Below are 126490 nucleotides of genomic sequence, written 5' to 3'. Positions count from 1 at the left end.
CTTTGGCAATGAGCCTCCTCTTAATATTTTAGCTAAATAAATTTGCTACTTTAGCATCATTTCTGGTTTACCTGTTTCTCCATTGTGTCTTATACAACAGACCAAGGTTGTGTGCGCAAAATAAACGCTGACATAGTCGATACTTGCCATTTTTTTATCTGCCATCTCTGGCTATCTATAGTCGATCTGCTAATATCCGTCCTGTGCACTCACTGAGCGCTCTCTTCTCTTTATCATTACTAGACACGCCCCTTACTGCTTATTGGCTTCAAGTTTGTTTTGGGACTCGCTCCGACGCTGTGGTCAAAAGTGTTTTTTCAGAAATCACTTAGTACACCTTTAATGCCATTAAATTGGATGTTGTATTAGGGGCCATTCACACAGAATCTATGTTTGCATTCCAAAGCTTTGCTTTTTCATTGTTTTTCTATGTTAACGTGCTAGACGGTTACGTTTGACGTTTGCATCTATTGCAGCATCTCGCGCATGACATGGCATTATAAAAACATGGAGCTCAAGTTAAACAAGTTCTAACAGTTTTTAAAACTTAAAAAAATAAATGTTTTTAGACCTTCTAGAGCTTTTTTGTTTTGTTTTTTTGCTCATTTTTGCGCATCATTATGAACTGCTGACAAATTTACAATGCAGCAACATTTGAAAATAGCTAAAAGCATTTGTGTTCATGTACTTGTGTAGAGTAACTCTTGCTGCAGACCGGTCTCAAATCGATCCAGTTCAGAGGTGTTGAAAGAATGTATTCTAGGGTGAAATTATGACTTCATTACAGACTTTTGTAAATTGGCTCTTCATTGAAGGAAGACATGAGATTTGTGTGTTGTGAATTAGTGTATTATTTATTATTTCAACTAAATTATTAATTTGTGTATTATAATTCTATTTATTGAAATAACTGTCTAACTGTTGTGCTGAAGTATTTGGTTATCTTTCTTAGATAACAGTCGATCATCACAGATGATTGCTCAGCTGGCATATTCTGATGAAGCATGTGATAATATGCACTTTTATGCTCAGTAAGCAAGTAGCTAGTTTGTCTCACTTCTTAGATGAGAGTGTAACTTGCTTCAAGTTCTGACCTCATTGAAACTCCTCACATGCTGCTGTAGTTTGTTAGGTAAACACATTTAGCACAATAGTTTGGGTGAACAAAAAGAATCGAACAATCCTAGAGTGTTCTTATATTATATTAAAACATGGATGCAGTGTTTTAGATTTTTTATTTTAGGTCTCCAGTATGTGAATTAATCTCTTACTGCTTTAAAAAAATGCATCCATTTGTGCCATCCACTGACTGTATAATTTGTCAAACTCTTTTTTTTTTAAGCAAGAGTTCACCCAAAAATGAGAGGTCTGTTATTTCTTCACCCTCATGTTAATCCAAAAACCCTTTCATTCTTTATGGAGCATAAAAGGAGAAATCTATCAAAATGTTGATTCTGTAATTTCTATAATGAAAGTGAAAAGTGAATGAACTAATATATATATATAATAGAATATATAATATATATATATATATATATATATATATATAGCCCCAGTCCCCATTTGCTTTCATTGTATAGAAGAGAGCAACCTGGGTTTGCTCAATTTCTTCCATTGTGTTCAATGGAAGAAATAGTCTTAAAGATTTTGAAAAACATGAACCTAAAAATAATGCCAGAATTTTCATTTTTGGATTGATTCAGTGGATGATCTTTTCATTCATGTATAAAGCTTTAGGATTTCTACATTTCAGGCTTGACAGTCGTGCTGAGAATAAAATGTGCTTCATTGTTTCAGTGAAATACAAGAAAGAGAACAGTAGATTTTGATAAACAAGTGTCCAAATGTGAAAGACGGGAGAAAATCATCTTTTGCTTCTGTTTTGAGCACTTACTTTCTGTCCTCTTCTGCCATGTCACTCAATTTTAAGTATTTATTTTGCCTGTGAAATTTGAACTGTCATATCGGTCTTTTCCTGCTCTCTTTAATCGATTTCTAATATCTTTCTGATCTATTTTTGAACAAATGGCTTGCAGCATATTGCAAGTGTTACACTGAACTGTTTGTTGAATGACTTCTGATGTATTGTTTATACCTGTTAGAGGTGTGAGTGCACATGGTCATGTTTATATGGGCTACGTCTAAAAATATGACCCTCGTTTTCTAACTAAGAGAGCATAGTTTCAACAGAAATCCTGTCTGTTTATAAGACAAGCTCATCTGATACATTTTGTTTTGGTGTTTTAAAGTTGTGCAAACACTGTACAGTTGATGTGAACCTTGCTCCTGTTTATAATTTGCCCAGCAATATGCTTTTTCACTCAGTTATGATATAAAGCAAATGCTTTATTGTTATAAACATGGCCAATGAGATCTGATTGCCTTTAGTTACTGCACACGGTTTCTCTAAGCTTGTAAATGCGGTAGGCTTATTAAAAAAGCCACAAGCTCGCTTATGTTTGTGTGCTTTTATAGTTTTACTCCGTGGTGAATCTCACAAAAACCTGTCAAGAACATATTTCACCTCAAGTCAGCAGAAATAAATGTGTTTTTCAGAAATAAAATGAAGCTTATTTAAGGACTATTATTATTTTTTTCATAGACTTTAATTGCAATTATTACGAAATCCGTAAATAATCATTACCATTATCACAAAAGTACAATATTTGTATCGTAATGCAAATCTAATAAGATTTTTTTGGAAGAGTAAAACATCCAGATGCTTTTCATACATGAGTTTTTGTCAAAAATCGCTCTTTAAAATAATGTCAAAAAGACTTCATTTTCTTTATTTAAAAACAAATACATTTTTCTTTCCTTTGGTTTTGGATGGGAATTGTGACTCAAACATGTTTTCGTGAGATTTGCCCTCTTAATGAGACCAAGCATTGATTTGCTGTGTATGAATCCAGTGCTTTGAATTAAAGAGGAATACCTGGTTGTGCAAGAATCGATTGTGTTGTGTTTTCTCTGCCTCTCGCTCATGTTTGGCCTTTCTCTTTATCTCAGAGGTGCTATTTATAGTTGCCCTGTTTTTTCCTCTCTATCTCTGAATCTTTTTTCCTTGTGTCACTGGAGCTAAAGTGTATCTCCACATCACATAACTGATCATCTGATGGGGGGCGCCAGTGCCTCTCATTTACATTTTGTATCTATTACATGGGGTACAGTAATGGCCAAGGGGCTACAGCTCTTCTCAGTCTGAGAGGGCATTAAAATAGAATAGGAAATATAAAATATAAGAAGAGAAGACTGAGAGCTAAATGAAAATATACTCTTATTTCACCTTATTTAAGCAGTATTTTAATTCCGACATGCCAGTTGTCCTAAATCAATACTCTCACCTAGTGTTGTGGATGTATCATGTAAAAACAAAATGTTTTCAGTTACCGATGCCAAATGTACTTTTTGCAATAAGCCATGATTAATTTATTCAGGATTCATTTAAAACAGTATTTATTAGGCTATACTAGTAGGAATTTAGTCTTAATCTCATGTTACTTTATATGTTTTTTTTTTTACATTTTATTTGTATTTTTATTATTATTATTAAAAATAACGTCATTTATTTAGGAGTAAAAAAAAATTTGAGAAAATAATTACTAAGGCTTTTTCTGTCATTTTTATCTTGAGTTAAAATAACACTCCCTAAAACAGTCTTCTTCATTTTTACAATGCTATCTTTTGATTTTGGGGTGAAGTATGACCTGGACATGTTCTTGACAGATTTTGTGAGTTTCATCTGGAATGTAAAGAGGTGAGAGAGAAGAGATGAATGGAGTTAGAAGGAAGCAGTCCAGACTGTGTCAGTAGGATCACAGATGGTCGTTTAGCCTCCCAAAGAGACCCATCGTTCAGTAATCATTTAACACCGCAGGCCTGCTGTCCCCTTCCACACAGTTTTGCCTCTTCTGCTCTGACCCTCATGCCATGTGTTTGTGTCGCCCATACTGCGTCCATGTACTCACCCACCAATCACCTCCACAGCTCCATCAAGGCTGATTAACAGCCTGAGTTGTTCAGCTACATCTGGTGTACACGTCCCTCACGGCGCAGTGCTGTTTCGAGCTGCTTTGCACTCTGTTGGTTAGGATTGCATACCCGTGTGCTGTTTGTGCCAAGCTTGGAGCAGTGCAGTGTAGATTCACTGACTCGCAGCTTGATTCATGTTGACACCCTTACTGTCATTTCCTATCTCTCTCCGCTCTCCCTGCACTGTCCTCCCCTCACCAGGCTTACGTAAGACCCGCGCTTTACACAGTGTCCTAACTAGACATGACGAGTTTCCAGTGACAAGTCATTTCTCTGTTCACACTTAAAGCGAAAATGCAGCAAAATCACATATTTCATGTTTAACAGCTGCTTGTGCTCACCACAGATGAAGATCAATCAAAACTGACCTTACTTTAAATCATGCTCTTGGTCATTTTGTGAATGACTCATCAGTGCACATTATTAACTTTCTCCGCCTCTTAAACAACTTTCCCATTTGACTGACATCATCAGTCCCTTTTGTTTTTAGCCCCGCCCCTCCAACTACTTCTTATATATACACACTCAAAACAACACAAACAATAAACTAACTGTAAAATGGTAACACTTTACAATAAGTTCCTATAAGTTAACATTAGCTTATGCATTAAGGGATAATGTGCATCCAGCCGGTTGTTATAGCAGAATAAGCCCTGATAGGGTGATCGGGACCCCGACGCGAAGCGGTTGGAGCATTTTTTTAAGGGATTAGTTATCTTATAATCCATTACAGCATACAAAACAATGGTAACAAAATGGCAGCATCTGCGTTTGTATAAAACGAGAGAGTGAGTCCGCGATACAAGGATGACACATCAAATAATTGTACATAATTTTGAATTGAGTTTTAATATTTTATTAGCTAAACAAATGCAAAGGTTCCACCAAGAAAAAACTGTTCCTGGCAAGAATATAGTGCCGCCTTCAGTTACCTGGATGAGCCTGTGTTATCAGCTTTTACCAGTGGTTATCGAGGGATAACATACCTCAAACATACCGTGACTGACCAATCAGAATCAAGTTTTCCATAGAGCCGTGTAATAACTAACATTAAAGAGCAGGTCAGATGGTATTTTAAAGTGTCCTAATATTGTGTTGGAGTGCCCTACAACAGGTTTAAATGCATCTAAGGTCAGAAAACATAGTCATTTTCTCAGAATATATATTTAATATTAGAGTCATTTGCCAATGATTTGCCAAACCCCTCCCTTCCTCAAGCCTACTCTGCTCTGATTGGTCAGCTGGCCAAACCTGTTGTGATTGGCACAGAGAGGAGTCTTTGAGCCAGTTAGCCAGCGCTACCATTGACAAAGCACCTTTACATAAAACAATATAGCGCTCCAATCCGTTCTTATAATAATTACATAAAATACAAAAACACTTATGCAAGTGAATCGTGCCCACAGCTGAAGTTTAGCTGCTAAACTGTGAACACTTGGTGGATACGTAAGCCGAGTGCTAAACCAAAATATGTCTACTGTAATGTTTGAAGAACGACAGACAAAAGATGCTGTCTTAACTTTTAATCAGAAGGCAGAACAGCTGTATCACAGGCGCAGCAGCCTAACATTCGCTCATCTCTCCCGCATTAACCCTGTAACTGCTGGTGCAGCACAATAAACAGCAATTTCACAATGATTATAAAGTCTGTGTGCTACACTACATTCTTTATTATTAAACAAAGCAATTAGAACAATGTCAGTCTACAATAATCGACATATTCTTAGGAAATAGTAGGTTCACAGCGAACTACTTCAGTAAGACAATAATATTGTGCTTCACCTGGAAACCTAATGCTGCACTAGGTATACATCACATATTAACATAAAAACTTTTTTTTGAGCACTCAGTTGAAAACGTACACATAGTGTATCAATCGTACTTACAGGTTGTGGTTTGGAGATCTTGTTAGTCCAAATTACGAAGGAAGATTAGAAGCCAACGAAGATAAAAGCCAAGATTAGAGAATCAGTCATTGATAAAATGACATGCACACAACAAAAGGTCTGAATTGTATTTCTGTGTTATCCTTGTTTGTGGGCAGGTCAGACTCTGTTCGTATTTTGCGGGCAGGCGGGGATTATGCAGATGTGTTACCCAGTGACACAGTATACCCGTAACAGGCAAAAGATTAGAAAATATAATGACTTGTTAAGGCGATTCAGAACCGACTCTCTCTTTTGAGAGACAATATCTTTATTTATCATGCACTTTTTTGATTAACAACTTTGCAGATTGTTTTCATTTAAGGATAGCTACATTATAAACTGCAAAAGAGATATTTTTCAAAAACCCATATAACCTGCTCTTTAAGAGAATAATTCACTCACTTTCAGGAAAATGTACTCGATTTGGAGAAATTTAGCATTACATCACTTGCGTGTCAATAAATAAGTCCAAACAGCTGATAAAAGCATCACAATTATCCACAAGTAATCCACTCAAGTCCAGTCCATTTTCTAAGAAACAAATCCATCAAGATGTTTTTAAGTCCTCTATCCATAAAATTATTTTCTCCAGTAAAAAAATCTGAATCAGGTGAGAAATCTGCACAGATCAAGCACCGTTTGCAAGCCAAAACAGACCACAACAGGTGGTGAACTAGAAGAAGTGTTCTAATAGATTATGTACTTGTATTTTGGCCAGAAGTGATGGTTTAAAATTAATGATGGAATGATGGATGTATTTCTTAAAAATGAGAAACTTTTCACTTCACAATACATTAACTGATGGACTGGAGTGGTGTGGATTACTTGTGGATTATTGTGATGTTTTTATCAGCTGTTTGGACTCTCATTCTGACGGCACCCATTCACTGCAGAGCATCCACTGGTGAGCAAGTAATGTAATGCTACATTTCCCCAAATCTGTTCTGATGAAGAAACAAACTCATCCACATGCTAGATGAACATTTTCAACACTTTCATTTTTGGGTGATCTTTTGCTTTAAGTAATAATAACAGACAGTTTTGATTGGCAGATTGATATCTTGTCAGTTTGTCTGGTTAATACAAGAACTTAACATGGAAGAGGAAAGAATCAGCTGTCACTTGATTCTTTCACACATTGTAAGCATATAGTGCAAATAGAAAACCACAATAAGTCAACTATACATATATATATATTTCAGTATACAGACAAAATCATAACAGTTTCAAGAGCAGCAAGAACAGTCTGTGACTATATCATAATGGACAGCAAAACAATCATCCCGAAGAAATGGATGACTAATACCTTTGAATGTGAGATTTGATAGTCATGTTCTGTCTACTGCAGAACCTTCAGCTCCACATACTCACACAGACACAGAGAGGAAGTGGAATGATTTTTCTCTGCACCTGAAGGCCTCTGGGGAGGAGCAGGAAGCTTGTTTGATACCAGCAGTCTGACATAAAGTGCACTGTAGGTCATCAGGAGCTGCTGAGCAATCGCCTGAAGAAAACAAGTCACACATTTTTCACTTGAACTGTTACAAGATTCAACCTAAGAGGCAAGGGAAGCTTATAACAAATACACTACTATTCTAAATATAACCAAAAATTTACATGGAACATCATTTACATATAAATAAACAAATACATTATAGGAGGAGGTCTCCCAAACCTGTCCCATTCATTTCCTTATGATGACAATAGCTGGCTTGGTGATGGACAATAATATCATGCATCCTTAATTATCAAGGATTTTTTCATATATTAGAAAATAATATGGTAAACTATTATAATCTCCTATTGATACAATGTGTTGTATTTGATACATTTTAATTTTCTGCCTAAATTTAATCAGCTTTCATGTAAAATTATCATTCAAACCACCAGTGTTTAGAATATAGGGACACTGACTGATTTGTGTATTATTTATATTAATATTTCTTTTTTCACCTGATTTGAGAGAGTGGTGTCAGGCATCAAGCTGAAGTTTTTGGTGAGTTTAGAGTCTTCTCGTTGACTAGTTGATGCGCTTCGCTCTCGTCCCTCCAGCAGCGGCTGCTCTTCATCTGGGAGCTCCTCGTCCTGTACTCCAGCCTCGGGATCCAGGGTCGTGACCTCGGTCACTAGAACTAGGTGGGACATTCTTTTCTTGAGTTTTTTCTGCAGAGTAAAACGGGAACTTTGTGACAGTATTTCGTTCTCACGCATGCAGTGTTATTTTAGTATCACTGAGATACTATTATAGTTTTATTCATATTTTTAATTAATTTTAGTTACAGTTTTGTAGTACATTTTGATGTCTGTTGTGCATCTTTTTATTAGTTTTTGCTTTTTTAATTTTTTTTATTCATTTTATTTCTGTATTAGTTATTTTAGTACATCAAGTAAAAGTAAGAAATAATGCAAGGCAACTAGCTGAAATAAAATAAGTTTACTTTTTATATCATTTTACTTTATTTCAGTTAACAAAAAGTTTTTTTTCTTTTAATTTTAGTTTAATGTGCGCACTACAGTTGTTTGGTGTACCACTATTTTTGTAGTCCAAAACATCTCTGTATTGATTATTTTCTGTGGAGCCCTGAAGCATCAACATAAGAACAAATCAGTGTACAAAAGCAAGCCAACCTGTACTTGATCCCTGACAAAACTCATGTCGTCCAGCGCTTCAGTCAGAGATGTCAGACATGGGGACAAGTCCCAGTACACACAGAAGAGCTGCAGACAGAAAGAACGATCAAGAAGAAGAGCAGTTAAACAGTCTGTTCATGGCTCTAAACATTATAACTTCCATCTGATTACAGAAGAAAAACATCAAGATAAGAGTGCGACTCAGGAAGGCATTCAGTTATCTGATTATACAGTACAGTTCACAATCTCTTTTATTCTCATGCCACTAAACCAGTAACCGTTTCTCTCAACTCTCTGGCAAATAAATTCTTGCTTGCAAATTCAGAAATCTTATTTACGATGTGATATGCATGCAAATAATTTTGGTCAAAAAAGACAATTTCATTTTAAGAAGATTTTTAGCAATAATGCAAGAAAAATAAGAGCAAAGGATGCTGGAAGGTATATAGCTGATGCTTCACGTGTGTATTTTAAAGGGATCGTTCACACAGAAATGACAGTTCTGTCTTCATTTACACACCTTAATGTTGTTCCAAACCTGTTTGACTTTATGTATTCCCTAGAACAAAAAAGCTGATATTTTGAAGAATGTTGTTAACCAACATGAACAATTTTGGTGAACAATGACTTTGTATGGACAAAAATAACACAGAGACATGCAAAATAAAGAGCGTCAAACAGGTTTGGAACAGCGGGGGGGGGGGGGGCGGCTGAGGTGTAAAGAGAACCTGAAAACTGTACTTGAGTAAAAGTACAGGTGCCTTACAGTGAAAATTACTCCACTACAAGTTACAAGTCACCAATTTCAAAAACTTGAGTATCTGATTTTAACAGTACTTAAGTGTTTCACTTATACTAAATACAGACTCAAATATGCACATGTCAAGAGTGAAGAACAAGAGAGGGTTGATTTGTGAGAAGTGCAATCACGTTTATTTTATAAAACCAAAATAAAACTGAACACCTAAAAAAAACAACTACAACAGTATCCTTCAAAAAGGTCTCTTCAGTATAACAGATGAATAAAATAAAGTTGTTGGGTTTTTTTGGCTTAATTTGTTTATTGATTTAAATACAGGAGAATAGTGAAGAATACACTGAATGAGCTGGTTTCAGCCTCATTGCTGTTGCTAAGGAACTGGCATTCACATAAAGTAGCCTTGTTGACAAGTTTGGGTGAGTACGGACAAAACGCACAAGAAATAGTACTTCCAGTGCCCTGTAGTTGGTGATATCACTTCTTTTCAAAATGTGCAATTGCAACACTCATTACAAATATAGTGGAGTGAAGAGTACAAATGCTTATTCAAAAATGTAGTGAAATAGAGAGTAAAAGTTGCAAATATCTTTAAAACTCAGTAAAACTACAGAGTATCCAAAAAAATACTCAAGCACAGTAATTAATTACATCTACTCAAATACTTTACACCTCTGCATGAGGGTGAATAAGAAATGACGACAGTGTTCAAATATGGGTGAAATATCCCTTTAAATTTCTCATGCAGCCACAGAGGATGATGGGAAATGTTGTTTTTCGAGTAAGGTACCACATAAACTGGTTAATCAGTAATAAAATTGTGTACAAAGTACATCATACAATCAAAGCTGATGATCAATACCTGTTACCTACTTCCACAAAACTTTAATTGACTCCTTACCCAATTCAAAAAGGCCTAAAGTATGATGATCGTGCTGACAACACTTGCAGGCAGAATGATTCGAGATACGGTATACAGTAAACACGCATTATAGTGCAGAAGTAATTACCTGCAGATTTCCTCTGCATTTCTGGACCCAGTCAGCCACTCCCAACAGCAGCTTGTGCCTGGCCATGTGCTCATTAACCCCCACCAACCGCACGTCTGTGTTCATGTTGATCTGAAACAGATACACCTGTTAATGTTAGCTACAAGGGGATACGGGTTCATCTTTTCAATGACGTCATCAGAGGTGATATGTCATGTGACAGCCCACCTCTTTGTTGCTGTAGTGGAAGATGAGGTTGATGGCGGCGGTGAGGATCACGGACACCAGACTGACACACAGGCAGAGCGCCCAGAACTCCGCTGTGCTGCCATCGAGGTACAGGTGAATGGTCGAGTACACAGCGCACCACAGCACCAGATACAAGAGCTGCAACAGATGTGGAACACGCAAAACAGTCCTGATCCTCCAAATTCCTGCCTGCTTATTTCTGCATTCTACTGATTGGAAGTGTTTCGTGCAAAATAGTGAAAGGTGGTCATATGGTAAATGTCAAGCCTGTGAAGAACTTGATTTCTGAATCCAATTGCACTATTGTTTTGTTTTCTTGTACTGTTGAATAGTTAACAATGGTACTATATGTCACTATATTTGCTTTAAAAAATAAATAAATAAATAAATAAATAAATAAAGCTTCTGAACATTTTACATTTTTAGTAATTACCATTATATTTATTGGTCATTCTCATAAGTTTCTTATATCAATGCAGTATTTTTTTACTGTATTACAGTAAAGATATTATTATAAAGGCCTGTTTACACCAAGGACAATAGCTAAAAACAGTAAGGATAAATATAAGGTTTTAATAATCAAGAATATGGAAATTCATACCACAACTATAATGATAACAACACAGTCGCCTTATCTTTTTAGTTATCGTTCTTGGTATGAACGGCCATGAATTATTATTTTTTTTAAATCAGCCTAAATGAAAGGCACAACAGCAATACTACAGTGATTTAAATAAGTACAACTTAATAAACATTTAAATAATTTACTTTTTTAATTTACCATTTATTATATGTTTGGTTTAATTAGTGAAAGTGAAAATATTTTTATTTATTTTTTTTGCAATACAGTAATAAAGAAAAATGTAAGTCTTAACACTTGTCTTACTTTTGATTTTGGATTGAAATAGGACCTGGGCATATAAATAACAGGTTCTATGAGTTTTGCTTAGTGCTGGAATGTGTGTGTGAACAGTTTTTCGTACTGGTGACATGATGACATTGAAAATGTTTGAGTTGAAAAGCAGGTATCTTCTGATGGATGGGTGGTCCAGTGCTAGATGAAGTGGACCCTCAAAGTCTTCTGTTGGAATCTGAAATAGATTTAACATCAAAATACAACATGGAAGTAAGACGTTGATTAATTTAGAAATGAGTAGAAATGATTGCATGCTGGAAATTTACTAGCCTGGAAGCCTTTGGTTTCCAGAAGAGTCCTGCAGTGTGAGAAGTCAAAGGTGGGAGTGAACCAAGTGGATGTGGACACACAAGCCACACACTGACCTGACAGAAAGACACTTTAAATTTAAAACTGAAATCTCATCTTTAATAGGCTGGTGTCTCTTAGCCTATTAAGAATTAAAAATGAAAGTAATGCATTTGAAAGAAGGAAAGTGGATTAACTGGATCACATATTTTCCATTCCTGTGGCCTTAAAGAAGATCTACAGTATGACATAGTATGAAAAACTCATCAGAGCATTACAGACATTTAATTCAGGACACGTTCACACTCAGTTTTTGATGATTTTGGTTAGCTGGTTTGATATTAATACTGAAAGAGGACAGGCATAGAGAGAAACGGGGTTAACGCGTACCATTCCTCCATGTGGACGCTGTGCCTGGTTCTCCTGCCGTGACGGACTGTCCTGTGGGGGATTCAACATCACCTCTTTCCTCTCCGTTACACTGCCGCTCCCTCTCCTCCATGGTAACGGCCACTGTCAGAACCTGCTGGAAAACACACGCACCCAAATATTACCAAACACTGTCACTGCAATTTAAGTTGCCTATTAAAGAAAATTATGATCAAACTGTACAAAATGAGTGCTCAAGGCAAAACACCAAATGTGTATAGGGTGAATATTTCATCAAATATACTTCACCCATTGATTAAGACAACTGTTTTTGTATTTATATAACAGAAATGTTATGTTTAAATATGCAAATGAGGCAGTATCTATTTGATAGTGCACTCATTTGAATACTTTTCAAGGACATAAATCTCAAGCCAGGTTTAAAATGACTGTTTCTTTCTTTTTTTTCTTCTTTTTTTTTTTTGCAGAGGGGATGGTGGATTTATATTTTTATCCACCCATAAATAAAAAATACAGTCGTCAACAACACACACGCAACACACACACACACACACACACACACACATATATATATATATATAATAAAACGTTTACTTTGTTTAAGGTACATGATGGCCACATTGGTTTCTCATTTTAGTTTACTTTATTATTTAGTTTATTTTAGTTTAGTTAACTGTGACTACAGTTTCCCTAAAACATGTAAACCAATGAATAAGTCATTGGAGCAAATTCTTAAAGTCACATTGACAACAGATCATTTCTTCCATACTGTGACGTACATCCCGAGTATAACAGAAAAAGTAAAAAATGAAGGCGGGGCGAGACTTATTCTGTGCATTAGTTGTTTATTGAATGTTGAGATGTGGGCATGTCACTCAAGTGTAGGCAGATGAACGTGAGGCGGGTTTAAATGAACTAAATGATTGGAGAAATCCTGCATACGTCTGTTATTTCACTAGAAGATCCAGCTCATGACATTTTGATTAAAAATGACGAGGTAATGAATCACAATAACATGGATTTTAGTAAAAAAAGATTTTAATTTCATGCCGACTTTAATTTATGGCAACAAGCACAACAAACTAATGATGTCTAGAAAGGTCAAGACATATTGTAACGTAAGAAAAGCTAAAATCATAATATAATTTCATAATTCTAAACAGCATTCAAATGAGATCTCGCACTCAGAAAGGAAACAGCCAAAAAAATATCAATGACGAAGGCAAACCTTTGGTCAGGGCCCAGTTTGTCTCAGTCGATGTTTTTGGCACGTTGCACTGCCTGTTTAAGGACAGGAAACACCAATCTTGCAGTCAACTTCTCCTTTTAGAGTTTCGTGTACAAGAAAGTGAGGAAGATGTTAGATGTCTCAACAATAAAGAAACTGACAGCATTTCTTAACCTTTTTTTTTTAACATTCTGTATGCTTTTTTGAGTTATTGTAAGTGGCTGCAAGCAGTGTTTTTACATAATATGCATCATTATAGAGAAACTGCTTCAGAGAGCTGTGAATGTTTTACCGCTATGACCCACGGAACTGAAATCATGATGCTTTTACAGCAAGTTCAACAAACCTGTAAGACACGAAAGCATTCACAGCTGACTCCACTGCAGCCTGCAAGCTGAAGAAAATGATAGACACATAGATATTATACAGCATGTGTGGTGTATATACACAGCTTACCCTGAAAATGATCCCTCCATCTCATTCTCACTCACCTTTGCTAGTTGTTGAATACAGCAAACATGTTTAACTGCTGAAGAACAGAGTGAGAATGTAACAGCAAATCCATTTCTTCATTTCTCTCAGTGTGTCTGCCTCAGTTTCTTTTAGTCATGTCTGCTGTTGCCACAACCTTCCCTCTTTTTTCCTTGTTAGGCTCCTCCCAGTTTTAACTCTCATTGATTTATCTCTTCATACTTGTTTTGTCTTTCTCTCATTTTTCCCCCCATCAGGCTCCTCTCATGGTCACGTAGGATCTTTCTTTCTCTTTCACTCTCTGTGAGTGTGTCTTCCTCCTTTACGCAACCTGATTTTAAACCCTCCCCCTCGTGCTATTCCTCTATCTCTTTATTTTGTGTCGTTTCTTTTCCTCTCAGCTTGTGACTCAGCTCAGTGTGAACACATGACTGCAGGAATGTACACAATTTCACAGAGCCATGGCGAAAAGTGTGTGTCTGTGCTTGAATGTGTGTGAGCCCAGCAATAAGAAAGAGAAAGGAGATACAGTAATAATGCTGTGGTTTTTCTACGTGTATTTGCTGTTGCCAAAACTGGTGCTGGTCATTGAGTTTGTAGAAAATAAACAAAACAGGTTTTGAGTTAAAAGTCCAATTGCACTGTTCTCTAACAGTGGCTTAGTATGTTGGTTTTGTACACCTGCCAATTGTGTTAAATTAGTATGTATATATATATATATATATATATATATATATATATATATATATAGATATATATATATATATATATATTTATTTTGATTGAACTATGTCCTCCTTATCAATGTCATGTCAATGTAAATATCATTATGTTTTTATCATGTCTGTTGGAAGCTATGGCTTTAAGGCCAGGGGGGAAAATAATGTAAAAATAAAAAGCACAAAATAACATTGCCAGTACACTAATGCCATCAACAGGCTAAGTAATCATTTCTAGTTACATCAAAATGTTATATAATAATATGCAGAGGTAACATTTAGGAAAATAAACTATTTGTTGTTGCTGTATTTATTTATTTATTTAAAAATATAAAATTGATATACGTTTATTACAATGTTCAATAAGGTTTTTTTTTTTTGTAATGTACTGTTCTATGATGATGATGATGATGATGATGATTAATATAATGATTTGTAGTATAGAGGGATAATATGCAGCACAGTGGAGACAAATCTGAATTAAATTAGCACATTTCGGTTCAACAACATGTCTTCTTCTGCATTAATATAGAAAGTAAGTGATCAAAATGTAAGATATCTTGCATGTAGTGCAGCACTCAATGCAACACAGGACTGCCTCAGGGTCCTCTGATATCTCTTACACATTTATTACTAAAGCAGCCTCTGTTTTTGTCATGCTGTTTGTTATAACAGAGCTCAGGATGTACTTTTCAACAAACATCTTGTTACCATTTATTCAATAACAAAAATCCAAATCATATAGTCTTCTGAAGGTTAAAGATTCAGGGTCAGATTCAAATTATTAAAGATATTTATGTGTGTATAAAGTGCACCTTTTGTGATGTGGACATAGTCATCTTCCCTCAAGATTCATCTAATGGTGTATAGAATTGGACTCTTCTTCTTTGATCCAGTTCACTTAGAGTAGCCTATACTACATATAAATCACAGGTTTACAGCTCCATATGAACCAAACACATAAAGGCCTACAGCACTGATTGATCAACTTTAATCAAATAAAAAATGATTGTGGACCTGGCAAATGAGGCAAATAAAAGTGCTGGGAAATAAAAGTGACTCTACACAAGAACACTTGGCCCATTGCATGCAATTAACAAACTGAATCTGTCTTGCAGGTAAGAAATGATGATGATGTAGAAATGATTTGGTTGAGATGTGTCTGATAGCACTGGACTTAGTTTACACTCCGTAATGCCTTAGAAACAATTTTCCCCGTTTTAACAGCTTTTCTATTAGGATAAATCAAATGTATGTAAACATTGTTACGTAAAAAATATCATTACATATTATCTTGTATAATGCCTATACAAAAATGAAAATATTTTTATAGTTTATAGTTCATAAAATGTAACCAAAAATAATAATTAATCGAGTCTACAAAGATCATACCCTCACATTTAAAAAAAAAAAAAAATCGTTTTAAAATAATATATCTTCCGGTTTGGCATGTGACTCTGACGTCACGCGGCGGTCATGTGACTCTCTGGTTAAAGATGTGAGTCGTGTGTTGTTGCCATGTAGATACTTCAGGATTCAAGAGTCTTATTAAAGGAAATACCTTAATCAAGCAGTTCTTCTTATCTGCGTATCGCAGTCATATCTGCACTGTTGTCGCTGTCTTTATTGTTTCGATGGATTTGGTTCGTCACTTCGGAATTGTGCTTTTAATCGCGGTGTTTTCCGGCACTCGTGCAAACGAGCTTCAGGTAAACACAGGACTTCTGTCACATGATCCTGTCCTCTTCTGTTCTCAAACTGTCATGTTTAGTGCTATTAAATATATTCTGGTGATTTGTTTGACTGTAGCATGTTAATGCAGAAGGAAGTGTGTAACTGAACTAACTGATGCAGTGATGCATGACTTTAAGCAATATGTGGTTTTGTTTATATATATAAAACATATCTAGATTATATACGAATATATATATGTGTGTGTGTGTGTGTTTAAATAATATATATATACAAAAACATTTATTTTGGAATATACATAATAAATATACACACAGTACACAAACATATTGTAAACAAAAACATTTATTTTGGATGTGATGAATCGCGAATAATCGTTTGACATCACTAGTTTATATATTATTTTTATTTGTATTTTATTATAAAAATGTTAGTTCCTGAAAAAGGCTTTTGTTTATAGAATAATTAGCGACGATAAATAACTTGACAGCAAGCAAATAACCAATCCAAAAGACCCACAGATCGACCCGCTTAAAGAACCAATCCTAAATAATTTCTTTATGCCTTGTTTTATTGTTGTGTTTCTCCACGCGTCCCGCAGATCGACCCGCTGATATACGAGGAGCAGCTGCTCTGGGTCGGCGGTGGAGCCGGTCAGGTCAACACTTACAGGATCCCTCTGCTGACCTTCACGACGCGTGGAAGTCTGCTGGCCTTCTCTGAGGCCAGGAAATTTTCCTACAATGACATTGGTGCCAAGTTCATCGCGCTGAGACGCTCCACAGACAAAGGTGGACCAGCCACTTTCACTACAGTCATAAATAGCTGTTTTAGGTGAAACTGCATTGTAATCTCTTTCGTGGATCTCTCAGGAGTCACCTGGTCTCCCACCTCCTTCATAGTGGACGATGGTTCTCTAGCAGATGGGTTGACTCTAGGTTCGGTTGTTGTGGATGAAGAGACTGGTGCTGTGATACTCATCTACTCATTGTGTTTCCACCGTTACCACTGCGACCCCTCCAGCACCATGATGGTGCAGAGCTTGGATGACGGGTTCACCTGGAGCGCCCCACGAAACCTCTCCGTTGAGCTGGGGGTGAAGAGCTTTGCTCCAGGGCCTGGCTTCGGTATACAGGTGCGGTTAGAGCAGTTTACTTTCTGTTCCTCCTTCAGGGGAAAACTAAAGCATGCTTTTATGACTTCCTGTCGTTTATGATATTGTTATGACTTCTCGGGTTAAATAAAACTGCATTTTATTGTCTGTGCGGTTAAGCGTTGGCTTATAAATAAGAACAAAAAAGCTGACATGGTCTTTTTTGAGCAGTTTATATGCTTTTCGTCCATCATATGCCCGTGTTCACAGAAACGGTATGCTCCCAATGTGGGCCGTCTGGTGGTGTGTGGCCACGGAACCATTGCTGGTGATGGGGTCTTCTGCATCCTGAGTGATGATCATGGTACATCCTGGAGATATGGAGCTGCCCTGAAGAGCATCCCTTACAACCAGCCTAAACAAGACCTGGACTTCAACCCAGATGAGTGTCAGGTAAAAGTAAACAACTCAATACACAGAATGTATTTATGCTCAAGTGTTACTATATAGTAATTAGTGGGATTTAAATCATTTTACTGTAGTACTTTAGTGTAGGCTTGATATTTAATAACTTGCGTACTGTCTCACATGCTTTAACAGCCAGTGGAACTCGAGGACGGAAGTATTGTCATCAATGTGCGCAACCAGAACAAGTACCACTGCCGCTGTCGAATAATAGTGCGGAGTCTGGACGGAGGCGAGACTCTTCCTGTGGAGGAGCTGGTGTTTGACAAAACACTGATTGACCCCGCCGTCGCAGCCGGAGCCCTGCAGAAACAAGGAGTGATGTACTTCACCAACCCCTCCAGCACTCAGCACAGTGAGGAAGAGCACGACACTAAGCATTACTCAGAAATATCACAGTTAATGCTCCATCGAAGCTAATTAATTGTTATTTGCTTGCACAGGGGTCAATCTAACTCTTCGCTGGTCCTTCTCTGATGGGAAGTCATGGGAAAAGGAGGCGGTCCAGATCTGGGCGGGGCCAAGCGGTTATTCATGTATAACATCACTCAAGGGAGATTCTCCTGAGGACAGCAAATTCATCTTCGTCATTTATGAAAAGGGCCATAAAGATTACTGTGAGACCATCTCTTTTGCCAAAATCCATCTATATGGAGGGAAATAACCTACAGGTGGAGGAGCCAAGAAAAGGGATATTTAGGACTTTTAAAATGAACTTTTTTTGTTGTTGAGAAAACCAAGGTATCAGCCTGATGCAAAATCATTTTAATGTTTCTTTACATTAAATCTGGTCTATACTATGAACTGCTTTTATATGAATTTCACTCCGGAGAAATATTGAGGCATCCTGCTTCAGTGTGAGATTAATTTATACAGCAATATAATATAAAACAGCTATGATTGTACCCACAGTGTTTACCTGTCAGTGCACAAAACTTTCTATAATATGTGTCTTGAAGTTCTCATAATTTCTTTGTGCAGATGGTGAGCTGCACGTGCGTCGCACATGTGCTTATTGAGACTATTTGATGGTTTTTAAACCGCTCACGCGCTGTTTGTCTTGCTGATGCTTTAATTTCTTCTTTTAAATATTTTTTGTAACTGAGGTGAATCTTTATGAAGCTACAACATTCTTAAAATGGTTGTTTTCTACTGTATAACAGTTGATTGAATTAAGTCTTGAATTAATGTTTTGAATACAGAAATGTGATTTCATTGTAATTCCCTTGAGGTGTTTCTCCAATCCCTGGTGTTGCTTAAATTAATGAAGGGCTTTTAAATGACTCGCATAAACTGGAAGACACAAGGGTTTGAGACACACAGACAGTTTAAGCAAGCAGTGTTCATGTACTCCACATTATACTATCAGAAAACCACATTTTATATTCTAAACGAGTGTCATGTGCTTCAGGTTATATGGTTTTGTTTACCCAGTCTGGCCTTTTTGTGGCCATAGATGTTATACATTTAGCTTCCAGATAAATTATTTTGGTAACATCTCACTGTAAGTGACTTTTAAATAGTACATGAAAGTTTGTTGAGAGTTAATCGAAAGGCAATCACTGTATTAAATTTCATATCAACATTTGACTTTTCACTTGATTTGCTGGATTACACAGGGACACATTTTATTTTTCAATAAATGTTTCTATTTTGATACAGCAGCTTCTTGTTTCTTTTAGTTCCAATCATATCCAAGACGAATAAGAATACTTTACCTGACATTATATTTTAGTAGGGCAACATTTGCACTTTTAAATTAGTCAGAGATCATCACTAGATGTACCATATTTAATTAGATGGTACATCACTTCTTCCATCTGTCCTCACACCATAATGCAATAACTCATAGACACTTAAGCATATCACACTTAAAAACAGAAAAATACACAGGTGCAGTAGTTCAAAAGTTAAGATTTTTTGTTTTTGAAAGCATTTATTTGATCAAACATGCAGTAGAACAGAAATATTGTGAAATAATATTGCAATTTAAAATACCTTTCTTTTTAATTTATGATGCAAAGCTGAATTTTCAGCATCATAACTTTAGTCTTCAGTGTCACGTGATTCCTCCAGAAATCATTGTAATATGCTGATGCTGAAGTGAATGCTAGATTGTCAATAATTACCATATTTGACTTATATATTTTGATTTATCTGATGGTGTCCAAGTGAGTCAGTCAAGACAGAGAAGTCTAAAGGTGATTGATTTGCATGTCATCTCAATACTAGACCGGCCTGTTAAACCAGTTCTTTAGACATTCCTCGGCTGACTCTGTTGAGCGCTTTGTGGGCTTAAATAGCCTTCAGGAAAAATCACAGTAGTTTGCATATGAATTGACAAAACTTGCCGTCATGAATCGGAACACTTTGCGGATTTTGCTTCTTACAGTGCTGTGTTTGTTTGTGCAAAATGAAACGGTAGGCTAGGTGGTGTATTGTTTTGTGTATAGCACTTTTAAAAACTGACTTAAATGAGGATAGTGTATGTGAATTCTGATGTTCATTGATTTAATATTCTCCTGAGCAAAAATTGAGATTTGGTTCAGTTTATCTGTAGTCAAAACTCATTGCTATGTGCCTACACAGAACTTAAGAGTAAACACAACTAGCCTCATCTCAGCTTGTTTATTTCTTTATTGCATAGTTTTGACCTGTATCATTTTATCCCTTTACTTTTTTACATGTACAGCTCAATCCAGCTATCGCTGATGAGCAGCTGCTCTGGGTCGGAGGTCAAACTGGAGAAGTTCACACCTACAGAATTCCCCTGCTGACCTTCACTACTCAGGGAAGTCTTCTGGCTTTTGCAGAGGCCCGGAAACTGTCCTTCAAAGACAAGGGTGCCAAGTTCATAGCTTTGAGACGCTCCACAGACAGAGGTGTGTCAGACTGAGTCGTCCTGTTTCATAGCTCACCTGCTGAAAAAGCAAGTATTCTGTTTTCATTCCTGTTTCCTTCTCCACCAATCTCTTTCTTCTGACACGTCCACAGGAGTCACCTGGTCTCCCACCTCCTTCATAGTGGACGATGGTTCTCTAGCAGATGGGTTGAATCTAGGTTCGGTTGTTGTGGATGAAGAGACTGGTGCTGTGATACTCATCTACGCTCTGTGTTTCCACCGTTATCACTGCAAGCCCTCCAGCACCATGATGGTGCAGAGTCTAGATGACGGGTTCACCTGGAGCGCTCCACGAAACCTTAACCCTCAACTGGGGCTCATGAGTTTTGCTCCTGGACCTGGCTTCGGTATACAGGTATTTCACTTCCATTCCTAATTTCACGTCTGACTGTTTCACTTACACCTCACTTACAACTCCCATAGACTTACACATTAAAAAACACACAATAAGTGGCCAGTTGTCAGGCAAAATATGATTATGAATTAATTGATCATTGAACATGAAATTTCATGGATGAAATCCATTCATTTTAAAAGCAATTTGCACAGAATTTAATGTGAGTGCAAAACATGTATCTATGCAGATTTTGCATCAGGTTCAAGATGGTAATTCACCAAAAGAAAGCTATTTGGTTTGAAGTGTGAGCTGTCTTTTGTGCACCAATGAGTAACCTAGACCAACTAGAAACGGGAACGAAGGAAACAGGAACAGAAAACACAAACATAACATGAGACATAACCCTGATACAGTAAATGTAGCTGCTTTGCCATTTTTATCAAGGTGTATGGTTTAAATTGTTTTATATGTTTTTGGATTTGAGAACTGAATTTAATGCATTGATCAAAGAATTTAATAGTTGTGTCAGGGAGAGAGTTGATGCGAGGATCTATTAGCACAGTGTATTTATTAACAAACAAAACACTTGTGAGCACAAGGGAACTGAGAATAGCAAACCAGCATTTAATCCTGACAAACCAAATACTGAACTGAAACACAGGGATACATATATACACAAGAACTACAATAGAAATAAAATGATTAACTATATAAAAGAATTTAGCACATACTTTGAAAACAAGGGAACAAAGCGAACAGGAAAAGAACACAATCAAGTTAATATCAAAATAAAAGTCCTGCAGAAACCTAGACAAAACATAAATTGATTATCATTAAGGGAGGCGGTCTCAGATTATATATGAATTCTTCCAACAGTTGCTCAGCTGAAATATGTTTATGTTCTGGAATATTCATATGGAAACAGTTTGTGATGATCATTTGTTTATCAATACATGATTATTAGTTTTATATGCTATGAGTAAATTGTAGTCATTACCTACCAAACCTAGTCTGAGTGACATAAAAAGCATCCTATTTTAGTTTTTTTTCTTGCCACTTAGCATTGGGTTGGTCTAAAATAACTAATACCACAGACTGTGCAAAACACTCATTTCATTAAATGATTCTTTATGATCTCAGACCATGTGTTCATCTAATGGTGCTTACAGAAACGTCATCCGCCAGCTGTTGGGCGTCTGGTGGTGTGTGGCCACGGTAGCATCACTGGAGACGGAGTGTTTTGCATCCTGAGTGATGATCATGGAAACACATGGAGATATGGAGCTGAACTGAAGAGCATTCCCTACAATCAGCGCAAAAACAACCTTGACTTTGACCCAGATGAGTGTCAGGTATGAAGATGATTAGCTTTCACTATATATAGATTCTATTAGAGAAGTAATTGTATTGGTGGTTGTGTGACAGAAATATGGATCAGAAGAGTTTGTAAAATCTTCTGTCTTGTTTCCTCAAAGCCAGTGGAGCTGGATGACGGCAGCATCGTGATTAATGTGCGCAATGATAAACACTACCACTGCCGCTGTCGCATGGTTGCACGCAGTCTGGATGGAGGAGAGTCTCTGCCGGTGGAGGAGCTGGTGTTTGATCACACACTGGAGGATTCTGCGGTCGCAGCTGGAGCTTTAGAGAAGGAAGGAGTGCTTTACTTCACCAACCCAGCCAGCGCTAATAGCAGTGAGAAATTAATTTAGTGTTTCTCAGTCCTGGTCTTGGAATACCACAGATCTTTTTTTTAACATACCTTGTTAATATCGTGTGTTAACTCTAGAACCTGATCTAGGTGTGTCAGATAAGGGAGACCTCAAAATGTGCAGTGCTGCAGTTTTGCAATGGAAGGATTAAGAAAAAACTAAATAAAATAAAATAAAAAAAAAACAATAAAAAAAAAAATGTACAGTTTTTCAGTAAACTATACATGAGAAGTACCTATTCTGATATTTTTATATACTGTAAGACTGTTAAATCAGTGCTAGGTTTCCTGGTTTTCAAAGAACTCAAAAATAATCCTACATACAGTACTACTACTTTCATACAATGATATTGCATTCCAGTTTGCATACTGTATGTGTCTAAATATTACTCAAGAAACATTCCCAGATTTTTCACTTTTTTCTAATGGATTTTTGCATCTTGTGCATGATTTTTTTCTTTTGTCTCATGTTGCCTACAAGACTTTACACCATGAAAGAAGAGGAGTTTAATGGCCAAATATCTGCCTAGCCAGTCACTACTTTTTATTGTTATTATTTTATTTTTACAGTCTCTTTAATACATTTTTGCACATATCTTGATTCTATATTATGCTTTTGTTGTACACTGTGTCTCTTGTACCGTTGTGTTTTGAGACAGCATCATGAACAATAGTTAATTCATGCTTATACCTATGATTATACATAATGAGTTACTTTTCTATTGTTGTTTTCCTCAGGAGTGAACCTCACCCTTCGCTGGTCTCTGAATCATGGTAAATCATGGGTGAAAGATACTCTAAAGATCTGGGCCGGGCCAAGTGGATACTCTTGTATGACGTCACTTAAAGGCAATGAAACTGAGGATCATAAATACATCTATGTCATCTTTGAGAAAGGCCAAAAATACTATTTTGAGTCCATCTCCTTAGTGAAAGTTGACTTGTACAGCGACCAGTGAATAAAGTCACTGATGGGCTGATTCAATTTAGGAAAAAAAGAAGCTTGATCAAGTTGCTCAATTTTGAAAATCAATATTTAAGTGAAAATGTCTTTCATTAATTGGTTAAATGAATTGTCTTATCTCCATATTTTTTAAGAATAATTTTGAAATTAGTCTTACCACACCTGTCTACTATCTAAGTATTAACTTTAGAGAAATATAGAAATACAGCAGCATGCAAGCTTGTCTGAGATTGTAGAACCAGATTTTTTTATATTGTTTGGTCATCCCTTTTATAGTTTTGCTTAGCAGTTAAGCAAAAATAATTTAAATTGTAAAAATTATATAAAAATCCTCTGTTCAGTGGAGAATTAAAAATGTGTATGTTGGAGGGCCCTTCCTCACCACCCCCAAAAAATTAAATATCACTTTCTTCAATAATAAAAAATAAATCCAAAATAAATTAAAATAATAAAATAAAATAAAAACATGATATGTATTTCGTTTACGTGTTTTTATTTTGTAACCTCAAAATGACTAATTACATTTTTGTATAAAATAAGTGTTATTATTTTTTTATGTAAACTTATATAAAAAATAAAAAGATTTGTCCAAACATTAGCGGGGAAAATTAAATGGTGACTTCAGCAAGGAAAAAAAAGACATGAAAATGGCATTTTCTGACTATAGCCAGCAGATGGTAGCAGGATTCCATGGACTGACAGATCTCCAATGTTAAAACAAATTCCTGCAAATTATTATAAATTATACATTCAGAGTGTATAAAGAAATTGTTAAAATTATTTATAAAATATATTAGTATTTTTGATGTTAGTATTTATGTTGAGTTGAGATTTTGAAATAATTAGTAAGGTAGAATTTCTCGCAGGCTTCCGGCTTTAGGTCATGCTTGCAGATGTCTTTGTACCGGAGCACTGGTCTGCCTGTTGGTCTGGTGCCAGAGGTAAGCTCACCATACATGATGTCCTTAGGAATCCGGTCATCCTGCATTCTGCAGACATGGCCGAGCCAGCGTACTACCTACGGGCATCTTTGTGAAAGGAGTGCGTGCATGCTGAATGTTTTTGCATGGGCCCTGAGCACTTCAGTTTTTGGGACATGTCCTGCCACACATTGGCCTGGTGCACTTTCATCTTGGTGTTGGTGGTGAGCATGCTATTTGCCAGGTGTACATAGTCCACGTCTTACTGCCGTAGAGAAGAGTGCTGAGGACATTGGCCTGGTGCACTTTCATCTTGGTGTTGGTGGTGAGCATGCTATTGTTCCACACTCTCTTTGTCTGGCGGGCCATATTGATGCCTTGCCGATTCTGGTGTTCAGCTCGTTGTTCAAAGAGAGGTTGCTGGAGATGGTGTAGCCAAGATATGTAAATTCCTCCACTACCCTGAGGGTGTGATCTTTGATGGAGATGCAGGCAGTGCTACTGACATCCTGGCCCATGAAGTTGGTTTTCTTTAGGCTGATGGTAAACCAAACACATCAGAAGTGCGAGCGAAGCTGCTGATGAGACGCTGTATTGTAGAGACCTGCATTCCCGCAGTACCCAATGCGACAGGGTGTAGCACGGGACAACTCTAGATGGGCGAGTGTGGGTGCGGGCAGCAAAAGACTTGTGTGTGTGCGGGATGCAGGAGAATAAAATGATTTGGGGGACTCCCGCAAAATAGAAATTATCTAAACATAAAGTGTCTAAAAACATATTGTTATTCATCTGTTGCACAAAAGCAAAATGAACAACTAATTTTAACATTAAAATGATTGACATGCATTTATAACACGTTTAAAGGGTTGCACAGTGTATATAATCACAGTCTCAGCTGTTGATTTCTGGAACGCATAACCAATCAGGCATGATTAAGTTAGAATCTATTCACCACAGTGCTGAAATTGTGTGCTCACGAATCCTCTCATTTTAACACACTAAGTGTAGACACTGTGAAAGATTCATTGTGCAGATATTTATTGTGTTATAACACAGCTTTATGAGATCGTAATTAACTGAGATGTCAGCTTTTAGTGATAATAAAGAAAGCGAGCTGCTCGCATTCTGCCATGCCAAACCATGCACGCAGAAGCCCATGCTTGCTTTTCTGTTAAAAATAACAGTGGTTTGTGAATGTTGATGCTTAGCCTAAATAACAAATATTTTATCGGGAGTGTTTATGCTGGGATGTTGTGGGGCTTAGGAGATGTTACAGAACCATTTCATGTAAATTTCTTTGATGTACTGTAAAAAATCTATATAGATTACTTTTATGCAGGACTTTTGCAGGTGGGAGTGGGACAAAACATGAATGTCGTGGGCGGGAGTGGGACCAAATAAGATATATTTCTGCGGGAGCTGGCGGGTGCGGGACAGAAGCTTGTGGGAGCGGGTGGGAGCGTGACTGATATATCCATCCCACGCAGGTGTCTAACTGTAGTGCTTCCTCGGTATGGGAAGTCAGGGCAGCGTCATCAGCAAACAGCATCTCCCTAATCAGGACCCTGCGCACCTTGATCTTTGCACGCAGACATGCAAGGTTGAAAAGGTTGCCATCGCTCCTAGTGCAAATGAAGACACCATCTTCTGACTGACTGAAGGTGTGGCACAGCAGCAGGGAGAAGAAGATGCTGAAGAGTGTCGGGGCAAGGACACAGCCTTGCTTCATGCCTCTTCAGATCGGGAAAGATTCTGAAGGTAAGCCATTGTACTGGACGGTACCTTTCATTTCATCGTGAAAGGACGTGACCATCTTCAGAAGCTTGGGAGGACATCTGATCCTATGCAAGTAGGGTGAAGAGGCCTTTCCTGCTGACCAAGTCGAAGGCCTTGATCAGGTCGATAAAGGTGATGTAGAGTGGCTGTCTCTGCTTCCGGCAATTCTCCTGTAGCTGTTTCAGTAAGAAGATCATATCGATCGTTGATCTCTGTGATCTGAAGTTGCACTGCGCCTCTGGGTAAACGCGTTCAGCCAACACTTGGAGTCTGTTCAGCACCATGCAAGTGAAGACCTTCCCCACCATGCTCAGCAAGGAGATGCCACGGTAGTTGTTACAGTCACTGTGGTCTCCTTTGTTCTTGTAGAGGGTGGTGATGTTGGCGTCTCACATGTCCTGAGGAGCTGTTCCCTCTTCGTAACACTGAAGTAAGTGTTCATGAAGGTGGTCAAGAAGGACACTCTTCTTGCCAGCCTTGATGACTTCCGGGGGAATGTCGTCACTGCCTGGAGCTTTGCAACATGCTAAAAAGTCAATGGCCTTGCTGAGCTCATGTTCAGTGGGCAGAGCATCAAGTTCCTCCATCTTGGGCAAGGGGGTAGTGCTCTCCATTGCAGTGTCAGTAACAACGTTCTCCCTCAAGTATAGCAGCTGGTAGTGCACCCGCCATCTCTCCATCTGCTTACCATCATCTGTGATGATGTCGCCTGTAGCCGACTTCAGGGGAGCGATCATGATAGTGCTTGGCCAAATGGTTTTTTTTCATGCCCTCATACATGGCGCGAATGTTCCCACAGTCTGCGTAAAGCTGAATGCGCTGACAGAGGTTCAGCCAATAGTCGCATTGATCGCATTGATTGACGCATTTCCTGGCAATCTGCTGGGCATCGTTTCTGGCCTTCCGGAGTGCAGCTAATGCCTTCTCTGAAGGCTTGTGCTTGTAGTCTAGCAGAGCTGTACATTTGGCTGTGACGGCTAGCTCAAGTTTGGTTATTCCTGCTTCAAACCAGTCTGGGTTTTTCTTCTCCCGCTTGCCGAAGGTTGCCATGGCCGAGTTGGAGACTCTGCTTGAAGTTGTGGATCTGCTCGGGGTGAAGGCGTACCTTGCTCCCAACCAGTGAGTGGTCAGTGTCACAGTCAGTGCTGTGGTAGCTGCGGATAGTAAGAATGCAGTTCAGCAGGGGTCTTCTGGTAATGACAAGTTCCAGCTGGTGCCAGTGATAGGATCTGGGGTGTTGCCAGGACACTCGATGGCAGGGTTTGGTTGAGAAGAACGTGTTTGAGATGCACAGGTCATGGTACGAACCAAGTTCTAACAGTCTCTGTCCATTTTCGTTAAGCTTGCCAATGCCAAAATGGCCAATACAACGGGGCCAGGAGTTGTGGTCGGCTCCAATCCCGGCATTGAAGTCCCCAAGTAGGAACAGGTGTTCTCTGGTAGGGATCTCTTTGATGGTGGTCTCAAGCTCTTCATAAAATTCGTCCTTTGACTCAGCTGAGGAGCAGAGTGTAGGAGCATAGATGCTCAGGATGTTGACTGGCCCTGAAGATGTAGAGAGGCGGAGAGAGAGGATTCTGGACATACCTGGAGTGCCTCACTGCAAATCCAACTCTGTGTATTCAAGGCTCCTCAGGCTCCTTTTCCTACAAGAAGAACGTGTAGTCCTGTTCTCTGAGGCTGCCGTTGGAAGGGAGTCTGGTCTCCTGTAGAGCAGCAATGTCGATGTCCAGTCATTTCAGCTCACGGTTGATGATGGCTGTCTTCGTGGCGTCGTCAACTTGTTGTAGTTCGTCATAGTGGCCAGGGCACATGGTACTGACATTCCAGTTTGCCAGCCGCAAGGCTGTCTGTTTTTTTTTTTTTTTTTTGCCAGGTGCAGGTTTTGCAGTCTGCTTTTCGGTTGTTTCCCTAAGCTCCAAGCACCCGTTGAAGCAGACAGACTGTGGCGGGTCAGCACCTTACTGACTGAGGGCTGCCCAGCTTAAGGCGGGCGTTAGCTGACCAGTGGGACACGATAATCCCTCTCACCATCGGAGACAACCCGTAGTGCCCGAGCTTACGCCAATCCACTCTGGGCATATAACTCGTAATTGCCATCTCCTGTGTTGTGTTGTCGCTGAAACAGCGATACTGGAGTGACTGCTTCAGGGCACAAGCCTGCGAAGCCCAGTCATCGAGATCCCCCTCTCGGCCTCACCAATGTAGTCCAAAGGAATGCAGAGCAGTACATTTGGCACCAGCATGGCTGCAGAAGCTGCCGGAACAGTGCGTGAATACAGGATGGACAGTGCAGGATCTATACAGGAATATATGGCTAGTGGTGCAGTGTGAACATGTCACACTATTTCCATTTTTTTAAACTCTTTAACCAAAACACACTTTTAATTCAAAACAAATTTCCACAAAATCTCCATTTACAAAACATTTTTCCACACAATTCAAATTCTTGAAATATATATAAACTCTTAGTTCTTTTTTCAAATGAGCATAATTTTTTTTTACTACTTTTAAAAAAACAACAAAAATTACAGCTAAAACAATGCCCCCCCAAAAATATTTGGACACGTAAGACTCAACCGAAATGGCAAGTTTTTGGAATGGTTTTGTCAGTCCTTTTCTTCAGGTCTAAAAAAAAAATAACATCCTACCCTAAATCTCACTGTTTAAGAATTGCCTATTTGTTTCTGTCTTAATGGTTTGTTCATGTTCAAGCTTGTGAACAGTACTTTAATCTTCAAAGACATCTATAAAAAAAATACCATCCTGCCCTAAAAGGTTAATTCCACCCACACAACCAAATTTGTTTAAAATGACTGCATTACAAACAATTTTTTTGGGGGGGGGGGGGGGGGTTGTGAAGTTTTGTGAAGTCAAGATCATCACACTGAAGACTTGCCTTAATGGTTTCAATCTCCAGTACTTCAAAGACATTGACATTGACTGGGTTGAACAGTAGACCTTTAGAGTGAGATTTTTTTTCTCCTTTTTTATTTTCCTTTATTTTCTTTGTAAGTAAGATAAATAATATTACTAATTTTCTTTTTTTTTGTATATTATATTTATTGTGGTATTTTTGAATTTACAGACACATAAACAGTACAACCACAAGACAGGACAAAACACAACTACACAAACAAGAAGGGGGGAAGAAACTCATTCAATTAGGTTCAATTTAGCAGATAACCACATCATCACCAAGTAAAGGCAAAGGGGTTCAAAGCAACTTTTTGCACAATATGACATCATAGACAACGTGAAATAATATTGTAATAATAACAATTATTAAATAATAATAATAATAGGTGATAACCTAGGCCTTTTTACATCACAAGGGCATTACTTAAGGAGAATGACCATAGTAACAGAGAGCGAATAGATTTGCAACAGTGTCAACGTTGTCGCTAGTTTTGACAAATTATTGAGGAAAAGAAAATGTCAAATATTGAAATGAAATTTAGAGAGAGAAAAACCTGAGAATATTAAGATTGACATGGAAGTTAAAGAAGATAGCAAGAAATTACAAGAAAAGAAAATTAAATTTCAAATAGTATCGCCGTTATTAGAAGTTTTTAACAGGTGACTGAAAAGAGGCCTCCAAGAAGCATCAAACTGATCTATATTTCCAGACATATTATATCTTAGTCTTTCCACATGCAGGGAGGAGGAGAGTTCTGACAACCAAGTTTTGAATAGTGGCTTCGACTTTTTCTTCCACGTGCAAAGAATAGATTTTTTTTGCAATCGTCATACCATACTGTATAGACAGTCAAAAAGCATGCAAGGAAGACATTGCAAGGAAGCTGACCAGCCAAGAACAGCAGTTGCGAGATCTAAAGGAAATTCACATGCATAAGCATCAGAGAGAAATTGAAAAACCTCTGACCAAAATTAAGAGAGTTTTGGGCATGCCCAGAAAAGATGACAAAGAGAGCCCTCCGCAGATTCGCACTTATTGCAGAGAGGGGAAATATTAGGAAAAAAAGTGTTCAGTTTGACCCTTGAATAATGTAATCTATGCAGCACCTTGTACTGAATAAGCTGGTGTCTGGCATTAATAGAGCAGATGTATATATTTTTAAGACATTTTGCCCTGTCATCCTCAGAAATCTGAATATCCAATTAATTTTCCCAGTCGTTTTTCAGATGATTAGTAGAGATATCTTACTGAATTGTAAAGAAATCTTCTATTTTTGTGATTAACTTTTGTGTATTGGGGGTGCAAGTAAGCAATTTGTGTAATTCATAATTAGCTGATAATGTTTTAAGCCTTCTGTATCGGTTATTATCTTATTAGTGACAACTGATATATTTTTTCTTATAAGAATGGCTACTTCTCTTTTCTTTGAATTGTGAGATGAAAAAAAAAAAAATCTGTGTAAGTTGTGTTTCTTATGTTCTGATTCTAATAGGTGAGTTTTGTGTAACAGACAAATGTCAGCATTTAATTTTTTCCGGTAGTTTAATATTTTGGTTCTTTTAACCGGTGAATTTATGCCCCATACATTCCAACTAACTTCATATGTGTGTTGTTTTCTAGTTCTAACTGCATTGCATATTATTTTATTGTTCTTCAGATATTTAGGCTGAAATATTTTAATTAAGTTACAGGATGTGGTATATGAACTAGACAAGCAGATGGAACATTTAACACATAACAGCCAAATTTTAGAAAGTTGAAAAGATGAAGTTAGTAGAGTATACAAGAATCATTTATTTATAGAGAGTTACGTGCTGACTTTTATTTTTGTTTATTTTATTTTTCCTTTTTCCCACCCTTCCTTCATGCACCTTTCATTGTTGGCAAGTCGGTCTTAAATTGTCAGATTTTAAATCCAAGTAATGTCAGGGCTCCTGTAAAGTTGCCCATTAACATACAATTTGTCTATGTTGAGACTCGCTCGTTTTCCTTTGTTCCGCTGTTGCTTCATTATTGGGATTAGTCTTTTTCATCGTTTATGTATTTCTCGAGGAAACTGGTCATTCATCCCAAATTGGATACCTCGTAGTTCTCTTCTTTGGCTTTTCACTAGTTCTTTATCTTTGTAATGTTCAAATTTTGGTACTATTGGGCAGGGTCGTTTGAATTCTGTTTTTTTTTTTTTGGCCGATCTGGTGTACGCAGTGGAAAGTAATTGTGTTGATGGTTGTCATGGGTAGTTTCAGAGAGGAGTGCAAAAATTCTGGGTTTTCTTGTGTTGTTTCAGGTACCCCTGAGAGAATTAAGTTGTCTCGCATACTTTGGCATTGGAGGTCTAGGATGGTTACTTTCATTTGGATATTCTCAGAGGTGAGATTATTGATTTGTGTTGTTAGAGCCGATATCTTTGTTTGTAGATCATTGTTTTGGGTTTGAAACGTTTCTGTTTAAGACTGGCTAAATTCGAGACTTGACTTCGAATTCCTTAAAGTCTTGATGTAACAGTTCGAGATTAGCCAGTTTATTGTTGATAGATTCCGGTAAGCTAACATCTACTGTTGTGGTGCTTTCTTCTGTTTCTGCAGAATCCTTCCGACGCTGGTGTTTTTTCTGTGGCTGGGACATGATGTTGTGTCCATAAAAGTCTAAGAATCATGGAGAGAATCCGTCTTCGATGCTCTCCACAGTTGCTGTGAGTCCATTGTGTTTTGTTTAATAATAAAAGAGATGAGGAGGTGAAGAAAAGTTTGTCTTGTATGTAATTATGTATTTATGTTTGATTGTTCAGATGTTTACAGCAGTGATGCCACCATCTTGGATCACGTCCACGATCACAGCGTCATTCCCTCATCTCAAAACTATCTTTATAACCACACCATTTGGATGAGCAACATTAATCAACAGTGTGAGAAGAAAACATAAAAGAAAAGTGGTATAAGCAATACTATTCTATACCCTGTTGTTTCTAGGATGTTTTGAAAAAATAAAGCAGGGTGTTTCTAATAAATAAATATATCCAAAAGGTCAATGTAAGCGTAAACTATAAATTGCCTGATTTTTTGAGGGGAATTTCAGAATTACTGGGAACCAATCCCACTCCACAAAGGATTTCTCGTAGTAATTTTCCAGATCTTTTTGGAATCTGCGGACAAACCACCTCCAGTACACCCAAATAGGACAAGGACTTAATAATACCTGCCTCCAAAGCCGTTCATCATGAACTTCTCTGGCTATTCTGAATTCTTTATATGGTATCCACTTACCTGATGATTTAAAACTTTTATTACTTGCCACTGCTTCAAAGCAAAAATCTTTACACAGATTATTAGTTTCATCGTAATAGTGCCCATTGATTCCAGTTATTCTGTGTGAAAGAACCCTGTGATCTCCATCATGGTTTTCAGTTTGGGTGCAGGTGGCTTTACAGAACGGACACTGATCCCAACAGCACTGACAGAACTGGTCAATCAGAATCTCATCTGGTCTGTCCTTGAGGTCCAGTTTTTCATAAAATGTATCTGTGTTGAACTCTTTGCTCGTGTCAGGCATTAGAGCAGGAAGTTTTGTTGTTAACACTTCTTTGAGAAGGTTGAAATCATCAACATCATCATGTTTGACTCCAATGAGGTCTTTTTTAGAGAATATCAGCACATCTGAGAGCTGCTGCGTGAAAGTCTTCAACCACAAATCAACATTTCCACTGTTTGTTTGAACATGTTCAGTAGATTCACGTACTGCTTCCATGATCTTCTTCTGGAGGAGTTCACTGTTGTTCTGCATCTTGGGCAAAACACTGTGACTGAAATGATCAGTCATGTACTGACTTACTTCATCTCTGATGAAATTCTCAAAGTGCTCTCTGGGATAATTAATGTAGTCCATGTATGCAGAAAAATTCTCCTTTTCTGCCAGAAACTTCAGGAGGTGTTTCTCCAGATTTATTCTGCTTCCATTCAATGATATACGGTTTAGTCTAATATCATCTATCAAATCTCTTGCAGACTTTGTGTAGACACTCTGCTCAATACGCTCTTTAAGTTTCTGACACAAGATCTCACCAAAAATGACAGATGATGCAGCTCCTTGAAGGTGTTTCTGGAAAATACTGTAATACTCTTCTTTCTTCTTCTCCAAAAAGAGGACAGGGTCATTGGCTTCTCTAAACAGTCTGTGTTGCTGAGTGAATGTTTTGTTTGCTCTCTTAAAGATGGAGCAAATCAAGTCGATGGAGAATTCATTCTTGAACACATAGTTCACTGACCCTTCCTCATGTTGTCTTACTCTTGCCTTGATATAATCTATTAGTTGTTGAATGCAGCTGACATTGAAGCCCATTTTTGCAATGTTAAATGACATGATCCTTTTGTCTATTTGCTGGTCAACATCTGTGACAAAGATTGTTATTTGAATTTCGTCCTCTTTAGAAAGAGTCTTACCAAACTTCTCTTTAGCTGCATTGATGGCTGTTTTTAAAATTCCACTGGATTTCTTTAATTGTACATAATCTGAATAACTTGTTACAGAAAAAACATCCCTGCACTCACTCCTCTCCCTCCAGGGGTCTACAGGAGCACTTTTATAGATGTCACTGAGGAGTAGTTTCACTTCTCTCAGTATGTCAATTTCTTTGATTGGAGTGTCTGTGATGATCTTCTTCACACACTCTTTCCAAAACAAATCAAACTCGTTCTTCAGTGTTTCTTCATCTTTTGCTTGGTCTTTGAGTTTTAAGGCAAGTTCTTTGCTCTTTTCAAAGAGAGTGTTTTCATGATGTGTCCTCTGAGAATCAATCTTCTTCTTCAAGTCTCGCTGCTGAAGCATCCCATTTAATTTCCTATTTGTTTCTCTTATGATGGATTCTTGAAGCTCTTGGATCTTTATCTCAAAATTATTTTTCCATTGAATCAGTATTCCAGCATCTCTGTCTTTCTCAAAGAATTCTGACATTGAGCTTTTTACTCCTTCACTTTTCTCTTTTAGTTCTACTTTAAGATCACTTTCCTTGACCTCATCAACTTCTTCATTTTCTATTTTGTTGTGTAGTTTGTACTCAATTTCCAGCATGGCACTCCGAAGCGTCCAGGACCACTGGTTGTATTCTGTCTCCAGTTTCCTGTATGCTGCAATCTCCAGAGAATTCTGAAAGCTGAACACAAATCGTTCATCCAGCAATGCCTCCCAAAGCTCTTGAATGCGATCTTGTAAGTCTATCAGCTTCATTCTGTCTGATTTAGATGCATGAGACATAATAGTTTCCTTCAGCTCTTGAATATTCTCACAGTAGTTTGGGTTTGTTGGTGCCATGGGTGGGTTGCCCTCCCAGAGCTGAGCAAAATACTTCACATCCTTTTGTATATCAAATGCAATGACATCACTGAAACATTCAACATCACAGACTTCCTCTTTAGCAGCAAGTTTTGTCATCTCATCCAGTGTCTCCTGCAGTCGTCTCCTTCCCTCCATGTTTTTCTCTCCAGCTGTGATGTCTGAAACATTCTGATGCACAAACACACATCTGGGATTCAGTCTGACCTTCTTCATCCTCAGGAAGGCCTGAACAACAATCTGAAGAATGTCCTGCATCTCAGCTGGGTTTTCACCAAAGATGTTGATCAGTGTCATATTTGCAAGACCAACAACAAATGTGGCCATTTCATTGTCATGATGTCTTGTTAATCTTACAGCCATCTCAGAACTACGAAGACCCTCAGTATCTACAACCAGAATATAGTCCAAGTTCAGCTGTGGTTTCATCTCGTCTGACACTCTGACCAGCTGCATGAAAGCTCCTCTGGTGGTTCTGCCAGCGCTGACCGCAAACTGCAGTCCAAACATGGCGTTCAGCATAGTGGATTTACCAGAGCTCTGAACCCCTAAAACTGACAGCACAAATACTCTCATGTTTCCAAGTTTCTTGATAACTTCATCTAGAACAGCAGTAATCCAGATCACAGGAACATGACCAGCATCTCCATCCATCAGCTCCAATGGAAATCCAGAGATCATCATCTCTGCTGCAATACTCGGCAGAGAAGAGATCTCAAACTCCAGGCCTACCTTGCTCTTCTGCACAGATGTACATGATTCATAGATCTGACCAATCTCCCTCATGATGTGTTCCAAGCCAAAGGCTGCAGCTTGAAGTTTCTCAGATATTCCCTCAAGTTTTGTTTGTTCAGTCTTAAGCTGTTCAGATTTATCATTGTTCTCTTTCAGTTTTAAGACTGCTGACCACTGTTCAGTATACTTGTGATAAAGAGCAGAGAGGTCAGCTGAGGTATTTTCATCCAGGAGGATTCCAAGCCATTTAAGGAAAAACATCTTTTTCGCAGAACCTGAGTTTGTTTCTTTAATGAAGATCTTTATAAACTCACTGACATCATACTCATACTGTTCTTCACGGATTTTTGTCATGTCTCTTTTTTTACTCTGCTCTGTGTCTAATTCATTAGCTTGAGGTCGATGTAGCTCTTTGTTTTTCTGACACCACTGATGCCACAGTTTCCCCTGATGGGGCAGAACTGATTCTTTGATTTCAGCCAGGTTTTTATTCTCCAGCAAACTCATCATCTGCTGCGCTGCTTCTTTTCCATTCCTGCAGTCGTCATCATTTTTCTCATCTACTATGATGTCTGAGTGTTTGGACACATCTTCAAGAATGAAAGTGGAAGATGACAATGAGAAACATTCATTTATAGCTCTTCTGAGTTCTTCAGATATATCTGACTGGCTTCTGTTTTTCAAACCAATTTTGTATTTTCCTTTCCGTGTCTCCGTGAGAACTGAATCCCTCTCAGCAAAAAGACAAATGAGTGGTTTTGAGTCTTTATAGAGTTTTTCAACATGTATCATTCTTTTGTCATTCCTCTGAAGTTGTGGTAGAAGAACAACATTGACTGAGGCCATTTCAGTGAGAATCTGTAGCTGTTTCTCATTGTCTCCTGCATCACCATGGAGATTACAGAATGCAACACAGTCATTGAATTTATCAGTGTTTTTCCCAGAGGGACAGAACCAGGTGATCTCCACCACTCCATCCATCAGGACTCTGGTTCTGCTGCTGCCTGGACAATTCCTGTGGAAGAACGTGTTGTGTTTCTCATTGATCAGACTGTTCATCAGCTGAGACTTGGATGAGGATACAGAGCCAAACCTGAAGAAAGACACCATTGGAGTTTGTGCTTTGAAGACCGGCTGGATTTGACTGATGATCTCATTGTCAGCATCCTTCATTTTCCAGCTCTTGTTGATTTGTCTGAATGTCCAGAGAGGAACTTCAATCTCTTGTGTAAATGGATCAGGAACAAGGAGAGGAAGAGCGTACTGACACTGAGACAGTTTAGTCACCATCAGCTGCTTCAGGAAACCATCAGCACAATGAAACGCAGCCATCTGAACATCCATTGGATGAACAGGGTCAGTTTTACTTGTTTTGTGGTCTGAAATTGTTTCGGAAAAAAAATCATCAAAATCGGCTTCTTGTTTAAATGAATCATTGTGACCTTCCTCATCAGTCTTAACATTAATACATCTTGCTTTATAGTCCATCATCAGCAGTTTGTGTATGAAAGTATGAATCAGCTCCTCTTCAGCACAAGACTCATTGGACTGTAACGAATGTGCAGTTAACTGAAGAACATCTGCGGCTGTCAGTTTATAGTCATGCTTGTCAAGGTGAAGTCTGTGAAAGAGTGCTTTTAACCTTGTAAGCTTTTCTTTTTCTACATGCTCATATGGTCCCTCACTTTCAGTTGTCTGCTCTTCAGCAGTTCGCTGTGAAATAAAAGACACAAAGTGGTTTTACATCATTTATATGCAAGATCTTTTGCAGTGTTTGCTTTAAAATACTCTGCTATGTTACAAGCGGTATGTCATCTGTATCTACTCTATAGAAAATATTTTAAAAAGTAGAATTCACAGCTTTTTTATGTTTAATTTCTCATTATCCCTTCTAAAAACTAACCTGAAAAAAAAGTCAATATATATGTCATTATCTCAAGCAAGACCAGGAAAAATAAATTAATGCTACATAAAAGGCACAAAATAAAAAAAAAAAAACACAGTTTGAGCACAGTTTTGTGGCTGCAGTGTCAGGCGAGTGTCACTGTTGGGCAGTGTTATTCCTGCTTCCTGCTTGCTCTGCTGCTGCTGGTTTGTGATCGTAGCTCCGTGTAGCTTTGTTTTTCTGTAGAATCTCTATCTTACTATTACTCTCTGATGTTTAAAGTGATAAAATATAACTTAATTCCCACCATATTTCTGACATAATCTATCAATCTAATCTGATTAATTTTATTGTTTGCTTTTTTTTCTAAATCCGCGAGTGCAGCGCACCTGCAGCATCTTAGCATTCGTTAGGTTGTCATTAGTGTTTCCATTCATTCCTATCGCTGTTTTCTTTTCTCCTCTCCTCTCTCTCGCTACGTTTCTTTTTTTTCTCTCACTCCGTTTTTTTTTTCCACAAGTTCATCAAACAACTGTGGTAAGAATCTTTCATCAATCACAGTGAGTAATGGCTTCTATTGTTATTGTAATTGAGGACAGTAAGAATGTGAGGGCTCTAGATACAGCTTTGGATGCATCTAGCTCAGGGAGTTCTGTACATTGTTTGGTTCCAGTAACAGCGCCTCTGCAGCAGGGCAACTGGGTGATTGTGAGGCGGCATAGTCGGGAGTCAAAACACCGCTCTTCCGTTCTGATCAAAACATTAAACAGGTTCTCCCCACTCTGAGAAACCTGATGAAAGTGCTCTGATATTGGCGATTCTATTGTACAGAACGTGAAAATAGAGACACCAGCCACTATAGTCCAATGTTTACCGGGAGTCAGAGCACCTGGCATCTTGGCAAGTGCTGGCTAATGCTAAACATACATACAGTAAGATTGTTATTCACGCTGGCGCTAATGATGTTCGACTTCGCCAGTTGGAGATCACTAAAAATAACATTAAAGAGGTGTGTGAACTTGCAAGCACGATGTCAGACACTGTAATATGCTCTGGTCCCCTCCCTGCTTACCGTGGTGATGAGATACATAGCAGATTGTCATCACTCAATGGTTGGATGTCTAAGTAGTGTCCGCAGAATAACATAGGTTTCATAGACAATTGGACAAGCTTTTGTGGCAGACCTGACCTGTTGAAAAGAGATGTTCTTCATCCCTCCTGGGGTGGTGCTGCTCTTCTCACTAGAAATATGGCACATAGTCTTAGAGTTTGTACTTGAGTAACTGGGGCCCAGGTCAGGAAGCAGACAGACTGGCTAAACCGACAGTCTGCTAGCCGCCTCACGTCACAGAAGTCAGTTAATTCTCAGCACATGGAGACTCTTTCACCTAGATATCACACTATAGAGACTGTGTCTGTTCCCCGAAATAGAAAATACAAAAAACGTCCAAACCAATTTAAGAGTAACAATTTAATTGAGGTTCAACAAATAAAAAACAGATGCAATACGGATAAACAAATGATAAAGCTTGGCTTATTGAATGTCAGGTCCCTTTCTACAAATGCACTTTTTGTAAATGATATGATCGCTGATCATAACCTAGATGTGCTCTGTTTGTTTCAAATGAGTGTACCCCCCAAGATTACGGTTATAAACATAAGCCGTGTCCAAAAGGTAAAGGCGGAGGTGTTGCTTCAATTTATAACAAAGTTTTCAGTATTTCTCAGAGGGCGGGCTTCAAGTATAACTCGTTTGAAGTAATAGTGCTTCATATAACATTATCCAGAGAAACAAGCGTTAATGATAAATCCCCTGTGATGTTTGTACTGGCTACTGTATACAGGCCACCAGGGCACCATATAGACTTTATTAAAGAGTTTGCTTTATATCCGAGTTAGTGCTGGCTGCAGATAAAGTTTTAATTGTTGGTGATTTTAATATCCATGTTGATCATGAAAAAGATGCATTGGGATCAGCATTTATAGACATTCTGAACTCTATTGGGGTTAGACAACACATCTCAGGACCTACTCATTGTCGAAATCATACTCTAGATTTAATACTGTCACATGGAATTGATGTTGATGGTGTTGAAAATATGCAGCCAAGTGATGATATCTCAGATCATTATTTAGTTTTGTGCAAACTTCATATAGCTAAAACTGTAAATTCTACTTCTTGTTACAAGTATGGTAAAACCATCACTTCTACCACAAAAGACTGCTTTGTAAGTTATCTTCCTGATGTACCCCAATTCCTTAGCATATCCAAAACCTCAGAACAACTTGATGATGTAACAAAAACTATGGACTCTCTCTTTTCTAGCATTTTAAATACAGTTGCTCCTTTACGCTTAAGGAAGGTTAAGGAAAACAGTCTGACACTGTGGTATAATGAGCACACTTGCACCCTAAAGAGAGCAGTCCGGAAAATGGAGCACAGCTGGAGGAAAAGAAAAAATAGAGGTTTTTCGAATTGCTTGGCGGGAAAGTAACCTATCCTACACAAAAGCATTAAAAACTGCTAGATCTGATTACTTTTCGTCTCTTTTAGAAGAAAACAAACATAACCCCAGGTATTTATTCAATACAGTGGCTAAATTAACGAAAAATAAAGCATCAAGTGTTGACATTTCCCAACAGCACAGCAGTAATGACTTTATGAACTACTTTACTTCTAAGATTGATACTATTAGAGATAAAATTGTAACCATGCAGCCGTCAGCTACAGTATCGCATCAGACAGTGTACTATAGATCCCCTGAGGAACAGTTCCACTCATTCCCTACTATAGAAGAGGAAGAATTGTATAAACTTGTTAAATCATCTAAAACAACAACATGTATGTTAAACACTATTCCATCTAAGCTCCTAAAAGACGTGCTTCCAGAAGTCATAGATCCTCTTCTGACTATTATTAATTCCTCATTGTCGTTAGGATATGTCCCCAAAACCTTCAAACTGGCTCTCATCAAAAAACCACAACTTGACCCCAAAGAACTAGTTAATTACAGACCGATCTCGAATCTCCCTTTTCTGTCCAAGATACTAGAAAAGGTAGTATCCTTACAATTATATTCCTTCTTAGAAAAAAAATGGTATCTGTGAGGATTTCCAGTCAGGATTTAGACCGTGTCATAGTACTGAGACTGCTCTCCTTAGAGTTACAAATGACCTGCTCTTATCATCTGATCGTTGTTGTATCTCTCTATTAGTGCTACTGGATCTTAGCGCTGCGTTCGACACTATTGACCCCAACATTCTTTTGCATAGACTAGAAAACTTTGTTCATATTAATGGAAGTGCCTTAGCATGGTTTAACTTTTTGAGCAGTACGGTCCCACATATGGGATTCTTATTTCCGTGCCCCTGGGCGTATGGTCCCACATATGGGATTTAGAACGTTCAGTGACGTCGCATAACTGCCAAATTCAAACTGCGCTTTCGCGCGTTGGCTGGCGCTGAGCCAGAGACAGACGTGCACTGCTCTTGTCATATTATCACAACTATGCAGTATTATTAACCACATAATGCATATTTTAGGTTTCAGACATTTAAATACACATAAATACTAGTAAAACAATACATTTAGAGTTTGAAAAAAACACGCATATGTCTATGGAAGCAACAATGATAATCCATTCAAATTTAATTTGCAGATGTTTTTTATGCATATCAGATACACATAGTGTAAGTATCTATAAAGTTCACTCTATTCTTCACCCAGTTCACTGGCCACTTATTACCTGTATTTCGGGAGAAATTGATGAATTCACGTGCTGTAAATCTGACTGACAGGACTCACAGAACAAACATGGCGGCACCCGTCTCACATTACAGATCACGATCAAGATAATTTAGAAAGGTTTTTAAACGACCAAACACACTCATTTACACATATTTATGAATCGGAATATCAGATTGTTCATGACATGGTATGCAAGTTTGTGAATATTTGAAATTAAAAAAGGAAAAACTAAATAAAAGCGATCCATCTGTCATACAGTGTTATTGTAGACGCGGTGTGTCACGTGACAAGCCTGACGTGTCGTCATGGAAACAGTAAGGGGAACGTTCTAAAATAACAGTCGTCTTAAAAAAACTCACTCTGGGGGGACCGCTAGAATATTTTAAACTCACCACTGAAAAGGTTAAATCGTACCTATATGACCACCATCAATTTGTAGCAGTGAATAAAGAGGTAACATATCGATCACAAGTGCAGTATGGAGTACCTCAAGGCTCAGTACTAGGGTCGTTACTCTTAACGCTTTACATGTTACCATTGGGAGATATCATCAGGAAACATGGTGTTAGCTTTCACTGTTATGCTGATGATACTCAGCTCTATATTTCTTTGCGGCCCGGTGAAACATACCAGTTTTAAAAACTAACGGAATGCATAGTAGATATAAAAAACTGGATGACGAGTAATTTCTTACTACTAAATTCTGAAAAAAAACAGAGGTGTTAATTATAGGACCTAAAAACTCTGCATGTAATAACCTAGAACGCTGTCTAAGACTTGATGGCTGCTCTGTCAATTCCTCGTCATCAGTTAGTAACCTAGGTGTGCTATTTGATAGCAATCTTTCCTTAGAAAGCCACGTTTCTAGCATTTGTAAAACTGCATTTTTCCATCTCAAAAATATATCTAATTTACGACCTATGCTCTCAATGTCAAATGCAGAAATGTTAATCCATGCGTTTATGACCTCAAGGTTAGATTATTGTAATGCTTTATTGGGTGGTTGTTCTGCAGGCTTAATGAAAAAAACTCCAGCTAGTCCAAAATGCAGCAGCTAGAGTTCTTACAAGAACCAGGAAGTATGACCATATTAGCCCGGTTCTGTCAACACTGCACTGGCTACCTATTAAACATTGTATAGATTTTGCTTATTACTTATAAAGCCCTGAATGGTTTAGCGCCTCAGTATTTGAATGAGCTCTTGTTACATTATAGTCCTCCACGTCCACTGCGTTCTCAAAACTCTGGCAATTTGATAACAGCTAGAATATCAAAGTCATCTGCGGGTGGCAGATTCTTTTCCTATTTAGCGCCTAAACTCTGGAATAACCTACCAAACATTGTTAGGGAGGCAGACACACTCTTGCAGTTTAAATCTAGATTAAAGACCTATCTTTTTAACCTGGCTTACACATAACACACGAATACGCTTCTAATATCCAAATCTGTTAAAGGATTTTAGGCTGCATGAATTAGGTAAACCGGAATCGGGAACACTTCCTGTAACACCCGATGTACTTGCTACATCGTTAGAAGAATGGCATCTACACTAATATTAGTCTATTTCTCTCTTATTCCGAGGTCACCGTAGCCACCAGATCCAGTCTGTATCCAGATTAGATGGTCACTACAGGCCCCACGGATCCAGTACATATCCAGCCCAGATGGTGGATCAGCACCTAGAAGGGACCTCTACAGCCCTGAAAAACAGCGGAGACCAGGACAACTAGATGAGCCCCAGATACCCTGTAAAGACCTTGTCTCAGACGACCACCGGGACAAGACCACAGGAAACAGACGATTCTTCTGCACAATCTGACTTTGCTGTAGCCTGGAATTGAACTGTTGGTTTCATCTAGCCAGAGGAGAACTGGCCCCCCGACTGGGCCTGGTTTCTCCCAAGATTTTTTCTCCATTCTGTCACCGATGGAGTTTTGGTTCCTTGCCGCTGTCATCCCTGGCGTGCAGATACTATTTAAACTGAACTGAGCTGAATGATGACATCACTGAATTCAATGATGAACTGCCTTTAACTGTCATTTTGAATTAATGACACACTGTTTTCCTAATTAATGTTGTTCAGTTGCTTTGACACAATCTGTTTTGTATGAAGTGCTATATAAGTAAAGGTGACTTGACTTGACTTGCAGTGTGTGAAAACAACCAGTCTATAATGGTAAAATTCCACTCACTCATTGTTTTATAATCCCAAAAAATCATAAACAGTCTCTCTACACGAGCAGTTCCAGACTATGACGTCATACTCTTGTGACTCTCTCTGCCCAATTAGTATATACACAGCCCTGAGTGAGAAGCAACAGTCCACCATTACTGTTTTCTTGCTGTAGCTGCTGGAGACACAATATCAGCGCCAAAGAGCCATTAAAAGTGTTGTGTGTTGGGAAACACCAGCGAACATAGGAGTCTCCAAAGACCGCTGAGGACACAGTGGTTAAATTTCATTTTCAAAGGAAATGTCCCGGAAAAAAACAACAGAAAATTCCTATATGTTTCTGCTAACATTTTACGCCAGACTACCTAACAAACGAGGGTCAGTTCAGTGCTGGAGTTGTGACAGTGATGTGACATACTGCTAATTATGGTGACCCATACTCAGAATTTGTGCTCTGCATTTAACCCATCCAAAGTGCACACACACAGCAGTGAACACACACACACCGTGCACACACACCCGGAGCAGTGGGCAGCGATTTATGCTGCGGCGCCCGAGGAGCAGTTGGGGGTTCGGTGCCTTGCTCAAGGGCACCTCAGTCCTCCTCAGTGGTATTGCCAGCCCGAGACTCGAACCCACAACCTTAGGGCTAGGAGTTAAACACTCTAACCATTAGGCCACGACTTCCCCTTAGAACAGCGGAGTCGGCAGGATTGTGCAAAGATTGCTTCTGAAAGAGGGATCGATACCAATGCTTTGTGCGCAAACGTCCAGACTCCAGACAAAGTAAGCATCACGCATCATATTCTGTATTCCAAAAGATTTTCGTGGCTCTCTGTAAGGCTAATGTTGCTAAAGCTACAGTTGTCTCTGCCTGTTTTCACTAATGCTGCCTTCATGTGCTACCAGAATGATCGTGAATAGGATAGTGGGAGTTAAAAATTGCGTTTGGAACCAATGTGAGGATCAGTACCACAGTCACCACCAGTTAAACCGTAACACCGGTGGTCTGCCCATGAGCATGAGCTCTTGAAGCTCCGCACTCTTCTGAAAAGGGGGGCGGGAGCCCCAGCTCATTTTCATTTAAAGGGGACAAACACAAAAGCAGCGCGTTTTGGCTCATAGCCTAAAAGTGGCAATTTCAATAAGCTATAAAAATTATCTGTGGGGTATTTTGAGATAAAACTTAATATACACACTCTGGGGACATAAGAGAACAATTTAAAATATTGTATCAATGCATTCTATGGCACCTTTAAAATCTTTTGCTTTGAGTCTGCCATTTTGGGCATTTCATTTTGTTCTTGTTAAAAATGTTATTCATTTAACTCTAATTTCTTTCTAAAACTTTAAATTATATGTGAACATGACATACAATGACAGTGTTCTCTGACAGTGTGTAATCAGTACAGAATGTAATCATATTACAGAACTCAAGTCTTTCTTTAATCATGTTACAGAATACAAGTCTTAAAGGGTTAGTTCACTCAAAAATTTAAATTAGGCTGTGTTTTACTCTAGCTTGTGCCAATAGTTGTACAGTGAATCAGTTCTGGGAGCATGACATATGAGGTCAGCGTTGTGCATGCGCCGGCGAGTCTCGTGAAAACCAATGTTTGTTACAGGATCAGAGGAAGCAAAGTTTCCTTTCTTTAGCAAAGGAAAACCAGTCTCCTCTTGGCTTATATCGAAATCCTCTGACATTCTTCTTTACAAATCCTCGTTTTGTACTTCTAATTCTTGACCGTTGTTTTGTTTTGATCTCTCCGCTGCGTTTCCGCGTGTGTCACTTCTGAGCAGCACATGCGCAAAGCTGACCTCATACGTCATGCTCCTGGAACTGCTTCCATTTACAACAGTGAGCACAAGCTAGATTAAAGTGATTATTACGTTTTGAATATGGACATTTTTCTTACAAAAACGCATCGGTTGCTACAGGAGGCCTTTGTTCACCCCAGTGTGAGACACTTTTTTTATGGAAGGGCGCTTTTTATTTCACTTCTTTTGGACTGAAGCAATGCAACACCCGATGACTGCAACGATAGAACTTGAAAGATCAAAGACAATTTTTTATATAACTCCAACTGGATTCATCTGAAAGATGAAAGTCATATACACCTAGGATGCCTCGGGGGTAAGTAAAACGCAGCATAATTTTCATTTTTGGGTGAACTAACCCTTTAATTACACTAAAAACATAAAAGCAGCTTTTTAAATGAACTCTGTTGTCAAATGCTTTTGTAGTCATTGTCTACAAGGTCATATACCACTTCCATGTCTAACCACAAGGGTTGAAAGTCCAATAACTAACGAACCAGTTAAGATTCCCCCAGAGTACATTGAATTCCAGGAAGTCTTCAGCAAAGCCAAAGCTGCTACGTTACCTCCACACCGCCAGTGGGACTGTGCCATAGACCTATTACCTAACACAGCACCCTCCTAAAAGTAAGGTATATCCATTAACTATACCAGAAACGCAGGCCATGGAACAATACATTGAAGAAGCTCTGGAGTCAGGCTTTATCCGCCCATCCACATCACCCGCAGCATCTGGATTTTTTTTTGTGGAAAAAAAGGATGGTGGCCTACGCCCCTGTATCGATTATCGTGGTCTAAACTCCATCACTATCAAGAACAGGTACCCACTCCCATTAGTTCCCCTCAGCCTTAGAACAATTACGGGAAGCCAAGATTTTTACCTAAGCTTGATCTACGAAGTGCCTATAATTTAATCAGGATCAGAGAAGGTGATGAATGGAAGACAGCATTTATCACCACCAGGGGCACTATGAATACTTGGTAATGCCGTACGGCCTATCCAATTCACCATCTGTGTTTCAATCATTTATCAATGAGATCTTTCGGGACATTCTAAATGACCACATTATCGCCTACATTGATGACATTCTAATATATTCGAAGACACGTGAGCAACATATCCAACATGTGAAAGATGTTCTGTCTCGATTACTGGCAAACCACTTATATGTTAAGACTGAGAGTGGAGATGGACGCAAGGAAGGTTGAGGCAGTTACAGAGTGGCCACGTCCCACTACGGTAAAGGAAATACAGAGATTCTTAGGATTTGCTAACTTTTACAGGAGATTCATCAGAGACTACAGTACCATTGCAGCACCACTCACTGCTTTGCTTAAGGGGAAACCAAGGAAACTATCATGGACAAAGCTTGCCCAGACCGCATTTGATACCCTGAAGACAAGCTTTACCACTGCTCCAATTCTGAAACACCCAAACCCTGACCTACCATTCATAGTGGAAGTAGATGCTTCTGACGTCGGCATCGGCAGCAGTTCTATCCCAGAGACAAGGAAACCCTGGTAAAGTTTTTCCATGTGCTTTCTTTTTCCAGAAAACTAACCACAGCAGAGAAAAAACTATGATGTAGGAAACAAGGAACTACTTTCCATCAAGGAAGCACTGTCTGAGTGGAGACACTGGTTGGAGGGAGCACGTCATCCATTTCAGGTGATTACAGATCACAAAAAAATTTGGAGTATATCAAGAGTGCTAAACGTCTGAACCCGAGGCAGGCTCGGTGGTCATTATTCTTCACAAGATTTCATTTCACAGTAACATATCGCCCAGGAAGCAAGAATGGTAAAGCCGACGCGTTGTCACGAATATATGAGTCAGAGGAAACTTCTTGCTGCCAAGGACCAATTCTACCCCCATCAGTCATTTTGGCACCTATTCGTTGGGATATAATGGAGGAAATTCAAAGAAAACAACAACTAACAGAACCCACACCATCAGGTTGCCCCCCTAACCGCCAATACGTTCCCAGGATCTCTTCGGCAGCGCGCATCATGCAATGGGTTCATTACATCTCTGAGCTCCGGACATCCTGGCATTCAGCGGACAGAGGAACTGGTACGCAATTCATTTTGGTGGCCTAATTTAACAAAGGATGTCTCTTTGTATGTCAAATCTTGCAGCATGTGTGCACAGTCAAAAACACCACGAAAACTTCCAGCTGGTCTCTTGGAACCCTGCCTATCCCTCGGCGGCCCTGGTCTCATCTGGCAGTGGATTTCATCACAGATCTACCCAGCTCTAACGGCTGCACCACCATACTGGTAATTGTTGATAGATTTTCTAAGTCCTGTCGTCTGGTTCCACTAAAAAGCATTCCCCACAGCTATGGAGACAGCACAAGCTTTATTTCAACATGTTTTCGAATTTATGGCATACCAGAGGATATTGTTTCTGACAGAGGCCCACATTCACGTCCCGAGTATGGCAAGCCTTCTGCAAACAATTAGGCATAAATGTCAGTTTAACATCAGGTTATCACCCTCAAAGCAAATGGACAGGTGGAAAGAGTAAACCAAGAAATTGGGCGATATCTTAGATCCTACTGTAGTCAAGAACAGGAACGTTGGAATGAATTCCTACCCTGCGCAGAATATGCAAGAAACTCCCTTACTCACTCATCTACAGGACTCACCCCCTTCAAGTGTGTTTTAGGATATCAAACCCCCCATGTTCCCTTGGTCGGGTGAACCTTCAGAAGTTCCGGCAGTGGATGACTGGGTCAGAAGAAGCGAAAGAGTCTGGGACAGCGCTCATGTGAGGCTACAGAGGGCAATCAGAGCCCAGAAAACCCAAGCAGATCGTAGGAGAAGTCCCCACCCAAACTATCAGCCGGGTCAGAGGGTATGGTTATCGACTCGAGATCTACGGTTACGGCTACCCTGCAAGAAGCTCAGTCCACGGTATGTAGGCCCATTTCGGATAATAAAGCAAATTAATCCAGTAACATACAGGTTAGAGCTCCCAGCTCATTATCGCATTTCTCCTTCATTTCATGTATCTCTGTTAAAACCTGCTCATCCTGCTTCCGGTCCTGCCTCCGAGGAGAGGGAGCCCCCCCACCACTGGATGTTGATGGAGCTCCGGCTTACCTGGTCAAGGATATCATAGATTCCAGACGTCGGGGGGCAGGCTACAATACCTAGTGGACTGGGAGGGCTACGGCCCAGAAGAAAGATCTTGGGTGGCCCGCCAAGGACATATTAGACCCATCATTGACCCGGGATTTCCATCATGCACATCCGGATCGTCCAGCACCTCGACCAAGGGGACGTCCACGAAGAACACCTGGAGGTGTTCCTAGGGGGCAGGAATCTGTAACATCAACCATCCATTCATCCAGCCGCCAGAGGGCGCCATCTCCTCATTACTGACTGTGCTCTTCTTCTTCCTCCACTTACTGTAGCTTCCTGTTTAAATCCAGCTCAGTTGTACAACAGATTGCGAAGTATTGCCAGCTAACCCCTGTCTCTACCAAGCGTTTTCTCATTGCCACATTGATTGCCTCGTGTAGTTCTTTGCCTGTTCTTGACCTTGTTTGTTGGATTACGATTTGGATTTGTTTGCTGTACGGACTGCTTGCTGTGATATTGACCTTGCTTGTTATTTGACCACGATTATCTGCCTTATCCTTGTGTGTGGTTTTCTCCACAATAAACATCTCCGCAAATGGATTCAAATACTCAACCGAGTCAGTCATCCTTACAAGATCCCTACAATAGGAAGTGAGAGCTGTTTAGCTTGATTTAATTTTTGCCCACTTCAGGTACTGAGGTTGTATTGTATCATTCAATATAACAATGTTTAGCAGCAGACTGACCTACTCATGACCGAATTTGCTCAGAAGCTAGTTTAAAGCTTTTGATGCACGATCTGAGACTGAAATTAGGCTTGTGGTTCCCTGTATTTAGCAAAAATTTTTCCAAATTGCTTCTTAACTTTCCTTGTCATCAGGATAATGTAATGTTCATATAATCCCAATAAAACCACTGAGTAATTTGAGGATGTAACTGTCAAGCAGATAATAATAATCAGCTAATATATGTACACGCAAAACTCAGCTCTTACTCTGTGTTTTTCTTCTATTTCTGTTGTTGTGGTGGGATCCATTATGTCCTTATTGATTGTAGGTTCATCTTGAAACAAACAAACAAAAACCCAGATAATTAACTTTCAAGAATTCTACAGTTTCTACAGTTATTAGAACATTTTTTTCCCTATATAATAGCAATATTTACATTTCATCAAGAAGCTTTGAGTTTTTCATTCTAATTGGAGAATATTTAACCAGTTAACATTTCTTGAACTGATATCCCTTACCAAAAAGTAGTATACTTCAAGTTTATTTTATTAAGTATACTTAAGTAAAGTTCAAGTATATTTAGACTTTTTGTAAGTATAAGTCAAGTATACTTAAATGTCATTTTAAGTATATTTCTGAGAAGTACATAAAGCCCATTTCTGAGAAGTACATAAAAAGTAAACTAAAAGCATACTTTCCTATTTTTTGTTTAAAAGAAGTATACTAATAGCACACTTGAATAAACTTATTTTTCGTAAGGGATATCATTAAGGCTAATCTCTTTAAACAAATATATCTATAACATCATACCGGGTGAATTCTAAATCAGAATGTAAGATTATAGTCCACAAATCTACTAACTCACCACTTTCACATTCATTATTTTGCAGGCCTTCTCTCTCTCTTGCTGTGTTGTACATCTCTCCAGTGTAATGCTGCTGTTTATTCTCAATAAACAGACGGTCAATCTTCTTCATCAGTTCTCTCATCTCATATTGGTTGTTCATGATCTTGGTACAGGTGTGATATCTTCCTCCACATTTCTCCAGCAGTTGCTCTAGTACAAGGTTTTTCTTCAGATCATCTGTTATGGTGTCACACTCTTCTTCTGCTTCATAGGTGAAGAGAATCATCACAAACTGAAGAACGTCTTCACCAAATACTCTCTGAAGCCATTCAAGACCCATCTTATCAGCATCTGTTAATTGACCCAGTCGCACTACAAAGATGAAAGTGTTGATTTCGCTCTCATGCACAAGTTGACCAATGACATCGTTAGCAGGGTCCAGGTGAAGTTCAGTCTCATGTAAGCCAGTCAAGTTGATCACCGTGACGTGGTGTTCTGATATTTTCCTCCGTAAAGGAACGATCCTGGATGTTTCTACATTTTCAATATTTGGTTGTTCTTCTCCAAGGAGAATGTTGTCCTGTCCAAACTGGACAGCTGCTAAGTTTCCAGCTGTCACAATGGTTAGATTGGGAAATGTGCAATCTAAAATGAACAAAATAATTGTTCTTGAAAACACATCAATACACTGAAATATAAGAACAAGTCTTACGAGTCAGTAACATAAAAAATTAGATTTGTTTTTTACCCATACTGCTGAGAGACAGAGCAACAGTCAGCAACGAATCAGGTGCTCCACTCAGTCTGCAGGCTCATCAGCTTTGGAATTGGTCCCAGACTGTTCCTTATCATGAAATAATCAGAAGCACAGGGGGAAATGACTGGCTGATGACACAGCTTACGCTCATTGGTTCACACAACCATACTGTACAGTAGTCTTATAAAATGTTTGATTTTGCACCTCTGATATCATGTTTCTTATGTAGAAATTATGTGAATTTTCTCAAATACCCCGACAGTGCAGTGTATGGGATGTTATTGTTGTCATATTTCTAAAAAAAAAAAACTTAAATACTGAACTCTTTATGCAAATAAAAAGTTGATATATAAATCTTTTTTTTTTCTAGGCACATCTGAAGGAATTTTGAGGCAATACTGACTATTATTTTGATTGTTTTGCAGGTTGCAGTTGTAAGTAACAATCTACAACATGTAAGTTACAGAATTTATATTGTACATCAATATAAATGGCATATGTACATCACATATATGTACAATATACATAAGAATATTTATTCACCAAGTTTTTATTTAATTTATAATTTCTCTCCTACATCAATATGGATCAACAGCTTTGATTACAGAATTCTGCACTTCAGAAGGGAGAAGAAGGGCAAGAAGGGAGTCTTTATACAGAACAAATCAGGCATTTCTCAATCAGTAACCACTTTTACCAGACAGCATAAAATCAACCCTTAACCTAGAACCCAGTGGGTTTCAACAAATCGTAAAGCAGTTGAAAAACGCCCACAGATTGGGAATCGCCCTTAATTTTTGGCCAATGCCCCCTAGCGTATTAAGAGACCTATTGACTGCAGCGCCTCTGCAGAATAAGACCGTTTTCCAATCTGTGAAATCATGCACCACAACGCGTATCCGACTCGTTTGAAATCTACACAGAATGCTGTATTTTAACGCACGGTTGATGAGACCAAACATCGCATAAGGTTAGATAGACAGCCTTTATCAGTCGCCATTATAAACATCACTGACAAGTAGAAGAGATACAACAGTGGCATCTATCGACATAAATAACACATGAGTGTGCAGGACTCAGACCTGGTTAGTTTATTTTTAATCATCTGATTTTGGAAATGTTTCTGCAAACGCCTCTCAATAAAATGTTTCTGTGTTCTATTATCATTATCTATAATCCATCGGACAACCGTGTACAGTAAGTTATTTAAAAAAAAAATTCAACTAATTCTGGTCTGTCCATATAGCATGTCAAATAAAGTAATTCTTATCCATGTTTTGTTCCTTATAATAGCCTACATTAAGACGCTAAATAAATAAAACAATCAAAAATGATCTTATTAAGCATAAAGTCAAACCTGTTGTGTGTGTTGTTGTCTCTCTGTGTGTCATCGGTCCAGTGATCCGAAAAGCGGTCTCTGCAGGCTTTTATATAGACACAGTCCCTGTGTTATTAGAAATCACATGACCTCTGAGAAAGTGGGTGCGTTTGATTCGTTGGTATGTTTGTGTAACTGCATACAATTACAAATATTTTTGTGTAGGCCTACAACAAGTGTTAGCATTATTTTTATCCTCATTCTAATGAATGCTGATGCACCTAGACTATTGACATAGTTAATAATTTGCATAATAGACACAAATCACCTGCTTTCCACATGTGCTCAGTCATTTATTCTCTGCAAAACATCTCTGAGATAAGCACTCAAGTGTTATTTTATGATGAGGGCAATTTGTGTTTATTTTGTGATAAATTTAAATTTTTTTATGATCGCTATGACATTTTTTTTTAATACTTCCAACAATTTTTCTAAACTCTTAACGCACCAAAACACTAACACGTTCTCTTCCAACAGGAACATTTAGTCGATCATAACACAATGTCATAATTGTGGGGGGGGGCAGAGACAGAATTGCTGCAGTAAAGGCTTTATTTGCAACAGGACATTAGGAAAAAAGAAAGAAAACAAGAATGCAAGAAAAAAAATACAATATAGCAGTCATTTATTATGTGAAAATACAAAATATACAAACAGAAAAAGCCACAGAAGAATAAAAAATATATAAATAAATGTAATCTAATCTGCCTGGTCTTCTGCGTTTGGTTATTACGGTAGTCAGGGACCGGAGACTGAGAATGACAGGGAATGATGTTTTATTTGACACAAGCAGAGGTGAAGGTGAGCAATGGTGAAGCAATGGGTGAGGATACGGTGCTGTAGTCTAGGAAGGTGAGATGATCCGAGAGGTGGTGGCTTGAGACGATGGAGGATGATGACACACACAATGGGAACAGGAGGACACTGGAGATCGCTGGAGAGAGGTAAATCAGGTATATGGTTAGTCCTTAGAGTTAGCAGGTAGGTATTGACCAAGTTGCGAACGAGACCGGACAGTGACTCCGTGTGTGTGACTTTTGAGTGCTGGGGAAATTGCAGGTAGATGAGGAGCAGGTGAGTGTGATTAGTACTCAGGTGATGGCGTGCGCTGTGATTGGGTGGTGTTGGAGCCTGGCGTGTCTGTGACAGTACCCCCCTCCCCACGGCCCGCTCCTGAGGGCAGATGACCCCGACGTCGTGGTGGTCTTCCTCTTCCCCGTGGAGCAGGTCTGTCATGGTGATTGGTGTGGAAGGTGTCCAGCAGGTTCGGGTCCAGGATGTCATTGCGTGGGACCCATGAGCGTTCCTCTGGACCGTAACCTCCCCAGTCCACTAGATACTCGAGTTGTCCACCACGGCATCGGGAATCCAAGATCTCACGAACCTCGTAGGCAGTACCATCGTACAGGATGAGTGGAAGGGGGGCTTCGGCTGCAGCTACGCCAGGCTCTGTGGAGAGGGAGACAGAAGGATGGTGAGGTTTGAGGAGTGATACATGAAACGTGGGGTGGATATGATACTCAGGAGGGAGGTGTAGCTTGTATGTGACTGGGTTGATCTGCTCTGCGATGGTGAATGGGCCAATAAATCTGGGACTCAATTTGCGGCATGGTAGACGCAGGCGGATGTCTCGGGTTGACAGCCAGACCTTCTGTCCTGGTTGGTAGGCTGAAGCTTTGGAGCGGTGAAGGTCGGCTGTCATCCTGCGTCTACGTAGGGCCCGTTTTAGCTGATGGTGGGCCGAGTCCCAGACCCTCTCGCTCTCTCGGAACCAGTAGTCGACGGATGGTACGTCTGAGGGTTCACCTGACCAGGGAAGGAGCAGGGACTGGTAGCCGAGCATGCACTGGAATGGAGTGAGTCCGGTGGAAGGTTGGCGCAGGGAGTTCTGTGCGTACTCAGCCCACCCCAGAGTCCATCCAAGAGTCCTGGTGGCCATGACAGAAGTTACAGAGGAAGCAACCAATCTCTTGGATTTTCCTCTCCATCTGCCCATTCGACTGAGGGTGGAATCCAGATGACCGGCTGATGGTCACACCAAGGTTGCCGATGTCGTAATTAGCCTCCGCCGGGTTGAGCTTGTGGGAAAAGAAGGCACATGGATGAGTCGGCTGGGATTCCCCTGCTGCTGGGAGAACAACACCCACACCCCTTTGTTGAAGGCCTACACCTACAATAAAAATCCCATATCGATATCGGTGGACCAGGAGAGGAGCAGTGTTGAAGGCCTCCTTCAGGGAATTGAACGCCTCAGTGGCGGCTGGGGTCCAGGACAGAGACTTGGGCTTATTTTGGAGAAGGCTGGTGAGAGGAGTGGTGATGGAGCTGTAGTCTTGGATGAAGCGGCGGTAGAAGTTAGCAAAACGAGGAGGTTGGAGTTCTTTTAGGGTAGTGGGTGTTGGCCAGTTCCGGATGGCATCCACCTTCCCCTCGTCCATCCGGAATCCTGAATACGGAGGGGGCGTTGACTAGACCATACGGCATAACAAGATATTCGTAGTGACCAGTAGGGGTGATAAAGGCTGTCTTCCACTCGTCCCCCTCACGTATTCGGATGAGGTTATACGCGCTGCGGAGGTCCAACTTGGTGAAGACAGTGGCACCACGGAGATGTTCCAGGGCTGCTGGGACGAGAGGAAGAGGGTTAGCGGAATTTTACGGTGATATTGTTGAGGGAGCGATAATACTCAATACATGGTCGAAGCCCCGTCCTTTTTCCTCCACAACTATGGTTCAGTCCCAGATGGACGGATGTAGCCTTGCGCCAGTGCCTCCTTGATGTAATCCTCTAAGGCCTTTTCTTCCGGGATGGAGAGGGGGTAGATCCTTCCCGTTGGCACTGGCTTACCCGGAAGCAGATCTATGGTTCAGTCCCATGGCCGGTGTGGAGGCAGATTGGAGGCCCGTTTGCGGCAGAAGACGTCACTGAAGGGGGCGTAACATGATGGGATATTCACAGATTGTCTTTCAACTGGGCTCTCAATGGAGGTGGTATAGACAGGCAGTGGTTCTGGGAGAGGAGTGGATGGAACTGGAAATCCAGACAGACAGCCTTGGAAACAGGAATCTCCCCACTGCAGGTCTTCGCCGGTCTTCCACGAGACTACAGGATTATGCTGCTCTAACCAGGGGCGCCCTAATATATCCCGTCAGCCGGCTCAGAACCAGCAGATGGATCTTCTCCATGAAGTAGCCCCGATCTGGAGGGTCAGAGGGCCGACACCGCGGCGAACTTGTCTCCTACTTAGCGGTTTTCCAGTTATTGAATGGATCTGGTAAGCTGACGGCATTGCCGTGGTAGTGAGGTTGAGCTGAAGGCAGAGGGTGCCGGAGATGAAGTTGCCGGCTGACCCAGAATCAAGGAGTGCATGAACTGGAAGGGAAACATCAGCGGCAGTAAGTGTCACAACAATGGTGAGTGGCTTCATCTGATACTTGGAAGGGAAAATGGCACTCACCATGGGACGAGGAGGGCGGACGGGGCATAGGGAGATGATATGCCCCGGAGATCCACAGTATAAACAGAGATTCTGGGCCAGCTGCTTTGCCGTTCAGTCGTCGAGAGTCGAGTGGAATCTACTTGAATGGGTTCATGGGCTGGTTCTGGGGAGCTGACGGTCTCTGGATGGCAGAGGGGTGAGTTGGCATGTGACTGGCCCTGGTGCTCTTCGAGGCACGACTGCATACGAGTGGCGAAGCGGATGGATAGTTGAATGAAGCGTTCGAGCCTGATGGTGTCCTCGTATGCAGCAAGATGCAACCGCACTCGAGGATCCAATCCTTGACAGTAGGTAGTTAGCAAGGCTTGCTTATTCCATCCACTTGTGGCCGCGAGAGTCCTGAACTTAAGAGCATTATATTCATACTATAAATTAGTTTTAGAAAATTATGTTATCTGTTCTGACATACTGTATGAAAGCATTTGAAAATTTTACAGTAAAATAACATTGTTTTGGTCTTGGTTGAGCTTGTGTGTAAACGAAGTTCAAGCATTTTATATTTGTGTTAACTTCATACATTTTGTGTCAAAGCAACAAGAAATGTGTTAATTGTATAACCTATACAGACGGATGTTGTGCTAAATGTGTTAAGAGTTTAGGAAAATTGTTAAAAGTATTGAAAAAATTGTCATAGCAATTGTAAAAAACTGTACATAAATTCAGTTATAATTAAAATTTTCTTAGGGATAAAAATCTACCTCGGCTTATGCTCTAAACTACAGTGAGCCCTTTAACATTAGGCTTACTATAAGGTTAGTGTTACAGTTGATCTTTTACCTTTGTTGAAATGTGATGAAAGGTGTTAGTAAGCACCCACCTAAATCAGTCCCCTGTGATGGGACACGTGCTGAAGCATGAGCTCCACAAGCTGAGTAAATAATGACAAGCATGGTGTTAGTGTTACGGTGGGCAAGATAAAAAACAAGTAAGCTCAATGTGTTTTGTGTTTCTTGTTTGGAGTGGAACTGAGAGGAACCTTTAGATCCAAAACCGGGGAAACTTTTAGGGAATGTGTGTCCACATGTGGTTTGCATGAGCACAAGTTCAGATGTGAGCATGCAAGAGATTTAAACACTTCAGAGAGACACTGCTCACTTTGCAATTACTAGTTTCCTGCTCTAATGAACATAAATGATCAATGATGTTCAGAGCAGACAGCAGACAAGAGCTCTTCATCCAGTACAGTCACATCCTACACGGTTCAGTAAGAAATGAATGCTTTACATTTATTTATTTAATTATTTTTCCAAATTTAAACTGTTATCAGAACCAGGTTATCAAAATCAAACTTATCCTTTATAAAACATAATTCAGAATGTACTTTTGTTTTGTTGCTCTGATATGTTGTGGATCAATAAACCCTTTTAATTTTACATTAGAAAACTTTGTCTGAATTTCTTTTGTCAAATTTTAATTTGTAGCTTTTAAAGTCCGCATGAGCCATAAGTTGCTGCTGATTTTATTTCAGTGTAGTGACGTATTTCCATCTGAAACAGCATGGTTTTATTTTTGCGCTCCTTCTCTATGTCTCTCACTCATAGCAACCTAACGGTTGGAGGGGTGTGTTTGAGTGGTACCGGTAGGTTTTCAACAAATAAGAATACTTCATAAGACCAATAAAAAACAAACATTTTTAGTAAATTGTTGGCCTTCTGTAAAGTATGTTCATTTACTGTACATGTACTCAATACTTGGTAGGGGCTCCTTTTGCTTTAATTACTGCCTCAATTCGGCATGGCATGGAGGTGATCAGTTTGTGGCACTGCTAAGGTGGTATGGAAGCCCAGGTTTCTTTGACAGTGGCCTTCAGCTCATCTGCATTTTTTGGTCTCTTGTTTCTCATTTTCCTCTTGACAATACTCCATAGATTCTCTTTGGGCTTCAGGTCTGGTGAGTTTGCTGGCCAGTCAAGCACACCAACAGGACTTTGGACCACTGGGCAACAGTCCAGTTCTTCTTCTCCTTAGCCCAGGTAAGACGCCTCTGACATTGTCTGTGGTTCATGAGTGGCTTAACAAGAGGAATACGACAACTGTAGCCAAATTCCTTGACACGTCTGTGTGTGGTGGCTCTTGATCCCTTGACCCCAGTCTCAGTCCATTCCTTGTGAAGTTGACTCAAATTCTTGAATCGATTTAGCTTGACAATCCTCATAAGGCTGCGGTTCTCTCGGTTGGTTGTGCAGTTTTTTCTTCCGCACTTTTCTCTTCCACTCAACTTTCTTTCAACTTTTTTTTTTAAATGAACTTTTCCACGACATTCTAATTTATTGAGATGCACTATAGCTTTATTTCTCATTCAGCTTCTTAAAACTCCTCATACAGGTGCATCTCAATAAATTAGAATGTGGTGGAAAAGTTCATTCATTTCAGTAATTCAACTCAAATTGTGAAACTTGTGTACTGAAAAAATTAAATGCACACAGACTGAAGTAGATTAAGTGTTTGGTCTTTTTAATTATGATGATTTTGGTTCACATTTAACAAAAACCCACCAATTCTCAACAAATTAGAATATGGTGACATGCCAATCAGCTAATCAACTCAAAACTGAGCCTTCAAAATGGTCTCTCAGTTTGGTTCACTAGGATACACAATCATGGGGAAGACTGCTGATCTGACAGTTGTCCACAAGACAATCATTGACACCCTTCAAAAGGAGGGTAAGCCACAAACATTCATTGCCAAAGAAGCTGGCTTTTCACAGAGTGCTGTATCCAAGCATGTTAACAGAAAGTTGAGTGGAAGGAAAAAAGGTTGCACAACCAACCGAGAGAACCGCAGCCTTATGAGGATTGTCAAGCAAAATCGATTCAAGAATTTGAGTCAACTTCACAAGGAATGGACTGAGACTGGGGTCAAGGCATCAAGAGCCACCACACACAGACGTGTCAAGGAATTTGGCTACAGTTGTCGTATTCCTCTTGTTAAGACACTCCTGAACCACAGACAACGTCAGAGGCGTCTTACCTGGGCTAAGAAGAAGAACTGGACTGTTGCCCAGTGGTTCAAAGTCCTCTTTTCAGATGAGAGCAAGTTTTGTTTTTCATTTGGAAACCAAGGTCCTAGAGTCTGGAGGAAGGGTGGAGAAGCTCACAGTTGCTTGAAGTCCAGTGTTAAGTTTCCACAGTCTGTGATGTTTGGGGGGCAATGTCATCTGCTGGTGGTTGGTCCATTGTGTTTTTTGAAAACCAAAGTCACTGCACCTGTTTACCAAGAAATTTTGGAGCACTTCATGCTTCCTTCTGCTGACCAGCTTTTTAAAGATGCTGATTTCATTTTCCAGCAGGATTTGGCACCTGCCCACACTGCCAAATGCACCAAAAGTTGGTTAAATGACCATGGTGTTGGTGTGCTTGACTGGCCAGCAAACACACCAGACCTGAACCCCAGAGAGAATCTATGGGGTATTGTCAAGAGGAAAATGAGAAACGAGACCAAAAAATGCAGATGAGCTGAAGTCCACTGTCAAAGAAACCTGGGCTTCCATATCACCTCAGCAGTGCCACAAACTGATCACCTCCATGCCACGTCAAATTGAGGCAGTAATTAAAGCAAAAAGAGCCCCTACCAAGTATTGAGTACATGTACAGTAAATGAACATACTTTCCAGAAGGCCAACAATTCACTAAAAATTTTTTATTATTGGTCTTATGAAGTATTCTAATTTGTTGAGATAGTGAATTGGTGGGTTTTTGTTAAATGTGAGCCAAAATTATCACAATTAAAAGAACCAAAGTTCAGTCTGTGTGCACTGAATTTATTTAATACACAAGTTTCACAATTTGAGTTGAATTACTGTAATAAATGAACTTTTCCATGACATTCTAATTCATTGAGATGCAGCTGTATATTGTGATCTCGAAATGCAGAATATATTTTAGTGCATTTGAGAGGCATTTACATGCACAGTTTACAGCTTTAATCGCCTTTTTGGTAATTTCATGATTTAGCTGACGACAGAACTAGGTGCTCATATTTCTTGTGTGGGTTATTTATGATGAAGTGATACAGAGTGTGCACCACATATTTGCGTACCGTTGAAGAGTGTGCATCATAAACACAGTAAAATGGCTGATGGGACAGGAAAGTGTGTTTTATTGACATATAGTCTAACAACATCTCATCAGACCACAGTTCACAGTTGTTCTACTGAAGCTCATTTTGCAGCAGTAGCTTTTCCGCACTTGAGCTTTTGCAAAACTTGCAGTCTGCTTTTTCCCCGCACTTGAAAAAAAAAAAAAAAAGGCATGGACAAAAAAAAAATGCAGTTTTGAGTGGCGACCGTGCATGCGTGTTGTGAGTGTGAATGGCACGTCACACTGCGCAGCCGCAGACCGATGTAGCTTTTGAGTATCGATATATCGATACTGCAGCATCGATGTGCTCATCCCTAGCAGGCTATCGCATGTGAGGATCCTGCAGGAGGCGGATCGATTATAGCCTTTATTCACAGCAGCCAGAATAATTAAATATAACAATCATAAAGTGAATATTAAAAAATAAAGGATTATGTGTTTATGAAACACTTGTGAATTAAATTCAATTATATTCCAGTTATAAATGTGCTTATGATAGCCTGGAATTACAAAGATTAGTGTTTTAAAGAAAACCAGTTCGAATGAAGTAGGGCTGCACAATTAATCTAATTTCTAATCGCGATTACAATTATGGATGCCGCAATTTCATAATAGTCCACTTCTGTTATTCTGCGTGCTTAAGATGCATTTTTTTTCTTTCTACATGTTATCTTAAGGGTGTTTCCCACCAATGCTGATGTTTTTAACATTAATCATTTGAAAATAAAGTATAACAATAATAATAATTTGAACGGTTTGATGTGGTATGAGCTAACCGATCTTTAGATTTAATCACCATTGGTAGCATCGAGATTTATGGTAATGCTTTTTTCCTTAGTAGGTCAGATTGAACATGGCAGACTTGTTACTTACTTGTTCAGATGGCAATACACGGTGAAAATTCTTATTTGGGTCATATTCCAAGATGTAGGCTAGAATCTGTGATTGCGAAGTACAGTAAATATCCACACCAGTGCGGTGACTGACTCCCACATATTTAGATTGACCGTCTCACAACCCACGCAAGATAGATAATTCCGCACATAGCTGCAATTCCAGGTTTTCAAACAGAGATGTCGACAAAGAGGCAAAACTTACGGACTGCAGCTTTAATGATTTTAAGTGGTCTAGACTCAGTTAGCACATTTGTTGGTGTTGGCATGCATATTCCAAAAGCATTGAAAAATTACACTTAAAATTATTTCTTTTTTAGTGCTTAGCAATGGAATTCAGAAGGCTTCATTATTTTAGCACTTTTATTGCTTTTATGTTGTTTCTGTGTTGGATTCTGTAATTTCAGCTTCACAGATATTAATGGTGAGCAGGGATATATTACATTTTTAATGATTTCTTTCTTAGTGCTTAGCAATGGAATGGAATGTGTCTTAATGATAATCACAGCAGGGATATATTACATTTTTAATGATTTCTTTCTTAGTGCTTAGCAATGGAATGGAATGTGTCTTAAGCACTTAATTACTGTCATTTAACATTTTACGTGCATGCAATAAATATTTTGACTCGTCAAACATTGCATTCAACTCACTCTGATTACTCTGCTGACATCTTGTGACATGAGTAACACACGACACATGCATACTTTCAGAGCTGGTTCTTAGAATTATTAAGGAGTGTTTTCATAGCTTTGTCTGATTTATTTATCATTCATTCACTTATTTACTCATATGGCTATTAAATATTTAGCCAATAAATTATGAGGACATCTCTCTCTCTATCCATCTCCATCTCAAACCACCACCATTCACAATCACACTACCACTCAAAATATCTATAACTACACTACCAGTTAAAAGATTTTGTGTGTGTGTGTGTGTGTGTGAGAGAGAGAGAGAGAGAGAGAGAGAGAGAGACTCACTTGGCATGTTTCATGTCTATGTTTGGTGGATTAGTGAGGGTTAGTCTGAGATCAATGAAGCATGCACTGGATTTCAATGTCAAATCAAAAAAGGTGTGTTTTGTTGTGACTAAGACAAAAGCACTGGTTTAAATGGCTTTTTGTGCAAATATTTTAAAAGAATTACCAAACCTCATAGCAATGTTGATTTGTTTTACCAAATTATTTGAGTCACACAAACTTTTATTAGTGTGTTTTGTAGTGCTTTGCATTATATGCATCATCACCTGTATCCATTTATTGCACGCACACACACACACACACACACACACATAACAACACACACCACACACACACACACACACACACACACACACACATATATATATATATATATATAGTATGTATATATATATATATATATATATATATATATATATATATATATATAGTATGCAAGGAAACTACCATTCAAAAATAAATAAATAATACTTTTATTCAGCATAAACACATTAAACTGGTTAATATTTTTATTTTAAAATGTTTGCCTTTCTTAGTCAGGACAGTGCAGATGAGACACAAAACAACAGGAAGTAGAGAGAAGGAAGCAGGGCAGGCAAAGGCTTTACTCTGACATAAATGCTGTTGTTTTGACATTTTTATTCATCACATAATTGTGAAAAAATATCACATATCGTATAATTTATCTGAAACTCGGACCCAAAATGACTTAAACAATTAGGAATATAACATGAATTAATTCATGTTGAGGAGGCAATAAACATGAGAAGTGCTAGCAGTACACAGTTTCAGAAATAGTTCAGTTCAGAACAGTACAAGCTAGAACAGAGTTGGATAAAGGAATAGTGAAATTAAAAAAGATTTTCCCCCAGCAGGATATAGTTAATTGCTTATGAAGAGATGAGTTTTCAGCTGTTTCTTGAAGCTTATTATTTAAAATTGAGCAAAAGAGACTTTTAATTAGAAACATTTAAAAACCTTATTTACTCAAATTTTATGTAGTGTACATTTTAATTCCAAATAAACCTGTGTAATTGCTCAGATGACAAATGAAAATGACTTATCTTTTTCACTTTGTATTATATTCCATGGACGTATTACTTGTTAACATAAACAACTGGATTAAAAGTAATGTGGTATTTTAATATATATACCACGGTAGATCTTCTTTTACGGTTACCATAGTATAAACGTCTCAATAATACTCCCCATTACTTGAAAGAATACCGTGGTAATACAGTTGTACACGTTCAAAAACATGATAATATTTTTATATAACCGCTGACGCCAGTAGGAACAGCCAGGTTTTGTTTTCAGTGTAAAACAAATTAATTATTATTTATTATGTTTAATAAAAATAATTATGCTGACTGAGAAGATGTCATCAAGTTACACCCGTTCGTGCGAGGGTTGTCCTGTCGGGTCATTCACAGTGGACTTCTATCACCGAGCCAGAGGCGTTCATCACATAAATGTAAATTGTATTTTGACATATGTGCTCTGATTGGCCCGTTCGGAACTCATTATGTTAATGAGCACCGCCCCCCGCTCGCGCATCCGCCCCTCTCTGCGCTGCCATCCTCAGAAGCCGTTGACGGCTCTAACAGTGACGGATCGAGCCCCGGCAATATTATTTTATTTTCCCTTTTTCATTTGTTTTGTGGAAAAAAGAAAGGGGAGTACAAGCAAGCCTCACTGCACACATCCGTCCTCAGCAACCCTCATCAGATCTCTTCAACACATAATCCCGTTTTGAGCTTTTGTGAGAGCTTGTGCTAACGGTAGCTAGCGCACGATTATTGCTAATAACTCAACGATACAACCTCGAGACAAGTCGGAACAAGACCAGGTTAGTAGCTGTGTTTAATGACCATTCGAGTGCACTGAAGAGGTTTTATTACAAAGGTGTTTGTGATCGCAGTGTTGGGGTGCAGCTGTCCTGCTTTTCGTCGGTGTCGGCTAACGTTAGCATGCTATCGGCTTGTGTGTGTGTGTGTGTGTGTGTGTGTGTCACACACATCCTGATAAAGATATACCGTATTGTTATTAAATAAGAGCCTGTGAGGTTTTCATTTCGACCTTATGCTCACGTTGAGTTGAAGTAGTACGCCTAGATTGAAGAAATATATAAGACGTGCTTTGACTGAGACTGCGTGTCAGACAAGTGCGTTGTTTTGGTTCAAATCAAGTTTCCGGTTTACTTGTTCGCTTAAACATAATATCAAATCGCACTTGAGCTCGGATTCCAGATGAAGTCAGTGTAGTTAAATCGACACAAATCCCGATGCTAATGTGCTTGTAACTCTGGCCTCACTTCACCGTCGCCATTTTGTTTTGTTCTCGCCATCAAATCCTTTAGTCAACCCCGCAGCATCAGTTACACGAACCAGCCCTTTCCCCGTGTTACATTTGTCGCATTCTTCGGTTTATCTATTCTATGGCTAGATTAATGCACCTGTTCAAAGATGTATGTTATGTTGAGGTTATGCATGTTATGAAACGTTAGGTCTGCCCCCTCCTCCCAGCACGAAACATGGAGGCCGCGGCTACAAGAAGCGAGTGAGCCAGTCAAAACAGACGATTCACCGGGGTTTATTATATCAGCCACCCGGTTTTCATATCAGATACCGGGCTTTTCGGACGCTTAGATTTGTTATCTAAGCATGTTCGTGTAAAGCTGCTCCGTGGCAAACCATGAGAAATAATCTCTGCGCAGCTCCTGCTGCTTCATGTTGCGCGGAGATTATTTCACAGCTTTATCCGTCGTTGCTGTTCCTAATCTGCACCTGACGACTCGATTCCCTCAAGATTTTCCTCTTTTTATTGTAAGGTTTTTCAGTTCATAGGTAAAATAAGGGCTGTGGTAAACATGTCTTGATGAGACCAGGACTTTTTCTTGTATACTGTAAACTGCACACTGCTCACACCCCAAATGCACTTATGTAGTTACTTATTACAAACATACATTTTAAAAATAAACATAACTGTAATTTTTTGATGTCAGTATGGATGTGTGTAATTAATGTTATACAACAAAACATCCAAGTATTGTCAATTTATATTTACTACAGGCCTTAAATATAGACTTTTTACTCATAAATTGAAAAACCTATGCATATGTGTTCAACTGTACGCACACATTGCATAAACATAAAAAATGAAGTATACTTTGGTGTTATCATAAAAAATGTACAGTAGCAACATTTTAGATTTTTATGGACTGAATATAAATTTACTGTAAAACTGTATTTCAGTAACTGATATAATTGGTAACACTTTTTGTGGATTTCTAGGAATGCCAGGTCATGATTTTTCTTTTTTTTTTTTTTTTTTTAATAGGCCCATGTTTCTTTGCATTCAGAGTAAACGACTGTGTACCTTTCTGATAATTAATCTACAGATGGCAAGATTTAGTCAATTTCAGTTCATGCCATACTTGAGGATACATATGTGATTTTGCAAATGCTGTTCGGTGTTTGACACAAGACTATTCTTATGAATATCATATCATGGTGAAGAAATGCAGCCTTTTCGATTTATCTGTGTTAGCTGGAGTTCATGGCTTCTGTTTATTTTAAATTCAGTTTGAGATTTTATGAATGTATTTGTGTTGAGTGGCCGTTACAGGCTAGCACTAGAGCGGCCCTGGTGTTGCTATAAATGCAACCCCTTGCAAGGCAGAAACAGAGGAACAGCATTTATAATGCACCACCATGGTAACACCAGTCGCCACTGCCCTTTTTCTGCCTTTAAAAAATATGTGCTGAATTCATTAATGGTTTTCATTGATTACTCTGACTTTATGAATCAGTGAGCAGTTGTCTGATGGCTTACTGTACAGAAAGAAACACAATTTAGAGGAGAAAATTGGTTTTGGGTACTGTTTGGTTGTAACTTGCTGCTTGTTTGATGGGATTTTATGCAGTTTTCTGTCTGGTCTGGCGTAAACATGGGTCGTAGCTTGATGTTTGAGCTTGGGGGGCCAAACCAAGTCGTCGATTTGGTCAGTCGCACTTTTAAAACCATTTTAGTTTTGCTATAGTAAATCTACAAATTCACACTCTGATTACATAGAGCAGCAGCAAACACGCAAGGTTGTCATGGCGACCAGGTACATTGCACGTGAATTATGGCTTCGCTTCTATTTTGCCACACTAAACTTGGTAATAAATACTTTGAAAATAATGCACAATAAACATGTATGTCAAAACGATCTCAAAGGAGGCTTTTATTAAGAAAATCGAGGAGTGAATTACTCATCCACTCGTTGTAAAACACATTTGTTGGTGATTCAAGTTAACGCACAATGGCAAGAGCATTTTTTCTATTTTCCGAATTGCCTGATCATTGCTTCACGCTCTTTAACGAGCAATTACACCGATAAACACGGAAGCGTTTTAAAGCCGCATCTATCAGTGGATCTGTCTATGAGCAGTGTGGATCTGTGTAAGCCTTTGGTGAAGAGCGTGAAGCAATGATTATTGTAGCCAATCACAGACATATCTGTTGAGCACGAGAACACAATGGCCAATCAGAGGCGTTTGAGAATCCACACAACAGCGCTAGCGGGAAATGCTAGCGGGAAATGCTGGCAGTGTTCCCAATATATTGATTTATACAATAAAAAAAATAATAGAAAAAAAAATATAATAGAAAATAAAAAATCAAAAAGGTTTTGACTTCGTTGAATAAACATGAGCTCTGCACATTTCAAAATCAAAACACGGTGCGGGTGTTTTTATATGAATGTATCTTTGAAAGGAACTGTCTTCAGAAAAGTTTCGACGTCATTTTCATTTACAGAGGAAACCGCTATTTCTGCTGCTCCTAAAGCGCCTCTGGCTGGCAGATAATTTATTTGCATTTTCAACCAATCAGCCCGTCTGCTGTTTATATATAGCCTATATTTCCCCCAGTGCCGCCACACATAGAGTGTAAGTCTGTGGGAAACACTGGCTGGTATCGTTAAAATTTCAGAACCGACATCAGTACTTTTGACAACACTATAGAAATGACATTAGAGTTTGGAGTCTTGTGAATGGTATTTTCCAATATGGCCTGTTGCAGTAAAACTTAAATGACACAAACACCCTCCCTTCATGCCTGCAATTGGCTGTTCAGTTCAACATTCATTCTGATCCTGAAAACATTGGAACACTTGAAAGGGAACACCCTTCAACTCAGCATCACATTCTCCCTTTTCACTCTCTCTTTCAGTCTCAGGACTCACCATACTCAATGAGCGTACAGCGCAATGTCAGAGCGCTCTGGGCAAACGGCAAAGGGGAAGGATGGCAAAACCAAGTATGCATCTCTCAACCTGTTTGATACCTACAAAGGAAAGAGCATTGAAGCACAGAAGCCTGTTGGTGAGTTTGCATTGACTAGAAGCTTGTGTTTAAAGTAATGTCTGTAATCTGTTTGTATTTGGAGGATTTGGGGTTAAATTGAGGTCAACACAAAAGCAAAATGAACCCTGTTTATTTTTCTAATGCACATTTCTTAATGTTCACAATTCTGAACAGTTTTGAACAGTTGTTTAATATCTTGTTGCAATCACAAATATGTCACATGAAAAGGGTTGCAAATTCTTTTTCATGTTGATTGTATCTAAATATTGTCATTGGTTTCTAGGGCCCTATGAAATCAGGTCTTTTTTTTCAGTTTTCTGTTTGTTTGTGTTTTTTTGTTTTTGTTTTTTTGCTGCTTTAATTGTCATAGTAACTTTTAGTCATCAAAAAGCATGTCTAATTGAAATCATGAAACCTATACAGTGTAGCAGCAATTTTTTTAGGGCCCTATGAAATTTTGTTTTATTTTTCCCAAATTCTCTTTTATGTTTTTTTTTTTCTGGATTCAGTTTGAAATGGTTTCATTAAATTTTAAGAATTAAAAAGCTTGTCTAAACAAATGAATTGATAAACAATTAACAATTTAATAATTTATTTAAATGTTTACAATAATAGTACCCTATAAAATGTTTTATGGATTCATGATTTAATATAAATGTATTATCAAAAATGGTGGTAATCAAATAAAATATTTCTTTTAGAATGTAACTAAATAAAAATGTATAGTAATTTTAACAAGTTTTTTTTGGCAACAAATCCTGCACAACAGAGGTTTGTTAGTGAAATAAAAAGATGGAATGAAAATTGAGACATTTCTTAAAAGTTTTCTTAGTTTTATTTTTATTGTAATTCACGAAGTACATTCTACTGTAAAATAGTAATGTAGTTCTGTCACAATTTCTTCAAGTTAAACAGAACTTCTATTTTGATTGGTTGTTGTGCAGGCCTTTGATTTTCTGTGTGTGTCTATATATATATAGTTTTATCAGATAAAACAGTTTTATCAGACTACAGTTTTATTAGATGAAATGGTGAAATGCTTAAGTGAACTCTCAAAGCAGCTCTGGAGATGAAGTTCATGTCCTCATACGGTGAGACGGCAGACGCTGAAAGCACCATGAGCATTATGCATGCTTGAGTGTGTGTAGAAGATGAAACTGCACCAATAATTCATATAGAAACATGCAATTCATATAGTCTTTTTGCACTTTGTTTATGGACAATAGTCCATATCGCAATTTAATTAAGTGTACAGCCCTACTTTCGATTTACTCAACCAAAATGTGTGAAATTCAGTCAAATTCTGTGTTCTACTTTAAATTCCATTTTTATGACTGGATTCTGTGATTCCATCCATGTTTTCTGCATCTTGGGAATCATATGGCCTTGGGTTTCCACTGCAAGACACTTCATGTATTAGGAGGTGGTGATGGCTGCTGTGCTGATAGGACTGATGGAGTTCATCTGTCTTTGCCACAACTGTGTGATATAGCTGTTGCATATTGAGACAGTGCAGTCCTTTTACAGTGTGCAATCTAAGAACATTATCTGTCTGGCCTTTCTGAAACAAAGCGGCTTCATGTTCATTGAATTCTAAATTTCTTAAATCCCACACGGGATCCACCCTAGTTTTATTTAAACCAATTCGAGTTTTGTCAGCATTGGCCAGGGCAGCTTGCTGAACTTTTGAGGTTTGGCCTAAGACAGAGTTCTTCTTGTGATCATCGTTTTCCCTGCTTATTTTTCATTCTGTATCTGAACTACCAACTCTAAGCAGCTGTCGCTGTTTTCCAAAATACAATTCTCCCAGAACTCCAGGCTGCTTGGCTCCAGGAAACAAATAGGGGATTGAAAGTGTGTTTTACAGCTTCTGAAACCGCCAACAACTGCTCTGTGCAATGCTCAACCTATTTTGCATGGGCCTGTCATGAGAGTGTTAAAGTGGGATTTTTGACCAAGTCTATTTCGAGTCAACTACTTGAAATAAATCCGCATAAGATTGTTTTGTTTCTTTCACTGTCCAGCCAAGCATTCCTAAGCCATAATGGATGAAGGAGTTTGATGGTCTTGCACATGCTGCAGTCTCTCCTGCTTAGTCTCAGGCTGCGTTCTTCAAGATGGTATTGGGTTTATTTACTCCTCTTGTCACTCTTCTACTTTCAGTTGCCCCTCGTCATGGCTTACAGTCTCTTGGTAAAGTTGCCTCTGCACGTCGCATGCCCCCCCCTGCCAACTTGCCTAGTTTGAAGGCAGAGAACAAAGGCAACGACCCCAACGTCTCGCTCGTTCCCAAAGACGGCACAGGATGGGCAAGCAAGCAGGAACAAGCAGACCCAAAGAGGTGAGGCATGTTCTCCATTCTGAAGTAGTTACAATGTATGATAATATTCTTTGTGTAATTCAATACACAATAAATATAAAACCCCTATCTGCTTCATCACCATCAATATAACAGTCTACAGTGTGAAAAAGTGCTCAACAATGCCATGATTAACTGACAATGTGCTCTAATGGTGCATCGTTTTCATTATGGACCACCCAGATCCTTAAATCAGTTTGTTTGTAGAGAAAAATCACATCAAGTCTGGTTTTGATTGGACTGTTGAAAACTCAGGCAAAGGCATAATTATCTTTGGGGACCTTCCACCCTCTGCTGTCTGTAAATACAGTCTGATTGGATACATGTCCATGCCTGCCATGTAATGTCTGTTGTTTTTGTTTTGATTTTTCCCTGTAGTACCGATGTATTGTCAGCAGCGCAGCCGGAGTCGCAGCAGCCTGTGGTCTCACAGACGTCTGCGCCGAGCATGCCGAGAACACCCCCAGCTCAAGAGGTGCCATCACACAAACATGAATATTCTCCAGTGTTATGCATGTTTTTCAACAAGTCTGAACTAATGAAGCCCACATCGTACAGCTGTAGTTGTTGAATGACAGGACACATTCCAGTGAACATGTTTGAAGTCAATGATCTTGGGATTTTCAGTTTAAATTTACATTTAATTAATTAATTAAATTATTTATTTATTCATTTTTGTTACTCTGGCATGTCATTTGGTTCTTGACAAATTTGTATGTCTCTTAGGCCCCAACTCAAGCTCCAGCCGCAGGGCCAAGGTCCTGGGCTCCGGCCAGTGTTACACTTGGAGTACAAGGAGATGGTAAGATACAGTACCAAGAACATGCATGCAGATGACAACTCACTGTGTGTACAGTATTTGAAACAAAAAAGTTGTGAGCTTGGCAGGCGTTTCAAAGTAGTAAAAAAAAAGTTTCATATATAAAGTATTGGTTTAATTATCTTAACTTTTTTTTTTTTATAAATCTTAATAAGGAACATTAAGAAATGTAAACTTATCGGTCTTTAAGTCCAAGATGTCAGTGGACACTTACTGTTAAACTATTGTTGTTTATCTTTGTTTCATCGTGTTATGCTTGGACATGAGAAGTGACGTTTGTAGTGAAGGATCTTCTTCATACATTTAGGAGATTCAATTCCCTTTGCTTTCTTCACAGGTGGAAAGGGATCAAACCAACGGTCGCCATTCTCTCGCGAGGAATTTCCCACCCTGCAGGCGGCTGGAGACCAGGACAAAGTTGGCAAAGAACAGGCCACTGCAGATCAGTGGTATGGGCCAGGACCAAGCCTCCGCCCCCAAAGTAAGCATGATAGCCCTTCTCTTCTTTCGATAACCGATGTGGTGATTTGTGTCTTGGTGCATGTGGTACTCATATTTGTTATCTTCTAGTGTTTCTGATCTCTGTCTCTCTATAAATATTTGTTGCTGTCTGTTCCAGACGTAACAAGTTGGCGGGATGGTGGGGGCCGGGCATTGGCACCCACCATGGCTGGGGAGGCTGTTGCGGAGGGCGGTGCTGGGGGAGCCATGGTGATGGAGGGTGCTGCTGGGGCCCCTCCCATCCCACAGCAGAATGCATCTTCTCATGGGCCGCCTAGAACTTCCCCATCCAGCAACCCCGCACTTCCCCTCCCCCAGCCACCTATTGGCCCACAGTTCCAGGCTTACAGAGGCATCATGCCTCCATTCGTAAGTTTTGTAACTTTTTCATTTTGGCCCATCTGTAGAGGATGTCTAAAACTGTGATTGACTTGTTCAATGCATTCATAGCCTTTCTGTTCTTTCTGGATGGTTTTTCTCTAGATGTATCCACCATACCTGCCCTTCCCAACCCCTTATGGTCCACAGGGACCTTACCGGTACCCACTCCCAAATGAGGCCCCTAGGTAAGAATATTTATATGTGTTCAATTGAGTAGAAATTCACCTACTAATATTTATTTCCACAGTCATCTAGTTGGCTTTCCTAACCTCCTTCTGACTACTTCTTGCCAGGTTTTCTCGTTCCCAGGGTGGAGTAGGGCCAGATGGGCGGCCCCCTGGAGGCCCTCGTGGTGAAGTGGTAAAACGCCCATCCATCCTCAAACAGGATGACCTGAAGGAGCTGGATGAGCTGGACCATGATGGAGATGAGGGCTGGGCTGGTAAGAAGAAAGCTTTCAGTTACTCTGGCGCATTAGAAAAGAATAATTGGGTAACTCGCCAATCAGGAGATTGTGTTTTTTGTGGTTGTTTACCAAATGACAGTGGCCAAATGTTTATGAGCAAAAAAATTTAACCCAGCATTTTTATTGTTCTTTCAATATTGGTATAGCGGTGCAACATATAACTACAGTATAATAACCTTTTCTTGGTGATTTGCTTTGTTTCTAGGAGCACAGGAGGAAATTGACTACTCCGCAAAATTGAAGTTCAGTGATGATGAAGGAGAGGATGATGGGGAAGAGGAACGGACTGAAAACAAAAATGGAACCCGGTAAGCATTTCTGAAATGCTTTCCCATTGGTTGATTAATTTGCACACAGAAGTTCTTTTTGCATACTTTGTGTTTATATTCTGTTGTAACAGGGAGTTAAGGGAGCAGCAGAGATTCCAAGATGGACCTGCACCTGTTTCACGTTCCCGGGCATCCGACAGTGGAGGGGATTCGCGCCGGACCCCTCCTTCCTCTTGTGAAGATGGCTCCATGTCCCCCTCCAGCAAGCCAGGCTGGGCCGAGGAGGGTGGAAGCAACTGGGGCAGTCAAGCAAACGCAGGATCTTATCAGGTATGCATCTCATCTCCCCATCCAGGTGCAAGCCCTTGGTACCACTGGCCATTGCCAAATAATGTACAGTCACTGTGAGGACAGGAACATGCTTGTGGTGTTTCCTGGATGACTCGCTGATTGATACATGTACCCCTATGCAGGGGCGTAGGCCTGGACTAAGTGGACCAAGGGAGCAGCCCTCCCCCCCACCAGGTCCGCTTCTTGGACAAGGGCCCTACTCCTACTACCACCAGGTACATGGGGAAAGGGTCCAAGAAATAGGACGGATACAACATGAAGCACTAGCAAAAGCGTGTTAGTGCAAATGAAGATGGTGGTTGTATAGGTGAACTTTAGTTAATAAACTGCCTTCTGTCAGCAGGACCGGCCTTCGAACCAGTCGCCAGTCTCAGGCCCCATCCTAGCCCCCCAGAAACCCAGTGGTGCCCAGGCACAGCAGCAGGCGGGGGCAATACCTGGTGGGCAGACCCCTCCTCCCTCCAACACCCTGCATCCCCAGCAACAGGGTGAGGATGAGGATGAGACATGGCGGCAACGGAGGAAACAGTCATCAACTGAGATCTCTGCTGCAGTAGAGCGTGCCCGTCGCCGGCGTGAAGAGGAGGAGCGGAGGATGCAGGAGGAGCGCCGTGCTGCCTGCGCAGAGAAACTGAAAAGACTTGATGAAAAACAGCAGCAGGAACAGACTATTAAGCCCAGCACCCCCAGTGATGCTCCAACCAACAGCCCTAGTCCTTCCTTGTCTGCACCTGCTTCATCTCCTAATGTCAGTCAGCCACCATCACCCTCTGTGGACATTGAAGACCCTCTTCTATCATCCACTCAGGGAAGCGGAACAACACTAGTGTTGAATATTAATAACAGACAGCGGGCTGGCAGCAACAGCAGCCATGACTCCAGCACTGGTTAGTTTTCCATAAATAGTTACAAAAAATTTCTAGTGTTCTTGGTGGACTTCTCTTGGTCACTTTCTGGTAGACGTTGATGAACGGATTACAATATTTGTTTTAAATAAATTTAAATGTAATGTGTAAGACTTTATGATTTCCTCTTCATTCAGAGTCTCAGCAGGCTTTGCAGCCTCAACCCACCCAGCATTCACAAATCCTGGATGTCCCAGTGCCTGGAGATGCCAAGGAGGAACCTATGGTGCATATCCGCACTAGAGGTGGAGATGACACAGTGAAGGTGGTTGAAAATGTTGGTGGAACAGGACGGCAGGGAAGTGGTCCATCTGGGCAGGGCTTTTCCAAATATCAAAAATCACTTCCTCCTCGTTTTCAGAGGCAACAACAGGTTTGTTTTGTGTTGGATGTTTTGTCTTAAATATGGAAAAAGTCATATCCATTAAAGGGGTCATCGGATACTTTAGGGTCTTAATGAAAAGTCTGTAACATAGTTTGGTTAAAATTTCTCAATGGTTGTGTAAAAAAAAATTTTTTTTTTACCCTGTCAAAAACAGCTCTATTTTCAGAGTAAGCTGTTTTGTAGCATTTTCACATTTACTTTAGCCGCATTCATCATGAAACTTGCTAATTAGCACATTATTAGGAAAGGCGATTTGCAAAGATTCATTAAAAAAAGCGCCGTACTCACGTTTTCGGTTGGTGAAGCTGGACCACGAATGATTCGCGCGAAGATCATTTAGCATTTAGGTAGATCGGGAGTCAAGAAATTCTTGAAATTCTTTGAAATTCTCTTCAAAAACAAACGTAATCCACCGTCTTCAGCGTCTCAGATTATTACATCCAACAACAAAACACCTCAATCGTTTAGGAGTCATTCATCTGCTCCGGCGGTGAAACAATGGTGGACCGATGACCACTCACTCAGGGCGGGTCTAAGGTAAGACGCCAGTCCAGTCTGTGCTGAAACGCTACTGTCAATCAAACTGTTGTGGGAGGGGCCTTTCTGTGTGACATCACAAAGTAAGGCATCTGAGATCGGCTCGATTTAAGAAAGGGGTAAAGATTTTAGTAGATTAAAAAAAATCCACTGGGTGAATTTTTATCATTATAGGGTGGCACTTGTAAAAGTGTATGTAGCATCCGACGACCCCTTTAATCAATGTATATTAGGAACATGACTCTCACAATTAGTGCTACAGTTGTATTAAAGTTGTATTAAACGCATCATATCTCAGAAGCTGTTTGAACTGTTATAATCCCCTCAAAAGGGAAGTCGTGGCCTAATGGTTAGAGAGTCGGACTCGTAACCCAAAATGTTGCAGGTTTGAGTCTCGTACCGGCAAGGATTGTAGGTGGGGGGAGTGAATGTACAACATTCTCTCCCACATTCAATACCATGACTGAGGTGCCCTTGAGCAAGGCACCAAACCCCCAACTGCTCCGAGTGTGTGTTCACGGTGTGTGTGTGTTTACTGCTGTGTGTGTGCACTTTGGATGGGATAAAAGCACTAATTCTGAGTATGGGTGACCATACTTGACCACATGTCATGTCATGTCATGTCGTCGTCAAACTAGAATTTTTAGACATGTGTGACTGAGTCCGTATTTTCATAGGGGAGTTATGTTCATTTGATTGTTATAATAGGAGTAAACTACCTTCATACCCAAGAAAAAATGTAAAGAGCATTTTTATCTTTTAAAATACTAACAAACATATGTCTGTATACTCAGGTACTTAGATTAAAGTTTGATAAACATAAATACTTTTTTTTGTATAAAATGTGGTCTGTATCATTTGTGGACAGGAGCAACTGCTCAAACAGCAGCAGCAGTGGCAGCAGCAGCAGCAACATAACCAGGTTGCCCAAAGTCAGCTCCAGTCCCAGCCTCAGAATCAGCAGGGCCCCTCTCCGGGTGCCACACCACAGTCTGGGCCCAAACAGCCAGCCCTTTACCCACCTGGCTCAATGGGACGTCCTCCACCTCTGCCTATGAACTTTGATCCCCGCTGGATGATGATGCCCTACATGGATCCCCGAATGATGCAGGGACGTCCCCCACCCATGGACTACTACACTCCCAGCATGCATCCTTCTGGTAAGTAAATAACTGAGATTAACTGTGTATATTAGTCAGACAGTCTTGTTGTCCAGAGATAATACAGGCTTTTATGTTTCAGGGATGATGAGTCGAGAGCGTTCTGACTCAGGTGGCTCTGGGTCAGATCAGTTTGATAGGCAGCAACATGGTGGACCCCCTCATCCCCATCGTGGCACACCTCCAATGGATCCCAAACTGGCTTGGGGACCAGATGGTTTTCCAGGGGGTACTGAGGGTCGAGGTCTAAGCTCCCCACTTCGGCAGAAAGCTGTGGAAGAAGAGGAGGCTGGCAAAGGTCCAAGGTAATAAGAAGCTTTTTTAAAACTCTCTCTCTCTGTATATATATGTGTGTGTGTGTGTGTGTGTATATGTGTATATATATATATATATATATATATATATATATATATATATATATATATATATATATATATATATATATATATAGTTATAATTGGTATTGCTTCATTTATAAGTTTGTTTGTGGTTTAATTCCATCTTGTCTCAGTTTTTCTAATAAAACTGTGCGCTATAAACTCAAATGATGTTATATTTGAAAGGTTCTCAGGTTTAAACAGAGCTAGGAAAAAAAGGGATATAATGTGTCTTTGGTTTGTAATAATCTACAAAACATCTTAAAGTTGACCATGCTTCCGTCATTAAATGAGTTTAAGCTACTTTTAATAAATTGTGTTTTATCGTCTGGTAAATTGTTATTGTGATCTTTGAGTCGTGTTTTGTGTTTTTGATGTAAATTTGTATTTTATTTGTAATTTGTTACTTGTTGCTGCTTTTTTGGCCAGGTCACTCTTATAAAAGATATTAATTTCAATGACTTTTTAACCTGGTTAAATAAAGAAATTATGTGTGTGTGTGTGTGTGTGTGTGTGTGTGTGTGTGTATATGTATGTATGTATTAAACCAGTTTTTATTAATTATTTATTCCAGATTTCTTTTATTTGTTTCAGAAGCATGACACATTTTTCTTTTTTTGATGTTTCTAGAAGTGACACTCCTCCAGTACTTATGCGGGAGGGAGGCACAGCTCCCATTCAGCCTCCCAGCTCTCCATCTGGCTCATCCAACCAAACCCCACCACCTCTTGGGATTCAAGTTGGGGGCCAGGGTGCTAGCCACCATGTCCATCATCAGCCCTTTATGGGTGGACGAGGAGGTTTCAGTAACTACCCTGACAATGGATGCAGAATGGGCTCCCACCTGCAGCAGAGGGCCGGCAGTGGAGGGACATTGCATGGTTTTGGCCATCAGGAGGGTAGTCAACAGAGCCAGATCTGGGGGACTCCTCATCACCATTATGACCGTAATGGCCGTTCTGATCACTCGGCCTTGGAGACCAACTCACATCTCCAACACCATGGTCCTCCCACTCATGCCCCTCATTTCTCTCTTCATTCTCATAAGCAAGAGAATGGCAGAGAGCGAGAAAAAAGGGGGGAGCCAAAAAAGAGTGACCCTTCACCTCCACTCCATCAGCTTTCCCCTTCCTGTTCATCATCATCATCTTCCTCAGCTAGAGAAGATGGTAGTGGAAAACAGTCACTACATAATCAGGTACCACCACCGATTGAACATAATACTGGATCTGCTCATGCTTCAGTAAGGAAACAGGAGAAGATGGGAAATACGCAAAATCAGCCTCCACAGCATTCTGTGCAGCAGCACCACCACCCTAAATCCAACCCTCGCAGTCGGGAGCACAAAACTGAGACACACTGGGGCCCGAGGCCTGGTAGCAGTAGTGCAAGTGGAGGCCCAACCCATAACAGAAAGGCTCCGGGCTCTGGAATGAGTGGAAATACTGAAGAATCTGCAAATCAGGGGGCTGAGAACAAATCCTTTACTCACTCAGATGGCACCACAGTTAAGCGGGCAGGTCCTATTAAGAGACCAGTACTTAAAGAGATGAAAAGAGAAGGTGGTGAAGGAGGAGGAGAAAAAACTACTGGAGTCTCTGGTAAAGATAAAGACCAAGATGCTAGCCAGACTGCAACCAAACAAGAACCGGCCTCTGGGGCTCAAGCTACTTCAGCACTCGGTGGGAAAGATGATGGAGTCTCATCAAATAAACCCAGAACTGGCGGAAAGGAGCGAGGTAACCCTGGGGGTACAGGTAAAGGATCCAAAAATGGAGAAAGCTCTATCCAGAATTCTGGCTCTTCAGCTCCCCAGTTCAGGAGGGAAAGAGACCATTCTGCTGAAAGAGGAAACACAACTTACCATTCATCTTCATCCAGAGGGAGCCGATCCAACCGTGGCAGAGGAGAGTTCTATGGCCGAGGCCGAGGTTATAGGGGCACTTACACTGGCAGTGCAGGTGGAAGCAGCCGTGGGAAAGCAGGTGGCAGAAACAGCAGGGATTATAGATCAGCTGCCAACAGTGGCTACCACCATGCACCTTCTAATCAAGAATACAAGCGAGAGGCATCATCTGGCAGTGGTAGACATGGACATGGGGGCTCTCAGCCAAATCCGGGACGTGCTAGGAACCGAAGTGAGACTCGAAGTGAAGGCTCTGAATATGAAGAGGTGCCAAAGAGGAGGAGACAACGGGGATCTGAAACAGGCAGTGAGAGTGCTGGAAGTGACTTTGTTCACTCTGACAAGGAAGACCGCAAGCTGAACACCAAGACTGGCATCGGAGGAGAGAACCCTACAACAGGTTCTTCATCTTCTTCAGCTCCAATCAGAAACTCCCAGACAAGAGTGTTCACACCAAGGGGAGTGCCATCTAGACGTGGCAGAGGTGGTGGTGGAGGTGCTGGAGGTGGTCTCCACAGAAGTGGAGGCAGTGCAGGAGTATCTGGTGGACACAGATCTGGACCTGGCTCTGGATCTCATGGCTGGTCTGCAAAATCTGCAACTGTGCGAAAGCAACAGACGTCCTCACAGCCGTCCCTTCCTAAAGATACAGGCCGTGGAGCCAATAGTGACAAGAAGAAAGCTGCGGACCAGAATCAGTCTCAGAGTCAAATTGCAAATCCCTCCGCACCTAATCCCTCTGTGCCTACAGCTATCCAACAGGGCTCCACCGAGAACGGAAGTGCTGGAGCCCCACTGTCCTCAAGTAATGTTCCATCAAATTCCTCTGGCACTCCTATCCAGACTCTTCCTCTGTCTGCCCCTGACGGACGAAGTTACCCTAACAGGGGATTTGAGCGCCCCCCTCGTCGCAGACGGCACGGACGACCCCCGCATCAGCAGGACAAGCCTCCCAGATTCCGCAAACTTAAGCAAGAGCGAGAGAATGCAGCCCGTATCAATGGAAGCAGTGGAATTATTGAAGTCGTAGCTGGACAACAGCAGCAACCTTCTTCACCGTTGCAGAATTCCCTGCAAGAAACCAATAGCACTCCCAATGCATCTGCCGCAGCTGTTGCAAATGCAAACCACAGTGTGTCTGCAACTTCTAACAATAATAAGAATAGCAGCAACCTTGGGGGTGGAAACCAAAATTTCAACAGCCACCACCACCATCACTACCAGGGCAACTCCCAGTCGCACCCTCAACACCATCACAACCATAACCCAGCTGGGGGCACCAAATCTCCAGATGTCTCTAACCAGAACTCTGATCAGGCCAACGAGGAATGGGAAACAGCCTCCGAAAGCAGCGATTTCACCGAGTTTCGAGAAAGAGAGGGTGGAGGAGGTGGTAAACCCTATTCCTTCCACTACCATCACCACCATCCATCCGGAAGAGGTGGTGGTGGCGAGAGAGAGATGACAGCTAAAGAATTGGCCACCAGCAAGAGAAGCTTCTCCAGTCAGCGCCCTGGAATGGAGAGGCAGAACAGAAGGGTTAATCCCGGTGGTGGTGGTGGTGGTGGAGGAGGAAGAGGCCCCAGGGGTCCACCCGGCGCTGGTGGGGTGTTCGGTGGAGCTGGCAATGGTGGGGGCAATCGTGGTGAGAGGCGTGGCAACTGGCCCTCTCCTAAGAATAGGAAGTGATGTTTTGGTTTTTTTAATTTGGAAATTTTTCAGATGCATCCCTCTATCATTGGCCACTCTTTTCTGTAAAACATCTTCCCCCTTAACATGTTAACACTTTATTATCGTAAGACCATGAACACATTCTAGTTCCTTTGGTTTATAGCTTTTTGTCCCTTATTTGGAAATTCACACTGTGTCCTTTCACACTCCCACAAATCCTAAACTCAACTCTGAGATTTTACATATTACACCCCATTTTAATGGAAATATTTCCTTACTAAAAATGCATTCGACCACATGGCCCATTTATTGTTTGCATATACAAGCATAAAATGACCAATCAACCTAACAAAAATGTGTATGCTGGGCACGTTACGTGTACTTGTGTAAGAACTGTGGCTTGAAGTATACATGACAGGCCAAGGTTGATATTATGTACTTGTCTATTCACATCACATGTTGGATTTTGGAAGTTGCTCTTTTTAATAAGAACAAATGTATCATAGATTTGTTTTCCCCCTTCTTCTGTTATTTTTCAATTTTCAACCTCTTAAAGGTGAGGATATATATTTTTTTCTTCTTCTTATGCAAAACAGGTCATTAAAATTCATTTTTTTTAAATAAAACCCTCTTCATTTTTGGTTCAAAGTCACATACTACTGTGCCCACCAAGGATCACACGAATGCGGTTTTTTTTTTTTTTGATATCACTGTAGTGCCCACTTTTCAGAACTATGTGGTGTATTTTTTTCTTATGTTAAGTTGTAGGCTCTCTCTGCTCATTGCTTTGGGTTTTCAAATAGTTTCATTAGCTGTTTTGGCCTCCGCATGGAATTGTAGTCTGATAGTGCACATTATACGTGTTTATATTATTAGATGGTGATCTTAATTAAAGGTCCTTCAAACGTTTATTTTGATAGTTTGTTTTTAGAGAACATCCGTTAAAGATTTTTTGTCTCTCCTTTAGGATAAATATTGTTCAATGTTTTTTTTTTTTTTTCTTTTCCTCCAAATGAATAGCTGTATATTGGGCATCTTATTTGACTAGGTGTCATACTGCAGTTCCAGGTTATTGAGATTCACCCTCTGCATTGTAAACCCCCACAACCCACCCCCCAACCACCTTTTTTTTATATATATTTTTTTTTTAATGAAACCTAGAAAAGCTCTTCCTCCAGTGTGTGTTTCCAAAGTCCCCCAGAACATGTCCCGGAACTATGAGCAACTGTCTTACATCCTCGGACTGATCTTCAATTTCCCAGTCATCTCATTGAGACACAAGTCAATGCCAAGGAGTCTGTGGCCCTTTTTGAGTAGTGTTACAAAATGAGACATTTGTTCAATGTGCAATATGCCTGACGTCAAACAAAACCTGCCCATCCAGGGAGCCCGAGCCCAGGTTAACAAGAAACCACAAATGCTTGACGTCTAAAAAGAAACGGATCAAAGCATTGTTCCCACCTCATTTTGACCAGCATCTGTATCCTAATGGTGTAAGTTGGGGTTTGTTTGTTTTCTAGGAATGCCTTGGTCTAATGAATAGCTTTGAAATAATAAGTAGGGCTTTCAAATGACATGTATGTGTGAGTAGGGCATTTAAAAAGTATGTGTGAATTTATATCTGATCTTTAAATGTAATGTGTTCTTTTGAGGATAGGACGCTTTGTGAAAGGCGAACATGAGTCCCAATTGCCCACCTTTTCTGACACTATTAGGATTTTATTTTGTCTAGGATATTTTCATTATATACATTCAAGTGTGTGTATATGTTAATCCAAATGAAGTGCAGTGGAAAAAATGTTAAATCGATATATATATATTTTTTCCTACCTACTAAGGAAAACTACTAAAATGGGTTTATTTTACTTTTCTTGAAGATGTTTTACCAAGCATGGTTTCGTCCTCAGAAACAGCTTTGTTGGTCTATTCGTTGGAAGCTGTTCTCCCATCGGCTTTCAGTGCTGTTTATCATCCCTCTTAAACTTAAACCATTGATGTGGTCACGTTATATGTACCAATATCAAGTAAAAAATGAATAGCAATGTGTATTCCTTGAAGAAATACTCAGAGATTGTATTATACTTCTAACTATACCAAGGTACCTGAGGTTATTACTGAAACCTTGATATACACACATGTATGTATATTGGTATGCATCTGAGTTTGTCCGCCCCAACTTACATTCCCACACAGCTGTTGCCATTTTTAAGTTCAAGGGAGCAATGTACAAGCAGAGAAGTGTCTTATTATAATAAAAAGTATACAGAGAAAAAGTTAAATAAAAATCTTTTGTTTTAATGGAAGATATCTGTGGTTTGACTTCATTTCACCATCACGGCGTCATTAAGAGTATTCTAAATAATAATAATACAACTTTAGAAGTTTTTCAATTGATACAATCCATGTCCATCATCATTTCATTGATTTGTTTTAGCTACACACATTTACACCTGAATTAAAGTGAACACACTTTACAAACAACTACTGCTCTAAACATTGCTAAATACATCGTTTACATACGCATTCCAGAAGGGAAAATAAAGCCATGCATTGTAGAATTTATTATTTTTGCATATCTTAACATAAATCCTAAATGTTAATTTTTCAGTGTTATTCGATGACCCCAATATTTAATTGCATAAACATAATATTACATGAATAATTGGTTCCGCTATCTTTACCCAGATAATAGAAAATAAACATCTGGTTATAAAGACTACAATTCCAACAAGCTCCGCAGCGAGCGGAAGTGACGTGCTGTATGTAGAGCGGAAGCCTCCAATCAGCGTCCAGTTGTGTCGCTGCGGCTAACGTCGACCCCGGGAGATCCTTGAGGTAACACGAAAACGCGTTAATGGCTGTGATGTAAAATAATATCTAGTAGTTTCGATATGTGCGCAGTCTTGGGCTATTTCTGTGAACTCGGTGTTAACTGTATGTGTCGGGACTCTCTCCAGTCGACATATTTTAGAGACGCTCGGTAAATTTGCTGCGGCCTAACGTTACGTTTAAGCGTTAGCTAGCAGCGGCATGCTAAACTCATCTTTCGTGAGCTAAACTACAAAATGGGCATCTTTCTAGATACAAACGAGTTTTAGATTTTGCCCACACATATACGTAGTTGTCCATAAGTGTTTAAATGACTCTGTTATAAGGTAATGTTCGCGTACGTCAGGCCAATCAATTGTTTACGCAAAAACATTAAGACGCGATACAATTTTAATAAACACGTACTTACCTGAAACATATTTGCGCGGCAATATGACTCTTATTATGATTGTTCTATGTTACCTGTTTGAAGCAGAGATGATTCTAGTCTTTGTCTCTAATTTTATTTGATCGTTTAATGTTGCTCTCCTCTTTTCTAGTTTCCCAACATGAGTAGCTCAGAGGAAGTGTCGTGGATTTCTTGGTTTTGTGGTCTGCGGGGAAACGAATTCTTCTGTGAGGTCTGTATTCGTTTCTGATCAGCTCATAATTTGTGTAGCTATACAAGGGTGGCCTGGGACTGTTACAGTGTATGCTTGACCTATTAGAAATTAGATTTAGGGTTGAAATGCGTGTCGGACATGAGCACCACCCTCCTGAGATGACAGCAGATCACTTTAATTTATACCTGGGAAACATGAGCATATTATATTAAAGTTGTAGGCACACTTGATTTATAGGCAGTAATCTTTTCTATATAGAAAGCTGTCTCTGAATCCCTTGAGGTTTTGCTAAAATCGATGCAGGAGTCATGATCCACCGGTGGTATTGTAGTAATTGTAGAGAACAGTAGATTAACGTGCTGTTGTCTGCATTAATGTTGGTGTATGGTACATCTCTTGTTGCTCCATACAGGTAGATGAGGACTACATTCAGGACAAGTTCAATCTTACAGGACTCAATGAGCAAGTTCCCCATTACAGACAAGCCCTGGACATGATCCTGGATCTGGAACCTGGTCAGTGATTGTTTTTGTGTTTTTAACACAAGCATTAAAGGGTTTGATGCAGCATTAAATGAAAGTTCATATTTTTTATTTTTGCATGTTTTATTTTTTTTTTATGTTTGGACCTTGTAATGTTTAATCAGAATGCTTTAAAATGGCAGTCTTCTCTCTAGTGATGTATGCAGGCTTTCTCCAGTCACTTGAACCCCATCAGTCTGCTTCTGCTATGGTGTAAAACAGCCATATCTTAAAATCCAGTCAACAACTGGTGCATAAAACCCAAGTCCCACCCTACAGATCTGTTGCTACTTCTGTTTCATTGTGACTTTAAGGTTCTGTACATTAGGCTTTGCATGCAACCAACCAGGCACATACCAAATATAGTTTTGGGCAAGATCTTTTAGACCAAATTCATGAATCTCCCGCCCAGGGAGCAGCTGAATGCAATCTCCTTATTGTATGCACGCATGCCATAATTATCTGCCTAAAGCTAAAATGTTTCCAAAAAATACATTTTGCATGATTTAAATGTGATGCAAATAAAGTCGTCACCTTTGTTTATATAGCCTAGTGCTTTATACAATACGGGTGGTGTCAAAGCAGCTTTATGTTGCCAGAAAGCATGAATGCATTTGCTCTTAAGTGCAACACCTTAAAAACATACTATAGACCTGCATTTTTCTGTTTTAAAGTCAGTGTGAAATCAAAATGGGAAGAAAAGACAATGGCATTTAAACAGTGTGATTTCCTAGCTGTGTAATGGGGTTATTGTATGTGTGCGTGTCAGATGAGGAGCTGGAGGACAACCCTAACCAGAGTGACCTGATTGAGCAGGCTGCAGAGATGCTGTATGGACTGATCCATGCGCGCTATATCCTCACTAACCGTGGGATTGCCCAGATGGTACGCTTCCTCCGGGTCATCTAGTTATTGACTGTTACAATTTCATTAAAGAAAGACTATTTATTTTTCAGCTTCATATGTATGATGTTGTGCTTGTTTTCTCTTGCAGCTGGAGAAGTACCAGCAGGGAGATTTTGGCTATTGTCCTCGTGTTTACTGTGAGAATCAGCCAATGCTGCCTATTGGTGGGTGTCCCATTTATTTGACTTTTAATCTTTCATCAAAAATGAGAGATTCTCTGGTTGATTAGTATCAGTTGATAATTGCTTCTTATGACTCATTTTGATGATCTTATAAACTGATGGCGTGTTTACATGCACACCAATACACTGATGACTCACAAAAATGATAATAAATAAACTGTTGTCCTGGTTTACATTTCCTTTAGTGATGTCAAAACTTAATAATTTGCATATCTAACTCTGAGTATTTCGTTTGTCGTGTTGAATAAATCATTAAAAACTTAAGAAGATTATTACAACATGCACAGCGCTTATTACCCTCTCAAGATGCAGCATTTTGATTGTACCACTTCTCCTTCTGCTACACAAGATCAGATTAAGTTCACAGTAAAGGACTCTTTCCTGTCACATAGCACACATGCACATGTCAGTAAGCTGACAGAAGGCAGGTTAATGTGTTTATGTGCTGGGTGAAATCAGCAAAAATCTAGCTGTTACAATCGGTTTATGCTTAAGCTGTTTATGACCATACTCCAATGAAGGAAGATGTGTTTAAATGATCGTGTGCATTGTTGGCTTAAGCATAACCGGGTTAAGAACATGCATGTAAATGCACTCATTGTAAAGAAGATGCACACCTTAAATGAACAATTCACCCAAAATATGAAAATCCTGTCATCATTTACTTACCCTCAGATCTTTCCAAACTTGTATGATTTTCTTTCTTCGGCTGAACAAACGTAGACATTTTAAAGAATGCGGGTAACCAAACAGTTGCCCGTCCCCATTGAGTTTTTTTTCCCTACCCATACTATGGATGTCAGTGGGGACCAGCAACTGTTTATTTACTCTGTAGAGGAAAGAAATTCATACAGTTCTGGAACAGCATGAATGTGAGCTATCCCTTTAATAAAAATGGGGATTACAAAGTGAGAAACACTTCTTATTTATTAAATAACAGCTGCTACTAACAATCCGGCCATTTCCCAATGGATATAATCTAGTCGACATACTTTGTTTCTCATTTAATATCTCATCGAGTTTCTTAACTGGTTACACATTCTGTTTCATCTTGACTTTAAATGAGATATATCACTCTAAATAATGTTGGTAGAGCAGGTCTGTGTGCAGCCGAGTGAGTCTAGAGTCTGTTTTTTCCTCTAGGGCTCTCTGACATTCCTGGCGAGGCCATGGTGAAGCTCTACTGCCCTAAGTGTATGGATGTGTACACACCCAAGTCGTCCAGGCACCATCACACCGATGGAGCCTATTTTGGCACTGGCTTCCCACACATGCTCTTCATGGTGCATCCCGAGTACCGGCCAAAGAGGCCTGCCAACCAGTTTGTGCCCAGGTTTGTCCTTCTTTTATATGGTGGTCACCTGTGACTCTGTTTAAATTGATTTTCTCACATCTCTAAAATCATTCAGTTTTCAGTACTGTCATTCTCCTCTTCCAGGCTCTATGGTTTCAAGATTCACCCAATGGCTTACCAGCTACAGCTGCAGGCAGCCTCCAGCTTCAAGAGTCCTGTCAAAGCCATCCGCTAAGAACCTGAGTGGAGTGGGGGTGGGGTGGGCTGGGGTGGGTTGTGTGTCCGTCGGCATGGCCTCACTCTTTTCCAACAATTTTAGATTCGACCAAGACTAAAGTTTAAATACGGAGAGAGTGAGACTATAAAATACTCTGTGGAGAAACAAAAACCTTACCTCTGAAACACTGTTCCTTGTGAAAACAGTTTCAATCTAACCTCCACATAGAAAATAAAGTAATAATTAAAGATAGATACCTGTAGGATGGCTCTGCTCACTCTCTGGTCCTGTTTGTTTTAGTTCCCTAAGCTTAAGTGACGTTCCCATACAAGAGAGTCATGAATTGACATCTTATCAGTTCATGATGCCTGACGTATGGTTGATCGATCGTCTAAAGCTCAGATATATCGTCATTCAGTGCCCTCTGTACAACCAGATATTTGGCTTTCCTTAAAAAGGCTGTTGCATGAAAAAGGCAGTATATTTTGGATTTGTTTTAAGCTGGGATCGTCTGTGACTTTTCTTTGTTGACAGACTGCAAGATTCAGTGCATGTATTAGAAAAAGCCAGAAATGGGAAGATCAGGAAACTGTCTCTGTCTTAAGTAGACCAGTGTTTTGTTTTAATCTTCAGTCCTGCACTCTTTGTCAGAACGACACTAACCTGCTAAGTTCCTCCGGTGTCAAGATTACTTCAGAGAGATTTTACTAGATTTACCACAGACCCACAATTAGGATGTTTTTTTTTTTAATGTTTGGTATGGGCCCAGGTTTTTCTTCTCTTGTTGAAAGTATTTCTTCTGGTAGAGAGGCGCAAGAATAGAATATATAAATCAGTTTGAATGCATTGGAAAGTTTTTTTTGTTGTTGTTTTGATCTTGAGTGTTGTTTTTTTTTCTTCTTTACAGCTGTTGAGGAACCAGGGTTAAGAATTCACAATAAATGTCTTTTCCTAAGTTGTGTGAGAGTCCTACATGTCTTTGATATGTGTGTGTGTGTGTGTATGTATGTATGTATGTATATATATATATATATATATATATATATAAAAAATTCAGAAAATAATGCATGTCATTTACTTACCTCTTGTTTAATAAACAAGCATTTTCTGCTCTTCATTGAGTACCTCTTGCTGAACAGAGAGCTTCGTTTAAATGTCAAACATAAATTAATGAAGCTCTTGCAACAAAGAACAAAGTGATTAAACCACAAAACAGGACTCTTCAACATAAGCAGCAATCTGCACTTTTCTATCACATGGACAATATAAACATTAGATCTTTGTGTAATATACAGCTGGTTTTATTTTACTGATGGTTGCCAATTTATTTGTGATATGTATGATACAGCCTCCCACTGGATTCTTCACTCTTCCTGAACAATGTTCCGCAACAAAGAGCAATTTTCCCTTTAACGTTTACAGCTCCTCTTTGACTCCATTTAGAACAAGAGGTTTGGATGCCTCAAGCTTCAGGAAGTTGATGAAATCCTTCACTTCACGGGCTCCCTGACAGAAAACACAACCAAAATTCATGACAGCTGATATAAGAAACATGATCATCGTGGAAATCAACAATACCTCATATCGTTTTGGCTCATCTTTCCGGCCAGCAGCTGCAAAGTATATTGTAGGAAATCTGCAAAAGAATAACGAAAAGTCAATAATTGCTAGTGCCAATGAATATAATACATTTGATGAGTGATGATAAGATGTGAATACATACCCTTGCACATCATAACCCTGCGGGACGTCATTGGCAGTTGCATCCATCTTGGCGATTACAATATTGGGATCACTGTATAGCTGAGACCATAGAAATCAGGAAACCAGGATGAGAAGTGATTCAGAAACAGATGAAGACACACTGATGTCATGTAAACTCACCTGTTCTCCAAGCTCTGTATACTTGGGCTCCAGTTTTTTACAGTGGCCACACCACGGAGCATAAAACTCAATAAGCACGTCTTTCTCTGGGTCATTGACGATCTCTTCAAACGTGTCTGCCACAACCACCTGACCACAGACGTCAGCTTGTGTTAACACTTGATACCAGACTGTTAATGAAGACCGAATGAAACAATCAAGCACATTAAACACATGTGTCTCACTAACCTTGACAGCTGCATTGTTTTTGGCCGGCACAGGCTCGGATTTGACGTAACACTTCAGTCGCCCAGCAAAATAGTCTTCCAGAAAATTCTCTAAAGACGTGCCATCTCGTCTGAGGAGGGGCCATATTTACAATTAAAACCAGACATGATTAAAGCATTTAATGTGTTGATGTACATCATGGGACATCGCTATTATTATATTCAAACAATATTACGCTAACAGTCTTATTAATGTGTTGAACACTACTGTTCAAAAGTTTGGGGTCAGTACGATTTTTTAAAATATTTTTGTAGAAAGTTTCTATACTTAGCAAGCCTGAATTTATCGGATCAAAAATACACTGAAAACAGCAATATTGTGAAATATGATTACAATTTATATTAACTGTTCTCTACATGTCCTAATTAGTCAACTAATATAATTATTTAGAATATCAAATCATGTATAATCTCTTCCTTCAAATTCTGAAAACAGGATCCTCACAGTATGAAGCGTTTGTACTCACGTGAACTCCTCTCGCATGGTGTATTTGTTTCCTGTTCGTGTCCTGATGGTGACAAACGGCAGCTCAGTTGCGTCCGACGCGCCCAGACCGAACTCATCCTCCAGCTCCTCCAGAAAGTCATTACGGTTCGCCACAGAATACAGCAGGCCCTGAGAACTGAACTTAGACGCCACCTTCAACACTCTAATGCAATTGGGACAGAGGTAAGTATTCAATGACTTTATAATAAACATATTTGCTCACTCATTTTGAATGACTCACCTGTTTCTCCAGTAGTTGGAGCCTTTGGGATTGCGAAGATAATCTAAGTCATAGTAGGCCGTCAGTAAATCCCTCTTCCTCAATGAATCCTTATTCTCTTTGGTCAGGTGAGGACAGAGTCCAAAACTACAGAGCAAAAGCAATGATCTCAGCATGTGCTGTGTGTGACACACAGTGTGTGTTGTGTCAGTGTCTGCTCACATGTTGTCTCTGATGAAGCGGCGCAGGCCTGTGATGGACAGGGGTCCTCTGTGGTGAACCACACTCTCCTCAAACTTACTGCTCAGTCTGGGGGGACGGAACAGAAGCACAGACCTGCAGGGAAAGGGTTTACACATTTTTAGTATTGCATATAAATGTTAATATTAGTATTTCATCATGAACACCCAGCTACACAGTCCATATTAGTGGTCCTTAACACCAAATATTAACTACCATAAATGAAAAAATCCGGCAATATGCAAAAGTAAAATGATTCAGCTGGTTTAGGAGAAAACATGATTTCTGAATATTTACTTAATTCACACTAAGAATTTTTTAAGTTTTCTCTTATGCTCATAAAGGCAGCTTCGACTCAGCACTTTAAAATCAGTTGAATTCCCTCCCCTTGCTTACTCGTATTTGACCTCATATTTCTTTCCGAGCTCTAGGTCTGTGGTGTGGGCAAAGCGGAAACTCTCCCTCATTAAACTGGCTCCTTTAAGAAACTCAGAGAGTTGAGAACTGTCAGTTCCAGAGAAGAATCCTGAGATATGGACAGATGAAAGAAAATGCAAGACATTAGTAATAAAATATATGCATTATCTATCTATATTCTATCCATCTATCCATCTTTACTGCATTTATGCATTGAAATGACATTTGCATTAGATATTTTCAATCTACAGAATAAATAATAAACAAAGTTTAGAGCCAACTAGAGCACTTACCAACTATGCTGGCATCAAAGCTGTTGATAAAGTTCTCCAGGTCATGCTCACTATGCAGAGGCACAGAATCAGGCCCGGCCTGTTTCTTCATATAGTTCACGATTCCATCTGTTTGGAAATTATATACCCACAATGACATCACCAGCAAATCAGTTATTGTATTTACGGCACACATCAGTAAAAATGGCACAGGACAATACCAGCTGAGCGTGGCCCATCATATGATGATGATTCCTCTCCGTTCCGAAATATTTTGAGTGTTGGGTATCCAGTGACACCATAGCGCTTACAGGTCTCTGTATTAGCAGTACAGTCCACCTGAACAAAGACCGTCACACGTCCTTAAAACATCTTACATCACTCTCTACTGAATCCCCTGTTAACATTACCATAACACATGAGGCATCTTAATATTGACCAGTAAGATCAGTTTCCATTAAAGGAATATTGCAGTTTCAAAACTATCAACGTAATCGGATTACCACAGGAAATTATTCAGACTCCGTTTGTAAAAGCTACAACTGCATTTATAGTAAAGCACTTAATAAAATCTATACAGAGCAGGGTTATTATAGTAAACTAAAACAAATTTTAAAAATCTGTTACTTTAAATAAAGTAAACGTTAACTTAAAAAGAAAAAGGGAAATAAAAAAAATATTCAAAACATTAATAAAAACTACATCTCAATAATAATAATAAAGTAACACTGATAGAAGGTTTAAAGGGATACTCCTTCCTAAAATCTTTTTTTTGTCATTAATAACTTACCCCCATGTCGCTCCAAACCCTAAAAGCTCCATTCATATGCTCTTCTATATCATCCACGCCACAAGGATACGCTGTTTTATTTCAAATCAAAGCTAAATACATGTAGAATTTAGTGACATCGCAGCAAACAGTGATATGGAGAGACACAGAGGAGACCGTTGACAAATGAATTATTGAATAAAGTCATTATTTTTATTTTCTTAGCTTACAAAAAGTGTTCTCGTCGCTTCATATAACCCAGATTGCACATCTGATGGCAGATGGAGTATTCTGACAACGACTTTCATACCTTTTATGGACCTTGACACTATTATTTACTTGGCAGTTTATGGGACAGTCACAGGCCTCCTGGTTTTCATCCAAAATATCTTAAATTGTGTTCTGAAGACAAACAGAGCTTTTATGGGTTTGGAACGACACGAGGGTAAGGGATTAATGACAAAATTTTCATTTTGGGTTGGAGTATTCCTTTAAATGCAGAAATGTGATCATTTCATTTTTCTTTCTTATTTGTTATTCAGTACCTAAGGTGTTAATTGAGCTGTTCTCTAAATCAGAAGCATGAACTTGTGTGATCAGGTGTTGCTTTTTCTGGTATCTTTGCACATTCCGTGTAAAAGTTACCACTTTATATGGTCATGATTCATGACAGATGTGGAAAGATTAAAATAACTTTGCATACTCAAATAACTAAATAAGGTTAAAACAAAAACCAATCTCACAATGTTTGTGACTATACTGAATATCTACAAAATAGTGAGTACATACACAATACTTCTACAGCATTTATCGATCTTAGTTAATGTCAATTTCAGCATTGACTAATACATTATTAAAATCAAAAGTTGTATTTGACAGCATTAATGCAGTGTGAATTAACAATGAATAACTGTATTTTCATTAACTAACATTAACAAAGATTAATAGATACTGTTATAAATGTATTGTTCATTTTCATCGTAAAGTGTTACCTATTTATCCTAATGCAATGCCTTGCCCCATTGTCTTTTATTGTAAGAGCATCACTGTAAACCATTGTGTTCACAAAATTGACATTACTGTATGTGTTAACTGTTAGCATTTCAGGGACACTGTCAGTACAGCTTCAGTTGCAGTCTCTACTGTAAATCTCTCACCTTGGCTAAAGTTACTGTTCCCTTCAGTCGTGTAGCTGCAGTCTCAAACTCAGGAGCAAGTTTCTTACAATGTCCACACCTGAGAAGAAGACAAAACGATCAAGAACTCCAGGAATGTTGGAATAAATGACGGCGACGATGAATAACGCATAACTTGTGATACAGCAATGAATAAAAAGATGGTTACTTATCCCAGCTCTCATGTTATTCTTAAAACCTTACAATGCTTTATCCAAATGAACAAAGGTTGTCATAAAGAGCGCGTTTGCGTCAGCTGTAGATTGAGGTACCATGGACAGCTCCCGCCATCACACACAGCAGCACTGCACTGAACGCGAACGCATGCAGACATTCTCTTTATTATTATTATTTAACACCAAACTGTTCTTAAATGCATATCTGCATGTGCAAATGAATCATTATTCTCTCACCATGGGGCATAAAACTTCACCAGCAGGGTCTCGTGCTCGGGTGCGATGTACTCGAAATCTGCGTCTTTGAGCTCGAGCGCATCATTGCGTCCACGCGCTGCCGAGCTCAACACACACAGAACTGACACACATAAAACCCCGCACAACATAAAGTTATCCATCGAGGCGGGAAGAGAGAATGATCTCCTATGAAACCAACACTAAACTAAAACAAAAACGCACATACCCAGGCGGTTTCCGCCGATATGTGTGTGAGAGGCGGGATGAAAACACAACGTGTCACTGAAGCAAGCGATGATTGGCTAGTTATTCTACAGCGGATGAGATGTAAAAGGCTCATTGGTTACTTTCTCTGTCAATCAAAGTTCCTCCTGGGATAAAAAAAATAAATAAACTAATAAACGTATTGTTAAACAAGTAAATAATTTATTTGATATTCCTACTTTGATATTTATATTCCTTCATATAATTATTATGAAACCATATTAATAAAAATTAAGACAATTCACTGTAATTTATAAAACCTTTCTGTTGATAAAAAACCTTTGTTTAAAAAAAAAAAAAAAATCACATCATGTATAAAAACGTAACAATAATTACACAATGTTTTTAATGTCTTACTACTGTTTGAAGCTTGTGTATGCCTTCAGAATCAAGAATCATGAATATATTTTTACCCAAATTTGTTAAAGTTCTTCAGGAAAATGGATTTGAAATGTTACATTATTTCTGCTTCAATTCAGGAGGCAGGTCCGGCCTGCACACATCGTTCAAGTCTTATTGCTCAACAGATTTTTAAAGTCAGTCTGGTTCATCTTCTATCGTACTGGACTGGATCTCTGGGTCCGATTGGCTTGTGGGATGTAAAATGCTGGATTTGTGGAACAACCTAATGAGGTCTTGAAAGCGCTCCAAAACCTAAGGAGAAAAAGCAAACATTGGTTGATTTCCAACTATGTGATCCATTTTAAGGAATGTTATGATTTTAAGTACATTTTACTCTCCAATTTTGATTTTAGGGTGAAATATGACCTAGGCGTGATCTTTGTGAGAGAAAGCCTCTGAATGTGAAAGAAAGCAAACCTCGTTGGCTGATTTGTTGCCAAGCTGGGCTGCAATGGCATGAAACGTGTCCGGTTTGGCTCCTCTCTGCTGACAGGTGGTCAGTATTACACGGTCTGCCTCCCTTTTTACCACACAAACAAAACACAGAAGCTTTCATTTCAGATCATGAATATATATCTGAATGTGCTCAAACTTCACACAATTTGTAGAGGTACACAGCTAAAGTAGATACGGATATAAATAATAAATAGGGTTGCCTTGGCTTCCTTTCAATTAATTATTTTGAATTTGAACTGGCTATAATCCACACAGGATGTAGAACTGAAATTTTAGATGGAAAAACATAAAAATGAACTACTGGTCTGTAACTGTAAGGTTTACAGTAAGACCATATGTGATGATCTTTCAGCACTTATAAATGAATTACTTTAAATTCTATTTTCTTCATTTCAAATTCTGTTTGCTATCTCTATCTCTGTTTATTTTCAGGAGTTGAACTGAAGTTTAAAAGGTCTTTCCAATCCAGTTCTGAATTGCACGCAACCCAGATAACAGCAAAGTATATATTTCTAAAATTAAATGATCAACAGTGAAATAATGCCTTGCACAAAATTTCTAACCTCGTCCAAAGGACTACTTTTTTTCCATTTGCTGCGCAAGAGATATTCTTGGCACAGACTGAGCTTCCTGTGGCGTTAAACGAAGACTGTTGACTGTCCACTGAAGAAGATTCAGCTGCCTCTGTTTTTGACTCTGCTACCACACTGTTTTTCTCGGCCTTGTTCTTTTTAGTTTCTGCCATCTGAGAGAGAAAGTGATAAAACATGTCAGAAAAAAAAAAAAAAAAACATGCCATTACAATTACGTGGTATGCACACAGTTCAGATTGCTTGAGATCTTTATAAACACTGAAAAGTCAACTGTAAGAGGAGAAGGTGATACCAGAACCTGTTTGTTTCTTTTTCGTCCGTGTATATTGGCTGTTTTGACAGGCTCCACTGTTTGATCTGGTAAGACAGTTCTGACTGGTTGACATGCATGGTTTCCTTCCAAGCCCTGACTGGTTTCCACATTGTCGGCACGATCCTCATCTTGCACTTGTGGGTACAGCTGCTTAAAAAATTCCCAGAATTCCTCCAGCAAATCAGTGTGATCACGGAACAGCAATGTTAGTTGAGCTTTCATCTGAAAAAATAAAAAAAGTGCTAGGCCAAAGGAGCAGGAAACTGACATCGTACACAATAAAACAAGCACACAAAGAGTAAAAAGATTAATGCTAGAAAAACAGAAGAGATGCTCAAATGCCAGAATAATAAGGAAGGATAGTCCTTGTCCTTTTCAAATACCTCTCTGAAGTCAGGAAGATCCTGTGAAGGACCCCCTTGTAGAATGTGCACCACTTTTCTGTAGAGATCAGACTGCTCTCCAAAAGTACACTCCAGCTGGCGCAGAAACCGTCTGCTGCGCTCAAACGCCTGCTGCTCCGCCAGCTAAAGCCACACATTAGGAAGAGCATCGTTTGTACCATGAAACCTTATGATTGTGTGCTATATTTAGCCATGAATATGAGAGTATTGTTAATTGTGCTCTACCAGGCCACACTCTCTGGCTTGATCTGGATGCAGGAAGGCAGCAAAATCTCGAAGCAGCTCAGGCCAGTCGCTCAGCACAGGCTTGAGTCTCGTCAGCAGCTCTAGTGACGTGCGACTTTCTGGGTCTTTCTCAAACTCTGAGAGAACAGTCAAGAACTCGTCCACTTTCCCAGGAACCATCTGCAGCACCTCATAGACCTACAGACAGATTATTAGTCTAAAAAAATTGACCTGTCATGAAATATAAACGAACATTAATATTTGTACGCATCTAAATATATTTCTTACCTTCTCCAGGTAAGCCTGGGCAAATGCGGCATCTTTAGCATCTCTGTTAGGATCGTCATCAGGCGCATCATCATAAAGAACCAAAGGACTCTCCACACTACCGGTACGGTGGGCACCTGTGAGTGCCACATTCACTCAGTTCAGATTTAAGAGGACATTGCACGTTGATAAATAAATGTGTCTGCGTCACTATTAAAGCTAATGTTTCAGCTACAGATTGTGTTGGACTCCTTCATAATGACTGAACTGACCTGCAGGTTGATGGTTTGACTCTCCATCATCTGAACTTCCTTCCTTTTCACATCTCATCTCTGTGGTCAGATGTGAGAGTTTCTCAAGGGTTTTCTGGTGTTTACAATGACAAGGTTAATCTAACATCTCATAAATACAAAATGCATGAACGAGAACTGCTATTATTGTGTGAATCATATGAAAACAAGCCCTGTTCATATTTTACCCCTAAAGAAAAAAAAATAGATATTTTGTATAATGCCAATTTTTTTTTTTTTTTTCAAAACAAGCTTTTGCATTGTAACACATAATTTTCATGACAAATTCTTCTTATTATAACATTATTATGTAGACATTTTACAATTTTTTTTTTGTAATTCCCAAGAGATAGGATGCTTAAATTCTTAAACTTAATAGAACAATTTATAATATAAAATAATATAAAATATTAAAAAGTAACAAAAAAAGTAAAAAGAATAATCAAAATGATATAAAAATACAAAATGCAACAATATATTTAAAAAAAAAATATTTAACATTTATTTTATTTATTAATAATATCAAATACTAATAATATAATTATCATTTTTGCATTAGAGTATGAAAATGTTTTGTATTACAGTAAAAAAAAAAAATTAAATTAGTATTCAGTTTAAATATCTCAAAGAGCATAAAAAAATGATCTGACCTGAAGTTCTGGAACAAACAGGACGTCTGAAACATCTTTGTTTCCTGTTTCCTTCTCCACCACCGTCAGCCTATTGCTGCCTTGCCTTTCTTTTGATTTCTGCTCCTCTAGTTTCTCTCTCCTGCCCAAAAGCATCTCCATGTCAGCGTCTTCCCCCTCAATGCTGGGCGTCGGGCTCCCGGAGGATTCAGAAAGTGTGAGAAAGAGCTCTCTGGGGCCCTCTTCACCACACTCTTCCACCTCATTCTCAATCCATCCTCCATCATCACTATTCAGCTCTTCCTCTGCTGCAGCGGTTTCTTGTAAGCACTCAAAAGGAGCATCATGAACGGATGTCATCTGTGGTGGACCTCCTTGTGGCCCATCAATGCTGTGAAAAATGTCTGTGCTCTTCAGAGCTGATGAACCTTTCAAGGTTTGATCTTGTCCAGCTATCTGATGGCCAAGGCTGCTGCTTGCAAACACACAGCCCGGAGGAAGGAGAAAAAAACGATTTAGAGGTTTTTGATGTATTTGAGCTAGACCACCAGAAGCCCTCGGCATAACTTTAGGCTGAGTGCCACAGCGCTGACTATCTATAGCTGATGGGGCGTTGAATGTGGACGTCTTTATGATGGTGGTGGGACATATTAAGCTGTCGGGAACCGTAGGTGGTTGAAGAGATATTAGAGCATTAGAGGTGACTATTTGTGCAGTTTGATTGACAGTTATATGCCCTGAAGGACAGGGATTCAGCTCTGGTGCCAAAGCAGCAGGTAACGTGATGATTACGTCCCCCTGGGTTGCACCAACTTGAGCTCTCTGTGGAGAACCAGAGACACCCATTGGTGTTTCTACAACATTTTTCACAGGAACAGTCCTTGAAGAGCTCAGTTCAGGTGCGACTGGAGCAGGCGGTAAAGTGTCAACATCTCCACCTGGGTTTCGTCCCATCGGAGGCACGTTTGACACGTTACATACTATAATCGCTCTCTCTAAAGGACCATTCGTAGCTCCTTTTCTAGACAAGCATGAATTCGGTTTTGGTAAAATGGTTGGTAACTGGTTGAGAAACACTTCTAGCTCCTCAGCTGATGGGGGAGGTTTCAAAGGCTTGGTTAATTTAGCAGTCTTGTCTTTTTTCTTTTTACAGGAGCCCAAAGACAAAGATTCAAGTGTCTGAGCAAGGTCCTCAGGAAGCCTGGGAGGGTAACGCATGCCTGGAGAGAAGCTACAGTGAGCTCCTGGACCTGGAGACTTGGTGGCTTCTTCTGCCGAACTGGTACTCTGGAAGTTTCCAGATCCTTGGTTAAACATTATTACAAGCTTCAGGTTTTTCTACAAGAGAGAAAGGTTAAATATTACACATAAATCAGATGTTTACCATTTAGGAGCAACAAATGAAAAACAGAAGGACTGAAATTACAAAAACAAAGCAAGATTACGGGCAGTTATTACCGAGAGCCAATCAGGCATGAGGCTCTTTTCTCGCTCCACCGGGGGGCGCTGGTCAAAAGGGCCGACCCTCTTACAGGCCAAGGGCATGGGAGGGCATTTTCCCATCACAAAGTATGTCTAAAAAACATGAAAAAAATAAAATCAGGCTGCAGTCCCATTTTCCACTGTTCAAGTGAATTTTTGCGAGTGAAATCTAGTCATTTCAGTTCTGTACTGTTCATTCACTCACCTTGATGGCATTGGGAAAGGGCTTATGACATGCATCACGGATGTGTGATTTTAAACTGATAAAGCTCCTAGCAGCAAGCAGATAGCGACAAGTCATCTGCAGTGGGTTTAAGGTACTTCTTAAATGCTTATGACCTAGAACAACAAGACTGAGGAGACAGTGAGAGAGAGAGAGAGAAATATCATCAGCCAACAGTGTGGCTTGAGTATCTTTTATAAGAGTGTGTAATGATTAAGGCTGATCCATGATTGCAGTACCAATCTTCTGCTGAAGTAAACTGTCCTTTGAATCTAGAAGGACGCAGCTGGATTGTAGGAAGTAGCTCTGGGTAGAGAAACACCGGTCGAGTCGCCATAAGCCAGGCCAAAGGAGCAGGCAACTGACATCCTACACAATAAAACATGCAAACAGAGTAAAAAGATTAGTGCTAGAAAGTTTACATTAACACTTGACAAAAAATATATATTTTTAACTTTATTGTGTAATAGTGCATTTTTGTTTCTCGATTACTTCTACAATCAGACGTTGAGTATAAAGCAAAAGATTTTGATCTGTAGTTTAACTTACACTGACCAAAACTATCTGGCTTTAAGATAGTGAAGGAAATATGTAAATTACGCAAGGACAGGCACGTTTAGATAAATTACCAGGGAAACCTGGACTCGAGACTGCAGGGTCCCCTTTGGGTGACTGATCTAATTCCTCCAGGAGAGAAATAGCCCCCTGAAGGTTGCAGGCTTTGAAGATGCTGGTGAAGACATGCTCTACTGGATCGCAGGATGGTTCTCCACGCTGGGCAAACATCTGCAGCTCCAACTGAGAGAGTACGATGGAAAAAAGAGAGAGAAAACGACAGAATTAACATATATCTGTGCACATCATAGGGTGTTTCTCTAATCTGTGTGCATGTCTCACCAAGAACTGTCTGCTGGTTGAAGCCTCTGTCTCCAGACCTTTAACCGAACTGCACAACATGTTCATCTGTGTGAGGAGCTGCACGTGCTGCAGGATAAACAGAACAGCTATTGAAAAACCCATGAATAAAGACATAAAGAATGTAATAATTAAAAGACAAAGGGGAAACTCATTTGAGAAAAGCTTGTTAGTTGCACTTCTTTAAATTGATCTTTAAGTTTTTCTAGACCTGCTGGATCTGCTGCTGTAGCTGTAGTTTCTGAGCTGTGTTCAGGGTCAAGGATGTTATGGGGCTGGAGGGGCGTCGAGGACAGGATGGAGGTACAGACACTCCTTTACTCTCCAGCAGAGCTTTCCGCTTCCTCACCGCCGCCAGCTGCTCCCGCACTGTACGATATCGCTGCTTCAAGACATCTGCTAATGGGTCCTGGTACCTAAACACAGTAAACCTTTCACCTCAAAGTGCAATTGTATATCAGTTGTGTACATGATGTGAAGTTTGTGAAATTGAGGATGGACATACTGAATATTCTCCATAATGCCAGGTGGCTCCTGTAAGGGACTCTCCTCTTCTTCTTTTTCCTCTTCTTCCTCATGTCCTTCTTCTTCCTGACCCCCTAATTCATCCTGAAGCTACAGGTTCAGCACAGAGAAAGAAAACACAGAGATTTACTGTTTAAATTAAAACAAGGATGAAAAATCGTGCTACTGTGTAATATTCCATACTGTTTTAATAAAATGTATTATTAGTATCATTACTTTGAGAAGTATATTCTACTATTCGATAGTAATATATTCCTGTTCTTCTTCAAGTTAAATCAAACTTTTATTTTGACAGGTATATTATAAAGACATCTGAGCTTCTGTTTATGCGATGATAGTATTCTGCAACTCCATCCACGTTTTCTGCATTGTGGAAATCATGGGGCCCTAGTGATCAGTGCAAGAATATAAGATATAAATTGAAATCCTTACTGTGTCAAATAGTTCCTCCATCAAGTCATTGACTTCCTTTTCTGAGTAACAAAGAAAAGAAGGTGATTAATATAAAAAAAACTGGCACAGATTATCTGACAATCATTTCTCTCAAATGAACTCACTGGTGATGCGCACTGCCTTGTCATTCCTATAGTCCTCCACATCAGGCTCATCAGTCTCAGCCAGAAAATTGTACTCGGGGTCGTCTTCATCATCACCCTCCTCTGGCAAGAGAATTAGAGAGTTTTTGAGAAACACACACGAGGATGCACATACATGGTAAGTATTTCAGCCTGTCTGTACCTTCATTCTCCATATCTGAAGTCATGAGGCCCTGCAGCCACTGCGTCCATTCTCTGTCCTCAGGGGCGGAGCCAAACTCATACATGTCTGGAGTGAAGTCAGGAGCATGTAGCTCCGCCTCCAGGCGCCCCAGAGGGATGTTCCTCAGCGGGCGCTTGGATCGTGTGCGAAACGAAATCAGGCTCTCCTCTCCATTAGCACTACTGAGACTCTAATGCCAAAGAGAGATTCAGTTTTAAAGAAACATCAGAATTAGCAGAGCACCAACAGGTGTCGTCAATCACATTAACTAGGAACATGATCCACTAATGTTTGACAATACAAACATTACAAAACATCCAAAAAAATGGTTTTCACAAAAAAAATATTGAGCAGCTCAAGTGTTTTCAACATTGATAATAACAAAAAATGTTTCTTGAGCAGCAAATCAGAATGATTTCTGAAGGATCATGTGACACTGAAGACTAACGTAATGATGCTGGAAATTCAGCTTTGAATCACTGGAATAAATTGAATAAATATTCAAATAGAATATAGAATTCAAATACTTGTCAACTATATAAACAGCAGTAGTGAAGTGAGATGCACCTGATATACCTCCATGTGTTCAGGGCTGATGGCCAGCTCCTCGTCCACCGCATGGAGTTTCTCTAAGAAGCTGCACTCTGGGGGGGCCCTGGAGGGGGCCGCTGGTGCTGGTGGGGGTCCCATTGGAGTGACAGCCACCTTCAGGTGCCTAGATCTCTGAAGGTTCTGTAGAAATGTTTTTTTTTTTTTAGATAGAGTTTAAAAGATATTTTAATATCATCTCTAATTTAAACTATGTTGTATTCTGCTTCTGGCATGAAACATTTTGAATCTTTTTGGCAATAATTGCTGTTTGGTTGAAATTATAGATTATTTAATTGGGAAATAAGCATATTTTCATAAAGCTATTTCAGGGCAAAACCTCATTGGAGGATAGAACGAAAGTAATGTTTATTCAGCAAGGATGCATTGAATTGATCCAAAGTGACAGTAAACACATTTAGAATGTTACATATATTACTGTTTCAAATAAGTGCTGTTCTTTAGAACTTTCTATTCATCAAAGAATCCTGGAAAAATAGGTATCACAGTTTTCACAAAAATATTAAACAGCACAACTGTTTTCAGTGCTTGTAATAAGAAGAAATGTTTCTCTCTTGAGCAAATCAGCATATTAGAATGATTTCTGAAGGATCATGTGACACTGAAGACTTCAGCTTTGCATCACAGGGATAACACTGCATTTTAAAATACAGCCTATTACAATAGAAAATAGTTTTAACTTGCAAAAACACTTCCCAATATTACTGTTTCTACTGTATTTGATCAAATAAATGCAGCTTTGGTGAGCTTGGTGAAAAGTAACTTTCCAAAACATAAAAAAGATCTTACTGGCTCTAAACCTTTGAATGGTAGTGTAAATTAAAAATCAACAAAAAGCTGAAAAACAGAGTTATTATATTTCTTTCTAGCTATGGCATGTCCATCTATAGGTGTCTCACCAGTCTCGAGCTGCTGGCTGCGTCCTCTTCATGTTCAGAGTGTGATCTGTGGAGGTTCACTCGACTGCACCGTGGAGAAGACGAGGAGTTCTCAAAGTCACTTTCCAGAAGAGTCTACCAATCACAAACACAAACAATCTCTACAAATTCATTGAGTAAAACAGTATCAAATGATCCAAAAATCATTCTCTCCGACCTCCTCAGCTGTCTCATCCTCCTCGTCTTCATCAGGCCGATACTCTTCATCAGAAGAGTCTTCCTCTTCTAAAGGAATATCCACAAACTGGGGTCCTTTCTGTAAATGCAAACACCATTCAATATTAGATTCTCTATTTAACGGTCTGCTCCTGTTCTTGTACTTGTTTCAGTGCTGTTACCTTCACCTTTGTGGGCTTCTTTATTGGTGAAATGTTCCAAGCGGGAATGACCTATAAAAACAAAATAAAAAACATGTAACTGTAATATATATATATATACTGGAAAATTAAAACTGATAACTGTAAGTATGCAGCAGTGTAATACATGATACTTCACAGCTCCTACAAAATAAAGCAACTTACAACTCCTTTCTCTACAACCTCCTTCAGTTTAGAGCGGGTCATCTTGGGCTCCTGAGAGACAGAGAGAGAAATGTGTGAGTATGAGAGATAAACGAAAAAACGTAGATCAAAATACATGTGTTTTTATAGTAATTAATGTGTTTTTTTTTTTTCTCGGGCTCCTGAGAGACAGAGAGAGAAATGTGTGAGTATGAGAGATAAACGAAAAAACGTAGGTAAAAATACATGTGTTTTTATAGTAATTAATGTGTTTTTTTTTTTTTAGATAGAGTTTAAAAGATATTTTAATATCATCTCTAATTTAAACTATGTTGTATTCTGCTGTGTGAGTATGAGAGATAAACGAAAAAACGTTCCCCAAAAATCTGATGGGTTATATTTGATACTCGCATTTTATCATGATTTTTCTAAGAAAAAAAAAAGAAAAGATGTTTGGATAATCAAGTAAACCTGTGTTGCTTCAGTCCAGTGAGTGTTCAGCTTAAAATATTACTAACAATATAAAAGTTATTCTTACATTATCCTTATAAAAATCATTAAAGATTTCACAGCAAACAGACTAAACGGACTTTTACTTGCTAAAAAAGTATAAACTATCAATCAGCCGACGGAAGGCATGTAAAAGATTGTGAACGTTGTTCAGCAAAGTTTTTATCACGTTCATAATTAAGGGGCATTATAAATCTGCGTATCAAATATGATACAGCTCGATCATGATACAGGGTTCCAATCACTCTCTAGCAGAGCAGGACAGGACAGCTATACTCACGAACACAAGAAGGGGTTCAGTTTCACTGATAGCAGCTTTCATCATAGCCACAACATGCTCATTGGTGATCACTTCCTGCAGGTGGAGAGTAAAGATGTTGAGTTACTCGCTGGATACAAAGTCAAAGAGGTAATCATGAAAGGCTTCATATGGCTGAGGTAACTAGTGTCTCGAGGAAATAGGGTAATAATATCTGCACAGGGCTTGAGGAAGCAGTCCGCACTCACATGAATGATGCTACGAACGTTGGCAGAGGTCAGGTTATGTTGTCGAGATTTATTTTCCAGTTCTCTGTCCAGCTCTTGGTCAATCTCCACCTCTGGCTGGATTTCATCTTCAGCTTCCTTCTGCTGAGCTTCTACTTCAGCTTCTACTCTTTTCCTTCTCAGACCTTTCCTTCTGCCCGGCGTTCGGGTTCCACCCTGTTCCTTATCTGAAAGACAGCAACATGGCTGATGAATATTCTACACATTTCAGACTGTTTTAATACATTTGGGAACACAAAGTGCAACGATTACGCATTTATTCATTTTCACATATGCATAATTTCTAACATTTTTTGTGGACAGACGTTTACAGGATTTCACCAGTATTCCACCAAAATAAAGGCCTGAAAATATTAAAAGCACAAGGGTTGGAAAGTGAACAATTCAAAATATGATGAAAAAAAAATAAGATGTAAAAATATTATTATAATTAACATCCATTTTTTTATTTTGCAGTAATTTGCAAATTGCAAACTGCAATTTGAAAATATTTTTTTTTTTACTATTATTAGGCCTATTATTGTTATTACATTAAATTTGACTGGAACCATTAACCAGCATCAGAGAAACATGAACCTGCAAATGTGCTGATAAATCATCGAAATATTAATTCTCAGGGTTACAATATAGTAATACATACTTATAATAATAGTAACAAGTTTATATTGTAATGTAAGTAACTCAAAATAAATATTTTACATCTTAAAGAGATAGTTCACCCAAAAATCAAAATTATGTCATTAATGACTCACCCTCATGTCGTTCCAAACCCGTGAGACCTCCGTTCATCTTCGGAACACAGTTTAAGATATTTTAGATTTAGTCCGAGAGCTTTCTGTCCCTCCATTGAGAATGTATGTACGGTATACTGTCCACGTCCAGAAGTTAATAAAAACATCTTCAAAGTAGTCCAGTGACATCAGAGGGTCTGTTAGAATTTTTTGGAAGCATCGAAAATACATTTTGGTCCAAAAATATCAAAAACTACGACTTTATTCAGCATTGACTTCTCTCCCGGGTCTGTTATGAGCGCGTTCACAGCACATCCGGTTCGCGAACGAATAACTCGATGTAACCCGGATCTTCTTGAACCAGTTCACCAAATCGAACTGAATCGTTTGAAACGGTTCGCGTCAACAATAAGCATTAATCCACAAATGACTTAAGCTGTTAACTTTTTTAACATGGCTGACACTCCCTCAGATAACGAACGAAACATTGACTCGTTCTCGAGTCAAGAACCGTTTCTGTCGGACGCGATCCGATTCGAGAACCGAGGAGCTGATGATACTGCGCATGCGTGAAGCAGACTGACACACAGCGCTTCTGAACTGAACTGGTTCTTTTGGTGATTGATTCCGAACTGATTCTGTGCTAATGTTATGAGCGCGGGTAAACCGAAGGCTTGAATCAAGGGCAATCATCGCCAATGAAGTCATAACGTCGAGCGCAAAAGAACTGGTGAACCGTTTACGGCAACCGGTTTATTGAATCAAACTGTCCGAAAGAACCGGTTCGTGGAGAAGAACAGAACTTCCCAATACTACCGGTGATCCGAAAACCGATGCAACCGGTTCTTGACTCGAGAACGAGTCAATGTTTCCGTTCGTTATCTGGCTCGGTCAGCAGTTCAGTCAGTGTACTGTTTGAGTAAATGAATTACTCCGGGATATTGGTTTATTTGAACTCAGAGGGAGTGTCAGCCATGCTTAAAAAAGTTAACAGCTTAAGTCATTTGTGGATTAATGCTTATTGTTGACGCGAACCGTTTCAAACGATTCAGTTCGATTTGGTGAACTGGTTCAAGAAGATCCGGTTACATCGAGTGATTCGTTCGCGAAACCGGATGTGCTGTGAACGCGCTCATAACAGACCCGGGAGAGAAGTCAATGCTGAATAAAGTCGTAGTTTTTGATATTTTTGGACCAAAATGTATTTTCGATGCTTCAAAAAATTCTAACGGACCCTCTGATGTCACATGGACTACTTTGAAGATGTTTTTATTAACTTTCTGGACGTGGACAATATACCGTACATACATTCTCAATGGAGGGACAGAAAGCTCTCGGACTAAATCTAAAATATCTTAAACTGTGTTCCGAAGATGAACGGAGGTCTCACGGGTTTGGAACAACATGAGGGTGAGTCATTAATGACATAATTTAGATTTTTGGGTGAACTATCCCTTTAAGGGAAGGGTTCAGCTGACAAAAATATAAATAAAAAAATCCCTATACAGGTTTTGCCATTCTAATTTCAACCCAGTTTTCATTCAAAATAATTCAAAAATGTTAAACAGATGAAATATTTTAATATTTAATCTACAAAATGCCAAATATCGCCCAAATATCAGCCAAATATTCAACCAGGGCTGTGTTTGCCATGACCGGTCTCTGTTTTTTAACTTTTGGGCAATGCACCTCTGATCCACATATCAGTGAGTGCATCACTAATGAGGCCAGTCCTCTGAGAACTCACCGCATGTGATGATCGAGGTCTTCTCAGCGTCACCTTCAGGCTTCTGGATACATGCAGCGTCTTGTTCTTGACCTGACAGCAGTCACACAAACGTTTCTCGTTAACAACATGGACAAGGCAGTGGAATAGAAAGAAATGCCGCCACCGTCCATGGTGCTTTTCAGTTATTAATAGTACATGCATATATGAAAAGATTCGCTGTGTTTTAAAGCTGTCTTACAGGAGCTGTCAGACTGCGGGCTGGAGGCTCTGATGGTAATGTTACTGAAGTGCCTGTGTGATCCTGTAGCCTCTGTAACATCAACCTCCAGCTCTCCAGCTCTCGCCACTTTACACTGAGCAAGCCCAGGTTTCCTAGTATTTAATCTCCGTTTGCGGGATTGGTCCATCTCACATTGCCATGTTCACACCTGTCGGGATAAATATCATCCATGTGCGTTACATCTGAATACTTGCATTTTAAACAGCTCCTATTTTATACATTATTACGCCCACTAACGTGGGGAAACTATTTATTTTAGTTTATACTAAGTATTTGTTTTGGTACATCTATTTTTCGATATCTCGCTTTATTTGTATAAGTGTAAACAACAACAGTTTTGTACAGTGAAGCAGTGGTGTCTGCGACAGGAACGTTACCTCCATTATGACTGCCATATCAACACAATATTCCACTTGTCATGTTTAATAACGCAGTAAGGTTTCTGTGCAAACATGATAAACTATTCTAATACTTTAAAGTTTATACACACCCGCCAACACTCTCTATACCAGCAATGCGATGACGAGGAGCACAACAAAAGCGCGTAACATCCGGCAAAATAAAAGTCCCATAGCGTGTATATGCCATAGACTGTATGGTATTTGCAAACTTGTAGATTATATATTTTATTCTTTATTAATGTATCGCCATATTACATATTATAGGCTAACAAAAAGCTGAATTATAATTCATGATACTAAATAGGCTACTGCAAATATTTGCTAAATGTCCAATTAATACTATAATCACTTAATATATATAACATGCTATTTATATACCAGTGCTCAGTATAAACTGTGCTCAGATCAGTTAGGGGTTAGGTGTATTTGTTTCAGCACTGTGGTCGACATCAGCAGTTAAATCTTCACAGTTGGCAGAGTTTGCACTTAAATCTGTTTGAGGAAAAAAATCACACACACACACACACACACACACACACACACACACACACACACACACACACACCACACACACACACACACACACACACACACACACACCTCTGGTTTAGTATTCTTGTGGGGACTCTCCATAGACGTAATGGTTTTTATAGCCTACTGTACAAACTGTATTCAGTTACCTTAAACCTACCCTTGAACCACCTGTCTACAAAACTGTCTGCTATTTTAGATTTTCAAAAAACTTCAAAAAAAGAGTGTGGATGAGAAAGAAAAATGGAGCTATTCAATTAATTATTATGAATTTATTTCAAAACAGGATAAAAAGAGACCACGGCACATAAATGACTGAACAAGAAACAAGACTGGACAAACAAACGCTTTCTGAATTCAAACAAACTCAATTCTGGTTGATCTGGGAGGGGAGAAAAAAGGAACATAATCAAATAAAATGCATTAAGATATAACAACAGTCCAAAAAAAAGAAAAAAAGAAAATTTAGTCGCTGTGCTGCTGTTATCAGACATCATTTTCTAGGCCGCACATGAATATTGTAGTGTTTTCAGGTCTGGAGGTGTTGTCCTTAGAAAGATGACATTCAGTTATATTTATTTGTGTTTGCAGTCAAACATGTATGACATGCATATGTGTGTGTGTGTGTGTGTGTGTGTGTGTGTGTGTGTCAACTCTTATTGGTCCTCTTTCCTTAAAGATGCACATCTTCCAGGAGGAGTCAGTGGAGGAACATCTCTTGATAAAAATGGAGAAAGAGAAAATATGAGTAAATGGGGGAAAAATGGAGGGAAAAATCCCCACTGGATCAAAGTTATCCTGCAGGTTTTGGCGGGATAGATCTTTTGGAAGTTTCTATATACGTCATATGGCAAGCCGTTGTAACATTTAATCTATAAACTGCACTAGTATCTAATTTAACGTTACTAGTACTTATTTTTTAGATACTAGTATCTTTTCCATTAAGTACTAGTACTTTTTCGTTAACTACTAGTGCTTATTTTTTAGCTACGAGTGTCTTTTGTAAAGTTACTATTACTTAATCATTAGATACTAGTACTTAATCATTAGATACTAGTACTTAATCATTACTAGTACTTAATCATTAGATACTAGTACTTATTCATTAGATACTAGTACTTAATCATTAGATACTAGTACTTATTCATTAGATACTAGTACTTATTCATTAGATACTAGGCTTTTCATATACGTCAGGAGTGAAGGTCACTTATGAGGCACTTAAGGATTGGTTAAAGTCACAGGGCAGCACTGACAACAAGTGCTCTCTTCCCGATGATCGGTTGCGTCCTTCTGCATGTGCATGGGAGAGAAAAAGATAGAGCGTGCTTCAAACGGTAATCAAAAAAGTTAAGTGTAATTTTATCTTATTGTTTCTCATATTTATTCGACATCTTTGTGGTTTTGGTTCTTTAGTTGTGGTAGGCTGGAAGAGCATTTGTAATAATTTGGCGCAGTGATATGGACCTGCAATGGGATCAAAACCGAACTACTTTAGTTGTGCAATGAAAGAAAAGAAAGAAAGTGTTTTTATTTACGTTCATGGAGTTTACCGAAGCCCCTGGACTTAGAAAATTAACAGGTAAAAACTGTATTTCCTGCACTAGTTTTAACAAAATTAAAATAATAATAACAATAGAATTGTTTTTTTAAAAAATGCCGATTATCCCACCCGTTGCGACAACCTTGCTGTGTTGGACAGGGATGTTCAAACTAATTGTGTTACACTTTTTTGGTGAATCAACCTAGAAATGTTTCTTGTATTTGTTTATTAACAGATAAAAGACAAAATATTTAAACAGTGAAAAAAAAATAGAAGATGAGTGGGATTTGAGCTGTCAACCAATCAAGCGTGAAACTCTAATGATGTTCACCTGCTACTCATCAGAAACTTTTAACAAGTTAACAAGACCTCCTGTGGAGAACCGGAGAAGTCAGAGGTTTCAGCTGCAGATGTTTTTATCTGTAAAGTCTGAGAAATGTTTGCTTGAGCAGCAGCCAGTCTAGAGAAGATCATGACACCCAAAGGATTCTTCAAGCAAACTCTACCAATAACCCCTGGAAGAATCCCAAAATTTACTATTCCTCCCAAGTTATCCACGTCTACTCAGCTGTGTTGTCAGAAAGAAAACGATGAGGACACACATATGCTGATATCTCCAGAAAGCCCAGAAGAACAGTCTCCTGGACATTGGCCTCCTACTGGTTCACCACACACTTCTGCCAAACTTCGTTTCACCCCTAAGATGAAGCTGAAATCAGCCACAGAGGATCTCTCAGACCCCCCATCTACAGTCCTCATACACTGCAGCAGGACTATGGCATGTTAAAGAACCCTGGACATCCTTCTTCTGGTGTTTTTCAGAGTCACTAGGAAGGTCTCTTTACTGTTATAAGTTATTGGAATGGTTTTACCTTTATTGCCTACAACCTGAGAACAGTAACTCTCTTAAGCACTGTTCCACAGGTGCATGTGCAATAATTGTTTATGGTTCATTGAACAAGCATAAAAACATTGTTTAAACCCTTTCCAAAAAGGATGTATACATGTAAGGATGTAAGGAGTTTATATTGTGATTTTCAAGAAAAATATGTATATAAATAATAAAAATAACACAAAAAATAAAAATTTTACACATGGCAATTTCATATTTTCATTTTTTATAAAAAAGACATGGCAACCCTGCAAGTTTTGTTACACAGACCTGGCAACCCTGCACTTCTGGTACTTGGATTGCATTGAGAAAAACGTCATGCTAAGAGAAGTTTACATTCAGTAAGCGAACTAAAGACATTTTTGAGGAAAGCTAATACGATTGTTCTCATCCCAACAAGAACGTAAGACTTCAAACGTGACATCCTGGCAAGAAAACCAAACTTTTTCCACCCTTTTTTATTAATATCATAGTCCTTTAACACAGTTACAATCTGTTTTTATGAAAATAAGTCAGTAGAAAGAATTCTTTTAAAAAGTCCATCAAGTCGAGTCCTCCGTTTTTTAGGTCCTGCTTTCATTTCAAACATGAGATAAAAACTCTCAGACCCTCTGTAAAGTCTCGGCTCCACTCTGAAGAGCCACAGCGTCCAAAAAGGACAGAGAGCGTCAATCTTTATTTATGATGAGCACGGGGGAAAGGTCTGTTCAGCGTGAAAAGATAAAAGGCTTGAACCTGAAGACCCCTATCTGCTTTGCACTATTCCAAAACGAACCTCCAAATGCAGTAAAATCTTTAATCAGTTTAAGATCCCTGTACTTCATGTTACAGTCTGGGTTCACTACCGTTAGCGGTAATCACTCTTTGAAGTACATTACCATGAATTTTTAAGGGTGGGCCATTGGGGAACATTAAGTAACCCTCTCCTTTAAGGCAGTCTGTCTTGTTTGTATGTCTGTCAGTCTATGCCAGTCTGGATGTAGGTTCTCCAGGCTTAGCCGCCCCCACTGCGCCCGTCCTCACACTTAACCAAACTCTCAGGCTTGAAATAGCCGAGGAGTCCAGTGGTTAGAGAAGGCAGGGACACGTCTCCCAGGCTCCACTGCATTTGAGTCCAGAGAAAGAGTTGTGCCCCTACAGGAGGAGTGTGTTTGGGCAGGCTGCTCCTGAGTGACTGGAGCAGATGATTGGCAGGTAGTCTCCAGAGACGTCAGTCGCAGAGGGGGCGTGGTTATGCTGGGTGTGGTTGGCGTGGAGACGAGGGTTTGTCCTCTCAGTCGCTGTCAGATCCTACTCCTTTCCGTTTTCTCTTGGAAGCTTTGGGTTTGGAATCCTCTTCCTCCTGGAGAAGCGTCAACAAAGGGCATTTTAAACATGACATGATAATAATATGGGTGCTGGCCTGAAGGTTTTCATGATGATGTTATGTTGTGAGTGTGGATTCACCGAAGCGCTGCTGGACACGCTGTCCTCTTCATTGCAGGTTTGCGGAGCCGCACCCTTGCGGGATCGTGGAGAAGACGCTGGGGCTTTGCGTCGAGGTTTATGTTGTTTGGTGGAATCCTCATAGTCCTCAGCTAATGAGAAAAGATCACTGAATCTGTCAGAAGAAAAAAAAAAGGACAGTCAGTCAAATAAGAACTTGAAAATAGAATAAAATAAAAGGATAAAAAGAAACACCTCATTTTGTGGGCCTCATCGCAGCTGGCCTGAACATGCTGTAGGGCCTGTAATATCGGCGTCTGGGAAAAGACTGATACACCAACAGGAACAATTCAGAAAGCATTGTTTAAATCAATATGAACAGTGCAAAAGACAACCAGGCTGCTAAGAATTGAGTGGTGTTTCAAGGACTGTAAGTGCTTGATACTGAACTCACAGTTGTTCTTGGTGTTGCTGAGATTGAGTCTCAAACTGTCCAGATGTTCCAGCATCTGTTCCAGGGTCAGCTGAGCCAGTTTACTGCTGGAGCTCCTCAAGCTACACAGAAACACAACACACAACTCAAATGTGTGTCCGTTTAAAAATTTCAACAACAAGGTTTGAGGTTGGTAAGATTTTGTAATGTTTTTCAAAGAGGTCTCTTACGTTCACCAAGGCTGCATTAATTCGATCAAAAAGTACAGTAAAAACTTTAATACTGTGAAATATTACGTTTTAAATAACTGTTTGCAATTTTAACGTTTTAAAATGTAATTTCTATGATGTAAAGCTGAATTTTCAGCATCATTACTCCAGTCTTCAGTGTCACATGATCTTCAGAAATCATTATAATATGCTGATTTGCTGCTTAAGAAACATTTCTTATTATCAATGTTGAAAACAGTTGCGCTGCTTAATATTTTTGTGGAAACCCTGATACATTTCAGGATTCTTTGAATAGAAAGTTTAAAAGCATTTGTTTGAAACAGAAATATTTTCCATTTAATGCATCCCTACTGAAAGAAATGTATTTCTTTAAAAAAACAAAAACAAATAGTGATTCAGTATTTTGATTCAGTAGGTACAAAATGTTTAGGGCAAATAAAGATTTACTTAAAATAGTATTTTACACAATTATTCCAAGCATGAACACATAAAAGCATGTTTAATAATTAATTTGAAGGATATTTAATAATATATTTGTAAAATAAATAGAACTTTATAGCTACAGAGCTTTAAATAAGAGTTGCTGTTAAATATTTTTGTCTTAGTGCCATCATACTTGCAAGTCATGTGAACAAGTGAGCAGAAAACTGGCCCACTGGCAAGAGCTTCAAAATATTGGTTAATTTTACAATATAAATATTTAAACTATTTGATGTTTCTCCAGGGCTATAGAGCCTGGGTTCAATCGAATCCACTTGAGCTTGAATCTCAACTTTTGTGTCCCGAGCCCAGGGCGTTTCAGGTCAGAGGGCTGGATATGTCATTACCTCTGTCGTTTACGGGGCATGCTGTTGTTCTTGATGAGCAGGGCTTTGATGTGTTCCCCCAGCAGGTCGTCGTGTTTTGCTGCCCAGTGCCGCAGGATGCTGGTGGTGAACTGGTCCTCTAGGTGATAAGGTCGGCTCAGCACCATCTTCACCATCTCCTCACTCGGCCTTCAGCACAACACAGCAAAAGAAAAAAGATGACTGCGTCCCACAAAAGACAAGATAAATATCCATCGGAGTGAAAAGACCTACTTTTCTCTTCGTAACTGCAGCAGCAGGCAGGACAGAGCTTCAGGATGTTCTGTGAGTAAAGGGAGAATAGGATTATGGGTAGACTGAGTATATATAGAGTGACAGCGTGTCTATGGAGAGAGATGCTCACCCTTGTATTTGAGGTGCTGTAAAATGGGGATAATGGTCTCCAGAGGGATACTGTGCACCAGGAAAAGCTGCCATGTGCTGTACTGCTCAAACGTCTCCCAGTCCAGAGACTGAACTAAAACACACAGATGCACAGAACAAAATGAGCTTTACAAAGCAATGGAAGAATGTCTGGCACATTCACACAGATTAAAGCACTAGATTAATGTTAAATCTGTTTGAAGCCACATTTGTCTGGGTGAAAATATATATATATATATATATATATATATTATATATATATATATATATTTTAATGTGTTCAGTGATCATCATATTCTAGCCACAGACAAAACAAGCTAAACATTTTTGTATTAGTGTATTGCATTTTTAGAAAATCAAGACCTCACATTAGATATTTAAGTAGCATAAAAAAATGGTTATTCACACTGGGAACAAATTATATACATAAAGTAAGCAAAGAACACTGAAGTGGTCCATGACTTAAGTATAATGCAAGTTATGCACTTAAAATTGTATTCATATCCACATTTCACTTTAATCGTGACACCTGTAACAGATTTAATTATGCAAGGGCACTTTTATCTTGAGTTCGGGGGGCATTTTTGTCTTAAGCCTCCATTGATTTTTCAAACTGGGGCTTGGTTTGTTTGGTGTAACTATACAATTTGAACAGAGACTTGTGGGGTCAGACAGAGAACCACCAGAGCTTGAAAACTGCTGTAAACTTACTGAGGATGTTTAGTACGGAGTCTTTACGGAACATCACCAGATTACCCATCATCACGTGACACATCAGCTCCTGAAGCTGTGAGGTGAAAACAAGAGATTTGAAGAAAAAAATTATCTAAATTTAATCCGTGTTAAAGGGAAATTCAGCCAAAAATAGGATTTTTTTCATCATCTACTCACCCTCATGTCACACCCCACCTGCTTGTCAGGCGAGAACCAATGAGGTTTGTTACCGTGTCTCAAGTAATGCTAAGCTTCTGTTTACCATACTGGATGTGCTATATATGAAATCTGAACATCTTTACAAACTTTCTGAGGCATCAAAGTTTTGGTGTAATAGACTTTCTATGCAGAGACAGAAATCTCCCAGGTTTCATTAAAAATATCTTCATTTGTTTTTTAAAGGTGAATCAAAGTATTATGGGTTTGGAATGACACAAAGGCGAGTAAGTGGCAGAATTTTCATTTTTAGGTGATCTTTCTATTTAAAAGTGTATATTTGAAACCTGCGCTGAATCAATGACAGCCACGATCATGTTGAGGAGCTCTCCACTGCGCAGGGTCTCATCTGGGAACTGTACAACACAGACACAGGAAAAAGTCAAGCAAGGCCGGGAAAGCCTCTGTTGCAGGCACATGGTGTTTGAGCATGACGTGTGTTACCTCTGAATAGATGGAGGGGGTTAGGTAACACAGGAGCCTCACATCATCCTCCTGACAGGCCTTCATGTCCATCATCAAGCAGGTGTGCAGGTCACCCAGAGCCGTGGCCTGAGCAAAGGACTCATACAGGCTCATCTTCCCCGCTGCTGCTTTGCTACAAAGATGGACAAAACAGTCTACTAAGAAATGCTGAGAGATCTGTGTAGGGCTGCACGATTAATCGAAAGAAAAAAGGTCCTTGCATCATGGCTTAAAGCGATTAAATATATGCTCTGTATTATGGTCTTCACAGGTCTACTTGGATCCAAAAACCCAAGGTCCGACCCGAGACCCGAGCAGGTTTGGGTTCAAAACTTCGACGAGTGCCTCAGACACAGCTTTGGCTTGGTATTAGTGGCCTTGGGTCTCGGGTCACTTAAAATAAATGTGCTTTTTCCAAAAAGATCCGATAAGAACCAAATTCTTTTAAACTATCCGGATGCATATTTGTACATTCGTGTAAGTGCATTTTTGAGAAATGCATGTAGAAACGTGTAACCTCACACACAGAAATCCATCTTATGGATACGAGATCCATCAGGAAAAGCCACTCACTTCATTAAGCTGTGTGTTCATGCAGGGCTTTTCTTTTTGTGTGCAGAAGAGATAGTGTTGCAGACAACACTAGAGAATCCATGATTTATTACGCTATCGATTTAATTTTTAGCAAACTATCACATTTATTTTTATCGGGTCTGTCTCGGGTCAGGTTTTTCCTTTTAAAAAATTTATTTATGCACGTCAAGTTCGGGTAAGAAGTGTTTTAGGTCAGGTACAGATTTTAGGACCCGAGAAGACGTCTACTCTGTATGTGCCTTTATGAGTGTAATTAACTCTCCATACCAGCAGGTGGCAGTAGTCTGTATATGTCATTCAAAAATGGGAACCAGAATAGCTAGGACTGCTGAGAAACAATGAGAAGAGCCTTCTATGTTTGCCCTCTTGAGTTTGTTGTTTGCTTGTTTCCTTCACTTCCGTACTGCTTCGCTACGCTGAACAGCCCATCAGTGTGATCTTCCTCAACGACAGGCTTTGCTGCCAATTCAACTTGCTCAGTTGGCCAAAAAGCCATCGATGGGATCAGTCTAGTGCCAAGGGGCAGACAGCCTGACACTGGAAGACCATCAGCTTGATGTGTCATGGTCTTACTAAAACAGAAACTAACCGAATGGCAATATATCTTCTTGCTCATCACTTGGAAGTTATTATTTGGACTTTTTGACCCTACCTAGCTTTGAGGTAGTAGAGCAGATGATAACCGATTTTGGGCTGTTTCTGGTAGAGCTCGGCGAGCAGATCAAGCAGGACAGAGAAGCTGCTGTTGTCCTCCTGCATCTGACACAAGTTCCTGAAGATCAGACACACCGGCTTACACACAGACTCCTCCAGTGACCTGCACACACACACACACACACACACACACACACACACACACACACACACAGCATCCCATCAGCCTCTTCATTAAGAAAAATTAACAATAGTGACAGAACAGAATCAGGACACAATGCAGCCTGGAACCAAAGACACATATCTAGAGCAAACCACTAAATAATGTGCAAACCGACCCGACAGGAAGTCGAGAAAGAGAGGGAAACATACTCTTCTGTGATCTCCTCAGGCAACACATCTCCTCTGAAGTGACTCTTAAACAGCTCAGCCAGACAGGAAGCTAGAGTGGACATCTGCTCTGACTCAAAATCCTCCTGAAAGAGGACAAAAAATAAAATAAAAAAAATGTGTGTATCATCAGCCGTATTTTTTAAAGCTCTGATCAAAATTTTCACCCGGAGCAAAGCTCACCTCTAAAATAAGATCCACAATTTCCTGCATGACCTCACAATGTGTTTCTGTGTCACTGAGAGAGAAAGATCCACACAAATGAGACTCGTGCAATTGAGATCTTATTATAACTGTAATACATTACGTTATTAATCATGCGTCTCACCTTCCTTTCTGCAGCTGCAGAACCCTCTCTTTAAGTGTCTCGTCCAATTGGTCGACGAAAGGTGTGATGTCAGCAGGCTCCTCGATGTAGGTTTCCTTTAGCTGATGGAACCTGAACTCTCGTTTTTTACCTGGGATAAACAAGGGTTCATATCATGACAGCACTGATGTGAACTGAAAACACAAAAGTGGGTAATGGGCATCATTCTGAGTCAGAGCCAGTGATCTAGATTGGGTCATGATTGAACACTAAAGCAGAGAACATGCACTCCATCCCAACTGAAATAGCACTGTGAAGAAGAGCCTCTTATTCCTAATCGGTTGATCTGAAGGCCTGAGCTGAAGTGTATCTGCCATTACCGCAAGCATCTTACCCTTGTTGTTCAATTCTTCCTCATCATCACTGAAGGTAGCATCTGTGTTGTCATAGCAACCATCCTCCTTATCGAGCACATGATTGTCCATCTCCAAGGGAAGAGATTCCTCCATTTTTGCTACAAAAAGTACAGAAAAAATTATTCAAGATTAAAACATGCCATAACTCAAGCAGAATTTCATTCCACTGACTTTTGAGATTGTGGTTTGTAATGTTATAATCCTTGCTGGATCTTAATTGTTATATTTCTATTACAAACTACAAAGGCTTCCTTCTTAATTTTAATTTAAGAACTAGAATTCCTCCAGTCTGAAAAAACAAACAAAACAACAACAAAAAACCAAACAAACAGGATCTTTGGATTTTTAAAAGTGTGATTTCTCAACCTGGAAAAGTTATGGAAATTAATAAAATATTATTGTCAATTACATTTTTATAATGAATATACATATTACTAGTCATGCCAAGTTCTAAAATAATTTATTGCCAAAAAATTGCTGTTAGAGTATTAAAATAAATTAATAAATCCCTGTAATCACAAATGACTAGATAATTTGAAAATTCATTGGTAATATAAAAGTGTAAACCCCAAAAGTCCAACTTCTGGAACTACAGAAATTAACTATTTGAATTATTTTATTTAATTGTATTAATAGACATACATAATGAATAATATTTAAATATTTAAAAAAAAGTTTAATTCAATTACAATTTCATTTTTTGTTTATTTGTTTAATTTAGTTTAATTTTCTCTAACTAAAACAATTTGAAACTGATTACAACATTACAACAAAGTTCCAGAAATATCTCGGAGGGACTTCGAATAAAGTCCTTGACAAAGAGCCAGAAATGTTGAGGACCACTGCACACACACTTCATATTTCTACTCACGTATTAACTTCACTGATGAATATTAAGACTCACATTTGCATCTCAAAACAAAAGACTCTCTGGTATTGAGCAGTATATGCATTTGCATGCATGGCAAATTCATTTTTAAAATGAATCTGATCACCTTTTATATAAAGGCAACAACCACTTTTAAAAGTGTAGTGACGTGACGTTTTGGCATCACAGTCGTTGTCATTTAGCCTGAACCACACACATAAATGTTGCAAATCCCTCTTCCCAGCAAAAGAGGTTTATCAAGATTTATGCAAGTGTAGTGCATTCCAAATCATAATACGCTGAAAAAAAAAAAAAAAAAAGAATGCCTGTTTTGTATAATATTTCTGGTGGACTAAATTGGTTTGGAGCTTTTGTTTTTGACATGACTGGCAGTGAATCAGTGATGTAGAGCTCTGACCTTCAGTGGGCGGCGAGGGGGAATTGCAGAACTCTGGGAAGCGTTCTCTCAGCATAGACCGCAGCTCACGGTCCAGTTTAGGGTTGTCAAACAGAGGTGCTAGGTGACTGAGAGAGCAAGAGACACAGTCAGGATCATTATACAGAAAGCATCTCTAAACCAGCAGAGAGACAGTGGTGGAATTCTTGATGAAGTGTCTGTTATGAGCACATGTTAATGAGTGTTTGTGATTGAGTGTGTGTGAGTGAGTGAGTGAGTGAGTGAGTGAGTGAGTGAGTGAGAGTGAGTGAGTGAGTGAGTGAGTGAGTGAGTGAGTGTGTGAGTGTGTGAGTGTGTGTGTGTTAAACTCACGCCAGAACTCTCTTCTCCATGATGAAGTTGAGAGAGTTGAACACACCCTGCCGCACTTGACCCTCAAGAGGAGGGAAGAAGTTTGGGATGATCTGAAGTGGAATAAAATACAGTTTATCCCAAGATTTAAAAGACTCACATTCACAACACACAGAACTTCCTGTGATATTATTGGTTATTGTAATTTTCCCCACACACTGTTTTAGTTTTTTTTTTTTTTTTTTTAACACTTTACAATAAGCTTCCATTTGTTAACTACATTAGTGAACATCAGCTAACAAATAAAAAATACTTTAAGCATTTATTAATTTTAGTTAATGTTTATATCATCATTTACTAATACATTATTAAATCTATTTATCTACATTTGCATCTGTTAATATTAATTATATTAAGATAATAAGAACTGATATAATAATGATATAATAGATATAATAAGAACTGAGAAAGAGTTTCTCACCCGACACATGAAGTCCAGTAGTGTGGCTGTTATAGCAGGATGTGGCTTCATGGAGTGATGCATCACCAAAATGGCTGGCTCTGAAAAAACAAGCGTCCGAGAGAGAGAGAAAGAGAGAGAGAGGAAGAGAGAGAGAAAGTGAGAGACACACACACACACACACACACACACACACACACACACACACACACACAGAAAGAGAGAGACAGATATCAAAGGAAAATAAAAGCAGGGCATCAGTGACTGGGTAAAGGCAAAGCATGTGGTTTGTACATGTCTGTTTATGAAGTCAAACTGAAATGACTCAAAGGCTTCCTGCCTCTCTTACCGATGTTCATGATGCTGTCTTTCTCTGGGTTGAAGAACAGCCAGTCATAGAACAAGGCCAGTTTGGCATTAGATGCAGCAACATTAGACTGCAGAGAGATGGAGGTAAACCTTAAGCACTGATATGGAATCCAAAATGACATCCAGAAAAATCTGAATGTTTTTGGTACTTGCTTACCGTGCAGGTAGTCAGGAGCCATCCAATGATCGCCCAGCGCGGCAGAATGTCAGAACTCAGCACTTCATTGGATGGATGAACCACACCGCAAATGTAACGAATGAGGTCACAGCGCAGTGACTGGCTTTCAGCTGTGGACAGATACTGCCGCTGAAACCAGTCCTGATAGCGCTTCTGCTGGCCGAACCGAACCTGCAGCCAGGGAGAGCAAGAGTGTTTGACTTTCAAGCCATAAACATATTGTGGTTTCTGTGTCAAGTGTTTGTGAGTATTTACCCGTGAGGTCATGAACAGCAGCTTGGTCTCCATGTCAGGGGTGAGTCGGCAGGCCAGAAACTTGCGTGAGGTTCTAGCGGTGAGGAGCTGCAATATACCTGCAGCAGGATGGGACAAGACCATTTAAAAACACACACACACAAAGATTTTACTATGCATACTGTTTATGTCCAAAACTGATGCATTACTGTAGAAATTCCCTCCCACACACCTGTGAACTGTGGGCTAAGGGTCTGAGGATTGTGCAGCAGGTCTTTCCACAGCAACTCCATCTCAGGAATACGAGCCACAATCTGTAAGAGTCTGACCAGATCCCTCCCGATGATAAAACACTCCATGAACTGTTAAAACACACACAATGTGAAAACATGAAACGCCAATGAATGACAACAAAAGATGAAACAGCAACAAAATCTGTAATGTGTAATGTGCACTTGAAATAAAATACTCACTGAGAAAAAATAATGTTTTATACATCAGAATTTGAGTGGATGGAAACAGAGTATTTCAAATAAATACTGTTCTTTTGAACTTTCTATTAGTCGAAGAACCTAGTAAAAATGTGTCATGATTTGATGCAGAACATTCAGCTTTGCTTCACAGGAATACATTGCATTAAAAAAAAAATGGTTTATTTTACATTGTAATATTTCACAAAATTGCTGTTTTTACTGTATTTTAGAAAAAATAAATACAGCCTCATTGGGCATTTAAAAAAAAATCTTACTGACCCTAAACTTTTGAACAGCAGTGTATATTATAGATATAAATATTTTATTTGTTTACCCGCATATCATGTAACCACTATTTGATTATCAAAATCACTGTTAGTTGAAGCCCCAGTGCACTAAAAGACCAGGAACATTCACAAAAGATATGTACAGTCAATTTTGATTTCATGGCATCTATAAATCTGTTGAATAATTGATAGCAGTTTAATTTAAACCACAGCTGGCTCAAGCCCAAGTTAAATCCCAGGTGCTCTCTTGGGAACTGCTGACCCAGATACAGACATCACAATCCTGCTTTAGTGCCCTTGAGCGAGACACTTCACCTCTGCAGGCTCCAGGGGGAACGCCCTTGAAATTAGTCTATGGCGAGTCACTCTGAATAAAAAGTATTTATCTTTCTTTTCATTTCTGGCCTTTTTTGCTTTTTATTCAGATAAGGGAATTAAGATATGCTGTAAAACAGATTCAAGTTTCACATCATGGCTCAATGTGTAATGTGGGATGACCACACCACCTCCACAAAAAATACTGCTTCTAAGTTTTTCAGGCTTTTATGCCTCATACAGCAAGATATAGAGTTAAAACAGGGAGCTCATACTTGAGGAGGGGAAAAAAACACCTCATGCAATTTGGTGCAATCTTTATAACAGTATAACAGACTTACATAGAATCACATAAGCATCACTTGTCACTCTATATCTCCCAATAATACATCTTTAGTAATGCTTAGTTTTATGATCAAAGCTGTGTAGCTTTTATTGTGGTGGTCAAAACATAAAATGCTGAGAGATAACAAATAAACATGCCTCAAAAGCCTGTTGGATCAAATTTGATAGAATTTAACATGATTCCTGAGTCGAGTATGTTCATCTAACAAAATAAGTTATTCTTACATTTACATCACAAAAACTAGGAAAGATTTCACAGCAGAAAGACATGTGAACCACTACTTGAAGGGGGCCATTTTTACCTCTTAAAAGATCTGAAGTCTTTCCAGTACTCACCCTCTCTCTGAGCAGACCGATGCAGAAGTCCACCTCTCTCTGTCTGAAGGGCAATAGGTTTGGCGTCCCATGGTCCACTATGAGCCTCAGGTACGTGTACACAGACATGGCCACTAGCATCCCACTTTTCAGCACCCACTCCCTGTCCATCACACAAACACATTCATTAAACTCCCAATAAACTCACGCTGGTCTATTAGCATGGACGTAGTCACGGCCCACAGTGCAACAATCACGCTGCATGCTGTTTGACTCAAAACTTCCCACCTCTGTTCCACTAAGATCTTCAACACGCTCTCTGCCAACCACAGGTTTTTGATGGATATGTCTCCCCCTGCAGATTGACGCAAGTTAGACACAGGATGTAGGGATATGCTGTAAATAACACAGCATGATTTGCATCTGTGTGTGAACGCACCAGCGATCTGTTTCATGAGCGTCATGAGAACCCCATCTGCTCCAATGACTCCACTCTTCACCAGCTCTTTGACCAACCACACCAGCTGCCCACACAGAAGAGGAGACGTCATCAGTGCTTTTATTGTTAACTAAAACTAAAACTATTAAAAATTGTCAATGTCAACTGAAATAAAACAAAAACAAAAACAAAATATAAATATCAGATGAGAAACTTAAACTTGCACGAAAATTAGAAATGTTGCTTTGGAAACTAAATTATATATAATTAATTTTAAATTGAAGTATTAAAATTATTAAAAATAAAATAAAGGTAATTTTTTACAAATTATTTAATATATATAAAAAAAAAAAAACTAATAAAAATGACAAAAGGACAAAATGACCAAATAAATAATTTTAAAATATCACTCGTCAATAGCTCCTTTAATCCCAAACAGTGTAAATGACACCAGCCCACCTGTGTACGGCACACCTCCTGCAGCTTAAGAAACTTCTCCATGAGGATCTGGTTGATTTTCATGAGCACCACGTTCATGCCGTCCCGATTCACCAATGTCAGGTCTCTGTAGCACTGCAGGACACAACACTGTGTTAATGGTGGGATTCTGGGAGAACAGTGTGAGTAGAAGAGCTTTCTGTGGCATGCATGTGAATCAGATCTCGTGTGTGAAGCATCAACATACCCTCTGTGCTTGTGGGGGCTCTGTGAGCAGAAGTGTGAAGAGACCCAGACACACCTCCTCATGCTGCTGAGGACCCTTACACACCTGAACACGCACACACCATCTCCATTAAACAGCATCATTCTAAATAAAGCATGTTTCTGTAAAGTGTTATCAAATTGTTTTGGAATTTTATTTTCGTCCTTTTAGCCACTTTTATTGATCTTAAATTTCAAGTCAGTCATGAATGAACTGTTGAAGAGAAGATGGGACTCGGATCAGGAAATTACAAGCTGCAGGGCAGATTCAATCCCATGTATCTCACGTAAGCAACACGGCTCAATATGCATTAACCAGCAGACCTTAGCTAAACGTCATGCTGTTCTTCTTTCTGATAAAAAACAAAAAAACAAAACTTGAGCATAAATCAGCACATTATAATGATTTCTGAAGGATCATGTGACACTGAAGACTAGAGTAATGATGCTGAAAATTCTGCTTTGCATAACAGGAATAAATTACATTTTAAAATATATTAATTTAGAAAACAGTTGTTTTAAATGGAAATAATATGTCATAATATTACTGTTTTACTGTATTATTGATCGAGTGAATGCAGTCTTTGGTGAGCATAAGAGACTTCTTTCAAGAACATTACACAATCTTACTGACTCCAAACTTATAAACAGTAGTTCAGCAACAGATCTTCTAGCAGAAGTATAAAGCTTAATCAATTTGTTTTAATAACTTTTAATGAAAATTGCCATCCTTCATATTATGTATTAACTGTTTTATAAAATAGTTTAGAAGTAATAGCAGGGAATTTACAGTGTGTCCCAAAACAAAACCCTTCTGCCACAACTGTACTCTCAAAACAGCGAAGTACATTACTGCTTAAATTTGCATTTCTTAAAGTATAAAAGGCATTCGCTGGAACTCCACATTATAAATAACAAAGGAGATAAATCCCAATTTCTGAATCATATGAATTGCATGTGTAGGATAACAGGGGCCCCACACTTTTTGAACAGTGAAATTTTCTTCAATTACAGCTGACTGATAACTGGTGGGGAAAATTTTTTAACATTTCATTTACAGAGATTAGTGGAACAGATGTCTATTTCTATGTCAAGTGATTAATTTAAATTACCATATGTGACCCTGGAGCACAAAACCAGTCTTAAGTCGCTGGGGTATATTTTTAGCAATGGCCAAAAAAAAAAAAACATTGAATGGGTCAAAATTAGTGATTTTTCTTTTAAGCCAAAAATAATTAGGATATTAAGTTAAGATCATGTTCCATGAAGATATCCTACCGTAAATATATCAAAACTTAATTTTTGATTTGTAATATGCATGGCTAAGAACTTCATTTGGACAACTTTAACGGCGATTTTCTCTGTATTTAGATTTTTTTGCAGCCTCAGATTCCAGATTTTCAAATAGTTGTTTCTCGGCCAAATACTGTCTGATCCTAACAAACCATACAACAACTGAAAGCTTATTTATTCAGCTTTCAGATGATATATAAATCTCAATTTTGACAAACTGACACTTAAGACTGGTTTTGTGGTCCAGGGTCACGTATTTACTATACAAATGTCACCAATCATGGTCAACGGATATCTTAAAGTTATGTGGACATGGTGTTGTTTACACGAGCACTCAAAAAGAACAACATACAGGTGAGTAAACACATTTAATTCTTTTTAACTTTTTCCTAAATTCTATTATTTTTCCAGGCCTGCAAATCACAACTTTAAAATTCCATTCTACGTCCAGGTTTCTATGCTGTTATTATAAGAGGTTATAACTGATAAACACTCACATGAGCAGTGATAGCATCATTGGCTTCCCGCTCTGACAGTCCATTGGTTATAGATGTGGTGATGCTCATACACCTCTCCAGGCGCTGAAACACACACAAACTAGTGAATACATTACAGAGCATTATAGTTGCATGCATTATGCCATGCCAAAAACACACAAAAACAAAATAACACTGCAGATCCCAATAATAGTTCATGCATAAATAGTCTAATCTCAATGTAAGGCATGGCTGCATTAATTTTTAATACCTTCCCCAGCAGAAAGAGAGTCACTGACACCATCAGCTGTCATTAGTACATGTATGACATGATAACATCATTGTGTGTTCAGCACACGTCGTGTTTACAACTCCTTCATTTATATTTGAATCAACAAATAAGATAACAAAAGACTACAAACTCCATCCCTGCAACTTCTCCATTCTGCTTGCCCTTTTGTTATTGTACTTAGTTTTCACCATGTTTTTCTTCGCAAACGTGTGCTGTGAAGGACGAACTGACACGTATGTGGACGGCCGAAGGGAACGAGTCGACCCCTACCTCCTCCAGCTCATCTTTGGCGTCCAGGCTGGTGGACACCAGAAGGCGACCCTGCGCTTTACCCTTAGCCGACGAGGGCTCCATCTCCTCCCGCCTCGCTGCGCCCACACACACGGGACCTGACGGGGCTTTAGGGCGCTGTTTGAAACCCTTCCCTCACTGTTTACTTGGGTCTGAGGGGCTTATGAACTAGTTAACCCTCTCTCTGCCCACTCCTAGGCTCCTACAGTGTGTTTACGACTCTTAATTCGCCACCTTCGCGCGACCACTCCAGTGTTTCCACAGTGTCCGACTGTAACAATTCAACTTCCGCAGGGCATGGTGGCTTAGCGGAAGTGTTCCGAACGCAGAGTGAAGGCGGGGCGGAGTGACTGATTTATACCAATCGCGTGCTGGGTGTTATGATTGACGTGGCAGCTGACCAATCGCGGCGATGGCACTGTCAGCGAGACCCGTCAGACAAAAAGAAGCCCGTGGCGTGCAGCTTCACTAGAACGCTGCCTCGGTGTAAACATGTGGGGAAAACTCAGACAGACAGTAAAGTATAAGACTGGGATGCAGCGAAAAACCCTGGACAAATGCGTACTGACTTTAAAATGTGTTAACAGCAGACATTTAGTCGTGTAGGGTCTCTCCTCGTAAAAGGAACAAGCAGTATTATTCGAAGATTATAAAAACTATTTAAACTATTATAATTAATGTAATAATAACAAAAATCAAAACCAATAATTTAATAATAATTACTTTAATATAATTAATAATAATATTAATAATAATACATTATAAACGAGTTGTACACACGCACACACACACACACACACACACACACACACACACACACACACACACACACACACACACCACACACACACACATATATATAAACAAAAATATAAACACTGAAAGTCATTAAAATAACTATATATTGCTGAAATTTAATATATAAGCTACAAACCTATACTAAAGGTAACATTCTAAATACATATATGCTGTGGAAGATTACTTTATTAGTGTTAGATATTATTTTATATATAAACAGCCATTCAAAAGTTCAGGGATCAGTAAGATTTGTAATGTTTTTTTAAAGAAGTCTCTTCTGCTCATCAAGGCAGCATTTATTTGATCAGAAATACAGAAAAAAAAAAAGTAATGTTGTGAAATATTATTGCATTTTAAAATAGTCTAACGCTTTTCAGTTTGAATATACTTTAAAATGCAATTTATTCCTGTGATCAAAGTTTAATTTTCAGCATCATTACTCCAGTCTTCAGTGTCACATGATTCTTCAGAAATCATTCTAATATAATGATTTATTATCCATATTAGAAATATCAGTATTGCTGCTTAATATTTTTTGGAACCTGTGATACTTTTTCAGGATTCATTGATGAATAAAATGTTAAAAAGAACAGCATTTATTCAAATTAGAAAACTTTTGTAACGATATACACTACCATTCCAAAGTTTGGGGTCAGTAATTATTATTATTATCATTTTGAAAGCAATTAATGCTTTTATTCAGCAAGGATGTGCTAAATTGATAAAAAGTGATAATAAAGACTTTTATTGTTAGAAAAGATTTCTATTTTAAATAAATGCTCATCAAATAAACATTAAAAAACAAATAACAAAAAAAAAAGCGAAATTAAAAAAATCAATAAATAAAAAATTAAATTAAAAAAAATTAAGCAGCACAACTGTTTTCAACATTGATAATAAATCAGCATATTAGAATGATTTCTGAAGAATCATGTGACACTGAAGGCTGGAGTAATGATGCTGAAAATTCAGCTTTGCTTCACTGGAACAAATTATATTTCTAAGTATATTAAAGTAGAAAACCATTATTTTAAATGGTAATAATATTTTAAAATTTTACTGTTTTTTCAGTTTTTCTCATCAAATAAATGCAGCCTTGATGAGCAGAAGAGACTTAAAACACATTAAAATCTTACTGATCCCAAACAAAGCAATGTGTGTGTTTGTGTATATATATATATATATATATATATATATATATATATATATATACACACACACACACACACATATACACATAACAATATTTTCACAAAATTACATTACAATATAAAAATAAATATACTGTCACATTTCTCAATATATGAAAAGCAGCCATTCCTAGTATTTAATATTTTGTAACATATTAGCACAATATATTATTCTGTATATTTTCAATATACAGTAAATAAATATGTTAATCGTTAAGTAAATATTTTCTTTGTGTAAGGGATGGCTTTTTAGGATTATTTACACAGTAAAATATTTAAGATACATTTATGAAACTGCAAAAATGGACAACATAAAAGTTGTTTTGGCAAAGAGAAATTACACGTGGCAATTTATGCCAAAATATAACTGAACAGTGCTAAAATAGCAGTACTTACCTGCATTATTCTTTAAAAGGCTGATTTTGTGAGACAAATACATTACTGTACACCATTAAAAACAAAATAACTAGTGAACATGGCTCAGTGTTTTTAATATGTTTATTTTATTTTACATAAAAAAGAACACAATAATCAATTTAACCTTCACTTAAAGTCTCTGTAGTAATGTATACCAATATCCCCACAGACCCAGCTATTCAAACCACACACAGAAGACAGATAAAACAATACAGTCATTATTCATGCCCTCCCTGCAGGAAAGCAAGACGAGCTGCTTGTTAAAGACTGCACATCAGAGTCTGACATTATCATGACACAGGACACCCATGTGCTGCACTGCTACAGTTTGACTGACTGATAAGTGATGTGGAAAAACACTGCATTTATTTACATCTGAGCCAGACATTCATGTTTATTTCAAATATAGAGCAGCGTGATTAACAAAGCTTTTAATGCCATCAGATAATCGTTTCCTCTCAGGATGTACTGTATGCAGTCATCAGCGCAGGAAGTGGATCAGAGATTTCCAAGTGTACTGA

The 126490-nt window shown here is 39.2% G+C and overlaps 9 protein-coding genes across 21 annotated transcripts; 4 read left to right on the top strand and 5 right to left on the bottom strand.

Moving 5' to 3' along the window:
• Nucleotides 1-5540: 5540 nt before the first annotated feature.
• Nucleotides 5541-14203, bottom strand: LOC109111502 (transmembrane protein 268-like). Of its 4 annotated transcripts, none has more exons than XM_042776748.1 (11): nucleotides 13900-14203; nucleotides 13755-13802; nucleotides 13409-13461; nucleotides 12181-12313; nucleotides 11773-11867; nucleotides 11570-11677; nucleotides 10566-10724; nucleotides 10359-10469; nucleotides 8589-8678; nucleotides 7914-8123; nucleotides 5541-7464 (listed from the first exon to the last, which is right to left on the bottom strand). In XM_042776748.1, exons 4-11 carry the CDS (start codon nucleotides 12290-12292, stop codon nucleotides 7300-7302), a joined length of 1050 nt encoding a protein of 349 aa, XP_042632682.1. In that variant the 5' UTR covers nucleotides 12293-12313; nucleotides 13409-13461; nucleotides 13755-13802; nucleotides 13900-14203; the 3' UTR covers nucleotides 5541-7299. The 4 variants fall into 4 exon arrangements, with proteins under 4 accessions (XP_042632682.1, XP_018979998.1, XP_018979999.1 ...); XM_019124453.2 differs by having other exon boundaries at nucleotides 12181-12316; nucleotides 13409-13503; nucleotides 13900-14202; XM_019124454.2 differs by having other exon boundaries at nucleotides 13409-13503; nucleotides 13900-14202.
• A 1865-nt stretch (nucleotides 14204-16068) lies between these two features.
• LOC109111500 (sialidase-1-like) lies at nucleotides 16069-19505 on the top strand. The gene is made up of 6 exons (XM_019124452.2): nucleotides 16069-16307; nucleotides 16892-17081; nucleotides 17163-17425; nucleotides 17654-17836; nucleotides 17984-18203; nucleotides 18292-19505. Exons 1-6 carry the CDS (start codon nucleotides 16233-16235, stop codon nucleotides 18510-18512), a joined length of 1152 nt encoding a protein of 383 aa, XP_018979997.2. The 5' UTR covers nucleotides 16069-16232; the 3' UTR covers nucleotides 18513-19505.
• Nucleotides 19506-20141: 636 nt separating this feature from the next.
• Nucleotides 20142-24170, top strand: LOC109112466 (sialidase-1-like). Its single transcript, XM_019125388.2, has 6 exons — nucleotides 20142-20269; nucleotides 20541-20730; nucleotides 20843-21105; nucleotides 22257-22439; nucleotides 22563-22782; nucleotides 23537-24170. The coding sequence occupies exons 1-6, from the start codon at nucleotides 20204-20206 to the stop codon at nucleotides 23755-23757; spliced, it is 1143 nt and encodes a 380-aa protein (XP_018980933.1). The 5' UTR covers nucleotides 20142-20203; the 3' UTR covers nucleotides 23758-24170.
• A 7197-nt stretch (nucleotides 24171-31367) lies between these two features.
• On the bottom strand, nucleotides 31368-51919 carry LOC109057418 (interferon-induced very large GTPase 1-like). 2 transcript variants are annotated; one of them, XM_042776744.1, is made up of 5 exons: nucleotides 51842-51919; nucleotides 50476-50565; nucleotides 49746-50372; nucleotides 49147-49214; nucleotides 31368-37151 (listed from the first exon to the last, which is right to left on the bottom strand). In XM_042776744.1, the coding sequence occupies exons 2-5, from the start codon at nucleotides 50477-50479 to the stop codon at nucleotides 32403-32405; spliced, it is 5448 nt and encodes a 1815-aa protein (XP_042632678.1). In that variant the 5' UTR covers nucleotides 50480-50565; nucleotides 51842-51919; the 3' UTR covers nucleotides 31368-32402. The 2 variants fall into 2 exon arrangements, with proteins under 2 accessions (XP_042632678.1, XP_042632679.1); XM_042776745.1 differs by having other exon boundaries at nucleotides 50476-50571; nucleotides 51842-51884.
• A 10956-nt stretch (nucleotides 51920-62875) lies between these two features.
• Nucleotides 62876-79710, top strand: LOC109076863 (protein PRRC2A-like). 4 transcript variants are annotated; one of them, XM_042776734.1, is made up of 17 exons: nucleotides 62876-63165; nucleotides 66534-66685; nucleotides 68831-69008; nucleotides 69405-69501; nucleotides 69753-69828; nucleotides 70184-70327; nucleotides 70466-70716; nucleotides 70831-70913; nucleotides 71022-71170; nucleotides 71400-71502; nucleotides 71595-71793; nucleotides 71937-72029; nucleotides 72158-72701; nucleotides 72857-73092; nucleotides 74510-74801; nucleotides 74884-75106; nucleotides 75809-79710. In XM_042776734.1, exons 2-17 carry the CDS (start codon nucleotides 66571-66573, stop codon nucleotides 78771-78773), a joined length of 5748 nt encoding a protein of 1915 aa, XP_042632668.1. In that variant the 5' UTR covers nucleotides 62876-63165; nucleotides 66534-66570; the 3' UTR covers nucleotides 78774-79710. The 4 variants fall into 4 exon arrangements, with proteins under 4 accessions (XP_042632668.1, XP_042632667.1, XP_042632669.1 ...); XM_042776733.1 differs by having other exon boundaries at nucleotides 72155-72701; XM_042776735.1 differs by lacking the exon at nucleotides 71937-72029 and having other exon boundaries at nucleotides 72155-72701.
• A 1739-nt stretch (nucleotides 79711-81449) lies between these two features.
• LOC109076866 (casein kinase II subunit beta) lies at nucleotides 81450-86261 on the top strand. 2 transcript variants are annotated; one of them, XM_042776742.1, is made up of 7 exons: nucleotides 81450-81590; nucleotides 82124-82204; nucleotides 82599-82701; nucleotides 83477-83592; nucleotides 83702-83777; nucleotides 84939-85128; nucleotides 85234-86261. In XM_042776742.1, the coding sequence occupies exons 2-7, from the start codon at nucleotides 82133-82135 to the stop codon at nucleotides 85322-85324; spliced, it is 648 nt and encodes a 215-aa protein (XP_042632676.1). In that variant the 5' UTR covers nucleotides 81450-81590; nucleotides 82124-82132; the 3' UTR covers nucleotides 85325-86261. The 2 variants fall into 2 exon arrangements, with proteins under 2 accessions (XP_042632676.1, XP_042632677.1); XM_042776743.1 differs by lacking the exon at nucleotides 81450-81590 and adding an exon at nucleotides 81647-81910.
• LOC109110836 (protein disulfide-isomerase A3-like) lies at nucleotides 86002-91868 on the bottom strand. The gene is made up of 13 exons (XM_019123779.2): nucleotides 91450-91868; nucleotides 91019-91097; nucleotides 89314-89431; nucleotides 89114-89221; nucleotides 88800-88929; nucleotides 88386-88499; nucleotides 88185-88310; nucleotides 87924-88106; nucleotides 87419-87527; nucleotides 87191-87319; nucleotides 87030-87109; nucleotides 86885-86942; nucleotides 86002-86812 (listed from the first exon to the last, which is right to left on the bottom strand). Exons 1-13 carry the CDS (start codon nucleotides 91608-91610, stop codon nucleotides 86723-86725), a joined length of 1485 nt encoding a protein of 494 aa, XP_018979324.2. The 5' UTR covers nucleotides 91611-91868; the 3' UTR covers nucleotides 86002-86722.
• Nucleotides 91869-92006: 138 nt separating this feature from the next.
• Nucleotides 92007-105609, bottom strand: LOC109110845 (GON-4-like protein). Of its 5 annotated transcripts, XM_042776741.1 has the most exons (30): nucleotides 105417-105581; nucleotides 104998-105187; nucleotides 104778-104849; nucleotides 102261-102466; nucleotides 102034-102108; nucleotides 101265-101315; nucleotides 101082-101132; nucleotides 100901-100999; nucleotides 100705-100818; nucleotides 99764-99928; nucleotides 99176-99386; nucleotides 98995-99096; nucleotides 98870-98910; nucleotides 98418-98527; nucleotides 98124-98328; nucleotides 97895-97981; nucleotides 97627-97795; nucleotides 97237-97366; nucleotides 96980-97127; nucleotides 96751-96867; nucleotides 95314-96630; nucleotides 94646-94739; nucleotides 94395-94510; nucleotides 94107-94304; nucleotides 93861-94004; nucleotides 93513-93699; nucleotides 93463-93470; nucleotides 93135-93316; nucleotides 92533-92635; nucleotides 92007-92367 (listed from the first exon to the last, which is right to left on the bottom strand). In XM_042776741.1, exons 2-30 carry the CDS (start codon nucleotides 105164-105166, stop codon nucleotides 92251-92253), a joined length of 4788 nt encoding a protein of 1595 aa, XP_042632675.1. In that variant the 5' UTR covers nucleotides 105167-105187; nucleotides 105417-105581; the 3' UTR covers nucleotides 92007-92250. The 5 variants fall into 5 exon arrangements, with proteins under 5 accessions (XP_042632675.1, XP_042632672.1, XP_042632671.1 ...); XM_042776738.1 differs by having other exon boundaries at nucleotides 93463-93699; nucleotides 105530-105609; XM_042776737.1 differs by having other exon boundaries at nucleotides 93463-93699; nucleotides 105417-105580.
• A 3220-nt stretch (nucleotides 105610-108829) lies between these two features.
• Nucleotides 108830-123892, bottom strand: LOC109111121 (integrator complex subunit 3-like). Its single transcript, XM_042776732.1, has 29 exons — nucleotides 123544-123892; nucleotides 123003-123086; nucleotides 121196-121279; nucleotides 120970-121083; nucleotides 120511-120595; nucleotides 120360-120426; nucleotides 120093-120234; nucleotides 118569-118698; nucleotides 118358-118455; nucleotides 118082-118273; nucleotides 117905-117992; nucleotides 117577-117656; nucleotides 117117-117208; nucleotides 116766-116872; nucleotides 115458-115577; nucleotides 115085-115214; nucleotides 114940-114994; nucleotides 114739-114842; nucleotides 114365-114529; nucleotides 113098-113251; nucleotides 112941-113009; nucleotides 112435-112510; nucleotides 111704-111817; nucleotides 111574-111622; nucleotides 111322-111489; nucleotides 110286-110386; nucleotides 110087-110159; nucleotides 109853-110006; nucleotides 108830-109748 (listed from the first exon to the last, which is right to left on the bottom strand). Exons 1-29 carry the CDS (start codon nucleotides 123625-123627, stop codon nucleotides 109680-109682), a joined length of 3048 nt encoding a protein of 1015 aa, XP_042632666.1. The 5' UTR covers nucleotides 123628-123892; the 3' UTR covers nucleotides 108830-109679.
• Between the last annotated feature and the right edge of the window lie 2598 nt (nucleotides 123893-126490).

This window comes from Cyprinus carpio, chromosome A19 (assembly GCF_018340385.1).
Source record: "Cyprinus carpio isolate SPL01 chromosome A19, ASM1834038v1, whole genome shotgun sequence".
Lineage (NCBI taxonomy): Eukaryota > Metazoa > Chordata > Actinopteri > Cypriniformes > Cyprinidae > Cyprinus > Cyprinus carpio.
The sequence above is the reverse complement of the archived record's forward strand: the minus strand, read 5'-3'. Positions and strand labels throughout refer to the sequence as shown.

Coding starts and splice junctions, on each gene's coding strand:
- LOC109110836 (XM_019123779.2), bottom strand. CDS start 91,610: ATGGATAACTTTATGTTGTGCGGGGTTTTATGTGTGTCAGTTCTGTGT. Junction 88,500..88,799: donor AAATATGAGGTCAAATACGA/GTAAGCAAGGGG, acceptor CTTTCCCTGCAG/GTCTGTGCTTCTGTTCCGTC. Junction 87,528..87,923: donor ACCATGCGAGAGGAGTTCAC/GTGAGTACAAAC, acceptor GCCCCTCCTCAG/ACGAGATGGCACGTCTTTAG.
- LOC109111121 (XM_042776732.1), bottom strand. CDS start 123,627: ATGGAGCCCTCGTCGGCTAAGGGTAAAGCGCAGGGTCGCCTTCTGGTG. Junction 120,596..120,969: donor AGGAGGTGTGCCGTACACAG/GTGGGCTGGTGT, acceptor CTGTGTGGGCAG/CTGGTGTGGTTGGTCAAAGA. Junction 114,843..114,939: donor TTGTGGATCTTATTTTAGAG/GTGAGCTTTGCT, acceptor GTCCTCTTTCAG/GAGGATTTTGAGTCAGAGCA.
- LOC109112466 (XM_019125388.2), top strand. CDS start 20,204: ATGAATCGGAACACTTTGCGGATTTTGCTTCTTACAGTGCTGTGTTTG. Junction 20,731..20,842: donor GAGACGCTCCACAGACAGAG/GTGTGTCAGACT, acceptor ACACGTCCACAG/GAGTCACCTGGTCTCCCACC. Junction 21,106..22,256: donor GACCTGGCTTCGGTATACAG/GTATTTCACTTC, acceptor TGGTGCTTACAG/AAACGTCATCCGCCAGCTGT.
- LOC109076866 (XM_042776742.1), top strand. CDS start 82,133: ATGAGTAGCTCAGAGGAAGTGTCGTGGATTTCTTGGTTTTGTGGTCTG. Junction 82,205..82,598: donor GAAACGAATTCTTCTGTGAG/GTCTGTATTCGT, acceptor TGCTCCATACAG/GTAGATGAGGACTACATTCA. Junction 83,593..83,701: donor ACCGTGGGATTGCCCAGATG/GTACGCTTCCTC, acceptor TTTCTCTTGCAG/CTGGAGAAGTACCAGCAGGG.
- LOC109111502 (XM_042776748.1), bottom strand. CDS start 12,292: ATGGAGGAGAGGGAGCGGCAGTGTAACGGAGAGGAAAGAGGTGATGTT. Junction 11,868..12,180: donor AGCGTCCACATGGAGGAATG/GTACGCGTTAAC, acceptor TCTTTCTGTCAG/GTCAGTGTGTGGCTTGTGTG. Junction 7,465..7,913: donor ACACCACTCTCTCAAATCAG/GTGAAAAAAGAA, acceptor TGTTTTCTTCAG/GCGATTGCTCAGCAGCTCCT.
- LOC109076863 (XM_042776733.1), top strand. CDS start 66,571: ATGTCAGAGCGCTCTGGGCAAACGGCAAAGGGGAAGGATGGCAAAACC. Junction 71,503..71,594: donor GAAAACAAAAATGGAACCCG/GTAAGCATTTCT, acceptor CTGTTGTAACAG/GGAGTTAAGGGAGCAGCAGA. Junction 74,802..74,883: donor TCCCAGCATGCATCCTTCTG/GTAAGTAAATAA, acceptor TTTATGTTTCAG/GGATGATGAGTCGAGAGCGT.
- LOC109110845 (XM_042776738.1), bottom strand. CDS start 105,166: ATGGACCAATCCCGCAAACGGAGATTAAATACTAGGAAACCTGGGCTT. Junction 96,868..96,979: donor CCTTTCCCAATGCCATCAAG/GTGAGTGAATGA, acceptor CATGTTTTTTAG/ACATACTTTGTGATGGGAAA. Junction 96,631..96,750: donor TCATGCCTGATTGGCTCTCG/GTAATAACTGCC, acceptor TCTCTCTTGTAG/AAAAACCTGAAGCTTGTAAT.
- LOC109057418 (XM_042776744.1), bottom strand. Junction 49,215..49,745: donor AAATAATGAATGTGAAAGTG/GTGAGTTAGTAG, acceptor GTTTGTTTCAAG/ATGAACCTACAATCAATAAG. Junction 37,152..49,146: donor AAATAGAAGAAAAACACAGA/GTAAGAGCTGAG, acceptor TTTATTTCACAG/CGAACTGCTGAAGAGCAGAC.
- LOC109111500 (XM_019124452.2), top strand. CDS start 16,233: ATGGATTTGGTTCGTCACTTCGGAATTGTGCTTTTAATCGCGGTGTTT. Junction 16,308..16,891: donor CTCGTGCAAACGAGCTTCAG/GTAAACACAGGA, acceptor CGCGTCCCGCAG/ATCGACCCGCTGATATACGA. Junction 17,837..17,983: donor TCAACCCAGATGAGTGTCAG/GTAAAAGTAAAC, acceptor ATGCTTTAACAG/CCAGTGGAACTCGAGGACGG.